Below are 144179 nucleotides of genomic sequence, written 5' to 3'. Positions count from 1 at the left end.
CATTGTTGAGTTGGGAATGTGAACCCAGGCAGGCTTATTTCTGAGTCCACACTCCTGACCCTTCTGCTTACCCTCAGCTGCTTTTCAATTTAATCCTGGAGTTTAGAGATAAAGGTACTTGGTTTTAAATGATGCAGATCAATGAACATGTATTTGTTTTTTTAATATATATATTTATTTATTTTTGAGAGAGAGAGGGGCAGAGCGTGAGAGGGGGAAGGACAGAGAGAGAGGAAGACACACAATCTGAAGCAGACTCCAGGCTCTGAGCTGTCAGCACAGAGCTCAACGCGGGGCTCGAACTCACGAATCCTGAGATCATGACCTGAGCTGAAGTCAGACTCTTAACCGAGTGAGCCACCCAGGGTTAAGTGAGCCACCCAAGCGCCCCTATATTTGTTTTATTTACATGATTTACATTATTCAATATAGGATGCACAGCTTCTATTATCTATTAATTTGTCTATTTTTAAACCAAGTTACTGAGTTAAGTAGTTTTTTCTTATATAGATACCACCAAAATAGCTCATACCAGAGTATGCAAGGATAGAAAAGAACTCTCCGTTTGCAATCTCTCTCCAGTTCTTAATCATTTCAAGCTCGAGACTCTTGTGCTTATTTCCCCCAACTCCAAGTCCACATGGACTGATGACTGGCAATGATAAGTGCTTGTTGGCAGCTCATAGCTCACTGTTTTATAGAACATGACAGTGGATACTCTGTAGGCGACAGAGAAAGGAGTGTAGCTGATGCACAAATAAATGTTTCTCTGCTTCATTTATAAAGTTTTTCATTGATGCTCTTTGTTCCAAGTAGAGTGTAACAGATCGTTTTATCCAGTTTCATCATTTATTTATTTTTACTTTAAAACTAAGGATCTTCACTTTGAACAGTTTTATGTAGGGTGGGACTATTTCTGGGAAGGATTTGTAGAAATGTAAAGTATCCAACTTCATGAGTAATAAGCATGACCTCATAAACTGGGAAGCTGAAGATAACAACATAATGGTACTTTGTATTTGGATTATGTTACTCCTCTGAGGTGCTGAAAGCACTTTGCAGACAAATACTGAATTTTTAAAGTTTGACTTGTAAATTAAGACAAACATATTATGCTGCCTAGAGCAACATTTTGTACGTGGTCCCAATCATGTTTCTCTATAACAATGGCTCCAAGGTGACCAAGCTAAAAGAGGAAAGACAACCAGCCTTACCCTGCGCCAAGCATCCATTACAGGTAATCTGACTACCTCCTACCCAAATATTGCAGAGATATGGTGAAAAACAAAGTGAAAAGGGGGCAGAATAGACTCCCACATTAGAAAGTCTCTCTATACAATTAGATACCAGCTTATTTTTGATCACTCATGTCATTCTCTTATTCCTTTACAAATGTTGATTGTTCTTCCTTGTGCAAAATGTGTTTAATTGATGTGTTTTAATGCAACATAGTACACAGAGGCCCCTGATCTTGAAATTCCTCGTTTTAGTAGTGGAGATACCCAAATATAAGGTAGAATGGCACCACAAGTAAGGAGTAAGAAGTAAGCACCAGGAGACAAGTTAAAACTATATAACAGAAGATTTAAAGGAATGCAAAATCAGGAGAACTTGTTGGAGAACAAATGAAGATTTTATGGGCGAGGCAGCATTTAAACAGTGGCTTGAAGAATGGGGAGGATTTCTAGAAGGAGATGTGTAGAGGAAAGATGATTAAATGTAACTTGTCAACTAGAGAGAGTAGCATGGATAAAGTGTAAATAGTGGCAGTTTGTGGAGCATGGTAATGGAAGTAGTTGGTTTGAACGGAGCATAAGCAATAGAAATCACTAAACAGATACCTTGGGGAAAATTTTTGATTAAACTGTGGCAAAAGCCATGGAGAAATTCTATCTGGAAACCCAAATCATTAGATCTGTGTTTAACAGTGGTTAGTCTACAGCAGGGTCTAGGTAGGTGTGCAGGAGAAACTGGTGACCATCTTAGAATGACCAAACTAAAGTTGTTGCCACAGAAAGAAAGAGGACAAGGATGAGATCCAAGCAACCTTGGGAAAATAGAATCAATGGGACTTGGCGGCAGAATGAATCAAGAAGGAGAAGAATAAGGGAAGGGTTTATCAGTGACTGGGACTACTTTGAGTAGGATGTAGAAGGTCACAGCAAACCAATACTCCCACTGTAGGAGGTAGAGAAGTTGAATCATTTTTTTAAAATTCTATTTTTGGGGCGCCTGGGTGGCTCAGTCGGTTAAGCGTCCTACTTCAGCTCAGGTCACGATCTCGCAGTCCCTGAGTTCGAGCCCGCGTCGGGCTCTGGGCTGATGGCTCGGAGCCTGGAGCCTGTTTCCGATTCTGTGTCTCCCTCTCTCTCTCTGCCCCTCCCCCGTTCATGTTCTGTCTCTCTCTGTCCCAAAAATAAATAAAAAACGTTGAAAAAAAAAATGTTAGACTGTGGGGGCGCCTGGGTGACTCAGTTGGTTAGGTGTTCGACTTCAGCTCAGGTCATGATCTCGCGGTCCCTGAGTTCGAGCCCCGCGTCGGGCTCTGGGCTGATGGCTCAGAGCCTGGAGCCTGCTTCCAATTCTGTGTCTCCCTCTCTCTCTGCCCCTCCCCCGTTCATGCTCTGTCTCTCTCTGTCTCAAAAATAAATAAAAACGTTAAAAAAAATTAAAAAAATAAAAATAAAAATAAAATTCTATTTTTAAAGTGTGCAGACAGTTGTGTAAGTGCAGATTATGAGAACAACTAAAATTCTGAAGAGGAAGATCTTTCCAGAGTGAGCTGATGATCTCTTGCTGTTTTCTTTTTTCCCTGATTGGAGATTTTGCTGATTCTGAGTGTGAGCATAGGCCAACTTTGGGATTACCTAAGCAGAAAGAATCTCTGCTGGCGAAATAGAACTCAACAAAGCTTGTACTGGTTTAGGGATCTGGTGTAAGGACTCAAATTTGCTGGTTTTTTTTCACCACCACATGTTTGCTGAACTCTGCTGTGTGTGTAGAGGAGCCCAGGGGCCAGGTCCTCAGGCTTTATAGGCAAAATAACTGTATTATAGTATTGTAGTACTTAGGAAATGTAGACCTGTCTCAAAGCGTTGCACAGGCCTCCCTCATAAGATATTTGACAGAGTTGAGCTCCTTTGAACAGGGCTTAGAAACACTGAAGAACAGAGCTGAATCTCCAACAGACAGTCAGGGTTAATGTGTTACGGAACCTGGTCTGGATCACCCAGCGGAGGAACCAAGTGGCACTCGAAGATCTTCGAAGGCAGGAGGTTTATTTCATACCAGCGGGCTCAGAGGAGATCACTTTCCAGAGGTGTGAGTCCCAAGCATAAGCAGAGGGAACAATTTATAGTCTTTTGCTTCCGCATTAGTAGGAATTTGGGGTGCACACATGCAAGTGGCGTAAGAAGAAGAACCAGAAGGAGGGTCTTTGGTCGGGGACTGGGATTTCCATATCAGTCCTGTTGGCCCTCTTAAAACAAACTTTTCCCTATCAGATGTAACAGATTTCTGTCATGTTTCCATCATAGGCCATGGCTGAGCAACAGGGGAGAAGCCAGAGGTAGGTGAATGGGGCAGGGGGAGAGGGTGACTGAAATTCAGGCATGACAAATTCTCTGCCAACTGGAGCACAGTTGTCTAGTGTTGGATTGAAATGCCCAGGCCTTTAGAACTTGCTCAGTCACCAGATGCATGTGGCACTAGAAAGCCAAAGGTCTTGGGTGAAGTGCTTCTCTTATGTTAAGGCTGACCCCAAAGGAGCTGACAGCAGGACACAATCTGCTGATAACACTCCCTACAGTAGGGCAACAAGGCCTTTCCTGAAGATCTATCTATCTACCAGCAAGGGCTCCAAATTGTTTGAGTTAAAGAATAAAATTGTCATGGGGTGTCTGGTTGGCTCAATTAGTAAAGCATGCAACTCTTGATTTTGGGGTCATGAGTTTGAGCCCCATGTTGGATGTAGAGATTACTTAAAAAGAAGAAAAAAAAAAGACTGTCAGATTGGATAAAGAGCCAAAAGATGATTACAGGCAGTTTACAAGGGACCTCTTAAATATAAGTACACAGAAAGTTTAAAAAGAAAACGACAGGAAGTAACTATATCACACAAACAGTAACCAAAAGAAAGCTGGTGTGTCTATACTTCTCAAGAGAATGTAGTCTTTAAGGCACAAAGCATTATTAGAGATTAAGAACATTTCATAATGATAGCTTCCAGTAGAAAGATATCATAATCATAAACCTGTATGCAACCAATAACATGGGTTCAAAAGATGGATAACGCAAACTGGCAGTCTTAGTGGGAGACTTTAACTCACCTTTCTTAATTGGGTATAGAAGGTACAGAAGATCTAATTAACATACATATAAAGTATAATCACATTGGTTTTGAAGTATGCATGATAGATATATAAAAATAAAATCAAGTGGAAATGCTAGAAATAACAGAGATGGTAACAGAAAGGAAGAATGGCTTTGTTAGGGCCCATTTGAATACTCAACAAGCTAAAGAAAGCATTAGTGAAGTTGAGGATGGGTCAAAAGATATTCCCCATGCTGAAACACAAAGACTAAAAGGATTGAAATGAATAGAACAGAGCATCAGAAGCTGTGGACAACAACAGTCAGCTTAACAAATGTAGAATTGTTATGCCAGAAGGACAACAGAGAAAGAATTGAAAAATGTTACATTCCTTAGTCATCTTGGTCATAAAATGTGAATTTTTTGAGTTACTAATCAGATTTTTAAACTAATATTTATAAATTGTGCTGTGCATTAAAAAATAAGATTGGCTTATAGTTTTTTTCTCTCTCCCCCTTTTTTCCTCTCTATCTCTGTCTCTCCCTCACTCCCCCTCTTCTTTCTCTGTCTCTTTTTCCCTCTTTCTTTGTTACTGTATCTGGTTTTGGTATTAATATGTGTGGTTAAAGTGAACTAAGAAGCTTTAGATTCTTTTACTGTGGTCTAGGAAAGACCCAATTTATCCTAAAATTATCTGTATGTAAGATTTGCGAAAATCAGCTGTGAAACCTTTTGTTTGTGTCCTTTATGATAAAAGTGTTCACTTTTACTCAGTAATGTTTGCATAACAAACCAACTCTAAACTTAGAAATTGAAACAATGGTGTTTTATTCTCACAGGTCTGTGCTTCATCTGGGGCATCTCTGCTTATCTCAGTTGATCTTCCTTATTCATCTGTGCATGTGCTGGGGATCATTGATTTCTGGTGGGCTTGGCTGGCACCATTGTATCATGTGTCTCTCACATCCTTCTTAGAGAGATGGCTAGCAGGGGCATATCCTTTTTATGGTTGTGTCAGGGGCAAAGAGAGAGTGCAGAAACACCTGAAGCCTTTGAAGGGCCAGGCTCAGGTTGCCACATTCTCCTTTCACCCATATATTATCAGTTAAAGAAAGTCTCATCGCCAAGTCTAAAGTCAAGAGGGGAAAAAAATACACAATGACCACGTATGGATGTATGTACTGTGAGGAATGTACCACACATTGTAAACCCCTTCTCTTGTAATCAGTTTATATAAGCATTCTACTCCTTCTTGGGTAAATTTCTATATTTTGCAAAGAAATCCATTTTCTCTGGGTCTCGAAAATGCCTATCATAAATTGTAGATGGCATTCCTTTATAATTCTTATATTATCAACTACATTATATCTTTTCCTCATTTCTAAACTTGTATCATTTTTCTTTCTTTGTTTTTCCTTAATAATCTTGCTAGGAATTGTTTTCTTATTTGCCTTCTCAAATAATGCACTTTGGGCCTATCTATACTTTCCTAAATATTTTGCTTTTGATTTCTCCTTTTCCAACTTCTGTTATTAACTTTGTTTATTTATTTTCTTTTGGTTAATTTTGCTGGTCTTTTTCTAATTTTATACTGTGTAACTTCTTTAAATTTGAAAGTATTCCCACTTTAGCTATACCCTATTTTTGGTATAATATCTCCTTTTACTATCTAAGCTTTGAAATTTTAGTTTTTAGTTTGTCATTTAAAGTTTCTTTAGAAAGATAATTCTTAATTTCCAGATAGTTCTATATAATGAAGTTTCCCCATTATCTTTTTATATCTTATTAATTTATGGTTAGTAAATTTATGATTTATCTGTAAAATCTCTAATGTTTTGATTTCATACAGGCTTCTTTGTGGCAAAATAATTGATTTTTCATCCATATCAGTAAAATTTAAAAACTATAAAGAGAGAAATTAATCTTGATTACTTTTAGTTTTTCAGGTGAAGGAGAGCAGGATGAGCCAGGCCAGAATGTGCGACTTTGGCATAAAGATTATTTTGAGTTAAAAGTAATCAAAACCCAGCGCATGCAGGAAAAGCTCTCTGCCTCCCCCTCAACTGCCTAAATTTACATTAGAAAGGAGAACCTGTACCAGGAAGAGAGCTATTAACAGAGACTCCCCTTTACCTAAGGAACTTATCTGCATAATAGGATAAGCTTTGTTTTTCCAAATACCTCCTTTCACCTTCCTGCGAATGGACTTCCTCTCCTTTGTATCCTCTGACCCTACCCCTCTCCTTAGCCCATATAAACTTCATGTTTCCTCATTGTCTTTGGAATCTCATGCCTGTGTGGATTCCTGGTACGTTCACCTATTAAATTTCATTTTCTCCTATTTGTCTATGTCATGTCAATTTGATTCTAAGTATAGCTAGAAGGACCCTGGGGCAGAGGACGTTCTTCCTCACTGACACAAATAATGTATATGATTTTATTTTTGCCCTTTTTATATTGCTCTATCTTTAACTTTGCTATTTAAAAAATTTTTTCCCACTTGCTAATTTAGAAGTTAATTCAGGTATCCATTCTATTAATTGCTAAACTTTATCACTTTTGTTAAAATGAGGTGATAGTGTTATTGATGGCGAAATGCCAACAGAAGAAGATGCAAATTGTTTTCAATAACAAAGAATATGGAGTATGAATATCACTAACAAACAGTGAGGATTCTACGAGACAGAGAAGCTCCTTTTGTAATTCTTACAGAAGGCTTTATTTCTTGATCTCCCTGACATCCGGTAGTTCTAAAGACTGCCTTGCTCATGAGAAGCAAGTGGCTGATGTAAACAATTCTAGCACATTCCAGAATGTTTATTGAGATATTGGGTAAAACAAAGATCAATTTCTCAAAAACCCAGAGCATTCCTCAGCAGATTCAGGCTTCAGTTTGTCTAAAGTCAGCTCCTTCTACACATTCCAGTACCTAAAATTCCATCTGTGTCAGTTTAACGGGCTTTATCTTCTCTCTTTCCTTCTTTTTCTTTTTTTCTTTCTTCCTCTTCCTTTCTTTCTTTCTTTCTTTCTTTCTCTTTCTTTCTTTCTTTCTTTCTTTCTTTCTTTCTTTCTTTCTTTCTTTCTTTCTTTTGTTGTCTTCTTAATATTTTTCACAGCCAGAGTATAGGAAGGAGGATGTAATTTATCACATAAACATATCAAACTTTGACCCTTGAACAACATGGGTTTGAACTGCATAGGTCCACTTGTGGATTTTTTTTCAATAATACAGTACAGTCCTATAAATATGTTTTCTCTTTCTTATGATTTTCTTACCATTTTTTCTCTCTAGCTTACTTTATTATAAGGATACAGTACATAATATAACAACAAAATATGTGTTAGTCATCTCTTTGTTATTGGTAAGGCTTCTAGTCAATAATGGGCTATTAGTAGTTAAGTTTTTGGCAGGTCAAAAGTTATATCTGGATCTTTGACCATTTTTGGGGTTGGTGCCTCAACTCTCATGTTGTTCAAGGGTTAACTATATTTAATCATTGTCATTAATGGAATGATTTATCTTCTCTGAACCTGCTCCATTTTTAGTAGAAATTGATTGTTGAACACTTGACTCCCATCAGTGGGTATGATTTTTTTCTACTATACTTTATATATATTTTTTTTATTTTTTAAGCATCCTCATGGACATGTAGCCTATGGTGGGTGCAACTGATTTCACTTATCCCACAGAAAACTGATTTTCCCAGAAGGTCATAAATTATATCACTACTTCCAATTCAAGTAACTCTCTTTCTTTACTTTGTTTTAACATAAGAATTTATTAATACATTTCCTCCTCTTTCCACTAGATTTGATATACCATGCTAAAATAAACATATCAAACAATGTGTTCAAATTAGTATTTTCCTTAAGTTTGAATTCTCCATTTCCCTCTTCAATAACCTTAGAGTTGGATCTAAATGTGCTGTTTCCATTAAATATCCTCATTCTGTACAAAAAGTAAAAAGGAAATCCCAGTTCTTCAAGGGCACACCAAATACACCACAAGCATGGAAATCATGATAGCTCAGGGAGCATTCTGTTCAATAGATAAGCAAAATGAAATGGACATTAGAGACAAATCCAGTTCTTCAGATTTCACCTCAAACTCTCTTCTAACTATTCATGCTCATAAGCACTAAAATCATATTTAAATTTTTATCTCAAGCAGTTGAAATAGTGTGAAACTAGTGTGCTCTAGTTTTTAAAAAAAAATTTGGAAAGTTATAGATGTAATTATTAAGAATACTGTGGTCATCAGTATCTCTCAGTCCAGTCAAAACCAATTAAGAAAGAATGCTAGAAAACACAATCAAATTGACATCAAGAAATGGCAGCAGTGTTTACAAGTTTGCCTAGAGTTCAAAGTAGGGCAATTTCTTTAGGTCACAATATTTTTACATTGTTGTGTTCCACCAGAGGCAGCTCATAAAAGACTAGCATATTTAGATTATGTACAGCTGTGGATGATACCACCCACAGAGAGCGAAGCTCTGACCAGGTGTGAGAAATTCCTTTTTGCCATTCCCAATGGGCTTTGTAAAGGGTGGGGTCCTGAACACCAACCATCCTTCCTGACCTGCCTTTTCTGCAGACTCTGGTTACATGCCTTCAGTGGAGGTCAGTTCCCCAGAAACATCTCTCCTTTTCTGATGCTTGTAATCAAACACATATTTCTCTACTCTTCTACAAAAATAAGATCCCAACCCACTGCCTGCTACACTAACACATTCTTGTTCCCAGCTGTGTGTCTCCTCACTAAGATAAAACCTTGAGCACAGTTTCCTTCCCCATACTTCCTCACATCTGCCATCTCACTAATTCCCAGATCTTACTAAAACAGCTAATACTTTAGATTTCAACCTACTAGTAGATTTTTTTCTTTGAATACCTACTTCAAGTATCTTGAGTTAATGTTTGATTGAACCATTTGAAATTGTTGATATTCAGACATTTCAATACACAAAAATGGCAATTTCATATGGTGTAACTTGATACTTACATTATGCATTCCCATTCACTTTATTACCACTCATTTATATTTATATATTCCAAGATTTTATGAGCACCTTATTTTATCTTGGCATCTCTATTTCAGTTACTGTTGGATTTGATCCTCTCTTGGAGAGTACTCTTCTCTATTAAGACATAAATGACACATACTAAGATAGCACAGAGAATCAAACCCCAGCTCTGCCAAATCTTCCTGTATGACATTATACATATTTTTGAACTTTAACAGAATGAGGATAATAATAGAACCCACCATGGTTGGGCTAATGTTGGTAAAGTGCTCAAACAGTGTCTCGCACAGAGTATGACTGCAGAACTATTTTGTATCCGTATAGAACTGCAAATTATCTTTCTTTTAACCTACAGTTAAAAACATTAAAAAACATAATTATTGACAGTTTATTTGTGTCTTGTCTGACCTCTCTGATTAAATGTCTAGACCTGTGGAATTTGGGACACCCCTGATGATGGCCTTGGCAGTGACCCGCTTTATTCTGAAGCTTTTGGGAAATGTAAAGTATGTCTAAGAGGTATACTTCATTTGCTACTCATACTCAAGGGAAAATGACTTTTCTGATGAGGTCTAGCCAAGAATTCAAAACATCATTAATGTAAAGGAAATGGAAAATGCAAATAAGGGCCCTGAGAAATTCATTGTTGTTTATGAGCGGAAATAAGACAGATATAAAATTTTAATTAAATAAAGATTCCCTTTAGTCATTAAGTTGTAGAATGTAGAAAATTCCCTGTGACATGTTCCTGCTGTTTTATTACTACTGATGTCTCACTGAGTGGGGGTATTAGGACAAAATCCTAAGCACATATTTACACAATTGCAAGAAGAACTCTAAGTTAGTAGGGACAAAATGGATGATGTCAAAGCAGGAGACAAATCTCGACCTTGTATTAGGTCTGTGCCATAAACGTATAAAGATTTGAGAATGCAAGAAGAATACAAAGACTACTCAATTAAAAAGCTTTATCGGGGGAGGCTACAGGTGTGGGGAATGGTCCACTAAAAGTGAAGTAAACGTGGAAGATAGAGATAAATAAAGAAAAAAATACAATTGGGAAGTTGTAAAAGTTGAGAAAATAAATAGCAATGAGTAATTTGATGAACCCACCCAATAAAAAGTCATTAAAATTAGTTCCAAGCAGAAATGTGGAACAGCAGGCTGTACACCTAAAATAAGGACAGGGATGAAGGTTAGTTTGGGAAAACAGATCCTGTGGAATTTCTTAAATCTCACTAGAGTCAAAACTGCCCAGTTTCTCTATTTGTTTTTATTGAAAGCAATGACCAGGAGTTTATTACTTCCAACTTTGCTATTTGAGGTTGTAGGTCAATGGCCATACTGACAAGGAAAGGCTATGGTATAACGACCACGTAAAGAATTCTTGGAATCTAGATGTTCACAAATGATCAACACAGAATAATTGAGAGTGTTTAGTCATGTTGGGCTCACCAGCAATTAAAAGTGTTGTTTCTAGTGGTGTAAAGACAGTATTTCAAACAAATCCAAGTTGAAATTATAGATTCCATAATATCTTTGTAGTTTGGAAGATCAGTTTTTAGGTAGGGAGTTCTATTTCTTGAAATGACAGACTAAGCCTCTACCAGAAAAAAAAATATATAGAAAGTAATTATAAAATCTGGAGGTAACACATAACATAATTACCTGAAGGTACTGGGCAGTGAACAGAAGACGGACCTGATGGGGACTCCATGTTCACTCAGAGGAGGGAATACAGGAAGCTCTCTTTAAGCAAATTCCCCTCTTTATAGCTCTTATCCAGGACTAAGTGCCATCCAGGGGATACAGACAGAGGGGTGGGGATCCACGTGGAAAGACCCAGACCTGGCCAGCTGAATTAGAAGCATGTATCCACAAAACCTGATCCAGGGGAGAGTGGGTAAACCTCACATGGGTAAGAGTCAAAAATGGAATCTCCAAATTCTGTCTTCCCAAATCCCTGCCCCCTGAACCATGCATACATGAAGTAGACTAAAAGCAGCCCAGCTAAAGGCAGAAGGCCTGAACTAGACTGGAGAAGCCACTCAAGAAATCCAGAAGAGTTTGAAATTCAACCCCAGTAGAGAAAATTACTTGCTAAACCAGTAGCAATGCTCATCAGAGAGAACAGAATCCAGAATCTCCACAACTTAAAATGTATACTATCCAGACACATTATATACATTTTATGCATTAAAATCTATAATATCCAAGAATATCCAAAGTATAAAAAAAAAGAAAAGAAAAAGAAACACAATTTCATTTACTTGTTTTGAGAGAGAGAGAGCATGAACAAGTAGGGGAGAGAAAGAGGGAGGAGAGGGAGAGAGGGAGAGAGAATCCCAAGCAGGTCTCACGTTCAGTGTGAAGACTGATGGGCTTGATCTCACCACCGGGGGTTCACTACCTGAGCCAATATCAAGAGTTGGCCCTTTAACCAACTAAGCCTCCCAGCCCTCCCAAGAAATTTTCAAGAGAAAAAAAAAAAAACTAGAGTGAAGACTAACTACATGTTAGAACCACTGGACAAGGTTTTTCAAGTGATATAACTGCCCTCAATAAAGTAAACAACAACAAACAAAGAAGCAAAGAAGCATAATTTCAATGGATGGAAGTCTCAATGGAGAACTGGAAATTGAGCAAAAAAAAAAAAAAAAAAAAAGGAAACCATAGAAAGAACCAAATGGTAACTCTAAACTGAAAAATAAACTTTATGAAATAAAGATGACTTAAACAAATGGAGGGATAATGTCACAAATTACAAGACCATTTTTATGAAATGGATGAGTCAATTTTGTTAACCTGGCAATCTTCTCTAAAATAATCAGTGCAATCCTATTCAAAATCTTAACAGGCAGTTTTGAAGAAACTGATAAGCTTATTAAAGAACTCATGGGGAAAGGAAAAGGACCCAAAATTCATCAGGTAGGTGGAATTACATATGCTATCTATTGGTGGGAATACATAATTCCTAGCAAGAACAGAATAGCACCATCTCATTTACCCAGCAACTCAGCTGTTAAGAAAAATACTGATGATATAACAAAGTGTTTTCATGGAGGAAGAAAATGGCTACATGATGCTCCTGCTTTAAGTTATGTAAGAGGAATGAGAAACCTTTCCCCACCATTAGTTCAGAACATGTTAACATAAAGTACTTCTTTTTTTAAATGTTTATTTATTTATTTTGAGAGGTGGGGGGCATAAGCAGGGGAGGAGAGAGAGAGGGAGGCAGAGGGTCCAAAGTGGGCTCTGTGCTGACAGCAGAGAGTCCCAATGCGGGGCTCTAACTCACGAACCGTGAGATTATGACCTGAGATGAAGTCTGCTTAACTGACTGAGCCACCCAGGCACCCCAGCATAAAGTGCTTCTAAGTGAGTATGTATGTGCATGTACATTAATGGAATATCATACCCAAGACAGGATCCTCAGAAAAATAGGGTTTCAGAGTCTAATATAGTTGGGAAATAATTCATACCTAATAATGTCTCTGGAGATTCACTGTGACAGTTTACTGGATCCATGGCTAAAAGATTTACTGCAGGTTCAAACCTATTTCACATTGTCTTTCAGTATATATAGCTTGAGAAAATAATTTGGATAGCATATAAAATTAACATTTATTTAGAAGTCTTGGTCAACTATTGTCTCCTGGTGGCATTCAGCTCTTCCTAGGAGGGATAAAACAATAAATCAGGGGCACTGGGATTATGGCTACAAGTGAATATTTAAAAGAATAGCCATCACCAGCCATTATCTAATTAATTGAAAAAAGAATATTAATCCTTCACATCTAATAACATCTAGCCAAAGCATGCATGTCATACTACTTGGAAAGATAGAATTAATAATAAAATGATCATAATGACAATAGAGACAAATTGATAAGATACTCATCCTACATATTTAATAAACTACCACATTGTATTGATTCTGCTATCAAAATTTCTTTAGTATTTGTTCTCTTCTCTCCATGTTTATAATACCACTTTCCCAATTCTGGCTCTCATTGTTACCAAATTACTGAGATAAGATTTTTTTTAATACCGTGTACATTTAAAGTGAGGAAGTATATGGCAGTGGTTAAGAATGTGGGAAATAAGGGGTGCCTGGGTGGCTCAGTTGGTTAAGCGTCCGACTTCAGCTCAGGTCAGGATCTCACGGTCCGTGAGTTCAAGCCCCGCGTCGGGCTCTGGGCTGATGGCTCAGAGCCTGGAGCCTGCTTCCGATTCTGTGTCTCCCTCTCTCTCTGCCCCTCCCCCGTTCATGCTCTGTCTCTCTCTGTCTCAAAAATAAATAAACTTAAAAAAAAAAAAAAAAGCTGCTGAGGATTCAACTCAGTTTGAAGAAAAAAAGAATGTGGGTAATAAAATGTCTACAGACAACATTGGAAAGAATGTGGAGAGGTGAAATCTCAAAGTAAGTTAATTATATCTTTCTAAGATTTCTTGGGATTTGAACTCCTTTATAGCATTTAGCAGAAAAACATTTAGTTATACTGATTTATTTAAATTGATTCATATTTCCTTCATCTGTATGATGGTTCTAAAGATCAGTAAGTAATTCAAAATCTGAAAGGTCAGAATGATTGAATTGTCTCTGCCCTGAATGACCAACATTGATAGCTAGAACAGGCTTTGCATGTGAAGGAGTTACTTAGCAGTGAAGAAAAAGAATTATTAAAATATGATATATTATAGCATGTTCAAGGACATCATCCTTAATTCCCATGGCCAGTGTCCAGAAGGACAATAAGAGACTATCAAATGTGCATTGATTTAATTGGTTGCCCCATTTTAAAAAATATCATTGACCATTAGGTGTCATGGCAACATGGAGGTCTATTGGATCTTTTCTCAGCTTATGTTTTTCCAGATTGCATTTCTAATAATTTTAGTCAGACTTCACAGGGAAACCCACATGGCCTACTAAGATGATTTTTACTTTTCCTAGCACATTTTCCAATGACATTACATCTCTTTTGAGTGGGCCAACTATTTCACTATTTCTTAAAGAACAGGCCAAGGACTGCCTACATCAGAAACATCTGGAGTGTTTGTTAAAAATATACACTTCTAGGCTTAGCCAAAGTCTCGGTGGAGAATGCGTATTTCAATAAGCACTTTAGATGATATTTACAGCTATTATAATTTGAGAACCATTGAACTATGGTGTAATGCTGAAGGGGAAACTAGACAGTTATAATTGATCTTCACTTGTCTAGAAAAGCAAAATAATGGCTGTCTCCTTCTTCATCCAGGGCAAACTTCCTAGTTCTTGAGAGTCACAATAACAGAGTTAAGACTGGATCAACTTCAGAGTAGAATTGCCAGTTAAAACACAAAAGTTCCAGATAAATATGAATTTCAGATAAACCATAAGTAATTAGTATATCTACATCCTTAATCTTACATGGGACATACTTATACTAAAAAGTCACTGTTTATCGGAAATTCAGAATAACTGGTTGTTCTATACCTGTATTTGTTAAATTTGGCAACATACAGATCTGGGTTTGGATCTTCCACTTATTGGTTGGGTGACCTTGGAAAATTTTCTTCACCTTTCTAAATTTCAGTTTCCCATACCATAAAATGTAGCAGCAGCAGCAGCAGCAACAACAACAACAACAAAGCAAACAAAAAATACAAACAAACAAAAAAATCCTACAAAAAGCTTTCTTACTGGATTATCAAGAAAATTATGAAATATTTATTATATAATGTAATCTTTTTATGTATAATATATTATGTGTATACTGTGTACATTATATAGAGTGTCTGGAATATATTGAAAGCTCAATAAGATGCAGCTTTTATTGTTATTGCCAATGCTAATAATATCTTACAAGTCAATGGAATCTTTTAAACCTAGTTAACAAATAGTATTTGTTGAAAATCGACAACATGTAAGCTTTCAGACAGCACATTAATGGAACATATAAAACAGGTGATTCAATATTCAATCTTCTGTCCACCATGTCCTTCTTATGTTTGGTTCCTTACTATCATTGCATCACTAATTTAAGAACAAAAATGTGAATCCATGGATTTTTTCATTCAAGGCTCTCTCTTATTGTTAAATATTTTACAACTGATTTAGGAAATCTAAGCAGTGTGCTCCTGGTTTAAAAAAAGATAATATTAAACATACTGTTTCACACAAATTGAGGAGAGATTATCATATGCTTTTGAGGACCGGATAGCATTTCAATAATTAAAATTAACATTGTCAATGTATTTCACTCCTAAATATTAATAGCAAAATGCACATGCATCTTTTTAAATTCTCTTTTTCCTGTTTGCTTAAAAATTTTATTTTTGCTGAAAAAAACTCTTTTTTCTAAATTATTCTGATGAATATTGGCAGTTATCCAGAATCTTGGTATCTTACAAATAAGGAATGAATATGCCATTCAGTGTCATATCTCAACTTATTTGTTCATTCTTGAGGAAATCTCCTATAAAGTAATTGCTTGTCTACTAGTAAAATGGGCAAACATGAAGTTTAATTTGGCAGTTTTGCAATAAGACATACTTTTGAAGTGCTGTTGTAGTTATATGCAATACTTTAGAAAAAGATTTTAGATATTTACAATGAATGTATTCCTTCCAGAATGCATAAACATTATAAAGAGGACATTTTAGGTTCTGAATTATTTATATACTTCTGAGTACAAACATAGAGATGACTCAAAACCAACATCTATAAATTGCGAACGTATCATGTTGAAAGAAAATTTGTAGAGTTAAATGTAAAATATGAAACGTATATATTTATATATAAGAAGTAAGTCAGTACTATACAATGTTTAGATGTATTCATTTGTAGTAAATGTACAAAGCCATGCAAGGGAATAATACACACCAAATGTGGATTAGTGTTGACCTTTACATATGTCATGGGAGGGGGTATGAAGTAGGTTCTAGGTGGGTGGCATGATAAGCTTAACCATATCTATTCTATGCGTTAAAGAAGAGAGAGATCTGAAGAAAGTGGCAAAATATTGAGGATTAATAAGGTTGGTGGTGATTACACACATATTCATTATATCATAATTTTCTGTATATTTGGGATATTTCATTTAAAATGAGGTGGAGGGGTGCCTGACTGGCTTAATCAGTAGAGCATGTGACTCATGATCTCGAGGTCATGAGTTCGAGCCCCACATTATGGGTAGAGATTGCTTTAAAAAATAATAAAATGAGGTGGGCACAGCAACTAGATAAACAAGACTGGTGGGTCATGGCAGGAAAGGAGGCAGCTGACAAGACTCTAGAGTTAAATACACCAATGGGTGGGCTTCAGAGAGACTGCTCAAACCCAGTGGGGAGAAGGCAGAGCTTAATCTAGTAACTCTGCTTGGTGATTCAGGAATCTTAGAGTAAATGGTGTGTGTGTGTGTGTGTGTGTGTGTGTGTGTGTGTGTGTTGGCATGGGATCATAGGGGCACGGACCAAAGAGGGTCTATTTATGACACATGTTTGTGGAAGCAGGATGGAGTGATGATGCTCCTGTGATATTAAGGAGTTGAAGCTCCACATGGAACACTTGGGATTGGTGACATTAGCAGATGGAATGTGACATATTTTACTTATTTTCCATGTGGGAGAACTGGCTCTTTCACCTGCAAAACTGACATTGTCCAAGTGTGTGGAAGAAAAGAATGACTTAAGATATGGTCTTATCTTGCTTCATGGGGCTCAAGTACAAAGGAAGTGGGGTAAGGACAGACAAGCAAACAAGCCATTGTCATCCAGTGTTGTAGGTGTTATGCTAGTAGGTGTGGCACTAATCAGGAGAAAACCTTTGCATCACCAAAGATTGCATGCTGTTTTTTTTCTTTGACTTGAAATAGTGTTTTACCTTGTAAATTTGCAAATCTCTGCTAGCCGCTTTCAGTCTTTATTACTAACATGATACGCTGAGAAAGAATAAATTGAGAATAAAATAATCAAATCAGAAAATGAACACTCTAAAGAAAGTTCATACAAAATATAATTTAAAAGCTTCCTCTTGGAAATATATAAGTCTTTAGGGTAATTTTTCCCCTTCCAAATGATGATGCTATCATTTATCTATGGCAGTAAAAAGCACATTTTATTTTATGGTATAAACTTTTTTGTAACACTGCTTCATGTATTCAAGTTTATGGGGGGAAAAAGGACTTTACACTGCTCCCTAATTTTGTTCCTTTCCATTGTTTTCCTGTTATATTTCTCTGTACATATGATGACACAAAATATGTACTTCTAAAAATTATGTTACACAAGTGCTATATATACATATCAAAGAGATTTTACAATTTTTGAAGACCCATAACATTTTAGGAAGTGTCCACTTTTAGACACAGTATGGAATTCCTTAATTACACAGATAAAGATTGCAACAGCAAATTCTATTTTTTAGTCTTCTGTTTTCATCATATGACTTAAACTAATAATGGCCAAGTTACCAGAGTAGAGGTTAAAAGGACAGACTAAGTTGCCTTCTCTGGGTCTTGAACATTGTAAGTCACCCATGATTTTCAATATGATTTATTGGGTTGACAAGAAAACAAAACAAAACACTTCTTCAAAGTCCAAACTTATGTAAATAAAGTATAGCATTTCAGTCTTATGGATATCTCTGTGTCTCAGATTCTTTTAAACAAACCCTTTAAAGGAATTGTTTTAGGATTTTCATCAAAACAAGGGTACCTTCTAAACAAAGTGTGCAGTTACTTTGAAGGCCTGCTCTGAACTTTTAATGGGATTTTTTTGGAGGGAAGACCTGGGGAGAGGAAAGGGAGAGGGTTTGAGATGTGAAAATCTTGGCAGTTATAATATGAAAATGAGTATTATTTAGAGCATGCATTAGAAAAATTCATTTGGGTGAATTTTGCTTTACCAATAAATTATTTTATCCAGTTAGCATGTAATATAAATGATTTGTCTTAACTGGATTGGACTAAAGAATTAGAATTTAAATAAATAAATAAATAAATAAATAAATAAAAGAATTAGCAAAATTCCCCATTAGCCTTTTTTCTGAGGCACTCCTCAAACTTCTGGGTTATCATAGCCATAAAACAAATTCTAAGATCTCTCTAAAAATATCTGTGACCTTAGATCTCAGATTTGTCATTTTTATCCTGTGAGTTTTGTATCATGCAGAGAAAAACATCTTTCTGGGAATCATTTTACACTGAAATATACTATAGAAGCGGCAGTTTTGTTTCGATATAACTTTTTCACAGAAAAGAAAAAGTTTGGCTAAGGAAAGGAGGCCTCCTGGCAAAAACAGCAACAGTACTCTCTCACGAAGCATTCTTTTCTAGAGTTATTTGCTTTAAACACAATGGCAATTTTGATACTGACAGACAAGCCAGAAAAATCTTGCTCTACTCTTTAATTTCATAGAAGACAGTACTATCTGACTTTAATATCTGACAATATTTTTATGAATAAGTAAGGTGGTTTTCTTTTGTACAATGAAGTTTATTTTACAAGACCATAGCCTGATAGGCCCATATTGGTTTTGTTTATCCTGGCTCTGGGGAAAGGGTCTGTGCTCTGTTTCTGATAAATTTCCCCTTGTTTTCAGTTATGACAGATATTCCTTTGAATATGGTGTATGAAAATATTCTAGCATCAAACCAAGGATATCTAACCTTATTTATGTCTGTATTCTGTCCTTAAACACAAACAGCTGTGCACACATACATCTGTCTCACGTCTGACCAAGCACTGCTGTCCAGGACTTCATATACACAAATAAATGTTCCCCCTTTTATGGGAAATCGTGGCTGGCGCAGCAGGAGTTTCAAAACCCACATGCATTTTTCAAATCTTACTTGCACAAACAAAAAAAGGAAAAATACAGACAAACCAGGCTTGGAATTGCTGACTTTTAGAGTCAGTACCGAATGGCTAAAGAATCCCTATTTTGACTGAGAGAGAATGTGTAAAAAAAAGTATTATTCGTCAAATCTTTTAGAGCCTAATTTATGCCTTTGAAAAGTAATTCCAAAGTCTTCATTAGGGCAGCTTGCTGCATGATGCTAAGAAAGTAACTTAACTGACTGATCATTAAGAAGACCAGGTAAGCAAAATGTTTGACACATTTCTTGGTATCATTATTAAACAGTCTGAGAAGTCACAGGCCAAGCAGAGATTAAACTAATTCTTCATTCTAATGATAGGATTAGGAGATATGTTTATTTTTATTTCATTCATTATGCCCGTATGTGTTCCATAATTTTCTAGAATGAACATGAACTACTTCTATAATCAGTAAGAAAAAATTTATTAAAAATTATTTCCCATATTTTGCCTTGAGGTTGATAGATCAAACTAGCTCTATTAAATGCTATGGACAGATTTTTTAAGTATATATTACTATCTTAGTATATTTTTAGCAAAATGTTTTGTTCTTTGTTTCATCTTTTCTGGCAAAAAAAATTCACATTACCCTGGAGAATTCATTCCAAAATGAAACAAGCAAATGAAAGCAGGTGGCAGAATGTATTACAAGCAAATGAGAAGTCACAATAACTTCCTGCAAAATATTACCTAATTCGTGATCTTTGGCATACCTCTAGTTAAGTTATAATCAGTTGATCTATTTTGTTTAGGGCATTCATTTATAAATTAATTTTTTCAAACTTGTAAAAGTCAAGTGACACATCTAGGGAAACTTGAAATCTTTCTCAAGAATTCATAAGTTATTTCTATTCTGATTGCCAGTTCAAGATGGCAGACAGAGAACATGCGTTTAATTTACCACCCTCCTCAACCTTATTACAGTAAAGGTGCACTGAAGAAAATAAGTCCATAACAGCACAGGAATATCAGTGGTCCAGAGATTATGAAGAATCCCGACTGAAAGATAGATGTGAGATTTAAACCTTTCTAAAGGACAAACCACTGGGAACTCACTCTTGCTGATAGAGCCTCCAATACCTCTGGGGCAGTGATGGGAGGAAAGGGAAGGCTATGAATTGATCAAGGGACTGCATGCTTGAAAACACAAAATTATTAAATGCAACCAAACCTTCTAAATTATTAAATGCAACCAAATCTTCAAACATCAGCCCCAACTCTAATGCATACAAAGACCATAAAAGCAGGCTAAACAGATGGCTTTTAAAAGAGATGAAAAGCTATGCAGGGGGAGGGCAAGTTAGCTAGAGGGGTTAGTGGTGGTTCTGACTCTTCTCTTGATTTCACCTGCCAGCTAAAAAGAAGCTTGCCAGTCTAACACTAGAGAACATCTGACTCCAGAGGAGATAGGTAATTCAGAGAAGAAAATGTAATGTGTATCTGTGCATATGTATGTGTGATACTTTTTAACACAGAGATTCTGAAAGAGGGCGGGTCTTTCTTTAGGATTTTAAGCCATGTAACTGTGCAGGCTTAAAGAGGCCGGCTCCACAGTTTCTAGGAATGAAGCAAGACCCATCCCTGAATATCCCCCTTACATAATTAATAAATTACTTTATGAAAGTAATATGATTAGACATACATTTCAAAATATAGAATCAGTAATGTCTACATAAAATAAGCTATAAATATAGACTTTAAATTCTCTCCTTCCCCCAAACCCAAACTGCCTGGGTTCACATCCTGTTTTAAGCATGCTTTAGTTGAATTACCTCAGGCAAGAAATTCTCTGTGCCTTAGTTCCTTCATCTATAGACAGCTATGATAAGAGCACATGCCCGTGGGATATTTGTGAAGATTAGATGAGCTGATATATTTACAGTATATATAGAGTAGACCCTGGCCCATAGTACTTACTATATGAGCATTTAGTATTAAGGTTGTTATTATGAAATAAAGGAAGGGGTGCCTGGGTGGCTCAATAGGTTGAGCATCCGACTCTTGATTTTGGCTCAGGTCATGATCTCACAGTCTTGGAATCAAGCCCCGCATCAGGCTCCACACTGCTTAAGATTGTCTTTCTCTTTCTGCCCCTCCCCCACTCACAGTGTGCTCTCTCTCTCTCTCAAAAATTAAAAAAATAATAATAATAAAGGAAAAAGTTGTTGCAAATATTGGGGGAAGCTTTGAAGAGTATGAAAGAGAAAATAAAATCTTCACCTGCATGAAAATTTAAGTATCTCTGTTTGATAAAACACAGGGATGAAATAAAAATGAAACAATAAGAACTCGCTGGGAACTCTTCTTTCTGAGCAACAGCAAGAACAGGAAGCAATAAATTGAGAAGACATTTACTGAACCCCAATAATCTGCCCAAAGTAGAAGAGTTGAGAACTGGACACGCAGAAGGCCACAGAGATCTAAAGGTCAGATCATTTGACTTATTACTATGACTCTATTCTAACATTAATTTATTCTTCCACTCATTTATTCATTCATTCAACAAGTATATATTGAGTCTCTATTGTGTGTTAGGCATGGTGCTGAATGCTGAGTCTACCATGTGGAACACATAGACTTCTGAGAAAGTTAGACATCACAAAAAAATACATTTAATTACAAATTATAGGTATTTTGAAGGAAAAGACTAGGGCATAGTGGTGATGAAAACAGTGTATATCAATGTATATTAATAGACTAAACATTAGGACAGGATAGAATCAAGAATCAGATTCGCACATCTTTAGAAGCTTGGTAAATGTTAGGTATAGGGATGGGGAAAGGAAAGACCATCCAATATATTTTATCAGAATAGTTTGTTACTCTGGGAAAAATAAAACCATATTAATACCACTCACCATACACAAAATAAATTCTCGGAGATTAATAGTCAAACTTTAAAAAAGCGGAACTTCAATATTAGAAATAGAAGGAAAATAGGATATATTCTTGACCTTTATATAAGGAAGAATTTTTTGGGTCACAAAGATCACACACCATTAAAAAAATCAATAAGGATGACTAAATGAAAACATAAATTTTCAGTACAACCTGTGAAGTTTTTATATCTAAAAAATGTGAAAGACTATAAATATATAACAAAATGAAAAAAAAAAAAAACAATGCAATAAAAAAAATGGTCAAAGGGCACAAACAGACAATGCAGAAAAAAAACAAAAGGAGACTATAGACAGCTTTGGCCCCTCTAATTATCTTAGAGACAAAATAAACTCGCACCTCTGATGGTTATTCTGACCAACGTAGGTGTGAAAAGATGTTCAGGCTCATTAGTGTCCTTGCTTTCCAGCCACAGGCCACGAGGACCATACCTAAATTTGAACAATTTGGATTTCTTGTTGTTGCATGAAGGGTGATGCTCACTATGGAGAAGTGGAAGGCACCCAAGTGAGAGGGGCTAGAAAGAACTTATGGATTTAACCTTGTGTGAGGTGGTTCGAGAGAAGGTTTACAAAATGTGGCTTTGCTCTGAATTGTACAGGAGTGGGATAAGGGGATAATCAAGTATTGCATTAAATCTAATTTAGAAGGAGAGACGTCTAGAATGAATCTAAAGCCATAATTGGTAAAGAAGAAGCTGTCCGTCATATTAGCTAGAGAGGGATGTTTGGTCATTTTTGTTGAACAGCATTCATGTCTTTGTATATATTCAGGCATGGTCACAAAGTAATCATTGCTAGTTTTTGTTCTGATCCATCACCACCACAGAATGGCCATGTTTGATGTTGATGTTCTCTGAAATTGTTTGCGTTCATTGTGAAAGCATCAAAGTTGAATTATGATAATAGGAAAAAGTTGGAAACTACTTAAATGTCCATCAGCAGGAGAAAATGGGTAAAAAACAATATGGAACCTTAAAAAACATACCAACCAGGGGCACCTGGGTGGTTCAGTCGGTTGAGCGTCTGACTTCAGCTCAGGTCATGACTTCACGGTTCGTGGGTTTGAGCCCCACATCAGGCTCTGTGCTGACATCTTGGAGCCTGGAGCCTGCTTTGGATCCTGTGTCTTCCTCTTTCTCTCTCTCTCTCTCTCTCTCTCTGCCCCTCCACTGCTTGTGCTTACACACTCTCTCTCTCTCTCTCTCTCTCTCTCAAAAATAAATAAATAAATGTTAAAAAAAACACATACCAACCAAATTGTATATATGCCATATAATCTTAAGTATACAAAAATTATATTGCAGAAAAGAATTTTTAATTTTTTTAATGGTTATTTTTTGAGAGAGCAAGATAGAGAGAGCAGGGATTGGCAGAGATGGAGACACAGAATCCAAAGCAGGCTCCAGGCTCTGAGCTGTCAGCACAGAGCCCGATATGGGGTTCGAACCCACGAACTGTGAGATCATGACCTGAGCTAAAGTTGGGCACTTAACTGACTGAGTTACCCAGGCACCCAAGAATTTTTAAAACCATACAAAAGATACAACAACATATTGTTAATGAATATATTATTTGTGATGAAAGTATAAAATATTTATGGGCATAGAAAGCTACAACTTTAAGATAGTGGTTACATTTGGGATAGAAAGAAAGTAAACTTAGAAAGGGTACACTGTAAGCTTCAACAATCTGAAATACTTTATTTAAAAAAATATTTTTAAATATTAAGGCAAAAATGCCAACTCTGATAAATTTCAGTTGTGAATACATGGGTGGTTATTTATTATTCTTTATATTTAATGCTTAATTTTTTTCATTATAGGAAATTACATCATAGTTTCAGAACTTACACACCAAAATCTTTTGGAATTTTTCTTCTTCATCCTCTACCTACCTGGAGAAAGTCTACTCATAGCTCCCTATAGTGAAAGTTAGAATCACCCATAAAATAATATCCTTGCAAGAGGGGTCTGTCAACCTTATGCCAGCATTCAAAGTAGGTTTTAGGTAGAATTTATATAGAATGAGTCTGCTTCTATGCTTGAAGCTCTTGAAGAAAAAGCAGGAGGAAGAAGATCCTGAAGTCTAAAAATAGTTTGGTAGGTAACTGCCAGAGGTGCTAGTTGAGATGCAAGCCTTTTAGAATTACAGCCAACACATCCTGTTTATCTCATTAGTAGTTAGAAATGCGCCCCAGGTAGAAATTTTAATGTGGTTTAGGACCCTTGTAAGAGTGAACCTAACCAATAGATTAAGGAGATTAAGGCAGGAAAGTGGAATGTTAACATTTCAGCTGGTCTTCTTCATTTTCTGGGCGTGGTCCGTCCAGTTATTAGTTACCGACGTGTATTTTCAGGAAGTCAGAAAATGTGAAAATCCATTCTAGTAAAAGGAAATAGTATTTTTGATATAATTGTAGTAAGTCTCCCTTTCTGATTTGAAATGTAGCTTTCAAAACAATATCCTTATTATGTGAAAAATTCTTCAATTAAAAAGATTTTTAAACTACTTTCTGTTTAGGAAAAATAGTAAGTTTATAAGGTGATCTGAGCCCTAGGGTTATTGGTCACTTATTTATTGTGTCTTTTTCAAATTAAAGATGCTCACCTCTTTTACTTGACTTGGACTTTACTTACAGACCAATTTTTTTCTATACTGTCCAGTATTATTTCTCTATCAAAGACAACTGAAAATCATTAAGAGTTTAAAGTCTGGGACTTAACTAAATTTATGACTTTAATTATGAGCTTAATTCTGGGACTTGACAGAGTTCAGAGCATATATTTATAAAAACATTCTAAGCAGCTTTACTAGATACAATTCTGTATTTTTAAAAATCAGTATCGTTTGGGTTCTGTGAACACTTGAAAAGGTAATGATATGAAGTTTAAAATTCTGCAGAAACACATGGCACATCTGTTGTGATTAATCAGAAATTCACAAAAAGCAGTTGATTCCAAAAGATATGTATTTTTTAATGAAACAGAAGGAAAGCATTAAAAAGTGTTCAAGAAAATTTTTTCATGATACTTGTTAAAGATGGTAAGAAATGATTGTTTTCAAGAGAAGCTACCATAATGGGAGTTTTGCATTAGGGAAGAGAGATTGGGTTTAACTCTGAATACAAAAGAGAAAAGTGGAGATTTATAACCAAAGTGCAGGGTGGGGGGGCAGTGGATGGAATTACTAAGAGGAAATACCAAAGCTAAGGAGATTCTGTAATCTGACAGTACAGAATTCTTGCTGAAGGTAGGCTGGAGTGATAAGATATCATTAAACTGACCCAGTAGGATTCTTGCTCAGACTGGTCTAAGGAGGCCAAGGAGAGAACCCAAGATTGGGACCTAATCAAAGGAGACTCAGGAATCTGACTCAAGTTTGGTCAGGGAGAGAGACTTTACCAAATGTTAGTATACATGTGTGGCTAGACCTGAGGAAGAAACCATGTTAGGGTGTCAAGCATTTGGAAAAAAATGATATACAATATAGATTCTAAACTTTTTAGCCTGGCCTGCAAGGTTCTTTATTATCTGGCCATAATTCTAAGCTTTAACTCACTAGCCAACAGCCCCAATAGCTGAAAAGAAATAAAAACATTACCAACGAAGGACAGAATTGCCTGGTAGTCCATAGCCACCAGTCTCTTAGGTGGCACTCCAGTGTGAAGCTCCAATGGTACAACCCTGGTGGGAGGGGAAATACTATGTGACAATATGCTGTAGCACCTGCAGTGGTAGGTAAACAACAAACAACAGCCATTGTTTCTTTCACTCTGTGACCTCAGCCAACACAAGTTATAACAAAAACTCAAGGTCACATAGTCATGGATAAGACACTCCTATCGGTTCTGCTGCCTTTTAACAACCTGGGAGCAATGTCTAAAATACTGCTTAGCATGGAGCTACCACACTAGCTTGGCTGAGCTCTGGACATTGTGCAGGAGAGCCCTCGAGCCCCATGCACACCGCTAGAGCTATGAGTGTCTACCAGAGAAGGATTTTTAAATTCATGGGCCAAGGAAAGCAGGAACAGTGTTAACATTGTTTATTTGCACATCTGTTTGGTCTCTATTCTATAAACGTCTGTGTATATAGAGTAGTCAAAGTGAGGACCCTGGATTCAGACTGAAGTTAGAAGCCAGACAGCTCCTTCACTTATTGGCTGTGTGACTTTGGACAAGTTACTTTCCTGTGCCTCAGTTTCCTCATTATAGAATGAGGTAATAGGATCATCACAATAGAATTATCATAACGCTATGAGGATCAAATGAAATAAATAAATTTTTAGTACTTAGCACAGAGCTTAACCATTACTATATTTATTAGTAACCACTACTATTATTTATTATTTTTAGTTCTTATATCTCCACAGTCTATCATACTACTTAGCCTACAATTTATATTTAACAGATATTTGTTGAGTTAATTCCAAAATCAAAATCATAGTTGTCTTTTAAGTTTCAGCTAAGTCTGGATAGAGGCCAGTGAGTGAGACATACACCCTCCCTTACTGAAACTCTTCGTACTGCTACTCATAAACTCATAGCTGGGACATAAAGAAAGCTGACAACAGTGGCTACTTAATCTCCCCAACAATCCACTGACTGGTTTAGAATGGTGTAGGACAGTAGCATCTGGATAAATCTCTAGTCTCCAGTTCAACAAAGCTTATATAGCCAAAGGATAGCTTTTGCCACGTTGTATATTGCAAACACTGGGTACAGAATTGTAACTTTTTTAGAAGATTTGAGAGAAGCCTAAGGATGAGTTTAGTCATTTTGAGAAATTGTTATAAAATCTTCATTTGGAATGTTCCTAAAGATAAATGATCTTGGTCATGGCCCATGGGGGAAAATATGTCTATAAGACACTCTAGCATATTGTGTATTTGTTTATGGAATTGTTAATGTTCAGTTTGATTCTAGGCCTCCAGATTGTTTTATCCCAGCTGCAGGACAGAGAAAAGCAGATCCTTATCCTATTCTGGGAGATAAGTCATGTAGAAATGTGAAGCAAAGTCATTTTTTCTGATATGATAGGAAGATCCAAGAGCCAACTAGAACAAATGTAATAGTGTGAAGTATGAATAAGAGCCAAGGCCAAGAACAGCCAAAAAGTAGCTCATTATCACAGAATGGGAATTTGAGAAGGACATATAGACGACCCAACATGCTTCTGGGAGGCAGTAACTTACTGAGATTTAGCTCCTTTTAAAGGGTGGAGGATATACCTTGAATGCCTAAGCAGCATCGTTGGTTTCCAATTTGAGAATCTCTTAATCCATAGACTAGAAGGATTCAGCGATTACTAAAATGGCTGTTATTCACACAGAAGATGCACAGTGAGATGGTTGATGTCGTGATCTTAGAAGCCAGGCAGTGTGGGTTTAAATCCTGGCTCTTTAGGTTGCTTGCTGTGTGAGGGCAACTACTTAAATTCCCTGTGCCTCTGTTTGCTCAGCTGTATACATGGGGATAATGTTAACATGCCTTCATTACAGAGCTGTCATGAGGATTAAATGAGTTATCTTCAGTATCTCAGAATGTCTTCTTTGATGTATAGTATCAGTATTGTAATATTATTATCATCCAAGAAAATCAAGGAGTTCCACAATACCCAAGAGATGTAGCACTGTGATTTTTAAAGTCAGTGTTTACCTAGAAGGTCTTAAAAACAGTATTGGAAGCTGACTTTCTGAACTACCTACATTTATGTCTCTGTGCAATTCCATAAGTAACTGTCTTCTGTCTCAATTCATTTGACATTTATAAATGTATTTTTTTCTCTAAAAATGTAGTCCAATATCCAAACAAGATATCTTCAGACTACTCACATATAGTCTTGGTGGACTAGAATAATTGTGTCAGATTATTTTGGACTCTATTTTTTGGGAAGTTTTGATGTTCTGACACTTTCAGATTTATAATTGTGAGAAACTTAACATTATTCTGGACCTTATATTGGGTCTGGAAGAGTGTCCAGCACAAAAAAAAAAATCCTTTTTAGAATTTCAGACCTTTCACAAGCCTTCTATGTGAGCTCTGTTGATAAAAGATGACATTAATGGGGAATTAATATTGTTTTAACAGAAGGTTTCAGTTCTTGCCTTATTTCCGCTTCCCCTTCCCCCAGTTCCTGACTGTTGAATCTACTAATGGGCTTTTTAGCAGGTTTTGGCCTGTTCCAGTTCTTGAGCCAAGTCTGACTGGGGCAGGAAGTAATGTTAGCCAAGTCTTCTGAGGGGGCTTCAATGTGAGTCATGCTGGAGGCCTGCCTGGTTTACTCGGCCAAAGTGGGAGTCTACATAGCTGCATCACCTCTGGGCCTTTCCCTCTTCCCTCCCACTCCCCCTTGTGTTAGATCAGACTTCTGCCTCTTATTCCACTCCTCGGAACACTACGTGAAAGCCACAGAGACTTAGAAGTTTAATAGTTCCTCCTACTATGTTCGTGTTAATGAATATATTGCTGTAATATGCTGTATTAGATGATACACTGTCTCGGGGTGTGTGTGTGTGTGTGTGTGCACGTGCGCGCGTTGGGGCAAGGGCGTTGAAGGAAAAATAGAAAACATGGTTGGCTAGAAAAAGTTTAAGTCTTTGGTTTGATTTAGAATAGGTTCATCAGGGCATATTCTTAACTTCTCGTAAGTGGGATGATACAGTAGCCAAAACAGTACACTGACAAAATTTACTTTCATGTGAATTTACTATTCTCTCTGGGATAACTGACAATTTGGTATGGTATAAGAGTTCCTGAAATTTTTCTGCACATTCACAGTTAATGCCATACTCAGAACATTCTTTATTCATTCAACTTTATGTATCTATTGAGCATGTCTTCTGTGCTAGGCATTAGGGAAATACAAGTGAGGGAGGGTAACAGCATCTATGTTGTAGAGACCAGAGTGATGGAGAAAGTGCTGATGAAGTACAGGATAGGAGTGCCTCACTTTTCCTAGGGCATGCAATGCCAGGGGACATTTCCCACACTAAGGCCTGGGGCATGAATGAAAGAAGTGGAACATTATCCATTCATTCAGTGGATATTTCCTTAGCATCCATATGTGCTCAATGCTATTCTGGTGCTGGGGATATAGACTCATGAAACAAAACATCTGATGCCCCTGACCTCATGGCCCTTACATTCCAGTGATGGGAACAACAATAAACATCACAAATAACATAGGTGTTTCAGGTGGTGATAAAGGCTATGGAGAAAATTCCAGCAGGGAAGAAGGAATGGGAATTTATGGGGCAGATAGGACAGAGCTAGGCTGGCCAGGGAATGTTTTAATGAAGGGAATTTGAGGAGAAGGAGTGAGCCTCATGCCTATCTGAGGGAAGAATGATCCGGGCCTAGGGACACTAGTAGCTGGCCTGTGATTTTGGAGAAGCAGTGGCAGGGCCAGACTGGCTGGAGCAGAGCAGAGCTAGAGATAGGAGGTGAGCGCAGAGACATAATGGGGAGACCAGAGTGTGGTGCCCCTTGGGTCATTTGCAGTAAGTTGGGCTTTTACTTGGCGTGAACTAGAAAGACAATAGGATGCACAAGAACCAATCAACAAAGGCCATCCCTCTGGCATGAGTTCAGGGATGAGCAAGTGACTCAAACCCATCAATGAAGCCCCAATCCAACTGGATCTGGGGACTTTGTACATTGGCATCACTCTTCTGAGATGAAGGTGACGGATCTGTATCCGTGTAGCCATCTTGTGTCTACATAGGGACTGACAATGAAACGACATCAGCTTGCAGTTTACATATGTTTTATTTGCTTAAGTGTGGGAAGAACATAGATAACACTTTTGTTTTTATAAGCCAAATTTTTAGTATTTTTCTACAGTAGTTAACAAAATAGCAAGCTTTTAAAAGATGGTTTCTCATGCTTAGGTGGTGCTCCTTGCTAAACAGTATTGTGTTGAGCAGGAGTAAAGCCAAGGAAAGCCAAGAAAGACTTTAAGAAGTCCTTCCTTATTGGGAAAAAAAATCATGAATCATTTCAATATAGGCCATAGCTCAAAGGGACAAAAATTAAGGAAGGAATTCAAAAGGATCAAAAGGAACATCCAGAATACACAGATAGGAAAATTACTTTTCTTTTTTTCTTTTTTTTTTTTAATGTTTATTTGTTTTTGAGACAGAGACAGAGCATGAATTGGGGAGGGTCAGAGAGAGGGAGGCACAGAATCTGAAACAGGCTCCAGGTTCTGAGCTGTCAGCCCAGAGCCCAACACGGGGCTCGAACTCATGGACCGTGAGATCATGACCTGAGCCAAAGTCGGCCACTTAACCGACTGAGCCACCCAGGCGCCCTGGAAAATTACTTTTCAAATTATAAAGTATTCCGCTTGACTAACTCAGAACCCAAAAGGAGGAGTTTGTGCCTTTTTCTATAATGTGGAGATTTGAAGATACTTTTAAAGAAATCATTTGGATGTCCGACCTTCAAAAACAGCTCCTAGCCTAGGTCTATAGTTGGACTGTATCTGAACAAATTTAAGCTAAGATAACAGGATTTATTTAACTATTTTCCTCATTCAAGTGCACATCAACATCGCAGAGGTACAAGTTCTTTTCTCCCTGCTGCGTTTTAGCCTTTTAAAAACAATACAGTAGCGGCACCTGGGTGGCTCAGTCAGTTGAGCATCTGAGTCTTGATCTCAACTCAGGTCACAATCTCCTGGCTTCCTGACTTCAGTCCCCAGTGGGGCTCTGTGATGGCAGTGGGGAGCCTGCTTGGGATCCTCCCTCTCCCTCTCTTTCTCTGCCCCACCCCTGCTCATGCTCACTCTCTCTCTCTCTCAAAATAAATAAACTTAAAAAAATAGTAGAGTAAGATTTACACATAACTATATACATACACAATATATGTTGCAGAATTGAGACTTACTTTATGCCAAGCATAATGACCATTTATTAAGTACCTTATGAATGTCAGAAATTTCACGTTTCCAATTCTTATAACAAACCCTTAAAATTTGTATTATATTTCCTATTTTTACATAAGAATTGAAACTGAGGCATAGAGAAGTATGTGAATTGCACAATGTCAAACAGCTGGCAGATGGGAGGTTTGGTGGAGATTTTTTTTTTGGCCAGGCACTGTATTCAGCACTTTACAGGTGTTACTTCATTTAAGTTTTACAACAGTCCATTAAAGGTGAGGATATTTAAAAGGAGATTCAATAAAGATAGAGGCAAGACTTATCTGGGTTAGCCTGACTCCAGAACCCCTGATCATACCAGTATATAGTTTGTTTTTCTAAATGACTTCTGGGGACACCTGGGTGGCTCAGTCGGTTACGCGTCTGACTTCAGCTCAGGTCATGATCTCATGGTTCAGTTCATGGGTTCAAACCCCACGTCAGGCTCTGTGCTGACAGCTCAGAGCCTGGAGCCTATTTTGGGTTCTGTGTCTCTCTCTTCTCTCTGCCCCTCCCCTGCTCTCTCTCTCTCTCTCTCTCATTCTCTCTCTCAAAAATAAATAAACATAAAATAAAAGACTTCTGAATTTTCTACTTGAAAGCATTGCTAAAGCTCAAAATGGGTTGTACTTGGTTTCTCATTTAATTCCCAAACAAGTCCAAATGGTTAGTTTTCACCCAAGAATTCAAAACTGGACCTATGGGCACCTGGGTGGCTCAGTCGGTAAAGCGTCTGACTTTGGCTCAGGTCATGATCTCACGGTTTGTGAGTTCAAGCCCCATGTCAGGCTCTGTGCTGACAGATCAGAGCCTGGAGCCTGCTTCGGATTTTGTGTCTCCTCCTCTCTTTGCCCATCCCATGCTCATGCTCTGTCTGTCTCTGTCTCTCAATAATGAACAAATGTTAAACAAAAGAAACAAACAAACAAAAAAAAAAACTGGACCTAAAGAAATGAGCACTGCCTACATCTCTCTGGAAGAACTTTTGCTTCAAAAACTGATGTGTGCCAAACTTCTAGGTTATTAGTATGTTAAGGCTTAGTCTTCAGATTTCCTTTTCCACAGAACACGTTTTGGATGGTCTGACATTTGGACACATGTGGAATACTCAATACTGCAGCATCAGGTTGAAATGGCCTTGAGATGACTCTTAGCTTCAGAAATTATATTTGGCCAACTAGAAAACCTCTCAGGTCTGAAAGGATTCTTACCACCATAAGGGATAATATGAAATCTTTTCTCATTTGTCAGATTTATGGTTTTTCAACACAGTAAATGTGAGAAAATTTAGTAGCAAATTCAATGCATGGAATGATTTCACTAATATCAATTAAGGAGAGAAAATAAATCTAATCAGAGAAGCTATATCCCTTAAAAATCATTGAAGATATTTAGAAGTTTGTTTTGGACTTACAGTTTTTGTGTAAACCCTCAAAAGCAGTAACAGAGGTTAAATAACCATACTAAACAATGGGTTTTTATATTTAGGAAGAACTAGGTTTATTAGTATTTATGTCTAATAGTTCTCAGCTTACTTGGACAGTGATATATGAACGAATTCTAAACTGCCAGTACATTGAAGGACAACCTAGGTGAAGTAATCAAAAATTTTTTTTTTTTTTAATTTTTTTTTTTTCAACGTTTTTTTATTTTTTTATTTTTTTATTTTTTTTTTTTTTTTTTTTTTTATTTATTTTTGGGACAGAGAGAGACAGAGCATGAACGGGGGAGGGGCAGAGAGAGAGGGAGACACAGAATCTGAAACAGGCTCCAGGCTCCGAGCCATCAGCCCAGAGCCTGACGCGGGGCTCGAACTCACAGACCGCGAGATCGTGACCTGGCTGAAGTCGGACGCTTAACCGACTGCGCCACCCAGGCGCCCCTCAAAAATATTTTTTTTATCAAAGATTTTCCTCTTGTAAAATGCACATAAGATTTTCAAAATTATTTACAATAATTTGATTCATTCTTGAAATCATCCAGACCAAAATATGAATGACAATTGAATTACTTTCTGATCTGTATCTTATTTTACCCATTTGCTCAAAATTTGGAACCCAAATTTAGAGTCTCATGTTTTAATATAGCTTCTTAAATGGGTCTCTTTTGGTCATATTTGTTGTTGTTTATAATTTTCTCTCTCTTCTTCTATCAAAATCTGTTATCCTTATGGGACCAGTAAACAAATTCATGACTTCAAGTCAAAAAATCATAGCAGTCTACCAGTAGGATTCATGTTACTTAGGGATTGGAAGGCTTAAAGCTAACAAGAGAAATAATAATTGTGCAACTTCAGGAATTATACATTCTTTCTACAAATATTTATTGAAACCCTAGTAAATGCTAAGAATGAACATAGTGGCTAAGAGGACAGACTCTGGAGCCAGGCTGTCTGTGGGAAAATCCAGGCCCTACCACTCACTCTCTGTGGGTGACTTGGAGCGAGTTTCCTAATTTTCTTACTCCCATTTCCTCACCTTTATAATGGGGATGATGATAATAATAACAACATCTCATGGATATTGGAGGCAATTGAGATTAAATGAATCAATGTAAGTGAAAGATTAAGAACACTACCTGCCACCTTATGAAGTTTGCATATGTAGTAGTTAAAGAATGATTATCACTATAATTGTGACAATGAACCAGATACAGCCATTGCCTTCACAGGGCTGAGAGGCATGGTATGTAGAGCGCAGAACTGATATTCATCACAGGCTTATTATATTCTAGGTACAATAGAATTATGTTATTTGTTATATTATTTAATTCTTATAACTATTTTTTTTTTAATTTTTTTTTAACGTTTATTTATTTTTGAGACAGAGGGAGACAGAGCATGAAGGGGGGAGGGTCAGAGAGAAGGAGATACAGAATCCGAAACAGGCTCCAGGCTCTGAGCTGTCAGCACAGAGCCTGATGCGGGGCTTGAACTCACGGACCACGAGATCATGACCTGAGCTGAAGTCAGCCGCTTAACCGACTGAGCCACCCAGGCGCCCCTCTTATAACTATTTCAAGGAAGGTTTTATGCTTTTCAGTTTAGAGGTGAGAATATTGAAGTTTACAGTGATAAAATAACTTTGCTAAAGGTTCAACCAGTAAGTGCCAAAACCAGAATTCAAACCAGAGTTCTATGCATTTCACCACACACAGCTGATGATTTACATAAAATGGCTTTACTTACTAGGAAGACAGTAGAGCACAGTGGTTTAAAGCACATCTGAAGACACATCATGAGGGTTTTAATTCTGTCTTTTCCAACTCCAGAGAACGGGTCCGTGGGCAACTTTTCTGTGCTTCAACTTTCCCGCCTATAAAATGATCATAATAGGGGCGCCTGGGTGGCGCAGTCGGTTAAGTCCGACTTCAGCCAGGTCATGATCTCGCGGTCCGTGAGTTCGAGCCCCGCGTCAGGCTCTGGGCTGATGGCTCAGAGCCTGGAGCCTGTTTCCGATTCTGTGTCTCCCTCTCTCTCTGCCCCTCCCCCGTTCATGCTCTGTCTCTCTCTGTCCCAAAAATAAACAAAAAACGTTGAAAAAAAAAATTAAAATGATCATAATAATATCTCGAAACAGAGATGATATAAAGATTAAATGAAATAAGTTCGTGAGTTGTACTAAGTACTCATTTTTATTTGATTCATGGAAATTAGACAGTGTATGTGATTGTCTTTCAACTTCCCATTTCGTGTTCACAAGTGTCAAAGCCAAGTTTCTAGAAATTATTATGCAGGCTCTAGATGATTACTTGGCTAATTTGAGAAAATTAGACTCTCATCATTTAATTACCTATAGAGCTCAGAACATTCTAGGCAGGCCGACAGTTAGCTGGTAAGCACTGCCGAAAACATACTGGCCATTCAATTATTGAAACACAGGCCTTCCATACCAGATGGTAAATGATTTAGGATATTGAGCCCAGGTGTTCAGTGCCTGCAGGTGAGGGTCACTCTCAGCAGCTGCAGAGTGGACTGAGATGGCCAATGACAGAAACATCCACGTCACTCATATCCTGCTCTGGAGTGGCCCAAAGTTGATGAGGGTGACAAGGCACATAACAGGGCAGATGGTGGGGATAACAGTGATGCTGGTTGGGTCAGGTGTCTGGATGTAGGCTCAGTGCCCAGCCTCTCGCAGGCAGCAATTAAGTACCAGCAGGCATCTAATACTACTAATTTAATGGGGAGAAACCTTCCCCATTGTGCAGTTGTACAGTTCAGATAGGGGCATCTTTGAACCAGTAACAGTAACATCAAGCAAAAGAGCACACCAATAATTCCTAAAATTCAACAAATGACTTTAAATTATTAGAACAATTTGGTGATCTACGGGCACAATGACTCATATCACTTTGTAAGCAATTCTATGTTATCTGTATCTTGGTTTATTTAGAAAATAAGAAAGATTAAAAATGTTTAAAAAATTTTTATTTATTTTGAGAGAGAACGCCCAAACTGGGGAGGGTCAGAGAGAGAGGAGAGAGAAGAGAGGAGAGACAGAATCCCAAGCAGGTTCCATACTGTGAGCACAGAGCCTGATGTGGAGCTCCTTCTCTGAGACAGTGAGATCGTGACCTGAGCCAAAATCAAGAGTCAGATGCTTAACTGACTGAGCCATCCAGGCACCCTTAAAATTTATCTTGATTTAACAATTGACTCTATATTATATTTTTATTTCTGGTTGTTAAATATGTTTAATTACAGGCAATTACAGGCATTAGAGAGACCACGGTACGAGAGTAGCAATATACCACATAGGTGCGTAAAATATATTTCTACAAGGAAGGATGGAATAATCTCTCCCAAATAACCCAAAACTTTGTTTTCTAGGTAGTCTGCAGGTGCAGTACACAAGAAAGGAATAAAGGAAAGTGGGGGAACCTGCTAGCCTTGTCAAGTATTCTAAAAATGAACCTTTTCGATTACTTGTTTTTGTCCGGCAATATTATTGCCTCCTGTTTCTGTTCGCTTTCTTTAGCTGTTCGTTTCCTTTTCTCTCTCTGAGGAGCATTTGCAGTTCTGAAGTGGTTAAATGCCCCCATTCAGGGTCCACAAGTTTGTATTCACCTGACAGTATTGTCAGAAAATGTATCATCATCAAAAGACATTAGAATCAGCATGGGCGTGGGCCAGTTTTCGGAATCTAAATCTGGACCCATGGTCAGACCATGCTTCCTCACGTCATGAAATATCTAGTCGGGTCTACCATGTGCCGTGCACACAGGGTGCAAACAGGATGCGAAGGCCGCCGCCTCAGGGGCTTTACGGTCTAATCTAATCTGGAGGCCAGGTTGCTAAACGGTAACATACCATCACAATTGCTTGCTACAGAGGTGGTAAGAAGGAAGATGATCCTCTACCCTTTGGAGAAGGGAATCAAATCTGAGGATACTCTTAGCAAAGTTTTTGAAGAAAAGCATTTCCTTAGCAGGCAGGTGTTAGGATTATGGGAAGGACATTCTGGGCCAACACAGGCACACAAACAGGAACTACCGAGGGAACATAATCTACCCCATGCCTGGACAACTCAACATTCTCCAGGTCTATGCACCTTGAAAAAAAATTCACTCGGAAGCCTTCGGATCTGATTTGTCTTGATATTTTATTGTGTTTTATCCAAGTGCCTTGGTTCTCCTAGAAGCAGGATGACTTCAGAAAGACAGCTTATTGGTTACAGCTGAAGGAGCTTCGGACGAGGGAGGAGAGTGACTTTGTCCTTTTGCTTGTTAACATAAATGTAACCTTTGCTTCATTTGTGGGACCAACGTTCTTCAATGTATCTTGGGTTGGATACTGAGAATTTTCTCAGTAGGCTACCTTTGGAAATAAGCTCGGGGCTGAATCACAGCAATTACAAGCCTGAGATGAAAGGAGCCACATGTACACGGAGGCCTTTTAAAGACCCAGCCAGGCTTCATTTCCTCTCACGATGGGAGGCTTTGGGTCTCTACTGACTAGGATGTAACCACAACAAAACAATATCTCTCTGTGTGGGTTTTAAAAATAAACTGAAGTGATTTGTATGTACAAATGGCATCTTAGAAGAAGGAGTGTAGAAAAGCCAAGTTAAAAAAGAAAACAAACAATGCTTGAAATCCTTCCTTTTCTTTTCCTACAGGTTTTCTTCCTCAGAACTGTTGTCTGGAAAACTCATCTACTGTCGCACTGCATACTGAGCAGCTCACTCACCCTGAGTTTTGCTTGGGATTCTAATGCTATTATTATAAATAGTATTATAGATAGGCTATAGCACTGGGCCTTCACAAGGATAACTAAACGCCTCCAGGCTTTTAAAAGGAAACACGGGGAATTTGCATTTATTGTCTTGGCTGCATTATTGGCAACATAAAGGATTCTTTGGAGGCTTGAGAGGTAGGGTCAGCCATGTCATTTGCATTTTAGGAGAGCTTAATCAACTGATTAATGACACAGAAGAATATATCCACTCACCTAATGTTTCATTTGCATAGTTTATCAGTAGGAGATTTTTTTCTGATAATTTGCATACTCTACTGCTTTCACAATTAGGATAACGATGAGAAACCATCAAACTCTATAAACAATGGCCACCGGCTAAATCTAAACACAGAAGGGGAAATTAGAATTTATCTAGACCACTGACGTTAACAAATATATATTTTTAATTATTATAATTGCTACTCAGCAGAAATTGACCAAGTCATACAGGCTTCACACATTAAATTATTTGGACTTTATAATTATCTTTAAATAGATTTTATAATTATCTTTAAATAAATACATCTAAATAAATTATTTAGATTGTATAATGATCTTTAAATAGAGTCTTATTCCGAGTAACTTAGGGCGATTGAATCATTAGGTCAAGAAATTAGTTAAGGTATACTTTATATTCAAATTCAGTTTGTATCTGAATGTGCTTTTTACTTGTAGAATCTCCAAGTATGTGAAAAGTTATAAGAAGGCATTTACATTAAAATGATATGGAGGACAGTATTGCATAAATCTAAAATATCTAATTAAAAAATAAAAATTTCAGCCAATTGCCAGTTATTCTGTCTATACAAATATCAGAATGCTGACACACAAGTGAATATCCCTCCATATATGTATATAATTAAGTTTATAATTATCAAATAATGTTTTTGAAATAGTTTTAAAGGAATAAGTAATGGCATGAAAAGTCAGTCCACCTTTAAAATTCTGCTTTCATTTCTGATGTTCTGAAATACTTTTAAATATAGGAAATAAAAGGTACTTTGATAAAACTCAACAAAACATCAAGACAGATCAGATCCCAAGGCTTCCACATGATTTTTCTTTTTCTTTTAGGGTGCATATGCCTAGAGAAAACTCAATTGTCCAGTCATGTGACACATTGTGTTCCCCCCGCCAGATTCAAGCATCTGTGACTGTGTTGGCCCGGAATGCCTTTCCCACAACCCCAACATTTGACTGCCTTATAAGGAAGAACTTTCTTCCAAGACTGGGTTAAGAGATTTGACTTGTTTCCCCACAACAGGTAGATGATTCTCGTTTGCCAGCTGGGTTGCAATTATCGCATTATAATAATGTAACTATGATATTGTGTCTTCCAGAACTGACTTTATAAATCACTGTATTTAAATAAAAATTTTTCTTAATGTTTATTTTTGAGAGACAGATAGAGTATGAGTGGGGGAGGGGCAGAGAGAGAGGGAGACACAGAATTCCAAGCAGCCTCCAGGCTCTGAGCTGTCAGCACAAAGCCCAACGTAGGGCAAGAACCCACAAGCTGTGAGATCATGACCTGAGCCGAAGTCGGAGGCTTAACCGACTGAGCCACCCAGGCACCCCTTAAATCGTTGTACTTTGAAAATTTTTACTAATTAGTAATCTTCTTTAAGTCAAAGGAATGTAGGTGCATGAAAAAAGAATTTTCTCACAAAATTTTATGTACCTTTTTGAGTAGTTCCAATAAAAAACTGAATTTTGATTGAACACAAACTTTCTTTTAAAAACATGTTCAGGAATACTATTGACTAGTTAAAAATACTCTGGGCAGTCTGAAAAAGTGAAAATGACGTTTTCAAAGGTTCCTGTTTTCCTTTATTTAAAAAAAATTTTGTAATGTTTTATTTTATTTTGAGAGAGACAGAGTGTGAGCAGGGGAGGGGCAGAGAGAGAGGGAGACACGGAATCAGAAGCAGGCTCTGGGTTCCCAGAGCCACACCCAGAGCCTGATGTGGGGCTTGAACTCATGGACTGTGAGATCATGACCTGAGCTGAAGTTGGATGCTTAACTGACTGAGCCACCCAGACGCCCCACCTGTTTTCCTTTATTAAAATTGATAAAGTAGAGCTAATTTTTTAATTGAGTTATAATTGGCAGGTAACAATTTATTAGTTTCAGGTGTACAACATCATGATTAGATATTCTATATATTGTGAAAGATCACCGCAGTAAGTCTAGTTAACGTCTATCGCTTTACATAGTTTCAAAATTTTTTCTTGAGCAGACTTCTAAAATTTACTCTCTTAGCAATTTTTAAATGTGCAAAACAGTATTATTAACTATAGACACAATGGTGTACCTTACATCCCAATGACTTATTTATAACTTTTTTTTCAATCTGTGAAATTTATTGTCAAATTGGTTTCCAATTTATAACTTTTGACAAACTTCAAAATAGAACTTATAAAAGAATAATCATAAACACTTGTGTTTTTTTGTTTCAAGTGGAAATATCTGATGGGTTCACTAAATGTCTAAAATCTTCATATAAAACCACCGGTATTAAGATATTTTATTCAGTCTACCTGGTAAAAGTAAGCAATACAATAATGTCTTCTGGAAATTAAATAGAACCCTTGTTTTCCCCCACACCATTTGCTTCCTCCAAGTTTTCCAGTGTTGGTGAATTGGCCAATGTCTTACCCAGTTGCTGAAACCAAACTCTAGGCAGCATCTTTGATTCCTCCCCTCCCCTACTGTCCATGCAGTAGGATACTCCCTTTTGTCGGTCTACTCTCCTTGGCACATCAAGATCTCTGAGGATCCTGATGGTTTTTTGCTGGCGTTCAGCTCCTAGCTCAAAAGCCATCCCCCCCCCAGTGAGTAATTACCAAGCATTCAATCTGAATTAGCGCTCTTGCCCCTCACAGCCCCGTGGGGCGTCAGATCAAGTCACTCTGTTCTACTTTCTTCACATCTTTCCGCAACACCTGGTATATTGCTCACTGCTGTGCTTACTTGTACTGTTTTCTCTACCAGAACATAAGCCCTCAAAGGTAAGGGCATTTTCTTTCTTGCCTTTGTACCTAACAAGATGGTTGCATATAATACACACTCAAAACTGTATTTCAAATGAATATTTGAAAACAGATTTTTAAAAATTTATCTCATCCGGGATGGCTGCGTGGCTCAGTGGGTTAGGCATCTGACTTCAGCCCAGGTCGTGCTCTTGCAGTTCGTGAGTTTGAGCCCCGCATCGGGCTGTCTGCTGTCAGTACACAGCCTGCTTTGGATCTTCTGTCCCCACCTCTCTCTCTGCCCCTCTTCCCTGTCAAAAATGAATAAACATTGAAAGAAAATAAAAGTTCTCTCATTCAATAAGTACCTCATTTGTGCCTAGTATTGTGCTAGGACATAAATTGAAAGACAAACATTTTATCACTTTCTACTAACTTGAAAAAAATTAGATAACTTGGCATTCTTCCCTGTGCCTCCACCCCTTCTGTTTCCATCTCTCCTCCCAGGGACCTTACTCACAGGAAGAGAGAATGGTGAAATGGAATAGCACGGAGTTAGATAGGAGTTTGTGACTTCCAAACTGTGTGATCTTACACCAGTTGATTTGACTCATAGATGCTGTGTTTCCTCCCTTGAAAAACAGAAATAATTGTTTCTATTTTAGTGGTTGTTGTGAAAACTGAATATAATGATGAATGTGTGTAATAAATATCTTAGCACATTATTGGCTTTCAATAAATGGAAGCTTTTATTGCTACTATCTCATGAAATGATCTGAGGTCAGTCATGCACCAAGCCAATTTACTTTTGAATAGTGCTTGCATAAGCCCAATTTCTGAGCAGGTAATTGGCAACTAGCAAGCATACTAAAATACAATACGTATCATATTTTTAATGGTCTGACTCCTTTCCTTTCTTTAAGAATAAAGCAAGAGATAATTGTGACTCTGATTCCTGTTGTTTCTTGATGTGGCTGCCAGATTGCATGGCAAGCCTGTAGGCGGGAGTCTGTCAGTAATGGTCCAAGTGAGTAATAAGGTGCAGTCATGTCAGAAGCACAGAGCATCATCTCATAGTTGGGCGGTGTGAGGTCAAGTGGCTGGCTAAGAAGGTAGCATTCTGTAGATTCAAAGCAGAGAGAAAGAAAAATAGTTCTTTCCATCCAGGAGGCAATATGAAGTATATCTGACTGTATGTTATTTCAAAAAATACTCTGGAGCTAAGAGAATATGTCTCAGAGGCGAAAAGACGGACCAACTATGGGAACTTAAGTCAGCAGCAAAGAAATAAATTTTATCATAAACAATTAAATATCCGACAGGACTAATTTTATTTATTGCTCGATAGATAGTATCTTTTTAATCTAAAACAAGCTCATATAATAAGTTAGGTGCTTTGGCAAAAGGATCTAAAACACTTTCAGTTCCACTTCTATTTTAGGCTTAAATCACCCTCTCCTTTGCTTCAATTCTTGATTAGAACTCTCAACGAAATTACCGTGTCTGGTATATATATCACCAGCTCCGCTGGAGATGCCAACACCTGAAGGCAAGTGTGTATATGTGCTTGCGTGGGAGTATATACGTGCCTGCGTTTATGTTTTCATGCACACATACGGTGTTTCCTGCAACTACTGCTCTGACCCTGGGGGAGACCTTGAATCCTCTTCCCTTTTACGTAACTGAGATAACCAGAGGTTAATCTGCCTCTTCATCTCTTGCTCTAACTGGGACTAAAGCAGAGCTTGGAACCCACCATGTTTGAGGGGTTGCAGGGGAACCTGGGACTCTGCTGTTGTGTGAAAGGGCCCAATGCTGAATTAGTTCTATATTGACTAACCCCAGTAGAATACTTTTATATAAGAACTCACCCAGCTCTATTTGTGGTTGAATCCAATCGGAGTCAATATTGAAGTTGGTTTCTTAGAGCTACTTTATATCTTCCTTGGAACCACCCCAGAAATATAAGACACCTACAGATTGAAGGGGTCTCAGTATAACTACAGCAGAAACAAATTCCTTAGGCTTCCTAGAGCAATTCATACCAAATCCCTCCAAAGACAATGGTAGGGGGTAAGTTTCAGAATACTTTCGGCCCCATGAGAATCATCTATAACTATGCTGTCAAATATGGTAGCTACTAACCCTCAATCTCTATTAGAATTACTTTTTAAATTAATTAAAGTTAGATAAAATAAAAAATTTAGTCCCTCAGTTACATAGACTACAATAGTCACATGTCTATGTATTAACACAGATGTAGACCATTTCCATAAGAGCAAGACCAAAGTTTGGGGTAAACTTCAAAGTTAGTGCTTCTTGCGGGCTTCCAATAATCCTTTGTTGAATAGTTGAGTAATTCATCGATTTTCTACACCTGCTCAAGCACCTGCTGCCCCTTCTGTGATGCTAATCAGGCTTCTAACTACTCATGCAATATCTCCATTAAACTTCGAGCTCTCTGAAGGCAAGCGCTATGTCCGTCTAGTTTATCATTGTATCCCTAACATCTAGCATGATGCCTAGAACATAGTTATTGTGCAATAAATATTTGTTGAATGAATGAATGAGTGAATCCTAACCTTCCTTGTATATATCACTCATGGATAAAATGCCAATTCCTTGGGGTTAGTGTGAGGACTAAATGAAATAGCATAAATAAAGTACCTGGCACGTGCCTGACACTTAATAGGTGTTCAAATACCACTTCCTCTCTCACTCTTTGATTAATAGAAGCCTGGGTCTCCTGGATCCACAGGTCAGAGGGACTTCTGGTCAAGCCAGTAATTTCCCTGGGTCTCAGCTGTTGTGTTTCCTTCCCTTTGATCAAAAGCTTGGCTTAAGTTATTAACTACAAGGGAAAGAGATCAGAGTTCAGTTCTGCTATTTGGCACTAATGCAGCAGTTCTCCAAGGGAACAAAGTACTAACTCAGAGCAGTTAGCTTCATAATTCATTCTAGAAATCTCTTCCAGACTAAAATTCTGGCCTTTTACCAACCATCCGGTTCATTCAGCCTTCTCTTCTCCTATCAGAATTCTTAATGCAAACGGTGCCAGCAATTAAGTGTCGACACCATTCCTACAGATTCCTAGACATAAATTAGCACCGCAGGGGCAATTGGAGGGAGAAATTTGGACTGAATAGTACTTTAGGATGAGCGCTTGAAGTCTTTTTCTTTGTCCTTGCTCTCTGTGTTCAACTCTCCCCCTAAAATGCTACCTTTGTGTATTTTAGAAGTAGAGAGGGATGGCAAAGTTTTGTTTAGCTTAGAGGCAGTTATTGGAAAAGCCAGTTCTAAGATGTACAAAACAAAAAAGGGAAAGGAAAAGACCCTGAGTGTTTTCCAGGGTGGTTCTAAGTATTATGGAGCATGTTGTGGAAAAATTCTTAGCCATCTGCTAACGGATATTAGTAAAAGTGGAGACTGTGCTAAATAATAAAGTGTCGGGTTGTCCTTTACAGAAAGTTAATAAAAAGAAGGAAGTGAAAGACTGCTCATTATTTTTAATGACTGTGCTTTCCAGCAGAGTGCCTGTGTCTCCCTGCCTTTACTTTCTGCCTTCTTTCAGTTCATTATAACACACTAAACTACTCCTTAGAATGATAGCTTTGTTCCGAAGCTCGGAGTTTATTAAGAGGCTCTCAGTCCCAGGCTGACCGGTTGTTAATCACAGTTCCAGGGCCCAGGTGACGATGCAAAGGTGTGTCCGTGACACTGTCCACGGAGCAGTCACCAGCCATAACTGCCCTGGATTTCCTTCGGAGCAGGTCCACGTCGTCTCAGGGATCCAGCTCTTAAGTGCTTCATTGTACTTGGTGGGTGATGTAAGTTTTAGCCATCCATAAAAGTAACTGTTACCAGAAGAGTTCCTCTCATTTTGGTAAACCAGGAGAGCATATCATGTGGTTGGTAGCCTTGGTCTTTGAAAATTCCACGTAGATGTAATATTTCTATCACACTTGCTGTTCTGGTTTTATTAGTTCCCCATACACCATTTGAATGTATGAACTTCATGCTGTACATTTAGAGTAAGTAGCTTTCTGCATTAACATCTTTGGCTATCAATGACCCGAGATCCCCCAGAGAAATTAGGGAAATGTGGATAATAAATTCAGTGATAGTGAGATAGAAAAAACAAGTAATCCTTTATTTAACGATGATGCCAAAAGAAGGTAAACTCTTTAATTTAGGCACATATGTGTTTCAAGAAGTAGTAAAGTAATGAAAGCCAACAAATATGAATGAAAATACTTAGAGAGAAGGGATGAAATTCCAGCTCTAAACTCTATTATTAGGTTTTACCTGCTGTCTTTGTTAGGTTTTTCTTTTAAAAAAGCCATGTTTCTCTTTCTAAATAAGGGCTAATTTGGCTGTGCTCTGGAAAGCCCTTTGAACTTTGTGTTCACAAGTCCTTGTGTTTTGAAAAAGAGATACGTGCTCCAGAGAGCGCCTGAGTTGGGTAAGTGACACCAGGCTCTTGAGTGGGTGGGGTCGGAGCAGGAAATGTGGCAGCAGCATTTTCTCTGAACTGACTGGGATTTAGTCCCTTTGACATTCTTCAGGCAAAATAATCAGACATTTACTTATTTATATACTCAAGAATTGGAGTGACACTGCCTGATTTACTTGCATTCCCATGTGAGCATATGTGTTTTTTAAACAAAATAAATGTGTCTTTTTGCCAAAAGTATTCAGGCACTGTATCCTTAAAAAAGACTTGCTAGAAATAAAGTATATGTTTATTCATTAGCTGTCAAGCACTTCTGGGCTTGGTACCCACACAAACATGCTGTTTAATGTGGAGTTTAATAACATTTATATAGAACTGAGCTATCTTGGTGGAGAAAAATCCATACTGTCCATACTGACACAACATGATGTTTTGTTTGTCTCCATCCAGGAGAGGAGAAGTTTGACTAGGGCTATCCAGCTTTATCTAAATACTGCCATGCTGTTGATGATGATGATGATGATAATAATAATAATAGTAATAATGCACTTTACTGTCATTCTAGAAATGGAGAATGAAGCCAGCCAGCCGATATGAAAGAAAAACGAACATATTATAGTTTTCTCCAAAGCCCAGTAGAGATTTAGTCAGAGCTATTTTTACCTTCTCCCCAATGATTTAACTTTCTTGTCTCTTGACAACGATCTAGCGTTGTTTGATCTATGCAGTTTGAAAGAGACAACGTTGATAAGCCGTTGAGCAGAAAACGAATTAGGAAAGAAAGAGTTCATTGGATTGCTGGAAAAATAACAAAGTGAACAAAGGAAAGAAAGCAAATGTTCTGTTCTGTCATCGACCAGGCTTACACCGCATGGAGGGAGTTAACAGTCATTTCCCCAAGGCCAGGCCTGCTCTACTTGACTTGTTATTAGAGTCCGTAGGAAAATCATCAGACTTGGCTGGGACAACACGTTCTAAGAACTGGTGATGTGAGAGGAGTAGGGATGGTTCCATGGAACATGAGGAACGATAAGAGGCGACACCTGGGGTGAGAGGGTGAAGAAATAACATTTAGGGGCAGTTAAGTGTTAATCGCATTGATAGTTAAACTACTCTGTTAGGGGTTACAAATTGAGAAGTTTAACTGCATTTCTGTTTCAGGATGGTAGGCTTTCCTGAGTCTTGTGGGATAGGTCTATGATTTTCTAAGTGTGTACACACACACCCATGTGTCATTGCATGTGTGCAGGAGAGATTGAAGAGAAGGAAGAATGGAGAAGAAAGCCGTTTCCATTGCATACATCTCTGCTTCGAATTGTAGCATTTAAACAGATAAAAAACTGTTACCAGTAGATTGGGATACACTGTCGTCTTGAAAACTCAGTTTGCGGGGTGCCTGGGTGGCTCAGTCGGTTAAGCGGCCGACTTCGGCTCAGGTCATGATCTCGCCGTCTGTGAGTTCGAGCCCCGCGTCGGGCTCTGTGCTGACAACTCAGAGCCTGGAGCCTGTTTCAGATTCTGTGTCTCCCTCTCTCTCTGACCCTCCCCCATTCATGCTCTGTCTCTCCCTGTCTCAAAAATAGATAAACATTAAAAAAAAAAAAAAAAACTTTAAAAAAAATAAAAAACTGCCTTGCATTATAAAAAAAAAAAAAAAAGAAAACTCAGTTTGCTCATTTATGGGAGGCAATACTAACCGACTCACAGCTTAGTTACAAGCATTGAGTAATAGTATACGTGTAAAGCATACTTTAATATCTATATAGGAACAAATAAACATTCCTTTTTCACCTCTCCACCCCAAGATCTATCCTGATAACCACCCCCTTTTGCAACCTATCCAGGACAGAACAAACAAGAAGATAACCCACAGTAAGCTACTGAATGTGAGAACTAAATGCTTATCCTCCCTGTACCTGAATATATAATGACGGTTGGGTAGGATAAAATAATGGAGAAATAGGTGTTCAGCAGATTATTGGTTTTCAATTTAGATTCCTATCTATTTCACTCTGATTATTTTGGCTGGATGCCCTAGGGTAGCACTAAGGGGACACATTGCTACAGTAATAAGCCCAGGTTTGGACTAAGAATAACTTTTAAACAGTTCTACCTCTTTCATCTTTTCTCTTGTCAAGACTATTGAGCTCATTACTTTAAAGTACCAGCATGAAAAAGAATTCCTAAAAACAGATAATGTTATGAGGCTTGGGGAAATACTCTATTATAATTTGCTCTACAGATACATTTAAAAAATAGCTCTGCAAGAATTATTGCTCAATTATAATAAAATTCCTATGACGTTACATGCTCTAGGTTAATAAGCGTGAGCTCATTTTGGCCCACCTGTTATTACAGTGAACACCACAGTGTTGTGGTGAAGGGTCAGACAAGACAGGAACAGAGGATGTAGGTAACCAGGAAGCCAGAACTCAGAGCGCAGGAGTTAAAGACAACAATGGGTCTCCACTGAGAAAAAGGTGGGAGGCTGGGGGGTTGTGCAATAAAATTTCTTTGTACTTTAAAGCTTCGCTTCCTGAAAATGTTGCAATACCATTGCTATCTCCGAAAGACTAAAGTTCTAGGCTTGCTAAGGAAGGAGTAAATGGAAATTGCATAAAGATCATTTTCTTCCTGGAACAATATAAAAATTTTGGCTGCCTTTTCTGGCAGAGAAATGTTGAATTATATTCCTTTTTCATATAATATATGGCTTTTCTATGAGATAAGTCTTTAGGGAAATGAACCAACATCCTTTCCCACTCTTACAAGTTGTCAGATTATTTTGTTTTGCAAATTTGGATTTGCTAGAAGTTATCCACTGAGATGGGCCAAGCAGAAAAAATGAAAGTGTGTACCACACACAATCATAATCAACTCAACATGACTGCAATTTCCCATGGAGCCCAGACTGTCATTTCCCAAATATCATCCATCAGGGGTCAAAACAAGTTGAGACTATTTGATTTAATATTATCTGATAAACAGGATCAGGTCTGGACAGCACCTTAAAGAAAGTTCTTTGGGGGGCAAAAAAGCTTCACCCAGAAAGGAATAATGTTAGATAAATTTTACCTTTCCAAGTCAAATTGAACTCATGGTGGAAGATAGTTGATCTACTGGATGAATAAAACAGAACTGGATTCTGGTTCATTTTTTCTTAAGAACTCCATGTCTGCATACTTTCTGCCAGGTTTTTACAATATTATTGGAAACACATTCCAGGTGGTTATCCATATCCAAAGATTAGAAAATTCTATATTATTTGCACTGTTGATCCATTGCTACTGTAGAAATGATTTGTTTTTCTGTCTATAATGCCTCTAAATTTTATACTAAAATGCTCCCCAGGAAGCTTCTTACATACAATGGACAATCTCTGAGTTGCTCTGTCAATAATAATGTAAAGTAGATTAGCAAACTACTTTTCTATTAATAATTAACCATTAATAAAAAGGTGCATTAGTGGAAGACTTGTGACTAAAATCTTGGAACAGTTAATCCATTCGTTATATCATAAAACCTCATCTGCAGTTTGATTTAACACCGTAACCCCTTAGAAGCTGGTCTGCCATACAATTGGATCTTAATAAGTATTAGTGGAATGAATGAATACATTGATGGGAGTTTATGAGTCTAATAGCTTTATTCAAAATGCTGTTTTGTGAATTACCACCCAATTTGTAAGTGCCCTTTCCTACAAAAATGAAGAATATATGGATACTGCCCTGACGACCTTACAATTTAAGTGGACGGAAAAAACATAACTCGATGAAACAATAAAACCACCAGCAGCAAGTCTGGCATTAGAGGAAGACAAAAGATGGTGTTATGAGAACTCAGAAGAGAGAAATGATGCTCAGCTGTGGTTGTACCACCCCAAAAAGAATATCTCAGTGTGGTGAGAAGAGCTAACATAAAGTAGGCATAGACCCTGGAGCTGGACAGCTGAGATCAAACCCTAGTACAATCCGGCAAAGTTGGCCATGTACACTGGTGAAGTTACTTGGCCACTCTGGGTAAAATGGTGATAATAATAGATTCTGCTTTACAGAGTAGTTGTGAAGATTACCCCAGTCCCTATATGGATTAACCTGATAAAGGCACAGTAGCAGGCTCACCTCTACTACTGGTGATCTCGTTCTTACCATACTAGGCAGGCCTTCTTTCCAAATGTTAGAATGTTGAAATTATTCAGTTGTCACCACTAACAGCATATTCTAGAAGGAAATGAATGTCAGATCACCTTGGGACATGTAATCCTGGACTCTGCCAATAGCTACTACAGCCAGCTGCTGAGGAAGTCTCTTCTTCAATGCAGTGTGGGTAGATCTGATCCTCAGCAGCATTTCTATAACCTGCTGGAAGTCCTCACAACATTTGCAGTGGAACTAGCACGTTGATACTTCATCTGGCCGCCAGCACACTTGACCAGAGCGTAAAGCCATGGGTGGGGGGGTGGATGGGAGCTGAGAAGGGAGGGTCTCGATTCTTAGATTTACAAACCCGTGTTGCTCATTCAAAAAACCTCTCTGATAAATACAACTTCCCTTCATGCCTTCAGGGAATGTTTTTCATAGGATGTGAAGAATTTACGGTGAAAACAACTTCATCTGAGAATCTAGGAGGCAGCTAAGCCCCAACATTCTTTACTTACTCATAACTTACCAGGAACTGCAGTTGCAATGGCTTGATTCCTGAGACCATGGCAGAGCATTCCTCATCACCCTCATTGAGTGTAGAATGAATGTTAGTCCTGGTCATTGAATTTCTTCTGATCGGAAATCTTTTATCCAGAAATCTCTACCCCCAAGTCGGCCTTCCATACCAGGCATAAAGACCTGTATATATTTACTCCGTCCAATTTACTAACTTTTTGGGGAAGACAGTAGAGCTATAGAAATAGTAAGTAAATATTCTTTAACATTAATAGCACATTGGGGCACCTAGGTGGCTCGGTCAGTTGAGCGTCTGACTCTTGATTTTGGCACAGGTCACGATCCCAGGGTCGTGTACTGAGCATGGAGCCTGCTTACGATTCTCTCTCTCTCTCTGTCTCTCTCTCTCTCTCTCTCTTCCTACCTCTGCCCCTCCCTTGCTCATGCTCTTTTTCTCTCTCTCTAAAAAATAATAAAAAATGAAATAAAATTTATAGCACCATAGAATGTCTTCTTGTGTAGCTTCATTACTGAGCAGCAACATAAGAAATTACTGGCTCCTAACAACAGGCTTATTTGTTGCTTTTCCTTCAGTTGTTAAAAAAAAAAAAAGTGAAAGAAAAATAGTGAAAATCAGAATATGATTGTTTATAGGTTTAGCATCCGGGAAATTAACTTGCTTTCAGTGCAATCATGTCAGTCAAAATGAAAATTAAACTCATTTTCAAAGCCAGGTTTACCTGAATTCAACATACCCTCCAAGACTTAAAAAATAAGAATTAAAACTGGTACCACTGTTGTGTTTAGCTTCTTATAAAAACTGTTGTGTTTACTTTAAAATTCATTTTCTTCCAATCAGTTTCTTCTTAACGAAATACAGCGTGCATTTATATATCTGATTTTCAAAGAAGGAAGACAAAAACTTAGCTTATATTAGAGGTGGCTGATTTTGTTTCCTGCCACTACAGAGAATTCTTTGACTGCTAAACTGTTTTACTTTGAAGTGGACAAGAGAGGGCACTCATGTATTTCATATATAATTGTGCATAATTTTTTTTCCAGCTATTAAAGGATTGACTCACAATCCTTATTGCATTTTTAAAAATACATTTTAAAAAGGATTGGGAAAAATACAAAATTAATATATAACATTGATACAAATATACTATTGTTTATCAATAAAAGGGAGAAGGAAAAGAGAATTTTTGGAAGATAACCGTATACGTCTCTTTAAGGGGATTTTGACAAACAAACAAACATTTTTTGCTACTAAGCTTGATTTTAATGCACTCTGAAATGAGCATGCCTTAAAAAGTACTATTTGAAAAGAACGAGAAGACTTCTGTTTAATCAAAATTTGGCAGAAGCTAGATTGTTACTTAAAAAGAATGATGTCCTTTGGCTGATAACAGGGAATTGCCAAAATTTATAACTGAAAAGAATGAGGTCATCTCAACTCAGTTGTAAGGAGAGGACTGTACCTTTTCCAAAGGGCAGTCTAATGCCTTCTTTGAACCAGCCCACTGAGCGGAAGCCGGGGCCTCCTAGCACAGGCCAGGAGGGAGGTGAGAGGCAGAGCCTGCTCTGAGTCCTTGCTGTAAATGTCACTTCTTGCCCCTGCGCCACTCTATTCCACATCCAAACCATCTTTCTGCAGAAGGTCACAGAGCCTGCATGTGGGTGGATGCTTACACTTTTCCCAGCATCATTTACCCGCCAAGTGTTAAATATAAAATCCCAGCCAAAGCCTTCAGACAGACATTCCTGGTGGACCTCAGAAGGGAAGGAGCCCCGAGGACAGCATCCTTATCCAAAGATCAAAATGTAGGGCAAACAGCCAGAAATCATCAGAGACTTCAAAGCCGAGAAAGAAATCAGGCATTCCCCCCCCACCCCAAAGATAAGGGATTATTCATTATAATCTTTTCCACAAGTATTTGGTTCAGAGTTGGAGAACAAGTCATAACTTTTGCTACCTTTAAATATTCTGATGTTTTTAAATTCTTAAGGTCTTGCCTCTTATAATGTAAAACACTCAAAAGCACAGAGAAACAGTGCTGTCTCCCCCATTAATTTCAGTTTTTAGCAAGACAGAGTGCTCTGCGGAGATATAGACGCATTTGTGAATTTGATCTTGTTTATTGATCCTTACATGATTCTGCTAAATTGTCATAATAGCAGCGATTACTTCTGACGCATTATCAATGGGAAATGAGGATTCAGGACAAATAGAACCTGGTAGTGATGTGAAAGCTACATCTATTTATTCATTCAGGCTTACAACAATGGGCAGTTGGAAACAGTGAATGGGTGGGAGTGAACTGACTCAACATTTATTGATGAGCTTACTGAGTGTGCGTCAATCACACACACACACAAAGAAGAGATCTCGGGGAGATATGAAACAGAATCCCTTTGACATGCTTTGTGGCCACCATTCTCAAACTTTTGGTCTCAGAATCCCTTTATAACTTTTAAAAATTATGAGGACCCTAAAGAGCTTAAGTGGGTTATATCTATCTATATTTACTATAGTAGAAGTTAAAACAAAAAAAAGATTGAAATGTTCAATTTAAGGAACAGTAATAAACATTTTCTTATATCCCTCCCCCCCGCGCCATACACACACACAAATTACTTGTAAGAGTAGAATTGTTTTATACTTTGAACATCTTCGCAAGGTCTGGCTTAACAAAAGTTAGCTAGATTGTCATATCTGCTTCTTCATTCAATCTGTTGTGATGTGTTATTTTGGTTGAAGTATATGAAGAAAATCTGGTCTCACACATACAGAGTTGGAAAAGGAAGGAGTATTTTGATAGCCATTTTAAATAATTATGACTATCCTATCATACTATTCAAAAACTGGAAGTTTCTTAAAGATTAGTTATCATATAGAATCTGACACTATATTCATGATTTTTTTTGCACTCTGTTACATTGGACTATCTTGCACCTTGAATATATGTGTTTTTATCCATGCATGATTTTTATAACATCATGACTTGTTATTTGGAACATAGTGGTTCATTCTTTTATGCAGATCTGCCAAATGTACAGTAGAAATCTCCACTATGAGTGTATACTCATGAGAAAATGAGCTTTTGTAGGCAAATAATATACTAGCATTATTATAAAAATTATATGACTTCACAGATTCCCTGAAGGTATGTCAGGGGACCCCAAAGGCCCAGGTTCTTGGAAAACAGCTGCTCTCTGCCTTTTTTTCATCTACAGAGTATAAACCTCTTCCTTCTACTCCTACAGGTACCTTGCTATCACCTCTTTGAACTTCTTTTGATATATAATACATATGTCACACTTTTTTTCTCATTTTAGAATCTTTGCTAACTTCTTGACTTTCAGTAAAATTTTAGTTTATTACTTTTTTTAAGTTTATTTGTTTTTGAGAGAGAGAGAGAGAAGGCAAGGGGTGGGGGGGAGGGAAGGGGAAGGAGGAGAAAGATGCCAAAGCAGGCTTCACGCTTACCAGCACAGAGCCCGACATGGGGCTGGATCTCATGAGCTGTGAGATCATGACCTGAGCCAAAATCAGGAGTCAGATGCTTAACCAACGGAGCCACCGAAGCACCCCTGAAGTTTTAGTTCAGATGCTGCTTTTTCTAAGCATTCTACTTTGACCTTCTTTAATCTGAATTAGGTGCCCTTTCCTACAGGTATTACTCAAAACATGATTTGTCTACTTTCCTGAAGTTTCTAAATAGATTGAAACCCCTAGCAGGCAAGGATTATGGCTTGTCTTGATCATTATGTAACATTAATAAAGCTGGGTTTTTTCTTTTCCATTTTAAGGAATAAAAACCAGGAAATAATGGTATGGGGTAGAGGTAAAGAGATGTTTTTTTATGCTACCTTAGATTCTATTTCCTTTGGTCTAGTATTAGATTCTTAAACTACTAGAATCTAGTATTAGATTCTTCAGATATAGCTCAAGTATGTTATACGGAATTTTCTCTTTGCAGGCAAAGATAATCTCTCTGCTAAATCCTCCCATTCTGCAAGGCACAGGTCAGCCTACACAGTCTTTTTTCAAAAAAAAGAAAAAGTGCTCCTGACCACTTCCCTCTTACAGCTCTTGCTCACTCCTTTGAACGTACATAGCCCTAACATATTTTCATGCTGTAGATTTGGCAACTTACCAGCGCTACCTTTTAGCAGTGGTTTTTTTGGGTCCATATTTCCCCCACAAGCAGTGAGCTTCTTGAAACGTCCTCTTTATCTTTGGAGCCTCCCCATAAAATTCACATTTCCTGACACACAGCAGATGATTAGTAATTAATTTTAACTGACTGGCTGATTTGTCATTGTGATCTCAGTCTTCTTTCCTAAAGGACCATTCCAAAATAATGTATCACTGACTTTGAACTTGCAGTATGGTCTTCTATTACACTTTGGTCTGGAGAACCTGCAAACTGCAAGGCAATAGTTGTCCATATAAGAAGAAAAGCACACCCTTGTTCAAACTGTTCTTGATTTCATTCACTGAGTACCTTCATCAAATTGAATAGGCCTGTGCCCCAAATAATGTGTTTTTTCTGGAAACATCTCATTGTGCAAGTAACAGTTGCAAATAACAGAAAAGCAATTCAAAACATCTTAAGTAAAAAGGAAATTTATTGGCTCATACAGTCGTTAAGCCCATGGGTGGAGATGTTTGCATTTAAGCCTGATTAAATCCAGAAGCTCAAACAATAATAGCAGCTTATCCATCTCTAGGATCTACTAAACATCTATTTGTTTTTTCATCTCTCTTCCTGTTGGCCTCATTCTCTCATGCCTTAGGATCTCAAGGAAGGTCTGGCCTCTGTGCTTAGAGCCTACAAGCCTCAAGAAATAAACACACTCTCTCCAGCATCTACCTTTGCAGTCTCAGTGCAAGCACACCGATTGACTCAGCTTATGTTATGTGACCATCCCTTAGCCTAATCGTTATAGATCAAATAGTAGAGTGCCATGGTTAGATAAACCCCGATCCTATGTCCCCTACCTTCACTCCCCGGCCAGCCCTAACCAGATGGGATAAGAGTGGGGTAAAGCATAAGGGAAACTGAGATGCTAGACCAAAGAAAGATTATCATTTATGTCAAGGTTCAAAGATTTCTCTGTAATAATAATAAATTGTTGTTTGGGCAAGACAAGAAGTATTTAAAATTGGATACACAGAAAAACAATGTTTGGTTTATCAAATAGGAAAAATATTGGTTACTTGGAGAGAAAGCAGTATTTCATCTTTAAAAAAATAACTAGATTCAAATTTGGAAGAGAAGAGATATGAACTTATCAACATATTAGCTGTGGATTGTAGGCAAATCATTTACCCTTTTTTTTGAAATGTTTATTTATTTTGAGGGAAAGAGAGTGAGGGAGAGGCAGAGAAAGAGAAAGAAAATCCCAAGCAGGGATCCTCTACGCTGTAAGAGCAGAGCCCAATGTGGGACTTGATCTCACGGTTCATGAGGTCATGACCTGAGCCAAAATCAAGAGTTGGACGCTTAATCCACTGAGTCCCTCAGGCACCCCAAATCATTTACCCTTTCTGAGTTTCAGTTTCCTTTCGGTTAAATGAAAGAATTTTATATTTTTGTTTTATGCTTTGAGGGAGAAAGTTAGATAATGTATTTGAAGTACCTAAAACGGACCTGCTATGTAGTGGTTCCTTGATACATGTTCAATCCATTATTCTTTATTATTTTCCTTCTCTCTTTCCCCTCCTCTCTACTGCAAAGGATGAGGCAAAAGTGACCAGCTTTGGAGCATTCAAGGTCCAAATACACTTGTCACCACCTGTCCTGTTCACACTTGCTCTAAATTAGTGGTTGTCACCTTAGGTTATACATTAGAGTCACCTGGAAAGCTCTTAAAGCTCCTGATGCCCAGCTGCACCCTAACCTAAGTCAGAGTCTAAGATAGGGACTCGAGCAGTACTTTTATAATCCTCTGGGTGATTCCAATGTATAGTCAAAGTTGACAACTCTCTGAATTCCTCAATTCTTTTGGCATTTGATACACACGTTAGTGGTAAATTATGTTGTTAACATTTTCCAAGTTTTGGGTTGTTTCTGTATTAACCATGTCTTTTGTTTTATGTATTCTGGTGCTTTGAAATCTGGGGCTTTGTTGGAGAGACCACCTCCCCCAGGTGTAGCCAGTTCCTAGAAATGGTAAACAATTGCCCTGCAAGAGTGCTTTTCAAAAACAAACCAACCAATTCAGAGCCCAGCCCTCCAATCACTTCCTTTGTTGGGCTTTCACACTCTGACCACTATCTACCTACACCCCAGGGCCAGGTACCAGACAACTACGGAGAGCACCTATGTCTTAAATATGCTAAAATTATTCAAACTAGTCAATCCTAAACCTGCTTACCCAGCCTCACCTGTTTCTTCCTGGAGGAACTGCAATAAAGCCTCTCGCCCACAGTGTCTCTACCTCCCTGCCTCCTCACGGACGCTTCCTGGTGTGGGGTCTCTTGACGTGTGTGCCCTCCCCGCTGCTTGGGAACGTGAGTAACACGCTCTTTTCAATGGCAATCGCCTCCCGATCTGGTGGTCTTACTATGCAGCCAAGTTTCTATTAATCCCCATCTTTGTAAGTTCTTTCTGTCAAGTGGACTGCAAGCACTTTGAGGGAAGGGACTACATTTCACATTTTCTTAGTGTTCTCATAGTTCTGAATTGAGTGTGGTTAGTGTTGGCTTTTCGATAAATCTTTGTTACAGGATTCAATTTAGGACCTATGGATATAGAATATTGTGTTAAATTGAAAAGTGTTCACTGGAAAAGCCCAAATATTTACTTAACGTGAATTGCAATCCATGTTAGTTCTTCAGGAAAATTGGTACAGGGCAACGTGAGAGACTAATACTAGGAGTTTCTAATGAACTCTGTCTAGTTTTTTCCTTTGTATCTCTTATTCATGTTCTCTTAAAAAAAAAAAAACACCTAGGTTCATGATTTGATGTTTTTAATAGCCTTTTAAAAACAGGTTCTCACTTGCTTTGAAAACCAATATATCCATGAGGCCGAGAACAGGTTAAAACCTGGTCACCTCATTAATACATTTGGGGGGGGCCAAGATCAGGTTAGGACTTGGTCACCTCATTATTACCTTGTTGAGGCACCTCCAATTTAGTAGCCAAGCAAGGTATTAATGAGGTGGCTGAGTTCTAATCCACTTTTGGCTCTAGGAAAGGCACAGCGTGGAAGGCAGATTAGGACATGTTGTGAAAAATCCCCATTAGATATCAGTAATGCAACTTAACTATAAAAATAGTATGGTCACAAGATTATTAAAAATAATAATGCATTTTTACCATACCAAAACCAAGCATTGTCCTAGAAATGTCATTTCATACCCAGAACAAATCTGTATGGAAGATTCTATCGTCATTTGGAAGTGAGGAAATTAAAACTTTGAGAGGTTAAGTAACCTATCTAAGGTCACACAGCAAATTATTGGGAGAAACTGTCTGCCTTTTAAAACCGTCTGCAGTCACGCCCCATTCTCCCCTCGCCAGCCTTGGCTTATTTGGAGAACACTCCCCAGGTGATTTTGATGCACAGCTGGACATGAAAAGTAATGAACTTTGGCAGTATTTTATAAACTGTGGGTCATGATGTACTTGTATGTAATGAAGTCAGTTTGGTGGTGTGCAAAAACCATATAAAATTAAACAATATAAAATGGAAACTATCAGAGTGCATCACATGTAGTAAAGGTATATATTTTTCAAGAAGCTCTTGCTACAGTTTTATATGTATACTGGATCTGGATGAAAGTGGATTTCTCGTTGTGCTTATGGGTTCAAAAGCATTTGAAAGCTAGTCTAGGGATTATGAATTAGCACTACAGGCCAAAGACCAGACGGTAACTCTCTTGGAGGAGAGCCCTGTATTATTGGAACCAACTACCTAACTGATTTCTTGTTGGAGAATCTTTGAAGGGAGGTGAGGGGGCAATTAAGAGCTGTAGGAATGGGATGGGGCAGGCTTCTGGGATAGAAACTGCTCTGTAAGAAGAGATTGCCTCACTCATTTGTCCTTCGAATGTAGAAAGCCTCATGGTTCTTGTGGTTACGTTTCTCTACTTATTAGGCTGGAGAGTTTTCAGCTAACATGGCTCCTGCAGAGACATGTGACTTTGATTCTTATATGATAAGCCCGAGATAGTCTGAATAAAGCTGGCTTGCTAGGAGTTATGCTCGAATCTTTGCATGGCAGCAGACAAGATGTTTCTGTATTTTTGCAGCTGCCCCTGACTCTGGTTGGAACCAAACCACTATCAGCTGCAGACCTCACACCACTGTAGTTTTTAATACTAATAAAACAAATGTGGTTTAAGAAGATGGGAAAAATAAGTTTTACCAAATGTTGCAGTTTGGTTTTTTCTGAATAATATTTCCTGGTACTTTGGGAAGTTGGTTTCACTTTGAGCTTTAACTTCAGGGAGTTTCTCTGAATTATTCCCATTTACAAGTTGACGAAGCTGAACTAGTAGAACCTGAGGTACGAGCACGCACTATCAAAATTGAGGTTTAACAAGGTAGCTGTTACTTTAAAACCAAACAAAACAAATGCCAAACGCCTTGTATTTACTTCTTAGAAGAAAGAACATTAAAAGAATGAAAAGTAATGTTGAGTAAATATTGCTGTCGGTGTTTTCCTGGAGGCTGTGTTGCAAATCCTATAAACATGTTGCCCAACACTTGCTCATCTTGCCAAAACCCCTTTTCCAACAAGGTGCATACACATGCCCCCAAGACTGCCTACACACGTCCATTCTGACCTAAGTGGTTTATAAGTGCTTGTGACTGGAGCACTGCTTGTTTCCCCAGCATTGTTCCTGCTTGCAAACGAGGTAGCCATCAAGCTGAAGTTTTCAAGTGGAATCACAATAGGCAACATAGGGCATCTTCTTCTCCTGTTTGGAAAATTGTACTAACCTCAGACATTAGGTTATGGATTATAGAGGTAAATATTAGCCTGATCTCTTTCCAAACTCTTCCCTGACCCCACCGCAGACGACGTCATGCAATCACTGAAGTTCATGAAGTTATTTATTCCATTCAAAATGTTTCACAGTCTGCTAAGTGAACATGTAGTCATTGAAGTTTTATGTAAAGACCTGTTTATGTAGTGTTCCAGACCTACTCACACACATTTGCTCACAAGTAGAGTAGAGTTAAACCACTTCCAGGGTGTTTCTGGTCTTGCTCAGTGGCTGATAAAGTCCCCAGAAGTACCTAATAAATAGGCCAGTAATTTTTGGTTACAAGAAAATGGATTAAAATCCTTATATACTAATAAATTGTCAAGGTTTTTTAGTTTTTTTTCTCTTCTCTGCTTTTGATGTAAACATTCATAATAAGTCCCGAATCGATAAAACCTTTAAAAATAATTCCTTTATTACTAAAAAAAAAAAATTAAAACCTACCAAGATTTCTAACTCCTGTCAAAGTTTCATGTCAAAATAGAACAATAATAATGAAAACGGTTAAACGACTGGCATGTCCGTGTGTGCAGGGGGTTTGACACAATATGGATCTTCTGCTGTAGTTGCCACTGTCAGTGTTTTATATGGAATTAGATGCCAGTATGAAAAAGAGTAGAATAAGCTTGCTACTTCTCAGGGCTTGTTATTACAAAGCTATGAACACCCACCCCCCCCTTCTTTTCTTTCTTTCTTTTTTTTTTTTTTTTTTTGAGAGAGGGCGTGAGTGACGGACAGAGAGAGAGAGGGAGAGAGAGAATCCCAGAGGGCCAGAGAGTGGGGGGTGGGGAGAAGTTGGGCTCACCCCAGGCGCGACCCGGGCTCACAAACCCGAGAAATCTTGACCAGTGCTGAAATCGGATGCTTAACTGACTGAGCCACCCAGGGGCCCCCAACAATTCATGTGTTTGAAGTGTGGTCAGCTCATGTATTGACGAATGATCTTGTTGAGTGTACCAAATTGATTGTGCCAGAAGTTTTAATTAAATTGAATACACTCAGATAAAAATCCTTTTATAGATGGAGCAGCTGGGTGGCTCAGTTGGATAAGCGACTGACTTCGGCTCAGGTCATGGTCTCAAGGTTTGTGGGCCCAAGGCCTGCACTGGGCCCTGTGCTGACAGCTCAGAGCCTGGAGCCTGCTTCGGATTCTGTGTCTTCCTCTCTCTCTGCCTCTCTCCTGCTTGTTGTCTCTCTGTGTGTGTCTCTCTGTGTGTGTCTCTCTGTGTGTGTCTCTCTGTGTGTGTCTCTCTGTGTGTGTCTCTCTGTGTGTGTGTCTCTGTGTGTGTGTGTCTCTGTGTGTGTGTGTCTCTGTGTGTGTGTGTCTCTGTGTGTGTGTGTCTCTGTGTGTGTGTGTCTCTGTGTGTGTGTGTCTCTGTGTGTGTGTCTCTCTGTGTGTGTGTGTCTCTGTGTGTGTGTCTCTCTGTGTGTGTCTGTGTATGTCTCTCTCTGTCTCTGTGTGTATGTCTCTCTCTGTCTCTGTGTGTATGTCTCTCTCTGTCTCTGCACACGTGTCTCTGTGCGCGTCTCTCTGTCAAAAATAAACATTAAAAAATTACAAAAAAACTTTTACAATGTATATATTCCCTATACCAACACTACCCACAATGCAATGTGCCCATTTAAGCTTTATAAAATCTTTATTTGTTGAGATTTTAATGTATGCTTTTTCTCTATACCAGAAATACAGATGCAAGCATTAAACTAGAATATATGTGCTGTTAGTTTTTTTCTTATTAAGTTTTATTTCTAAGACAAAACAACTCTCAGTATATCACGAATCCAAGACAAAAGAAAGAAATCAAGCGATGCATCCATGGCCTAGTTATGGAATAAAAACTGCCAATAGTGACATGGTTCTACTGAATTTGCTACCCCATTGTAAAATTTATTCCTGAATGTTGTTCCCAGTATCTGTATTCCATGCAAAACTCTGAAACAGTACTTAGCACACAGGATCGTGGTTGCTTATTTGCTTGGTTTCCTACAGTTCTTGAGAGAGAACTGTCTTCTATGCCAGTGGCTGGGTATATATTATATACCAGTGGCTAACTCAATTAGCAGGGTTTTTTTTAATTGAGGAGCTCAAACTAACACACCCTTATATATACACATGTATATATGTGTGTATATAAGTCAATTATACACATAAGTATATAATGCCATCCCAGTCACAAATGAGTTTTCCCATTGAAGGCATTGTCCCACCAGAAGTGTGTGTGGGTTCCTTTTTTAACAAGAAAAATTGCCAGCAATATCAAGGTGTGCAGGAGAACAGGAAGTCCCTTTGGGATTGCTGAGGGCAGTGTCCTTTTGAAGGAGATTTCTTTTTTTTTTTTTAATTTTTTTTTTTCAACGTTTATTTTATTTTTTGGGACAGAGAGAGACAGAGCATGAACGGGGGAGGGACAGAGAGAGAGGGAGACACAGAATCGGAAACAGGCTCCAGGCTCTGAGCCATCAGCCCAGAGCCTGACGCGGGGCTCGAACTCACGGACCGTGAGATCGTGACCTGGCTGAAGTCGGACGCTTAACCGACTGCGCCACCCAGGCGCCCCTTGAAGGAGATTTCTAATAGCTCTGGCTATGAGGAGTGGCCCCAGTGGAAAGCATGTGGTTGCCAGAAAGAAATGATGTATCAGGATTCTAGGTTTATGTAGTGGTAGCTGCTGGGAAACTTGAAGTAAAAGAGATGAATGCCTAAAGCTGCACCCATAGAAGCTCATGCATGGGTAGGGCACCCTTTACCAGATTACCAAGGAAATGGAATCTTCCTTCACGGTAGTGGACAAGTACTATCTCTCAGGATATTTAGAAGAATAAAAAGCCCATGGCACTAAGAAAAGATACAATGGAGTGAGCCCTTTCAATAGTCCCTAGAATTTTTAGACAAGAAGTGGGTAGGAAATTGGACTTTCTGCTAATATGATGTGTAAGGATCAAAGAAATTTACAAATAAAAGATCTGTGATTATGTTTGTAACTAAAGGTATGAAGCTATTCATATTGTGGATAAGTGTGTGTGTATTTAGCTACCAATAGTCAGAAATATATAAAAACTCTACTGCATGACTGAGAATTTCACTTGAAGAGAAGGGTAGTTGTAAAACTGTCACATTTGTAAAAAAAACACTTTATGGATGGCTAAAACAGGGATTTTTTAAAATATTGGAGTCTTCCCTTCTATAAGAATTACTGACTCATCATTCAACCACTTGTTATTTATTTATTTATTTATTTATTTATTTATTTATTTATTTATTGTCAAAGCAGACAGTGTATTAGGGAGGAAGCCTGTAGTCTGCTGGGACTCTTCATTCCCTGGGATGGAAGGGAGTTAAGGAGTTTGTACTCCTCAATACATTTGACGTTCCAAGAAGTCTTATAACAAAAGAGGAAGCAATTAATCTATGAAAGTTTTTTTTATAAAAGGGAAAGCACTAATACTTTGAGGGAAAGAAAAGTTGTCAGGATCAACAGTAAATGCTCTATGGATGAAAGGCACCTGCACAGCGACGGGGAGCAAATGGGGAGAATGGGGAACAGTGGTCAAAGAGGAGCACTCAGGTCACTGCCGGAGCCCAGGAGCCTGGAGGGAGGGGTCTGAGGCAGGACAGGAGCAGCAAATACCCTTGATACTTACCCCAAAGGAAGGAACTGGGGGATACTGTCAACAGAATAGAACATTATCACAATGGGCAACTGTTGCCTAGGAACAGCCAAGGCAGACAGAGAGGTTTACATCCAGGAGTAAAACATTCTTGTGACTTGTCCCCATTTTCACTCTCCAATTCTGTCTTGCGAAAGGAGACCTAAGGGGGACCATGTTCAATAACAGGTTCCAAATAATTTCAGAGAAGATGAATTATTTACAAAAACGGAGTGCTTACTGGGGCGTATCCCTCTAAGCCACACAGTGGCAGTCCTAGGCACAGGGCATACACTCAGTCAAGAGCATTTGAATTGAACAAACAGATGACTAAATATTGAGTTACCTAATAAAATGAAGAATGAGCTAAGGTCAAATCCCAGCTCTGTCCACTATACGGACCATGCACTTCCAAAATAATTTCATCCTTCACCCTCATGGTAAAAAAGTACTTGTTTTTGTCTTTCAACCAAAATTTAAGGCAGATAAAGATCAATGCTATGATTATTATATATCTGTTACCTTGCACAATGTTACAGTTACATAATAGCTATGCAATAAATACTTGAGTTTATTAAGATTAATAAATTGTTTATTCCTGTCTCCTAGTTTTGCCTCCGTTGCTGTGGGATGATGTAAAGTGACTCAAGTTTGATGTATTTAGAGTAATAGTGACTTGCAGGATTTATTTATTTTTTTGTCTGAAAATGTCTTTGTGTTAGAAGCCTTCGTGGAAAAAAAAATCAGTTTCATTGAGCTGTAACTCCTATACAATAAAATGAAACACTTAAAAAATCTACATTTCAGTACATTTTGACAAATACATACAGGTATATAGCCAGTGCCACAGTCATGATATAAAGCATTTCTAGCACTGTAAAGTTCCCTTATGCCCCTTGGTAGTTAACTCCTTCCCCCAGTTCTTGGCTCTGGAAACTCTTCTCTACTTCTGTCACTAGAATGTGATGTAAGTAAAATCATACAGTATATACTTCCATTTAGTACAATTCTCTTGAGATTTATTGTTGCATGTATCAGCAGTTCTTTATTGCTGACTATTTGATTTTATGGATATACCATGATTTGTTTATCTAAGAGTTGATGGACATTTTTCATTTTGGCTATTATGAGTAACCTGTTATAAACATTGGAGTTTATTTTAGTGTAAGCATAGGTTTTCATCTGTCTTTGACAAATACCTAGGAGTTGGATTAACAGGTCATATTGTAGGTGAATATCCAATGTTACAAGAAACTGCCAATCTGTTTTCCAAATAGACTATATACATACCGTTTTGTGTTTCCCCCAGCAATGTGTGAGAGTTCCTGGAATGCTTATCCTTGTCGGCATTTGGTATTGTCAGTCTTTTTCATTCCAGCTATTCTAGTGCACATGAAATTGTATCTCACATTGTATTTAATTTGCATTTTCCTAATAACTAAGAATACTAAGCATCTTTTCATATGTTTACTTGCCATTCATTTTGCCATTTATATATCTTTGGCAAAGTGTTCAAATGCAATTTTTAAATTGAGTTGCTTGCCTTTGTATTACTGAGTTTTGAGATTCTGTATGAATTCTGGAATAGGTCTTTTATTATATATTTTGAAAACATTTTCTTCCAGTTGGTGGCCTGTCTTTCATAATGTGCTATTTGAAGAGCAAAAGGTGTGAATTTTTATGAAGTTCTATTTATCAATTTTCTTCCTTATGTCTTATACTTTTTATAATCTAAGAAATTTTTGCCTACTCTAAAGTTAAGATTTCCTCCATAATTTTTTCTAGAAACTTAATATTTTTAGTTTTTCCACTGAAACTTATGATCCATTTTAGTGTTTAGTATGTTGTTAGGTAAAGATAAAAACTTCCTCCTCCCCTTGTCTCTATCTCTACCTTTCTTCATTTATTCACATTGATATCCATTGTCTGTGCATCATTTGATGAAAGGACTATCCCTTCCTCATTACCTTAGAACATGTATTGAAAATTTATCAAATACTTGTGGATCTTTGTTCCAATTTGTACATCTATTCTCCTGCCAATCACATGTTATCTCAGTTACTAACTTTACAGTAAATATTGAACTCGGGAAGGATGCATTCTCCAACCTTGTTTTTCTTAAATTGTTTGGACTATTCCTCACACTTCACCATTTATTTTATTTATTTTTTATTTTTTTCAATATATGAAGTTTATTGGCAAATTGGTTTCCATACAACACCCAGTGCTCATCCCAAAAGGTGCCCTCCTCAATACCCATCACCCACCCTCCCCTCCCTCCCACCCTCCATCAACCCTCAGTTCTCAGTTTTTAAGAGTCTCTTATGATTTGGCTCTCTTCCACTCTAACCTCTTTTTTTTTTTTTTTTTTTCCTTCCCTTCCCCCATGGGTTTCTGTTAGATTTAGCAGGATCCACATAAGAGTGAAACCATATGGTATCTGTCTTTCTCTGTATGGCTTATTTCACTTAGCATAACACTCTCCAGTTCCATCCATGTTGCTACAAAGGGCCATATTTCATTCTTTCTCATTGCCACGTAGTACTCCATTGTGTATATAAACCACAATTTCTTTCTTTTTTTTTTTAAATTTTTTTAAATGTTTATTTATTTTTGAGACAGAGAGAGACAGAGCATGAATGGGGGAGGGCCAGAGAGAGAGGGAGACACAGAATCCGAAGCAGGCTCCAGGCTCTGAGCTGCCAGCACAGAGCCCGACACGGGGCTCGAACTCACGGACCGTGAGATCATGACCTGAGCCGAAGTCGGATGCCCAACCGACTGAGCCACCCAGGTGCCCCAACCACAATTTCTTTATCCATTCATCAGTTGATGGACATTTAGGCTCTTTCCATAATTTGGCTATTGTTGAGAGTGCTGCTATAAACATTGGGGTACAAGTGACCCTATGCATCAGTACTCCTGTATCCCTTGGATAAATTCCTAGCAGTGCTATTGCTGGGTCATAGGGTAGGTCTATTTTTAGTTTTTTGAGGAACCTCCACACTGTTTTCCAGAGCGGCTGCACCAATTTGCATTCCCACCAACAGTGCAAGAGGGTTCCCGTTTCTCCACATCCTCTCCAGCATCTATAGTCTCCTGATTTGTTCATTTTGACCACTCTGACTGGCGTGAGTTGATATCTGAGTGTGGTTTTGATTTGTATTTCCCTGATGAGGAGTGACATTGAGGATCTTTTCATGTGCCTGTTGTCCATCCGGATGTCTTCTTTAGAGAAGTATCTATTCATGTTTTCGGCCCATTTCTTCACTGGGTTATTTGTTTTTCGGGTGTGGAGTTTGGTGAGCTCTTTATTGATTTTTGGATACTAGCCCTTTGTCTGATATGTCATTTGCAAATATCTTTTCCCATTCCGTTGGTTGCCTTTTAGTTTTGTTGGTTGTTTCCTTTGCTGTGCAGAAGTTTTTATCTTCATAAGGTCCCAGCAGTTCATTTTTGCCTTTAATTCCCTTGCCTTTGGGGATGTGTCGAGTAAGAGATTGCTATGGCTGAGGTCAGAGAGGTCTTTTCCTGCTTTCTCTTCTAGGGTTTTGATGGTTTCCTGTCTCACATTCAGGTCCTTTATCCATTTTGAGTTTATTTTTGTGAATGGTGTGAGAAAGTGGTCTAGTTTCAACCTTCTGCATGTTGCTGTCCAGTTCTCCCAGCACCATTTGTTAAAGAGACTGTCTTTTTTCCATTAGATGTTCTTTCCTGCTTTATCAAAGATTAGTTGGCCATCCTTTTGTGGGTCTAGTTCTGGGGTTTCTATTCCATTCCATTGGTCTATGTGTCTTTTTGTGCCAATACCATGCTGTCTTGATGATGACAGCTTTGTAGTAGAGGCTAAAGTCTGGGATTGTGATGCCTCCTGCTTTGGTCTTCTTTTCAAAATTACTTTGGCTATTCGGGGCCTTTTGTGGTTCCATATGGATTTTAGGATTGCTTGTTCTAGTTTCGAGAAGATTGCTGGTGCAATATTGATTGGGATTGCATTGAATGTGTAGATAGCTTTGTGTAGTATTGACATTTTGACAATATTTATTCTTCCAATCCATGAGCATGGAATGTTTTTCCATTTCTTTATATTTCTTCAATTTCCTTCATAAGCTTTCTATACTTTTCAGCATACAGATCTTTTACATCTTTGGTTAGATTTATTCCTAGGTATTTTATGCTTCTTGGTGCAATTGTGAATGGGATCAGTTTCTTTATTTGTCTTTCTGTTGCTTCATTGTTAGTGTATAAGAATGCAAGTGATTTCTGTACATTGATTTTGTATCCTGCAACTTTGCTAAATTCATGTATCAGTTCTAGCAGACTTCTGGTGGAGTCTATCGGATTTTCCATGTATAATATTATGTCATCTGCAAAAAGTGAAAGCTTGACTTCATCTTTGCCAATTTTGATGCCTTTGATTTCCTTTTGTTGTCTGATTGTTGATGCTAGCACTTCCAACACTACGTTAAACAACAGCGGTGAGAGTGGACATCCCTGTCTTGTCCTGATCTCAGGGAAAAAGCTCTCAGTTTTTCCCCGTTGAGGATGATGTTAGCTGTGGGCTTTTCATAAATGGCTTTTATGATGTTCAAGTATGTTCCTTCTATCCCGACTTTCTCGAGGGTTTTTATTAAGAAACATTGCTGAATTTTGTCAAAGGCCTTTTCTGCATCGATTGACAGGATCATATGGTTCTTATCTTTTCTTTTATTAATGTGATGTATCACGTTGATCGATTTGCGAATGTTGAACCAGCCCTGCATCCCAGGGATGAATCCCACTTGATCATGGTGAATAATTCTTTTTATATGCTGTTGAATTCGATTTGCTAGTATCTTATTGAGAATTTTTGTATCCATATTCATCAGGGATATTGGCCTGTAGTTCTCTTTTTTTGCTGGGTCTCTGTCTGGTTTAGGAATCAAAGTAATATTGGCTTCATAGAATGAGTCTGGAAGTTTTCCTTCCCTTTCTATTTTTTGGAATAGCTTGAGAAGGATAGGTATTATCTGTGCTTTAAACGTCTGGTAGAACTCCCCTGGGAAGCCATCTGGTCCTGGACTCTTATTTGTTGGGAGTTTTTTGATGACTGATTCAATTTCTTCGCGGGTTATGGGTCTGTTCAAGCTTTCTATTTCCTCCTGATTGAGTTTTGGAAGCGTGTGGGTGTTTAGGAATTTGTCCATTTCTTCCAAGTTGTCCAGTTTGTTGGCATATAATTTTTCATAGTATTCCCTGATAATTTCTTGTACTCTGAGGGATTGGTTGTAATAATTCCATTTTCATCATGATTTTATCTATTTGGGTCATCTCCCTTTTCTTTTTGAGAAGCCTGGCTAGAGGTTTATCAATTTTGTTTATTTTGTCAAAAAAATAACCAGCTCTTGGTTTCGTTGATCTGCTCTACAGTTTTTTTTTAGATTCTATATTGCTTATTTCTGCTCTGATCTTTATTATTTCTCTTCTGCTGGATTTAGGCTGTCTTTGCTGTTTTGCTTCTATTTCCTTTAGGTGTGCTGTTAGATTTTGTATTTGGGATTTTTCTTGTTTCTTGAGATAGGCCTGGATTGCAATGTATTTTCCTCTCAGGACTGCCTTCGCTGCATCCCAAAGTGTTTGGATTGTTGTATTTTCATATTCATTTGTTTCCATATGTTTTTTAATTTCTTCTCTAATTGCCTGGTTGACCCATTCATTCTTTAGCAGGGTGTTCTTTAACCTCCGTGCTTTTGAAGGTTTTCCAGACTTTTTCCTGTGGTTGATTTCAAGCTTCATAGCATTGTGGTCTGAAAGTATGCATGGTATGATTTCAATTCTTGTATACTTATGAAGGGCTGTTTTGTGACCCAGTATGTGATCTATCTTGGAGAATGTTCCATGTGGTCTCGAGAAGAAAGCATAGTCTGTTGCTTTGGGATGCAGAGTTCTAAATAGATCTGTCAAGTCCATCTGATCCAATGTATCATTCAGGGCCCTTGTTTCTTTATTGACCGTGTGTCTAGATGATCAATCCATTTCTGTAAGTGGGGTTTTAAAGTCCTCTGCAATGACCACATTCTTATCAATAAGGTTGCTTATGTTTGTGAGTAATTGTTTTATATATTTGGGGGCTCCTGTATTCGGCGCATAGACATTTATAATTGTTAGCTCTTCCTGATGGATAGACCCCGTGATTATTATATAATGCCCTTCTTCATCTTTTGTTACAGCCTTTAATTTAAAGTCTAGTTTGTCTGATATAAGTATGGCTACTCCAGCTTTCTTTTGACTTCCAGTGGCATGATAAATAGTTCTCCATCCCCTCACTCTCAATCTGAAGGTGTCCTGAGGTCTAAAATGAGTCTCTTGCAGACAGCAAATAGATGGGTCTTGTTTTTTTATCCATTCTGATACCCTATGTCTTTTGGTTGGCGCATTTAGTCCATTTACATTCAGTGTTACTATAGAAAGATATGGGTTTAGAGTCATTGTGATGTCTGTAGGTTTCATGCTTGTAGCGATGTCTCTGGTACTTTGTCTCACAGGATCCCCCTTAGGATCTCTTGTAGGGCTGGTTTAGTGGTGACAAATTCCTTCAGTTTTTGTTTGTTTGGGAAGACCTTTATCTCTCCTTCTATTCTAAATGACAGACTTGCTGGATAAAGGATTCTCGGCTGCATATTTTTTCTGTTCATCACATGGAAGATGTCCTGCCATTCCTTTCTGGCCTGCCAAGTTTCAGTAGAGAGATCGGTCATGAGTCTTAAAGGTCTCCCTTTATATGTTAGAGCACGTTTATCTCTAGCTGCTTTCAGAATTTTCTCTTTATCCTTATATTTTGCCAGTTTCACTATGATATGTCGTGCAGAAGATCGATTCAAGTTACGTCTGAAGGGAGTTCTCTGTGCCTCTTGGATTTCAATGCCTTTTTCCTTCCCCAGATCCGGGAAGTTCTCAGCTATTATTTCTTCAAATACCCCTTCAGCACCTTTCCCTCTCTCTTCCTCCTCTGGAATACCAATTATGCGTGTATTATTTCTCTTTAGTGCATCACTTAGTTCTTTAATTTTCCCCTCATACTCCTGGATTTTTTTATCTCTCTTTTTCTCAGATTCTTCTTTTTCCATAATTTTATCTTCTAATTCACCTATTCTCTCCTCTGCCTCTTTAATCCGAGCCGTAGTTGTCTCCATTTTATGTTGCAACTCGTTGATAGCATTTTTTAGCTCCTCCTGGCTGTTCCTTAGTCCCTTGATCTCTGTAGCAAGAGATTCTCTGCTGTCCTTTATACTGTTTTCAAGCCCAGCGATTAATTTTATGACTATTATTCTAAATTCACTTTCTGTTATATTGTTTAAATCATTTTTGATCAGTTCGTTAGCTGTTGTTATTTCCTGGACGTTTTTCTGAGAGGAATTCTTCCGTTTCGTCATTTTGGATAGTCCTTGGAGTGGTGTGGGACTGCAGGGCACTTCCCCTGTGCTGTCTTGAATAACTTGCATTGGTGGGTGGGGCCGCAGTCCGACCTGATGTCTGCCCCCAGCCCACTGCTGGGGCCACAGTCAGACTGGTGTGTGCCTTCTCTTCCCCTCTCCTAGGGGCAGGATTCACTGTGGGGTGGCGTGGCCCGCTTGGGCTACTTGCACACTGCCAGGCTTGTGGTGCTGGGGATCTGGCGTATTAGCTGGGGTGGATCGGCAGGGTGCACAGGGGCGGGAGGGGCAGGCTCAGTTCGCTTTTCCATCAGAGATCTGCTTCTGGAGGGGCCCTGCGGCACCCGGAGGGAGTCAGACCTGCTGGAGGGATGGATCCGCAGAAACACAGCGTTGGGTGTTTGCATGGTGCAAGCAAGTTCCCTGGCAGGAACTGGTTCCCTTTGGTATTTTGGCTGGGGGATGGGCGAGGGAGATGGCGCTGGCGAGCGCCTTTGTTCCCCGCCAAGCTGAGCTCTGTTGTCAGTCAGGGGCTCAGCAACTCTCCCTCCCGTTGTCCTCCAGCCCTCCCGTTCTCCGAGCAGAGCTGTTAGCTTATAACCTTCCAGATGTCCAGTCCCGCTTGCCCCTCCGCTTTTGCCAGCCAGACTCCGGGGCTCTGCTTGGCCGGTGGGCTGCCCCTCTGCCCCGGCTTCCTCCCGCCAGTCTGTGCAGCGCGCACCGCCTCTCGGCCCTACCTACCCTCTTCCGTGGGCCTCTTGTCTGCGCTTGGCTCCGGAGTCTCCGTTCTGCTAGTCTTATGGCGGTTTTCTGGGTTATTTAGGCAGGTGTAGGTGGAATCTAAGTGATCAGCAGGACGCGCAGTGAGCCCAGCGTCCTCCTACTCCGCCATCTTCCCAGGATCCTTCACCCATTTATTGTAGATGCAACTTTCTGGGAGTTTGGTTGGAATTGCTTTGAAATTATAGATCAAGAGAGATAATTGACCTCATAATTATATTCTATAAACTTGCTAGACTCTCATTTCTAGTTTCTTTGTGAGTTCCTTAGGATTTTACACATAGATGATTATATCGTTTATGAATAAAAATAGTATTATTTCTACCTTCCCAATCCATCTAAGGATGAAAGCCAACTTCCTTGTTTTACAGTAGAAAATCATTAAATATGTTGCTGTAGGTTTATATTGAATGGCCTTTATCAGGTTGAGGAAGTTCCCTTGTATTCCTAGTTTACTATTTTTTATGATGAATGACTGTTAAGTTTTTACAAATGGTTTTCTGTATCTACTGAGAAAACATGCTTTTCCCCTCCAGTTTGTTAATATGGTAAATTTCATTGATTTATTATCAAATGATACAACTGCCTTGTATCTCTGAGATGAATCCTACTTAGTGATGGTATATTATCTGATAAAACTTATTTCTGGATTCCATTTGCTAAATTGTCTTAAATGCAAAATTCTTAAGTTTACAAATTAGTCTGCAGCTTTTTTTTTAAATTTCTTTTACTTTATTTTATTTTTTTATGTAGCTTTTTTTTCTTGTAATGTCTTTGGTTTTGGCATTTGAGTATTTCTGGCCTCATAGAATGAGTAGGGCAGTGTTCCCTCTTACAGTTTCATATAGAATCTTTTGAAGATAATAAATTCTATTAGTAATATAGTTTTAGAAATTAAGGATACAAAGTGAGATTGGAATTCTGTGTCTTATAATACTTTACAATATAAACACTAAAGTTTCATATAAAAGATATGCCATAATGTAAAATTATAGATAAGGATCAAAGTTAATAAAACATGTTATCTAGATTTTTGTTATGCATTCTACAGAAATGAATTGTAAATCAAAACAACCTAGAAGGTAAGATTCCTTTGTAAATAATTTAATAATAGCATTTTGAAACCACACCCTATATTACATCATCCAAAAATAGTAATGAGTAGGGTGTGGTGAGAGAAATAAAAATCTATTGAATTTTTCATTTTATATAGGATAAAGTTAAGCTAAACCTTTCATTTCTTGATTTCAATTTTATGGATACAATGTTAATGTTTAAGGAATGTTTTACAGTACTTAAATTCTATTACTAATAGAATTAAAAGGAGTTTACATAACTACCATATTTCTGCAGAGTTTAAAAGAAAATAAGTCCCTATGTTTATACATGTATGTATATACATGTGAATCCATCACATATTGTTTGTAAAAAAATAAAAATTTCAAGATGAGAACTACAATTTTAAACATGGAATTTATGAAAGAAAACAGTTGTCCGTTTTACTCCTCAATTTAATAATAATCATGGTTATTTTAAAAAGTTTCTTAAGCAGAAAATCTAAAGACAAAGTGCCAGAGAATTTAAACAACAACCAGAACAACAAAACGATTCTCAAGAATTATCCAGCAAAAAGAAAAAGAAAAAGTAAGTGTTGGAGTTAAAACCTGAGGCAAAAAATTAAGTGGGACCAGAAACATGTCAATAAAATATTACATGCATGTAAATGAAGGAGAAAGGACATATATTATTAGAATAAATAACCTAATTGCAGGATAAAGCAAAACAAAACAAAAACAAACCAACAAAAAACCTTGGACCTTGGAAAAAATTTAGCCAAACATAATGGTTTGAGTGACATTACAAACCTATTTCTGCTCTTAACAAGTAAAACTGGCATAAACATAAATAAGTGTAGAAGTTAAGTTATAAGTAGTGAAGTTAAAGGTGTCGATAAATGGATATATAACATACCAGCAATCATAGACTATAACTTAAAATATTGTAAACTTTTCATTAAAAAATGGAATATGAAAGGCCATGTATCGCTTACTCATCTTCACTTGTTAACTCCTAGACTGTATCACTTCATCCCACTCTGCATTATTGTAAAGCGAATCCAAGAGCTCATACCATTCCAACTATTGAAATTTACTTTCTAATCTTTAAAACATAACTTTACTAATATTACACTTAAAACTTAACAATTATTCCTAAACCTGATCAAATATCTTTTCAGTGATTATGATTATTTGAACATTTACTTGGTCAAATCAGGATGATGGCACATCTAAAAGAAAATAACCGCTATCTTCGGAAAACCAGCTTTACACTCAAACTCCCGGGAAAAATTGTAGAAGAAAGTACATCAAAATGCTAAAATATTTATTTCTATGTGGTGAAATAAAAGCTTTTAAAATTATCTTTTTATACCATGTGAAAATTTTCTAAATTTTCTAATACCCAAGAGAACATTGCAGTCATTCATTACCATAAATAAACTAATGATGCACTTGTTAAATGAAATCCCTTTTAATCTGGTTAAGAATGGTAACCAAGTTATTAACTGTTGCTGTATGTTTTCTTATTAACCTGTGAAATATTTGTCTACATGTAAAATACAAATAACAACAGAAGAGATTATCAATAAGAAAACACTCCTTTTCACTATTTTGTCTCTACATAGAATTTTAAGGCATACTTCCATTAGCCATAATGTTCATTAAGGTTCAAAAAGCAACCCTTGCTCAACCAAGTGCATTGTATTTTCAGATTCAGTTTAAAGCAGAGTCCAGGAACCATTTAAGTTAGGTAAGAAAAAGTATGTATATTTGTATTACTTTGCTATTTATATCCAAGAAGCTCATTTCAGGAAATAGTCTAGATACTCAGTGGTATGTTTGAACCATAGGTGTGTTTCATGTCTTGTCCCTGCTGAATTGATGTTCCTGCATGAAACTGTGCTTAAACTCCTCTATTTATTTTTCTGTTCCTGAGTTCTGTCTGAGGCTTCCTAAGATATTGTTACAAGGATCTTCTTTGTGGACTGTCTACAGGTGTCTCTTATTTCTGTGGTATTAAAAGGCAAAGTGACCTAGCTTGGTGTATAGCAGAAATTCAAATGTGTAGGCTCTGACATTTTTCCTCTTCCTCCTTATGCATGCCCTTCTCCCATTCCCCCATACACCTATACCTTGTTCGTTCTCTAAGAGTCTCTGATGAATCCAAGGATCTAAGGACATTTCATTCTCTATTGGGCTCAAAGTTCAGGCTGAGGAAAAATACTTCAGAGAGGAAAAAGAAGGATGTATCCCACATATTCCAAACCCTTTTCTACATACCTAATTCCCTCACAATACTACTGTGTTGTTAGCAACCTAATTTGTTGTTTTTTCCGAGGTGTTTACAAATTTAAAAATTGAATTTTCCTTGCAAAGAAGGCCTATTCAATGAAACTTCAGTTCTAGAATTTGAGATTAGTCACAAATAAGCTGGGGAAGGAGGATAGGGCTGAATTGGTGTACTTGGGGCCAGGAGGAGGGGAAATTTGCATGGCCTTCCTTAAATCATGCAAGGTCATTAGTAGCCAATTCTTTTGTATCTGGGTAGGGAAATATTTTGCTAGTGGACCCTCTGGAACACTACTCTTTATTTCCAGTACTTTTACTCACCCAAGGGCACATACCTGGTATATGGCAAGGGTTTTGATCAAAGAAGGGGTGTTCTAAGGAGAAGCCATGCTCATTCTTTCTTGAGAGATTGGTACATAATTAATTTTTTTAAGTGTTTATTTTTGAGACAAAGTGTGACTGGGGGAGGGGAAAAGAGAGAGAGGGAGACACAGAATCCAAAGCAGGCTCCAGGCTCTGAGCTGTCAGCACAGAGCCTGACGTGGGGCCAAACTCACAAACTGGAGATTATAACCTAAGCCGAAGTTGGATGCTCAACTGACTGAGCCACTCAGGTGCTCCAGTGCCTAATTAACTTATTCAATGTTTTACTAGTCATCTTCTGGTGCATTCCATTCGGGGTTGTGTCGATGTCCAAAATGAGGTTAAAGTTTGGTCAGGTTGTTCCAATCCCATTCTCCTGCCACCTTCCTTTTCATTTTTCAGTATATTCCTATACTATAGTTTATTTTTATGTTCCAGTGATTTTAAACCTCAGAAAATAGTGTGAACATGAAACAAAGGTCTTTGGTTGGACAGATTGTAAATATTTCCAATAAAAAATGAGACGTTTCATGTTTTGAGTTCAAGTTAGATGTAGGCTGTGTAATAAAATATAATAACTGAACATATAACATCTTTGCTTATACAATCAAGCTCTGGAGTTTGATGTATAGAAAAACACAGTTAGATCTTAGCCGAGCAAAGCCTTTATGTCGACTTGTTTCTAGAATAGGATTCCCTCCAGTCTGTGGACCCTGAGGGTCTGAATCTCACTCTCAGACTCTAAAGAGAGAAATGTGGTGAGAGAAGGAAGTTAGCTCCACTGGAACCATTACCTCAACTATTTGTCTCTGACTGCTACTTAACACATGCTTAACCAAGACCTTTGAAACCTACTACCTCGGACCATTGAAATAGCAATTAGCATTGCTAGCTTCATATGGAAAATAAAAAATGCTAGTTCATAACTCCAACTGTCAACCCACTTTTCCCTTGAGTTTCAGTTAAAATGTCCATGGATGAATACATTAAAGACAAAAACTGGCATCAATCTCAAGAAGTAAAGAAAAAATGATGTGTCAAAAGTCCAGGTGAAATTGACAGTAATTATATCCTTTTTGCAACCCACGAATGTGCCCAACCTTCATGATCCTGAGTAGAAAAGACAGCCCCAGAAGGCAGCATTACTCTTTGACATAACCACAGTCTGCCTGGGAGAACTTAGGTCACACAGACCTTAATTTGGGTCGTTTTGTGGATTTTTATCTTTATATAAAATGCTGTGAGATTCTGTTGAAGGGTTTTAAGCAAGAGAGTTATTTACACTTTTCAATAATCACAAGGGCTGCAGTGGAGAGAGTGGCTTTTAAAACAACTAAAGAATGTGTTCAAGACCAGTAGTAGATGGGGGAGGACAATAGTATTGGAGATGGACAAATGGAGAGCTTTCAGATGTAATCTAGGAGGTAAAATGGAGAACCCATGTAGATTGACTGACTGCAAGTGGTGGCAGAATAGGGGAAGTAAAAGAAAATGATTAACCTATGTTTATATAAAAGCTGTAACACAATGATTTAATCCAATTTAAAAACAATTTACTTTCCTATTTAAAAACAACAAAAATAGAAAAAAAAATTAAAGCCAGGAATAGAAGGAATCTTCCTCCTAGTAATAGTATTAGTCTTAAAATAATAGCCAACCTCATGATAGAGTTTCATAAAACATAGTTTAATACACTATAGTTTCAATTCTAAGATTCCTATTTCTGAATTTAATGTTTCTGAAATCAGGTGTGTCCTACAATTACCGGAAAACTTTAACAACTTACTAGCCATCAATCAGATGACTGTCATGTGCTATCTTAACTGTATAGAACAAATCTGTCTTTCAGGAGAATTTTTCAGTCTCTCTTGCTTATCTTTTTTCCAGTTTAGAGATAAAATCCCCTGTCTAAAGTTAAATAAATTTTCCTCCCGTAGTCTCCCAATACTATCTTCTTCTCATCATATTTTAATTTTTCTGTACAATAAAGTTGGGTAGACATAGATTCAAATACCACATTTCCTTCTTATTAGTTAACATCACCTTGATCAGATAGTATAACCCACCAGAATTTTAATTTCATCACCTTAAAATTGAGATTGGTGGACTTTTATATTCTAGAGTTGTTTTGGTGTTTGGAAGGATGCATTTGTAAAACATCTTACAGTAAAAGTAATGAACTATAGCTGCTCAATAATGGTAGTTATTATTTCACCACGATGCCCCTCTATCATCATGTCCTCCAAAGAAGGGAATGATGTTAAATCCTATGAAAGCCAACTTAATATGTACCAAACTCTACTCATCCTATCACTACCTCAACATTTTTCCATGACCACTTCATTTCCTAGTTGCTTTATTCTAGTTACCACTGTGGACTTGACATCATTCTTTGATTTCCCCCATCCCACTAGAATCCTAACATCTGCTCTGTTGCTAAGCCTTACTGCCACTATCTCCAAAGTATTGCTTACATTGGTCTCTGCATTTCCATTTTTATTTATTTTTATTTAAGTTATCAACTCTTTAACCATCAGGAACTTTAAATCATTGCAGTAGCCACTTTACGAGTTACCCACTTTTATCCCTATCCCTTGCCAGCATCTGTCCTTCCACTTGCGGCCATATTGCTATTTGCTGTCTCAAAAGTTTTCGAAGTTTCCCAATAAATAGTCAAAAGTCACTACTTAAGCTCTTCCATGTCCTGTGTATATCCAACTGGTATGAATTGATTTCCCATTATTCTCCTACAAAGACTTCAGAGCCCAACAACATTAGTCTACCAGCTGCTTCAAAAACACTTCTGAATTTTCTTGAGTCTTAACTCCTATTTTGCTTTTGCTTAGAGATCTCTTCTCATGATCTAAATACTATTTCTTTCTCAAGGTTTAGCTAAAATGTCCTTCCATGATTTTTCCTTAATTCAGCCCATTTGACCAACAGAATAAAAAGTCTGCTTTCCTCTGAAACTTCATAGCACTTTAAGCCTCAGATGTACCCCTTAACCTAGAGGGATTTGCATGATAACTTAGCAATCCATATAATAGCTTTCCAATCCACGGTTATCCCAAAACCTACAAGTGTTCTGTGAAGCTAATCATTCTGTGCTTGCTCAAAAAGATACTCTTTAGGTAAATTTTCACCATTTATTTGGAGAACAGTATGAATGTTGCATGAAGAATGGACAGAAGTAAGCCACCACCATTCAAACTAAAGATTCAGCCATGAATTTTTGATAGGACTCAAATCATATGTCACTCTATAAACCAAACCTGATACACTTATCATAAAAATCACTTTAATAGGAATCTATTATATAAGCATGTCCCATGATGGTGTTCCTTACCCTATACCCAAACTGTCCTGTCAAGAATCCCTGCTACTACATATACTTCTCTGTGTAAAGATTCTGGTATACACATTTTCTTTATTTTATTAAATGTTTGAGTCCCCAATGATGTTTTAGTACCCTATGTACTTGTGTTTTAAGCAAGTACCTTATTTCTATATTTTGATCTCTGGGAAACTTTCAGGTGCTGAAAAAACACAAAAACGATCCCAACTTTTTGAAGCAAAAGAAATTATGTCATAAGTAATTGCATGTTTTTAGTTTATACCTATTTGGGAGGAAAATAGGAGTTCAGTGAACATCTTAATAAGATATCTGATAATAGGGGCACATGGGTGGCTCAGTCGGTTAAGTGTCGGACCCTTGATTTCGGCTCAGGTCATGATCTCCCAGTTCGTGGGATTGAGCCCCGCATCAGGATCTGCACTGACAGTGTGGAGCCTGCTTGGGATTCTTTCTCTCCTTCTTTCTCTGCCTCTCCTCTGCTTGTGTGCACACAAAATAAACATACAAAATATATCTGTCTCTCTCAAAATAAACATTACCAAAAAAAAAGTATCTGATGCTAAAGAGTGATGGAAGGGAAAACCAATTTAACTCTGAATACCAGATTATTGCTTCCCTTAACAAGGGGTAGCCCAACCTTGACGTATCTTTCTTTTCTCATTGGTGACAACCATTTTAGTTTTATGTTACTGTGATATCTAAGTTTCTGGACATGAACTATGAATAATGTCAATGTTACATACAAACGATAAACTATTCTGAAGGATTTTGAACATGCACACATACAAATTTTAATTGGTATACTGCCGTATTTGTAGTGCAATACAAGGATGAAAACGGTTGAAATGAATGATTCTCTCATCTCCCTTTCTGATAGCCCCTTTTTCAAAGCACTAGTATTACCCATTTAGAGGGTGGATTGATGCCAATGCTCAGAGCACTACTTCTTCCTTCAGCACACCAGATGGTACTAAAAATTCAAAATATTTCCTACAACAACTGTATCTTTGACAACAAAATTAATACCAGCTGAAATAACACTGCTATGTGAAGGGCATAATGATCAGTCTCTTTAGTCTAATATTACTAGCCATATTCTAGGGGATAATGAGAAACAAAAAAAACCCAAAACTTGGTGTGATCAACTCTTGCTACATGTCGATCAGGTGTTATGTTCTCTCCAAAACCAGAAGCGTAACCCCTAGTACATTTATCATGGCACAGCTGCTTCTCTCAGAATGTGAATTACACCTTCCCCTGGAGCAACGATTAATCCATTAACACATTTTCACCACTAAGTTTTCCCAAAGAGCGTCATATTTTTAATGTCTGTCTTTATTTATTTGAGGAAATAAATCTTTTAAGAAGGATAGGACTAGAAATTAATGTAAAAATTCCTTAGGTTGAAATAGTATCATCTTTTTCATTATAAGACTTAACAGATCTTATGAAGAAATGAGGACTTAAAACCTGGTTTAAAATAGAAGTATATAACTTGAACCTAACAGTTTAATGAAACTTTATATCTGATTGGTGTATATCTACAAAAATATTAAACAGGTATGAGTTTGAAAGTCAGATGGTAAGGATGATGAGTATAGTCTAAGTGCAAGGGTAATTAACTTATGGTGTTAAACACCTTACATGGAGATAGAATAATAGTAACGACAATATAATTTTTGTTCACTTAGGTGAGTTAAATAACACACTAGGTAGATGTTCTATATGGCTGTAAGAAAATAATGCAAAATTCTAAGCTCTACAAATAATAAGTGAATACTATTAGCTCTTCAGGAGAAGTTTTGTTTCAACAGAAGACTAATTATTAGGTTATTTATCAGTCTGCCCTTAAGAGTTTAAAATATGTTTGTCTCACCTGAAATCAAACATACTGTTGTGGTGGAATAGATTATTTTTAAACTAACTTCTATCCAATGGAATCTAACGAGAAGAAATTTGCTGAGGGCCTCACATAAAGTATAGTTTAGGAAAGTTTTCATTTGTACTTTTGTCATTAAAAATCGGATAAGTCAGATTTCCTCAGATATATTTTGAATGAAAATTTAAAAAAGCAATCAGTAAAATATTCTTGATATGGGGAGTGAAGATAGCCAACTTCACTCATAATATCAAGATCTCTTATTCAGCACTGTTGATTCAGCTGGGTAACTCTTTGTTGTCAGGGAGAGAATAGCTGCCCTGTGCATTTTTGGATATTTAGCAGCATCCCTGGTTTTTTCCCACTGGATGCAGTTAACATCCTCCAATTGTGACAGCCAAAAATATCCCCAGGCTTTAGCGAATATCTCCTAGGTACAAAATCTTCCTCACTTAAAAACCACAGCTCTAGACTAATGTATTTCAATCATTAAGTATGGATTTTATTTAAGTGGATCAAAAAATTACAATACCACCAAACTAGAAACTCCTTGAGGGTGTGGACTGTCTTCTTACCATGACTTCCTAGTATGGCTCTTGTAAAAAAAAAAAAAAAAAGGGGGGGGGCAATTAATTAAAGGAGACAAATTATAAATGGGGCTGAAAAAGAACTGCAAAGAATAGTAATTTGTATCAGTAAATACCTGGAGCCTATTTGTGAAAATGAATTAAAAGTGTGCTGGACAAATAAGAGAAAACATTTTTTTGGTTCAGGGTGAGTTCATACATACGTGAGAACTTATCAGAAATTCCATGTACTATTTTAAACATGTAAAAGCAGTTGTAATTTGTTGGTTGACAAAACTGTGACCAGATGAAGATGACAATAGAAAGCACAGGAATTGGTCTCCCCACCTTGACAAAAATCTCACTGGCAGAACCTGTGTGATGTAACTATTTTGGAACTTTGGAGTCTGTTGAAAGCTTTCAACTTCCAAGGGAAGACTTGGATGGCAAGTTGTAGTTAATTTTGGTCAGTTTTGACTCTTAGCACAGTGGCAGCTACCCATCAGCCACATGGCTGGCAGCTGTGCACATGTCCTGGAGTAGATTGCATATAGTGTCTGGGATCCAACAAGGGTAAAAAGGATCCCATCCTCCAAATAGGGAGCTATTCTCTGACTGATGTTTGCTGCCTCTGATCACAGAGGTGTAGACAAAGAGGCATCAATTATTGTTACACCACCTCTTCCAGCTGAAGTGACTACTTGGGGACTTAAAAGGCCAGCACTCTTTTTCTTTCCCTCTATTTTTTACTTTTGTCCCTTTCAAGAGCCAGATATAAAGAATTAGAACATTCAAAAATAACTGCATGTATAAGGAAAATTCAAAAGTGACCATACATACTCCGGGGAAGGCTCAGAAAAGACTTGAAGAGACCTTAAGTTTATACCTCCAGCTGGTCCTTGGTGTGGAGATTCCCTGCAACAACAATAAAAAAACAAACAAAAACAATAACCAACAAACCCTGGGGAAAGGAGAGAATCTAATTTCCAAGGATACCAAATTATTACATTCAGATGTCCAGTGGTCAACAAAAAAATCACAAGGCATACATAAAAACAGGAACAAAAACTCACTCAAAAGGGAAAAAATCAACAGTAACTCTCCCTGAAAAATACTTGATGGCAGATATACTAGAAAAAGACTATTAAAAATATTTAAATACATGAAAAAAACTAAAGAGATATAGAGAAAATCGAAATAATGTGTGAACAAAATAGAAATATCAAAGAGGCAGAAAACCTAAAAAAATTCTGAAAAGCTTAAAAGTACAATAACTGAAATAAAAGAATTTGCTACAGGGATTCAAAGACAGATTTGAGCAGATAAAAGAATCCATCAGCTTGAAAATAGGACAGTGGAAATTATCAAGACTGAGAAACAGAAAAAAGATTGAGAAAAGCCAACAGAGCCTAAGGGACCTGTGGGACAAAGTAGTCCAAAAATGCATTGTGGGAGTCCCACAAAGAGAAGAGGGCAAGAAGGGCACAGAGAATATTTGGAGAAATAATGGATGAAAACTCCCCAAATTTGATGAAAGACATGAATACCAACATCCAAGAAGGTCAATGAACTCCAAGATGAGCTAAGACACCCACATCATGACACGTAATCATATTTCAAAAGCCAAATACAAAGAATCTTAAAAGCAGCAGGACAGGTGAGTCATTACATATAAACTATCCAACAAATTATCAGCAGATTTCTCGTCAGAAACTTTGGAGAACAGCCGATAGTAGGACAACATATTCAAAATGCTAAAAACAAAACAAAAAAAACAGGCTATCAGCCAAGAATCCTAAACCTAGCAAAACTGTCCTTCAAAAGTGAACAAGAAATTAAGACCTTGTCAGATGGACAAAAGCTGAGGGAGTTCAAGACCCCCTGACCTTCCCTGCAAGAAATGCTGTAGGGATTCCTGCAAAGTGAAATGAAAGGACATGAGACAAGGACTCAAAACTCTATGGAGAATACAGATTTTAATAAAGGCAAATATACATTGGCAATTATAAAAGCTAGTATTATTGTAACTTTGGTTTGTATTTCCTAATGTAGTTCTTAATTGAAGATCCTGATGCATTTTTTAAACTTTTTTTCTAATGTTGATTTTTTTTGAGAGAGAAAAAGTGTGAGTGGGGGAGGGGCAGAGAGAGGGAGACACAGAATCTGAAGCAGGCTCCAGACTCTGAGCAGTTCTGAGCACAGAGCCTGACACAGAGCTCAAACTCAGGGACAGCAAGATCATGAACTGAGCCAAAGTCCTATGCTCAACCTACTGAACCACCCAGGCCCCCCCATCTGGATACATTTTTTTAAAATTATTACTTTATGTAATGGGGTGCACCATGTATAATGATGTAATTTTGTGACCTAAACAACCAAAAGAGGTGGGATGGAGCTACTGAGAAGCAGACTTCTTATATATTACTGAAGTTAAGTTGGTAAAAATTCAAATTAGAGTATCCTAACTTTAGGATGTTCAATGAAGTCCCCATGGTAACCACAAAGAAAATAGCTATAGAAGAAATGAGAAAAAATTAAAACATTTACTACAAAAAAATCCACTATCCACAAAAGACAATATTGTGAGAAATGAAGGACAAAACTATAAAGCATATAAAACAGCACGATGACAGTGCAGACATTTTCCATATATATAATTTATATCCATATAAATGGATTAACTTCCCCAATCAAAACACAGAAATTGGCAGAATGTATAAAAACACATGATACAGGGTGTCTGGGTGGCTCAGTCAGTTGAGAATCCGACTTAGGTCATGATCTCTCAGTTCATGACTTCAAGCTCCATGTCAGGCTCTGTGCTTGACAGCTCGGAGCCTGGAGCCTGCTTTAGATCCTCTCCCTCTCCCTCTCCCTCTCCCTCTCCCTCTCCCTCTCCCTCTCCCTCTCCCCGCCCTTCCCGCACTCATGCTCTCTCTCCCTCTCCCTCTCCCCGCCCTTCCCGCACTCATGCTCTCTCTCCCTCTCCCTCTCCCTCTCCCCGCCCTTCCCGCACTCATGCTCTCTCTCCCTCTCCCCGCCCTTCCCGCACTCATGCTCTCTCTCCCTCTCCCCCTCCCCCTCCCCGCCCTTCCCGCACTCATGCTCTCTCTCCCCCTCCCCCTCCCCCTCCCCGCCCTTCCCGCACTCATGCTCTCTCTCCCCCTCCCCCTCCCCCTCCCCGCCCTTCCCGCACTCATGCTCTCTCTCCCCCTCCCCCTCCCCCTCCCCGCCCTTCCCGCACTCATGCTCTCTCTCCCCCTCCCCCTCCCCCTCCCCGCCCTTCCCGCACTCATGCTCTCTCTCCCCCTCCCCCTCCCCCTCCCCGCCCTTCCCGCACTCATGCTCTCTCTCCCCCTCCCCCTCCCCCTCCCCACCCTTCCCGCACTCATGCTCTCTCTCCCCCTCCCCCTCCCCCTCCCCGCCCTTCCCGCACTCATGCTCTCTCTCAAAAATAAAACATTTAAAAATTAAAACACAAAAACCCACATGATCCAACTATATGCTGTCTACAAGAGATTCACTAGAGAACCAAGTGTTATGTAGGTACCGGTGTCTCACAGTACTAGGCCTTCAAGCTGTGCTCACAGTCTGTTAAAGAAAAAAAAAAATGGTGTCATGCTAGATCTGACCTGTAGATTTTAGTTTGCCTATAGATAGTTCCCCTAATCGATATGACTAGAGCATGCAAAAATGTCCCTTTTAAAGTTAAGAAGTTGCTACTAAGAAAGTCATACAATCAGTGAGTTTCTTTGCATTTTGGAAGCAAGGTATATTGCACTGAGGTATAAATATAACCTATTTACATTTGGCCTAAAAAGCCAGTTTGACTGGGCCCATAGAAAAAGTGCTCCAGTTGGTTCAGGCTTTAATGAATGGAGTTCTGTCACTCACCCGACCTAGTAATTTCAGTGGTTCTCCGTATCTGTCCGATTAAAAGACCATGTGAAACATTTGGCATGAACTAGGAGAAAAATGGTAGTGGAGGGCCCAGGATTTCAGAGCACAGCCTTAAATTCTGTGGCAACCATTTACTTTTGAACAGTGTTAATCTGGCAAACGTTGAACACTAAGTGGACATGCAATCTAAGGTTCCCAACATGAACTGAATGCTCTATGATCTACATGGACATAAACTCATTCTAAGCAGTACTTCACCAACAAGTAAAAGTGAGGAGGGAAAAAAAGACTAGATCTGAATCGGTCCTGTAGAAACAAATAAGTTGCATAAACCAGTTACTTACTATTTCTTGCCTTCCTATATATGCTGCCTTGCCAGTTCTTATTCAGCTTATTCACTTATGATTTCATGGAGGTATTCTCCATGATGAAACAACTGAGAAGGAATAATTAATTTCGCTTTTTGTAAATGTTATCTTCATGGTATTCTGACACCAGTGGGAAATGGCCCATGGATGCATTAGAGCCCATGGAATTGTGACCATAATAGATTATGAAGAAGGGATATTTGGCTAGTGTTAAAAAAAAAAAAAAAAAAAGTAAAATATCTTTTTTTTTTTTCTTCTTTCTTTTTTTAAAGTCTTAATTTAAATTCCAGTTAGTAACATAAGTATAATATTAGTTTCAGGCTTACAATTTAGTGATTTAACATTTCCATACCTGGTTCCCCATCACCTATTTAACCCATTCCCCTGCCCACTCCCACTCTGGTAACCATCATTTTTCTTTTTCAGACAAAGGAGAGATGATGGTCTAAATCAAGAATACATACAAATCTTAAGTTTGTGACTCCTGAATTTTTAGGAAGGGATATAGAGGTAAAACTCCTAGAATATGTCCCATGTGAGTGTCCACCAAAATGCCCACACTTATTGACAAGTTCTATAGATGTCCGTCAGTCTTATTTCTCAGTCTGTGCCAATGGGTTCATGGCAGAGTAGCAGAAATTCTGAGTTGAACGACGTCAGGCATAGCAGTGTGGACTAAGTAGGTAGAACTCCTTCTCTTGCTCTGGACCTAATCAAAAGTGATAGCCTTTCAGGTCAAAGATAAAGTATTGTATTTATACCTCCATGTAATAGACTTTGCCTCCAAATGCAAAGAAACTCCTCTATTATTGTGTCTCCTAGTAGAAGAGGGTCTTGATGAAAAGGGTCATGTTCTTAAGGGTAAATTATTTGCAAGGACTCCACAAAATGACTTGCTTTCACTAAGACTGACTCAGCTACTGCCATCGCTGACTTTTCCCTTCGCAAGCAGTACAACCTACCAGGAGTTTCCGTGTTCTCAGGGCAACTAGCTAGTTACTTGATGGCTGGTTGATTAAAATGGAATGCTTTCTTCATGGGTGGAAGCATTTATTCCAATTTGTTCTCCTTTGAAGATACTTATTCTAAATGTGAGTTTGTTTCCAGCACTATTATCAGTGGACTCCTTAATGCTTTATATACCATTATCATATTTCATACCACATGTATTCTCCTCATTTTATAATTAAAGATTCAAGGCCTAGAGCAGATGCCCGTAAATCTGCTGTTCTTACAAAGACTCCATTTCCTATAAGCATCTGGCCTTATGAAATGGCTGAATGCTTTGTGAAAGACTCCTGTATTTCACCATCTGGGAACAATGCTTTGTGAGGTTGGGATGCTGTCCGGCGGGCAACGGTATATGTTCTAAACCAATGACCAATATAATTATACTATTTCTTTTGTAGACATGATCTAGGAGTCAGAGAATAAAAAGGTGGACATGGGGAATTTCTCCTATCAACCCACTCGCAAAATATTTTTTGTTTTCTGTTCCCAAGATTCTTGGCTCTATTGTTTTCCTTTTAACCAAATGGCATACCATGTTTCTACTGAATTGGAAAATAAAACTGCCAGCTATCATTTGGGGATTTTTCACACCATTGGCTGAATAAACAAAAGCAGATTTGGGATGTTGGTTGGGTAATTGATCCTTACTATTAGGGAAAGATGGGATTGCTGCTATTTAGTGAGGATGAAGAGGGCTATGAGTGGACACAGGAAATCTTTGTGGATGCTTCCTTTTATTGCTATGTCTGCTAATAAATTTTGAAGAATAAATAGTACAAGAGGGTTAGATCCCAGCCAACTGAAATGTACATCAGAATTAAAGGAACTTAGAATGTAAAGTAGACAAGCGAACTCATATATGCAGCTAAGACCCCTGACAAACTGTGGAAATAAAGATTACTGCCTCTGTGTTTACATGTGTATGTTTATATGTATACATATATACAGATGTATCTATGTATTCATGTGCCTGGCTGTGCACTTAAGTTTATGCACAACATATATGTGTATGTGTGCATATGCATACCTTCATATTTTTTTCCTGTGTCATTATTGTATAAAGGTACGTATTGGGATAGTGATTAACTTCATAATTTTTTCCATAGTTGGTATGATATTGAATCAGTGTCTTGATGGAACTAGAGGAGGAATAGACATCACCCTCAAATTCCAAACTTGGAATTGGGTGCCACCTAACAAAGAATTGAGGTGCTTCATTTGTTGAGAGGGTAAGCATGCTTGGATTTCTATGAACAATGGTTGCATTTTGTTACAAAGGAGTAATTCTTAAAGTTTAAAAAAAACCATGACCTTAATATGTGCAAGGATGATGAAGTGGATATTGGTTTTTATGGGGAAAGAAGAGTTCATTGTCTCCTGCTATAGAATCTAAAAAAAACAAAAAACAAAAAACTGCATACTTACTTTCTCAGCACCCTATGCAGAGACCGTGGCAAATTCCTTTGGGGGCAGTGGTATTGGAAGTAGTAAAGTTTCACTACTTCAGTTTCTAGGAGTGAAGTAACCAGAGTGTTCAGAGTTGCAAGAGTGATGTCCAGAGCTCAGCAGGAGTTGTGCTAGTGAGGCAAGTTGTGCATCCAGTGCTCCTTGGGGCAAACGTGTGATCCTCTTGGCCTACTGGTGTGGCATGATTTGCCTGAAGTTCTAGCCACCCAGCCTCCCTTTGATTTGGGTGACCTGTTCTCTGGCCTTCCACATGGTTCTGGATATCTTTCAAAACCTTCTAAATTGTTTTTACTGCTAACTCAATTTTTGATGGTTGTCTTAGGACCCTAATATAACATAACAACTCCTTATTCAAAAGATTTTTTGTTACCTGTTATGTTCTAAAAATTAAGTCACAAAATAATGTATTTGGATTGTTTTCCAGTTTTCTAGTTAGAGACAATTATTTTCTGCCTGACTGTACTGATGTACTTCACGGTAAAAATTCTTCAGAGAGGGAGGGGTTTATGTAGTTCAACTTAACTTTTCTGAGTCACAAACAAGAAATGTAAATTTTGAAGTCAAATAATCTTAGTATATCTGATAAGATATAAATCCACTCAAAGTAAAATCATTAAATTATATTTCACAAATATTATATCATTAGTCATTTTCTGGTTTCTAGAAGTCTTGGATTCCTCATTAAAGAAACAAAAAATAAGAATAAATTATACAATTTAGCAATTAAAAAACATTGTTTCAGTAGGTGGTCTGAGATTAGGCAAAACAAGCTACTCATTTCTGAAAATTCTTGGCAGTTTTTCTTTGACTACTGCTTAGAAATAAATAGTAGCTCTTCCTGTCATCTGCTTTAATGATCTTGTTTCTAGGGTCACTTTGTTGTTTTCATTGAGGCCCTAACTAGTTTGTCATTGCAAGGGAGGAACTAGTCAACATAAACCTATCGTTGATATTAATGACTATCAGCTTTGTGAGGACCTCAAAGTTGACAGCATACCAATTTTGAGATCCAGGCTATTGTCATCATTCCAGACTTAATTGCTTGGCTTAAATCATTTTCCATGAACACGGAACCTACACTCTCAGATTTTATGGGTTTGCACCAGTGACACAAGACCAGATTGAACACTTTTCAGCTGGAGAATAAAGTACCCGTGAGAATAGCACTTGCACACCTGCTCTCCATCCGTCTAGACAACGGGCACTCTTTATAGGCTCTTTGGGGATTCAAGACCAAGTCCCAAAGGCTAAGGCAGAGACGAAGACATTGTTGGTTTTCATAGCGGATGGTATTTGATAGTGGAGGTTCAGGAGAAAGATGAAACACACGCACACATCCCCTCTTAAAACAGCTCAGCAATGAAGGTATGCTCCCTATATACTAATCATTTTTAATCTTGTTCATTTAATAGATTATGCCTCTCTTAACAAAAATGAAAAGCAAAGTTCTGTTAGTCCCATGAGAATGTGACTCCCAAGTGAGCAGATGGTGATGAGAACTCCGTATGTGGCACCACTAGAGATAATTTGCTTTATTTCAACAAAAAGGGGAAAGACATTTATACTACCAATTTCCTTTGCAAACATCTTATTTTACTTTATTCTTTCCTGTTTTTTTTTTTAATTTTTTTTTAATGTTTATTTATTTTTGAGACAGAGAGAGACAGAGCATGAATGGGGGAGGGTCAGAGAGAGGGAGACACAGAATCTGAAACAGGCTCCAGGCTCTGAGCTGCCAGCACAGAGCCCGATGCGGGACTTGAAGTCACAGACTGCGAGATCATGACCTGAGCCGAAGTCGGCTGCTCAACCGACTGAGCCACCCAGGTGCCCCATTCTTTACTGTTTTTAATCAGGTTGCAAATCAGTTGTCTTGACTACTTTAGTATCTTAGGTAAGGGATTGCATAATGTTTTGACCAATGTGTCAGAGGACAGGTCCCCAAAATAAAATGTTGATGTCAACTGCTTAGTTCCTGATTTATTGGCTCATCTGTAACTGCATAGAAGTGTCTTCACTGTGAAATAAAAAAATTTGTTTTTTGTTCCTGAGATACATAGACAATCACATGAAAATTGCAAGTACATATTTTATGGACTTGATATTTTGTTAAACCATAGTAACTTGATATTTTTAGGTCTCAGTTGACAACCACTCTAAACACAACAGAGGCGAATCTACATCGTCCATTCAATTGGAATAAGTAGGCAACTCTGTATAGTTTTCTCTGGGCAAATTTTAGGTTAAAGCCTGATGACAACCTTAGGAGTGAGGTTTTATTAGCTCTGTCAGAAGCAGACTTACAAAAGGTTAAATAATTTATTCAAAGTTACAGAGCTAAGAAGTGGCAGACTCACTATTCAAACCTAGATGTATTTGACTTCAGTCATATGCTATTTCTACTCTATCACCCTATTAACTCCCTAAAAAGTATTTTGTTCCATGTTTAATGGACTTATTCATTGTTAAAAGAAGCAGTTAATAGTAAACATAAAGGGTAAGATAAGACAGGAAATTGATGTGTATTGAATGGCAAAGACATTCACATTGGTTTTGACCTATTGTTGCCTAATCTTTACAAAAATCTTACTGATACCATTACCTTATTTTATAGACCAAGAAACCGGTTCAGAGAGTTAATTTCACAATAGTACATAGCTAATAAGTTAGAGACTCAAAACTTGAACCTTATGGGGGTGCCTGGGTGGCTCAGTCGGTTGAGCATCCGACTTCAGCTCAGGTCATAATCTCGCAGTCTGTGAGTTCAAGCCTTGCGTTGGGCTCTGTGCTGACAGCTCAGAGCCTGGAGCCTGCTTCAGATTCTGTGTCTTGCTCTCTCTCTGCCCCTCCCTGCCCATGCTCTGTCTCTGTCTGTCTCAAAAATAAATAAAACATTAAAAGTAATAAAACTTGAACCTTATGTGTTTGAACTAGAAAGACCGAGCTCTTTCCACTAATGAGGTACTATTTTCAACTGATTTTTCAAATGCAAGATGAATAATTTTGTGCAGGAACTGATATAGAACCAGTGTGTAGAAAAGTGAAGTAACTTCCTTGCAAAGATATCTTCAAGATGTTATGGGACAATGTATAGATTTTAGGAAAGGACCAAAACAAGCTTATAGGGTATGTGGTAGATTTTATCCATGTGTCTAGAACTGTTTTGTTTCAATGTGATAGGCGGCATAAGAATGGTAAAGTTATGCGTTATGAGACCAAAGTAGAGAAATAGGAATACTCTAGTGCAGTCACAACACCTGTAGTAATGATGTGGAAAATGTGTAATTTCTTATTTAGTATTTAGATACATTGAGGTCTTCTACATTCACATGTTACCCTAATTAATCCTTATATCTAAGGTGGTCATAAATATCAATAATATTTATGAATGTAAAAGTAAGAGAAAAGGCTGATTTTGAATATCCCATCTACTATATTATCAGCTTTGTAGCTAGTTCAATAGAATCTACTTCTTTGAAGCTCACCTGAAAAAAATATTATAAGGCTTGGTTCAAATTTTCAGAATGGTAGTCTGGTAATGTGTATCAAAATGTAAAAGATGAATACCATTGATACAAGAAATTCCTAAGAAATTTCCCTAAGAAGTTAAGCATTCAAGAGCCAAAATAAAATAGGTATCAGGGTGAAAATTAACCCAAAGGACATAGTCCTACCAATTTTGAAAGTAATCCCCTATTCTTTTTTTTTTTTTTTAATTTTTTAATGTTTACTTATTTTTGAGAGTGTGAGCGAGCTGGGGAGGGTCAGAGACAGAGGGAGACACAGAATCCCAAGCAGGCTCCAGGCTCTGAGCTGTCAGCACAGAGCCCAACACTGAGCTCAAACTCACAGACTGTGAGATCACGACTGGAGCTGAAGTCAGATGCCCAACCAACTGAGCTATCCAGGCGCCCCAGTGATCCCCTATCCTTTAAGAAAAAGAACTGATAGAAAATAGTATAATTTTTTCAAGTTGGGGTTAGGGGTAAGGTCACAATGAGAAAGTCATCTGTTAACAACAGGAACCGACAGTAATATGAGGGTGAGGGATAAAACTCAAAACATTTGAAGGAGTGGCATGATGGGAAGTTGGAACCTGAGTTTAAAATGGCAGGAGCATTTTTAACAACATGAAAACATAATGTAAAATGTGGACTTGTTTGCCTCGTTATGATACACTTCCTTTGATCTCCCCAAATCTTCGATGCCTCACACAAAGACAACTTGTGTGTTAGGATATTTTTGGAAGATATTCAGGAAGATGAGTTTGACTCCGAAGAGAAAAAATATAAGCAGAGTGATGAAATGATCATTAAACCAAGTCAGTGGAAGCAGGAACTCAACCCACCAGTAATGATGAAAGTAAGCACCCCTTCTGAATATATAGAAATCCTTGGAGAGGCACTAAATTATCCACGATTTGTGGAATATAAGTTGAATCAATTATGTATAGATTTTAAGATGAAAGTCGACACCTGTTGATCTTTGAATTATAGATGATGCACAAAGGTGATGGTCATATATTTTAAAACAAAAAAAAAATCACCAATACTTCAAATTTTCATTCACTAGGATAAAGATACTTATATTTAATTTCATGATAGATGTTTATGGACACATTTGACACATTTTTCTTTTAGCAAAAAAATGTTAGAATACTGCATTCATCGTTTGATCCCAAGTGAAAATAATTGTACAAATTTATTTACACAATTTTTATATTTACATATACATATATATGTACACATATACACAATTTGTATATGTATAAACACATGGCAAAAAGGTGTTTACTCAAAATTCTAAGTGTTTATCCAGGGTGGGAATAGAAAGTAATCAATACAAACTATTCTAATTTGTATTTTTCTACATTAAAAAAGTTTTTATAAACAGCATGCATTATATTTTAAAAATTCAGTATAATTATTTTCAAAAGTAAAAAAGTAAAGCTAAAACATTTACTTCTCATGGTTGCTAGGTGAAGTGTATGTTTAATGAAATGTAGGACCCTAGTACAGCATTCAATTCATTACACGTGCTCAGTAAGAATCAATTTGCTTTGCTCCTCTTCTCTGTACGTTTCTTACTTTCAGCTTCAGCTTTCTTTTCTGTAAAATGGAAGAAATCAGTAGTTATAACCTGGCAAATTATCAGAAACTTCTAGGGGAATTAAAGACAAAACAAAGCAAAACAAAACATCAGTAACAACAACAACAACAACAACACCAAAAAAGAACAGTTTCCTGGGGCTATATGCCTGGAGATTCTGATTTAGGTAATTATTTAGATAGGAAAAATGTTGACTCTGATGGTTTCTATTACTCACTCTGATATTCTAGAATGTACTTATTATATTGCCATCCTATTTGATATGTCTGATTATTCTATCCAGTTGAACATTGGTGTTAGATTTTATCTGGAGTAGAATGAGCAGGTATTGCAAAATTTTGAGCAAGGGAATTAGTTGATACTATTTATGTTTTTTTTTAACTTTATTTTTTACTCTGAAATATTTTAAACATACAAGAATATGAAATCATGTATGCAGCAACTTTTTTTTTTTGGTCAAATCTTGATAGATCAGAACCACCGTTAATAAACAGACCACTCTTGATGAAATGGAAGTTCCTGGGTACTCCTATTTTCCTCTCCCAGAAGAAACAACCACTACGAAGTTAATGTTTATCATTATCATGTATAGTTTCATAATTTTACAACATGATTATGTACGAAAAATCTATAGCAGTAGTTTTATGCTTTAAAACTTTATAATAGTATCATAATGTAATGTTTTGCAACCCTTTCCTTCTTTTCAAACTTGCATTTTTGAAATTTACTTTAGTGCGTATCTCAAGTTCATGCTTTTGAATTGCTGTTTAAGAATCTATTATATGCATTTTTATTAAAAAAATTTTTTTTACATTTACTTATTGAGAGAGCGAGACAGAGCATGAGCATGGGAGGGGCAGAGAGAGGAGGAGGCACAGAATTTGAGGCAGACTTCAGGCTCTGAGCTGTCAGCACAGAGCGCAGGCTCGAACCCACCAACTTCGAGATCATGACCTGAGCCGAAGTCGGACGCCTAAACCGGCTGAGCCACCCAGGCGCCCCTATATATGTGCATCTTTAAAGGAAGCTCCCCAAATGCATCCTCTGCCCCACTCTAATAATTTAATAACGAAAATAAATAATTTATGAGGCACAGGGAAGATCAAAATATCATCTTTATTACTGATAAAAACTGAATTATAAAGACAAAGCCTAATGTGAGGATCAAATGGTCCTGCTAATTCTCTTTCTGATCTGAAGGCACATGTGAATCTGTAAAGCACAAATGGACTCAGTTCTTGGACCTGCCCTGCTTGGGGAGAATAATTGAAAGACAGAAAAAACGACCAAATTCCTGTGCTAGGACTTCAGAAAAATTAGCACCACTTATGTGAGAAATGATGACCCATGGTTGTCATCAACTACCCAGGTAACTTAGCTCATTTCCATGGGGAGGAATAAGAATAGGGTAAAATGCCATTAATATCTTCTTAGTATCTTTAAATAGCAGAAGGTCTTGATTTTAATTAAATCTATTTTTTTTCAATTTTATGGTTTGTGTTTTATGTGTCCTAAGAAATCTTAATGTATCCCAAGGTAACAGATAATATCCTATATTCTTGAAACTTTATATTATTAGATTTTACATCTAGACCTATAGCCAATTTTTAGTGAATTTTTGTGTATAATGAAAGACATTCATTTTTTTTCCCATATGGATATCCAGATGTTCCATCCCACTGTGGAAAACATTCCAATTAGAAGACATTTAAGAGAGAGATAACATGGATTGACCTTAAAATGTATGACTAACTCAAATAAGAAAAAAATCAAAATAATACTTTTAGTTTTTAGTATATGACAGGATCAGTTGTCTGAATAAATTTCCCAGTGGGAAAAATGCTGAATAAAAATAGATTTTTAAATGTTTTAGTTTAAACACATTAGCATGCAGAATTAGCATGCAGAAAAATTTTAAGCCAAAAATCAAAAGCAGACATTCAGTAAGATAACTAAACACCAAGGATTAATTTTGCCCTAAGCACTTCAGCTCAGCTCAAGGAATCTTGAATTTCTACCCTGATAGCTGAAAAGGAAAAAAGACCAATGATATGGATTTGAGGTGCTTCTGGGATTAGGATTCTACCTGGAGACCTCATCATAAAACTAGGGCCTAAATGGACAATATATTAAGTATCAAAAATAAACCAATTATGCAGAAGATGTGAAAAAATCATTTTTTTCAGATTTAAATGCTATCAAAAGGATAACAAAAAATTTCCTTGAGTATTCATGCCCAGAAGGCAGCCCTCAAATAAGTTTATAACCTCAATTAATACTACCTGTGTGGTCTGTGAAAGGTTAGGATTAAAATTCACTTCAGCGTCATTTTGGTTTAGTTGAAAGCCAATTTGCAAAAGTAAAGGTGAAATCTATTTAGAGGAATGCGGTTTCAAAAGTTTAGGACATTCTAAAGAAAATGAACAGTTTACATTCAAAAATCATAAAACACATGGAAATAAGTCATTGAGTGAAAAACAATGAAAAAGAGCAAAGAATATCTGACTCTCAAATATAAAATATTGAAATCATGAGAGAGAAACTTACCTAGAATGTTCAAAGAAATTGAGAAGTATGCAAATATAAGCAAGATAGGAAGACTCAAAAATGCAAAGACAATTTGAAAAAAAAACAATATTCTAGAAATTTGAGAAAACATACTGGTAAAGTAAAATAACTAATGAAGAGCTAGTTAAATTTAGAGAAAACTGGAAGTTATGCTTGCAGAAATTGTTCATAAAACAAAGTAGAAATGGTGATATAAAACCATAAGAACTTAAGAGTTAAAGATGATAAAATAACAAGGTCTAATATACAGTTTATTGAAGATCCAGAATGAGATAACATGAAGCAGCAGCTGTATTTAAACAGGCATCGGTTGAAGATTTTGTTAAAAGTCATCAACTCTAACAGACACAAAGTTGAGTGAAACTTAGGTAATAAAAATAAAAATAAGTTTATTCCTAAAAAATTATAACAAAATTGAAACAAATAAGGCAAGTTCTTAACAAGAATGGCAATTACATTGAAGAATGACTTTTAAAAAAAAATTTTTGTTCAACATATGTTTATTTTTGAGAGACAGTGTGAGCAGGTGAGGGGCAGAGAGAGAGAGGGAGACACAGAATCCGAAGCAGGCTCCCAGCTCTGAGCTGTCAGTACAGACCCTGATGCAGGGCTCAAACCCACAAACCATGAGATCATGACCTAAGCTGAAGTCAGACACTTAACCAACTGAGCCACCCAGGTGCCACCCAGGTGACCAACTTCTTAATAGCACTAATGAAAGCCAAAAGATTCTCACTAAAGCAATTGTAAATGAGATGTTCAAGCATGAAAAAAAAATCCCAAATTGTATATTGGAATGAAGAGAAAAAAAAGATTGTAAAGATATTGATAAATATGTGGGTAAATAATAAAATAATAGTAATACTACTTTATTGAAAATACTATCTTTTCCCTATTGTTTATTCTTGCCTCCTTTGTCATAGATTAGTTGACAGTATAATTATTTTGGGAGTCTCTATTCTGTTCTCTTGATTTATGTGTCTATTTTTGTACCAGTACAATACTGTTTTTTATGACATTTTGACAATATTGTTTCCAATCCATGAGCATGGAATATCTTTCCATTTCTTACTATCACCCTTCACTTTCGTAAGTGTTTTATAGTTTTTGGAGTGTATAGTCTTTGACTATAGTTTATTCTTAAATATTTTATTATTTTTGGTACAATTATAAATGGTAAGGTTTTTAATTTCTCTTTGTTACCATTTTGTTAATCTATAGAAACACTTCTGATTTCTGGGTATTAATTTTGTATCTTGCCACTTTGCTGAATTTGTTTATCGGTTCTAATAGTTTTTTGGTGGAGTCTTTAGGATTTTCTATGTATAGATTGTCATCTGCAAATAGTGACAGTTTCATTTTTTTCTGTACCAATATGGATGCCTCTTATTTCTTTTTCTTACTGCTGTGGCTAGGACTTTTAGTAATATGTTGAATAAAAGTAACAAGAGTAGACATCTTTGTCTCAGTTTTCATCATTGAGGATGATGTTCACTGTGGGTTTTCATGTATGGCCTTTATTATGTTGAAGTATTCCCTCTAACCCCATTTTTTTTCTAACATAGACATAAACATTTTATTTTTTAATTTTTTAATATGTAATTTATTGTCAAACTGGTTTCCATACAACACCCAGTGCTCATCCCAACAGGTGCCCTCCTCAATGCCAATCACCCACTTTCCCCTCTCCCCCACCCCCATCAACTCTTAGTTTGTTCTCAGTATTTAAGAGTCTCTTATGGTTTGCCTCCTTCCCTCTCTGTACCTTTTTTTCCCCCCCCGTCCCCTCTCCCCTGGTCTTCTGTTAAGTTTCTCAGGATCCACATATGAGTGAAAACATAGGGTATCTGTCTTTGTCTGCCTGACTTATTTCACTTAGCATAACACTCTGCAGTTCCATCCATGTTGCTGCAAATGGCCAGATTTCATTCTTATTGCCAAGTAGTAGTCCATTGTATATATAAACCACATCTTCTTTATCCATTTGTCAGTTGATGGACATTTAGGCTTTTTCAATAATTTGGCTATTGTTGAAAGTGCTGATATAAACATTGGAGTATAAGTGCCCCTATGTATCCTGTATCCCTTGGGTAAATTCCTAACAGTGCTATTGCTGTCTAACCCCATTTTGTTGAGAGTTTTTATCATGAATGGATATTGAATCTTGTCAAAAGTGGGGTTTTTTTTGTTTTTGTTTTTGCATTTATTGAAATGGTATGATTTTTATCCTTCTTTTGTTAATGTATATGACATTGATTTGTGAATATTGATCCATCCTTGCATTCCAGCAATATATCCTCCCTGATTGTGGTGAATGATCTTTTAATGTATTGTTGTATGTGGTTTGCTAATATCTTATTGAAGATTTTTGTATCTATGTTCACCAGGGAGATTGGCCTGTAGTTTTTTGTTGGTGTGTCTTTGTCTGGTTTTGATATCAGAGTAATGTTGACATTGTAGAATATATGTGGAAGCTTTCCTTCCTCTTCTACTTTTATGGAATAGTTTGAGAAGAATAGATATTGACTCTTGTGTAAATGTCTGATAAAATTCCCCTGTGAATCCATCTGTTCCTGGACTTTTATTTTTTGGTAGTTTTTAAATTACTGATTAAATTTCTTTATTTGTAATCAGTCTGTTCAGATTTTGTATTTCTTTCTGGTTCAGTTTTAGAAGATTGTATGTTTCTAGGAATTTATCAATTTCTTCTAGGTTGTCCAGTTTGTTGGCATATGGTTTTTCGCAGTATTCTCTTATAGTCATTTGTATTTCTGTGGTGTTAGTTCTTCTCTCTTGTTTCTCTTTTTTCTTGATGAGTTCGTGTAAGGGTTTATTAACTTTATTTTTTCAAAGAACCAGCTCTTGTTTTCATTGATTTTTCTCTATTTTTTAAGTCTCTATGTCATTTATTTCTGCTCTGAGCTTTATTATTTTCTTTCCTCTACTTACCTGGGCTTTGTTTCTTCTTCATTTTCTATTTCCTTTAGGTGTGAGGTTAGATTATTTATTTGAGATTTTTCTTGTTTCTTGAGGTAGGCCTGTATCACTATATCCTTCCCTCTTAGAGCTGCTTTTTGCTGTGTCCCAAAGATTTTGAGACTTTTTCATTTTCACTTATCTCCTTGTATTTTTTAGTTTCTTCTTTGCTCTATTGACACATTGGTTGTTTAGTGTCATGTTGTTTAGTCTCCATATGTTTGTATTTTTCCAGCTTTTTTTTCTTGTGATTTATTTCTAGTTTCATACTGTTAGGATAGAAAAAAAATCATGGTATGATTTCAGTCTTAAATTTATTAAGGCTTTTTATGGCCTAACATATGATCTATTCTCAAGAATGTTCCATGTGCTCATGAAAAAAATGTGTAGTCTGTTGTTTTGGGATAGAATGTTCTGTATATATCTGTCATGTTTATCTGGTCTAATGTGTCATTCCAAGACATTGTTTCCTTATTGATATTCTGTTTGGATGATCTATCGATTTATGTGAGTGTTAAAGTCCCCTTCTATTATTGTATTACTATCAATTTCTTTATGCCCATTAACATTTGCTTTATTGTTCCAGTTTGCTCATTATTTTCAAATATACATGGAACTTTTGAAAATTGCGTTTAGTCATTAAGATAGCATCACCAAAATTTAAGATTAATATGACGTAGCACTTATTTTCTAATCTCAGTACAATTTAGAAATAAATGACCACAGAAATCAAAAAGCAAAATTAGAAAAATTCTAAACATTTGGATATTTTTAAAACATACTTATAAACAAGGGAAGTTAAGATACATTATAACTAAATGAAAGTAAGAATTTTATGTGGCAGAACCTAGTAAAAATATTGATAAAGAGAAGTTTACTACCTTAAACACGTAAACCACAAAAGCAGCAAGTGATACAAGAATAATATCCTTGTTTCCACTTAAATTTCAAAAACAGGCAAAGATACACAATATACTGTATAAATATGTTTGCCCAAGTATATAAATAAAAGTAAGGGAATTATTAGTATAAACCTCAGAGTAATGGTTCCCTTGTTGCAGGGAAAATGGACAAATTGAAGAATTTAGGAGAATTGAAGAATTTAGGTACATAGGGACTTCTGATTCCTACTAATTCTCTATTTCTTAAACCAAATAATAGATTCATGGATATTCATTATATTATTCTTTGAACTGTACATATATGTCTACATATTCAATAATTTCTAACACATTTTATAGATAGAACTCACAGAAGAAAATCAGGGATGGAAATTTGAAACAAGTATACAAAGCAGCTGTATATACTAATTCTGCCTTTCTCCCTCCTTCTATTCTCTCCCTCCTTCCCCCCATTTATACACACAAACGCATGTCCAAGGAAACATCCCAAACACATCAGAGTATCTGTTTTCAGTGGAGCTGAGAAGAAAATAAAATGAAATTAAACCACAAGCAGTGGAAGCAGGGCCCACTAATGATATTATGTCATAAAGCGAGGAATATGCGTAACTGAACCTTCAATCCCTGTGATTCAGCAAAACATAAGGAAACCAAAAACTCAAAACAGAAAGAAATAAGAATTTTAGAAATTTCCGTTTCAATGAGGACTTACTAGACCACCCTACTTAAACGGCAGTTTAAATCCTCTATCAGCTGCTGTCCTCTATTCACCTTATTCCATTTCCCATCATTTCCTGTTGTCGTTGTGAGTTTTTCTCACTGAGAGCCTTGAATAGTACCTGACACATAATAGACAATAAATAGTACTTTGTACAAAGCAACCATTCAACTTGTTTTTGAGTGAATGGAAAAATGCCTTCTAAAATTTGGTTATGAAGTAGAGTAGGGTGAGTAGGAATGATAGAGGTCCAGGACTGTTTTTGTTTTTTTTTAAATAAATATGGGAAACACTGATTCTTAAGTGCTCATGGGAAGGATCCTCTTCAGGGAGAGGGTGAAGAAGCATGAATTAGAGATTAGTAATGAAGTGAGGTCCCTGAGATGACAGATGTGGTGGGACCTTGCTCACACGGGAAAGAGTTGGTCTTTGAATAGAGAAGGGAAACTACCTTTGATTTAAGAGAAGAAAACAAATGTGAAGATACATGAAGGCATATAGATTTAACTGCTGTGATATTGAAGGGCAGGAAGGAGAAGGGAGAAATTGCCAATTGTATTCTGAAAATATAATATTTACATGGTGGAGCTTAGTTTAATGCCTATTTGTAGCCCTCAAGTAAATTTTGTAAACTACTTCAGAAAGAAGAAACAAACAAAACAAAACAAGCAAAAAAACAAAATAAAACAAAACAAAACACCCAAAACATGTTTCTTTCAGGAGTCTTTCCAACAGGAGAAAATGAAAAATCATTCTCTAGAGTCTAGGAAAGAATAGTGTGTGAGCTAATTCATCTACCTGGTGCTGAGAATTTGTTCCTTGGGGAAGTCAAAACTAATTATGCTTGTGCCAACCGAGAGTTGGTCTGGAACTCATTCTTCCCATGGTAGTGATGATGTGTCATCCACAGAAACAGCAAGAACGTCATTATCAAGTGTGTACCTCAAATAGCTCAGTCTTAAAAAACTCTGGATTTCTTCAATTACCACCCAGTAAGACAAAACTCATAATGAATGTTAGAAAATCTATTTTTGTCTTTGATGATATGTTTGAATGAGTTTTGAAATTTGAAGATTTTATCATCATAATGATCTTTCATGCTAATCATTTCATTTTTTTTAGATGGAATTTAGATTTTAGCTGGCTAAAATCCAAGTAAGGTTCTTGTTAAACATTTCAAACATAATCGTTCAGGTGTTTAAAAAAATAAAAAAAAAAGTAAGTGATTTAATTTGTAGAAGCTCCCAAGTTTTTTTTAGAAAAGAGGTTTTTGAAAGAAGCCATTTATGGGACAGATAGTCCCTCATGAATGTAACTCCACAGCTGAGAGATTAGAGAGCCCCTCCCCAACCTTGGAAAACAAGTATGGAAGAGCCCTAAGGAGAAAAAGTAGGAGGAAGGTTAAAGGAGAGACATCTACAAAAGCCTACCCTCAGGGAAAGAGATAATTCAAAGTACAAATCCATCCAAAAGAAATGTCTAAAATTACTGTTTAATTTTTTTCATTCCAGAGGTGTTAGAACTCAGCAACAATTTGAAAATCTTTGTGTTGCTGGGTCTGGAGTATGAGTGTGGAACAAAATTGTATGCTTTAAAATATGCACACAATATTTCAGAAATTATCACTCTGTATGGGAGTAAACTTTATAAATTATTGGATTAAATTTAAGGTAGGAGAAAGTATATGTTTTTCTCAGGTCTTTATATGCTATATTTTTAAAAGTTTTCCTATAATTTTTTATTAATAAACTGATTTATGAAGAAAAGAATAATGAGAAGAAATAAAATCTTTTTGTTCTAAACTTTTTGGCTCTTCCTGGGTACTAAGTACCATATGTTCTTATACTTTTGATCTACCTTGTCAATATAGAACTAGTAGGACACAAAGGATATCCTTGCTTCCTGATGTTTTGAGTTTTTGAGTTGCTCAATATCAGTAAAATTCCATACTCAAGCAAGGCTAATTGTATCATGTTCATTTACTTCAGTTGGTTCATTGATGATATTCGTTTTGATTTATTTATAGTTGGGAAAAAGCATAGATGTAAGAGACTTAATATACAGCAAATGGCCAAATCACATACAAAAATAGAGCTATGACCCACAACCTTCAGTAATCAGCCCAGGAAACTAATCCATTATCTATGGTAACCAGCCCAACTATAAGTCAGACTTGTAGAATATTGGATTGCTATCTATAGCTACTAGAGCACAAAGCTGAACAATAACCCCTGTAACAATCATCCCCAAATGGCCAGGACTTGATTAATAACTGCCTTAATTTCCATAATTTTTGTCCCTACTCCAAACTTAGGACCAACTTGAAAAAGCCAAATATACATTCCTAACCCATCACATAGGATATCCCATTTCTAAATAACCGGCCTCCAGCTTCCCTATGTCATCAAACCTAGTGAGGGCACCCCTGAAGCCTTCCCTTTTTTTCATGATAAAGTTTTCTCTGTGCCTGCCTTTCAGACTCTGCCAAGACTTCAATGACAGTAGCTAACTCTCTTGCTATGGCAAGCTTGGAATAAATAGCCATTGCTTAGTCTCATTTGGTTGGTCTTTGTTTATTTCCACGTGTTCTGTCATAATTTCTCCTCCATACAGTTCCTACAGCATCTGTTCTTTCTTCAAAAGGGCCTCTATACCTCAGTCTATCAGCAGATAGACTCCCCTCCATGCCTAGCTGAGAGCTACTCACACTTCAGATCTCAGGTCCATGACCCTTTCTACAGCATTTCAACTAGGTCATATCAATGTAAGTCAGATCCTTCTAGCACCAAGCACTTCTTTGGACGTGTTAGAATTGTTTGAATCAAATTACTGCCACTTTCCCCTACCATATTTTAAGGTTCCCAAGGGTGGTTACTATACATTTTGCCCATCACTGTATTCTGAGATGATAGCCTCCAGATAGTAGGTGCTTGATGAATACCAACTTGACAAAGGAAATAGTGATTTCTATTCTACTACTTTGTAAAAGGAATACACTACTTAATAATAGGGTCTGGGAGTGATTGACCTCAAGAGGCTCTTATCTTTCTGAATTATTCACCTTTTACATAGGGCTTATGAGTTTAAGCCTCTACATACTGTCCCATTGGAAATTACCCCCATTACCTCCCCTTGATCCCGATGACTGTCCTCATCTTTCATTAGGTATTTGACAAACTCTTCATTTCTTTTAAGACTCTGGTATAAATCCACTTCCTCAAACAGCTTTGATGACTCAAGCCTGGTTGGTGTCCTTTGTGGCCCCTCACCTTGTCCATATTTCTATGTGTTTTGTTATAATTATTTATTTACATCTTCTCCCCTTTAATCCTGAACTCCTCAAAATAAAAGCCTGTATTCTATTCATCCTTCCAAAAAGAAGGCAGTATGTACTTGTTGAATAAATTACCAAGTCATAGCAATTAGTTTTTACTGTGTACTAACCAAGTACCAATAGATCATACTCTTATTTCATTTATCCTCAAAATAACCCTGCAAATCAAATAGTATTATCTTCCTTTTTTAGATGAGAAAGATTGAGTCAGAGGTATGTGAGTGCCTTGTTGAAGGTCACACACCAAGTGTATAGCAAAGGTAGACTCAGTTCAGACATGTTATACTTCAAATTGGATAATCTGAACTTCATGCTACATTAAATATAGATTCTATGATCAATTATCTAAAGTCTTAGTCTTGTCTAATTTTCTTTTTACCATGTAATATAGTTCCCATTTATCCCCTAAATTCTCCTTCGATTGTCTAGATACCATATTTAGGGAGCACACATGAATTCATGAACTTAAAATGCTTAATCCAATATCATCTTCCATATTTATATTAAAAATATTGCTTAAAATTATTTGGAAAGGTGCACTCTTCTCTAAAACATAAAATGTCATTCCTTAAAAATTCTACTTCCTAAAGAAATTTATGTTTAAAATGTATATATTAATCACTTAATGTTAATCTTTACTTGTTATTTTCTTGTATGTTTTTTTTTTAGAAAGCAAAAGTTCCCAGACAATAAATCATTCTCAGATTTCTTTGCCTAACTTCTATACATAAATGAGTTTCTAGATGGTTCTATGATGAGTTAAGGCCTTATAGGTGATTTAACATCACAGAACATCAAAGTTCATTGTTGACATTAATGCGATGAAATAAAAAGCGGTAATGTTTGAACTGTTCTCAGTGTGCTATTTGCAAAATGTAAAATACTCATTAAATGTAACCCAGAGTTTATAAATTGATTTATGTCAACACATGAACTAAACACTACCATTTACTGTAACATGCTTTTTATTAAACACATCATGAGATCAAAATGGCAGTTAGAACAGCATATTCTTTCATATTAAGTGGAGGTATGAAGCTGTTGCCTGTATTTAAAAAGGTAATAACAGTCATTTTGCATTTCTTTTCAAAGCACAATACATCAGCTAGAGCTCAACTAGTATTTCCTACTAAAAAAAGACCTCAATATGAAGAGGCAAGAAACAAGGTAGTAAATTACATTTCTTGGACTTCCTTGTCCTAAATAAAATGAGAATCAAGTAGATTTTATACTCCTTAAATCTTGCAATATCTAACGTACACTTTAACTCTTTCTCCCAATTACTCACTTTCTTAGCATAGACTATTTTTTTTTCATTTATGAGTTTTTTAAACGTCTGGTAAAGGCTATAAAGACAGTTTATATAATCCTTAAGGAAAAATAGATTGGCTGGTAAATATAGTCCTAGTTTATTCAAAGATGTGAATGCCAGACAAAGGTAGCTTGGTGATATTTTCCCTTTCTTCTTCTCCTTTTTTTTTTTTTTTCTTCTCTTCAACTTTTCCCCTTGATTAGAACCAAAGTCAAAGACCAAGCATCTGCATAGGTGCAATATATAACATTTGGCATATACTATATGCTTTCAAAGAATGAGATGTTATTTGGTTCTCTGTTTAATACTACCCTTAAGTAAGCTACCATGATAATGATTGCCTCTCTGCCCAATGTTCATGTTTTAACACTTTCATCGCTGGTGGGAATAAAAAAGAAAAATGGAGAATGGAGGGATACGAGGAAGTGGAATAAGAAAACTTCTGAGTCAAAGATTCCCACTGGGAATATGTTAATCAAGACAACAGTGTTTTGCTTGACCCAAGCAGTGTTTGACTTTTTAAAACAGAAAAATTTCATATCCCTAATTTCACGGAACTTAAGACACATCCTGATTTCAGAGTTGTTGAAATGTGGAAAAAATATTTTAGAAACAGTGAAATATGGTAAATATCTGGACTTCTGGCTTCTTTCAGCAAATTAAAATATTTGATCACACTAGCTCTGTGAATCCATGTGGTAACAATAGCTTCTGTCAAGTAGTGGGTGCTCCATTTAGTTTCCTTTCCCTTCCTCCCTTCTTCCTTGTCCTTTCATTAATTCCACACATACCAACATAGTGTCTGCTAGGAGCAAAGACATGATCCTGGGCTTCAAGGAGACATTGGTTAATGAACAGGTAACATTCCTGCCTTTGAAGAGCTTACTTTTCAGCTAGAAAAGACAGGCTTTAAATGAATAAATTAGTCCTGTGATCATTTCAAACATGGAAAGTTCTATAAAGAAATTGAAATCAGGACATGGAATATAGGGTGATTTGGGAGGTCTGGGTATCATTTTCGATGATGTGATAAGACCTCCTTGAAAAGGGGAAATTTGACCAAAGCCTTCAGTGATGAAAAGGAGCCAGTCCTATAAAGTCCTTCTAACTTTCTGACCCATCTTTTCTCGTGCTGTTGGGTTTTTTTGTTTGTTCTCCTTGGAAGACCCTTTCTTTGAACTGACTTGTTTATATCTCTGAGCCTTTACCTTGATTCTCTTCTCATTGCATTCTTTTTTGATGATTTTATCAAAGATTTAACTATGACTTAGCCCTTTTAGTATTCTAGTATTTTTATCTTAAATCCATTGCTCTATCCTAAGCTCTAGAACTATTTTTTTTAACTACCTAGAAATAGCCTGGAAAGTTCACAAGCACCACACTCTAAGTAGATACAAACTGAATTACTTATTTACTTCATCCTTAAGTTTCTCCTTCTACTGAATTACAGTAATTATTATATCGTATGCACTATTTTATTTTTAACACTTTTATTCTTACTATGTGCCTGAAACTGTTCCAAACACATTACAAATATTGTACAAGACTGTATATTTATTGAAACAAGGAACTATGTTTTTCATCTACCTACTGCTCTTTGCATATAAAGGACTTTCAATAATGACTAGTGAGAAGAAAAAAAAAGAATCAGTAAATAAATACAATGAATGTAGACAGTTATTGAGAAGAATGAAAAATGTTGCTGATCAGACACATGGTAGCCAGCAATGAGGGTCCAGTCATGTTGGTGCTCTGAATTTATAGAAGGTTCCACTTTGCATAGTTACATTCTGATCTCTATGTCTAAGCATAGGGAAAAATAACAAAGGGGGTGCCTGAGTGGCTCTGAGTGTCTGACTCTTAATTTCAGCTCAGGTCATGATCCTAGGGTTGTGAGATTGAGTCCTGCATCAGGTTCTGTGCTGAGTGTGGAGCCTGCTTGGGATTTTCTCTCTCTCTGACCCTCCCTCCCTCTCTCTCTCTCTCTCTCTCTCTCTCTGTAAAATAAAATGAAATAACAAGGAATGTAGCATTGATTTGAAGTTAGATTTTGTAAAGTGCATGTAGTGGAAAGATAATAGCACATGAGAATAACAGGTGCTGGACAAAGTAGATGTCAGGTCATCATTCTTAGGTCTAAGCAGAATGGGAAGGAAATATCAAAATGATTGATAAAGGGGAAATAGTTTTTATTAACTTACCTTTATTTCTCTAAGACTATGAGAGCAGAATAGGATTGGGAGAATAAAAGAAATGTGAAATATGTGTACGCACACACACACAGTTTTATTGTATAGTTGTTCTTGCCCACAACTTGGATCACTTGAGTTTAATCTTTCTCTAGAGAAATGATTACCCTAATCCACATGGCAAGATCCAGAGGATGGCTTGGAGAGAAGAATGAAGGTGAAACTCTATAGAATAGCACCATCCATAAGAAATGTGATATGAGTCACATATCTAATTTTAATTTTCTACTACCACATTTTAAAAATAAACAGATGAAAATTTCCAGTATACTTTATGTAACCCAATATATCCAAAATATTTCATATATATTCAACATATAACAATATATACCATATATAACCATAATGAGGCATTTTGCCTTCCTTTGCAATCAGGAGTGCATTTTACACTTAGCACACCTCAATTTGAGCTAGCCATGTTTCTAATGATAAATAGCCATTTGTGACTAGTGGCTACCACTAGAACTAAGGAAGTCAAGGAATGGTGAAGTTTGGGGATGAGATATGTTCACCACATGGTTGCCAAAATCTTCCTGAATCTTGATGGGATTTAGGTATCACGCAAGAAGATTGAATCAAATGGCAAAGATTTTGATAATCTGAAAGAAAGGAGAAGATGAGAAAAGTTAGGTATACCTCCTGTCATTTAGAGGATTGTTGAAAAAGGACTTTCTTTCTACCTGTATCATTTATTTTCAAGACATTTATATCCATAGAGGAGTATGAGAACATACAGGGAATTTTCTACAGGTTTTTTAAGGTGTTCTTTTGGGAACTAAAGCTGACAACTGTCATTTCACCTAGGTCTAACTACTTCAAAGTTATAAATTTACCTTTTGTTGTAAGGAAAACATTACAGAGAAACTTTAACTTTTAATTTTTAAAAATAGTCTCTAAGCATTTCCACCTCTCTGAAGGGTTGCGCCACTGCTGTCAACACAAAAGCCCCCTGAAATGGCGTAACTTTGAAACACAAATGTCAAGTGAGTAAGACACTCAAAAAGCTTCATCTTTCATATGTGTCAAACATCAATCAATGTGTTGCCATTTTGGGGGGAGAAAAAGGCTAAGTGTTTTTAAAATCGGTTTTTAATATATAATTATATCTACTCATTATCTTCCATTAAAAAAGTAATAGGCCAAGTTCTTTCAGTGCAGAATTTCAATTGACTCTAGAAAATGAAAATGAGTTTCTGCTTCTTCTAAACTACAATTATGATGCCATATTTTAAAAATATCTTGATCTTGATAATGCTATCAAATGAGGGTCACCTTCAAAAAAGACTTTAGAATATTTGACTGGATGCCGAGGGTTTTCATGACCATGTTGTTCATCATTGTATCTCTGAAACCAATAATCAATTCTTGGCTCTGTGATATAAAAGAGATCTAAACGTTTCCAAAAACGTTTTTTAGACAACTGCATCAGTACATTAACCCAATTTAAGAAAGTGTGCTAATTATAAAAACAAAGATGGGCCCATTGAAAGTCTGTTTTTCTTCTCAAAATCCATTAACTACTGAACCATTTCATTGCCTACTGACACCAAAAAGAAGACAAAGCAAAAGCAAAACAAAAACAATAAACATTAAGACAGATTTTTGGGAACATTAAGCAGTTACTGGCTTCTGGTTTTGTGCTAGTACGTTATGATAAATATAAACTATTATTTCTCACTGCTGGTATTTCACCTTATGGTGTTGCATCTGTGTTTAGCCAAAAAATGCCAGATGGCATTGAGAAACCAATTGCTCACTATGCAAGAACAATGACATATACATTACACATAAACTGACAAAGTTCCAGCAGCTATCAAGAGAGCCAAAAATCCCTCCAATCACTTTTGTCAGGCTCTTACAATTAATGGAGTACAGATGCCTTGGAATATTCTTTGGAGATTCTTCTCTAAGGATAATCATACATGCTTAATTATGTAACCATGAATGCATCTTTGAACTTTTCTCCCACCCACATCCCAGCTTAGAAGACTATAATTTCAAAAGCTCCCTTATTAAGTCACCAGCTATTGGCTTCTGATTATGTTGTCTTTCTTCCATCATTTGGTAGAAGATCTAACCTTTTCACACCACTTCATGATGCAGAAGTGACCAGTGGAACATCTACCCAAGAAATCAAGGCTGTTATAATTTTTCAATCTGATTTTTCTGCTCATAATTGACTGTTTCTTGGGAAGCCTTTTTTTCCACTGTAAGAAATTAGTTTGGATATGTGCAAACAACATATTTAGAAACTCTTTCCATTAAAGCAGTAACAATTAAGTCTGAGGACACAGAATAAGTTATTTTAAAAGTGATGTAAATGTTTGTAATATATGCCACATGAAGACCCTGAATCAAGGAATATTGGTCAACAACTTTGACTTTTCCTAGGTTGTTCTAAAGGACAAACTATTATTATTGTAGATACCTTCTATTGTTTTGTTGTAAACCTGACAGTAACAACCACAGCTGTATACTAATTATATAGAACACATAGGTTATCAAACAACCTTATTTGGGGAAATAGTCATGCATTTACTTAAATTGAATGTAAAGAATTTTTCAAAGATTTCTGGTCCTGGTGATACTATGAATTTATGCTCCCCATCCCAAAACAAACATATGGCAATGGTAAATAAAATATGAGACCCAAAACAAGAAGATATATCTGTATTTAAGCTAAAGTCTTTGTGAACCAGAAAAAGATCAGTAACAAGCTGCATGGAGGATGAAGCCATGGGCCTCTGCTGGACCTTAGGTCTTAGGAGCCTGGTCGTTGGATTCCTAAGGGTAACAAGGACAAAAATCACCACATACAGATTGGTGACCTGGATCCAAGTTCATGAAAGCAACAACAACAACAACAACTCCAACAAAACTGGGGCTGGGTAGGACTTTTCTGCCCTTGAAGAGATGGAAGAAGTCTGTGACTGCTGCCTGGGGCTGTGGCTTTTGAAAGCTGCTAGAGTGAGCAGAAGCAACTAAACAAGCAGCACTTGGGCCAAACCACCTGCTGATTCAGTGACTAACTTTGCAATTTCTCCAATGTCACCCTGGAACAAAAATCCACCTGTGGAAACAGAGTGGGGGATGTGGAGAAAGGGAATGGTAAGTCATTTCCACTATTATGAGCCTCAACATGAATCTTCCAATCACATACAGAAAATGTAACATTAAGAAAGAGAAGCAACAAAATCAGCAAAAAGAAGTTGTATTCACTACTGACAAAATGCAAATAATATAGAATCTTAAAATGACTTAACTGTATGTTAACAATCCTAAAACTGGTAAGGATAGGAAATTAACCATAAAAATAATGATAGAATACAAATAGCTATAAATTAAGGTCAAACCAATATGAAAAATAACCAGCTAACAATCCTTGAAATGAAAAATACAGCCACTAGATTGAAGAATTCATCAGATAGGAATTCTAGATTGGATCCAATCATGGAAACAATGTGATAGTACCTAAAATTCAGCCTAATGAAGCACAGAGAGATGAGAAAAACAAGAAAATCTAAGGAATGATAGTTAGATAGAAAAGCTCCAATGTATTTCTAGTAATAGTTCTAGTAATAGAGAATATGGGAAATTATGAAGAAACTGTCAAAGAGATAATGGCTGAGAATTTCCAGAACTGCAAGAAAAAACTCAGAACTTCTTAGGCTGAAATAGTACAAAAAGAGTAGGGCAGAATAAATAAAATCTACATCCATGGGATACATCATAATGAAATTGCAGAACATCAAGCCTAAAGAGATAATCTTGAAAGTTACCAGAGAGATGAGACAGGTGGCCTGTAAAGGGTCAACAACTAGACTGACAGATTTCTTACCAGCCAAAATATATTTCAAAAGTAGCCTGAAGTAAAAGTGTTGTTGTTGTTGTTGTTATTATTATTATTAGTGACTTAATTTTTTAAAGAACAGTTGAGGTTTACAACAACATCGAGAAGAAAGTATAGAAACTTCCCATTTACCCCTTTGCCCCTACATATGCATAGCTTGCACCATTATCAACTTCACTCACCAGAATTGTACATTTTTTTTAACCAAGGATGAACCTACATTGACCCATCATAATTAACCAATACCCATTTTTTACCTTAGGGTGGCTTCACTTAGGATGTATTTAAGTTTCTCCCTGTCTTTTCATGGTTTCATATTTAATTTCTTTTTAGAAGTGGGTAATATTCCATTGTCTGGATGTACCACAGTTCAATTCTCCATTCACCTACTGATGGACATCTTGGTTGTTTCCAACTTTCAATAATTATGAATGAAGCTGATATAAATATATTGGAGTGAAGATTTTTGTGTGACCATAAGTTTTCAGTTCCTTTGGGCAAATATCAAGGAATGTAATTGTGAGATCATATGGTAAGAGTATGTTACATTTTACAAGAAACTATCAAACTTCCTTTCAAGTGACTGAACCATTTTGAATTCCTATTGCTCCATATCCCTGCCAGCATTTGGTGGTGTTAGTGTTCAAGATTTAGGCTATTCTAATGGGTGCATATTGGTATCTTGTTGCTTTGATTTGTATTTCTTTTTTTTAAATTTTTTTTTCTTAATGTTTATTTACTTTTGAGACAGAGAGCATGAATGGGGTAGGGACAGAGAGAGAGAGAGGGAGACAGAATTCAAAGCAGTCTCCGGGCTCTAAGCTGTCAGCACAGAGTCCTACGCTGGGCTTGAACTCATGGACCTCGAGATCATGACGTGAGCGAAAGTCAGATGCTTAATTGACTGAGCTACCCAGGTGCCCCTAATTTGTATTTTTATGATTATATATGATGTGAAACATCTTTTCAGATGCTTATTTGTCAGTTGCTTATCATTTTTAGTGAGGTGTCTACTAAGGTCTTTGGCCCATTTAAAAAAATTCAGTTATTACTGTTTTAGGAGTTCTTTGTATATTTTGAACAAGAACCCTTTATCAGATGTGTCTTTTGTAAATATTTTCTCCAAGTCTTGGCTTGTCTGTTCATTCAGCTGGTATTGTCTTTCACATAACAGACATTTTTAATTTTATGAGATCCAACTCATAAATCACTTCTTTCATGGATCATGTCTTTAGTGTTGTGTCTAAAAAGGCCCCACCATACACTGAGTCATCTAGATTTTCTCCTATGTTATCTTCTGGAAGTTTTAGTTTTTGCATCTTACATTTATTTCTAAGAGCTATTTTGAGTTAATTTTTGTGAAGAGTGTAAGGTCTTTGTCTAGGATCTTTTTTTCCCCCACTTTGGGATGTCCCATTGTTCCAGCACCATTTGTTAAAGAGGCTTTGTTCAATTGTATTGCCTTTGTTTCTGTGTCAAAGAAAGATAAGTTGACTATATGTTTGTGGGTATATTTCTGGGCTCTCCATATCATTATATGTATCTATTTGTCTTTTATATTCCAAATGCTACACTGTTTTGATGACTGTAGATTTAGCATAAGTTTTGAAGTCAGATAGTTTGAGTCCTAACTTTGTTTTTCACTTTCAATATTGAGTTTGCTATTCCGGGTCTTTTTCCTTTCCTTATAAACTTTAGAATCTGTTTACCGATACCTATAACTTGCTGAGATTTTTACTGAGATTGAATTGACTCTATAGATTGAGGTGGAAAGAACTGACATCTTGACAGTATTTTTTTTTTTGTCTATGAACATGGAATCTCTCTTCCTTTAGTTGATTTCATTTATCTGAGTTTTTCAGTTTTCCTCATATAGGTTGGCTACATATTTTGTTAGGATTATGCCTAAGTGTTTAATTTCTTTGGGAGCTAATATAAATAGTATTATGGGTTTTTCCAGCTTTATTGAGATAGAATTGACATACAACATTATGTAAGTTTAAGGTCTACAATGTGTTGATTTGATACACCTATATATTGCAAAATGATTACCGCAGAGCATTAGATAACACCTCCATCCTGTCACATAATTACTATTTCTTTTTTTGTGATAACATTTAAGATCTGTCCTTTTATTTATTTATTTTTTTAATTTTTTTTTTTAACGTTTATTTTATTTTTGAGACAGAGAGAGACAGAGCATGAAGGGGGGAGGGACAGAGAGAGAAGGAGACACAGAATCGGAAGCAAGCTCCAAGCTCTGAGCCATCAGCCCAGAGCCCGACGCGGGGCTCGAACTCACAGACCACGAGATGGTGACCTGAGCTGAAGTCAGACGCTTAACCGACCACACCACCCAGGCACCCCTAAGATCTGTCCTTTAAAGGGCGCCTGGGTGCTCAGTCAGTTAAGCGTCCAACTTCAGTTCCCGTCAGGATCTCATGTCTCATGGGTTTAAGCCCCGTGTTGGGCTCTGGTGCTGGCAGTTCAGAACCTTGAGCCCGCTTCAGATTCTGTGTCTCACTCTCTCTCTCTGCCCCTCCCTCTCTCACACTCTGTCTCTTTCTCTCAAAAATAAAATAAACACTAAATTTTTTTTTAAATCTGTCTTTTTAGCAAATTTCAAGTGTATATTACAATATTGTTAGTTATAATAACTATGTTGAACATTAGATCCCCAGAACTTGTTAATCTTATCATTAGAAGTTTATATCCTTTGACCAGCATCTCCCTATTTTTCCCACCCCCTTGTCCTTGGTAACCACCACACTACTCTCTGTTTCTCCGAGTCTGTCTTTTTTGGATTCCACATATAAGTGATATCATACAGTATCTACCTGTGTCTGACTTATTTCACTTAGCATAATGGCTTCAAGATTCATCGAAGTTAGTTGCAAATGGCAGGATCTCCTTTATCCATTCATCTGTTGATGGATCTTTAGGTTGTTCTCATATCTTGACTGTAGTGAATATTGCTGCAATGTGGGTATGAATGCATTTCTTCAAGATCCTATTTTCATTCACTTTGGATATATACCTAGAAGTGAGATTGCTGGATCATATTATAATTCTATTTTTATATTTTTAATTTCAAATTCCATGTATTCATTGATATACAAGTGAATAAATAATTTTTTTAAGTTTATTTATTTATTATGAGGGAGACAGAGACAGCATGAGTGGGGGTATGAGGCAGAGAGAGAGGGAGACAGAGAATCCCAAGTAGGCTCTGCACTGTCAGTGTGGAGCCTAATGTGGGGTTCAAACCCATGAAACCGTGAGATCACAACCTGAGCAGAAACCAAAAGTTGGATGCTTACCAGACTGAGCCACCCAGGCACTGCAGGAGTAATTTTTGTACATTAAACTTGTATCTTGCAACCTTACTATAATCATTTTTTAGTTCAGGGTGGGGAGGGGTTTTTGTTTTTTTGTAGATTCTTTGTATTTTATACATAGATGATCATGCCATATGTCAACAAAAACAGTTTTATGTCTTCCTTCTCAATATGTATACCTTTTATTCCTATAGTAGCAAGGATTTCCAGTACAGTGTTTAAAATAGAGGGGTGAGAGGAGGCATCTTTGCCTTCTTCTTGATCTTAGTGGGAAAGCATCAAGTTTCCTACTATTAGGTATGTTATTAGCTATAGGGTTTTGTTTTGTTTTGTTTTCTTTTTCGGATAATCTTTATCAAGTTGAGAAGGTACCCTCTCTATTCACTTTATTCCTACTCAACTGAGAGGTGTTTTTTTTTTTTTTTTAATTTTTTAATCATGAATGGGTGTTGGATTTTTCAAAGACTTTTTCTTTCTCTATTGGTAAGATTATGTGATTTTCCCCTTTTTGGTCTGTAGTGTGATGGATTATATTGATTGACTATGAATGTTGATTCAGCCTGGCATACTTGGGATAAATCCCATTTGGTTGTGATAAATAATTGTTTTCATACTTTTTAAAAATTAAATTTGCCAACATTTTTTTAAAGAATTTTTCATATCTATGTTCTTGAGATATATTGGTCTGTAGTTTTCTTGTAATGTCTTTGGTTTTGATTTAGGATGATGCTGACCTCATAGAATATGTTAGGAAGTATCCTATCTCCTTTTACTTTTGAAAGAGATTGAAGAGAATTGATATAATTTCTTCCTTAAATGTTTGGTAGAATTCACCAGTGAACCCATCTAAACCTGGTACTTTCTGTTTTGAAAGATTATTAATTATTGATTCAGTTTTAATAGATATAGGCCTATTCAGATATTTCTTCTTGTGTGAATTTTTATATTTTAAGGATTATCTTTTAAGAAATTAATCCATTTCATCTAGGTTATCAAATTTGTGGGCAGAGAGTTATTCATAGTGTTCCTTTATTGACCTTTTGATATCCAGGGGGTCTGTAGTGATGTCCCTTCTTCCATTTCTGACATTAGTAATTTTTGTCCTTTCTTTTCTATTTTTTCTCTTAGTATGGCTTATCAATTTTATTGATCTTTTCAAAGAACATTTTGGTTTTGTTGATTTTCCTTATTGATTTCCTGTTTTTAATTTCATTGATTTCTTCTTTAATTCTTATTTCTTTTCTTCTGCTTACTTTGGACTTAATTTGCTATTTTCTAGTTTTCATATGTGAAAACTTAGATTATTAATTTTATTTTTTATTTTTTTAAATTTACATCCAAATTAGTTAGCATATAGTGCAACAATGATTTTAGGAGTAGATTCCATAATGTACCTTACCTGTTTGGCCCATTTTCCCTTCCACAACCCCTCCAGTAACCCCTCTGTTTGTTCTCCATATTTAAGGATCTCTTATGTTTTGTCCCCCTCCCTGTTTTTGTATTATTTTTGCTTCCCTTCCCTTGTGTTCATCTGTTCTGTGTCTTAAAGTCATCATATGAGTGAAGTCATGTGATATTTGTTTTTCTCTCACTAGTTTCGCTTAGCATAAGACCAAGATTTCATTCTTTTTGATTGCCAAGTAATACTCCATTGTATACATATATACCACATCTTCTTTATCCATTCATCCCTCGATGGACATTTGCACTCTTTGCATACTTTGGCTATTGTTGATAGTGCTGCTATAAGCATTGGGGTGCATGTGCCCCTTTAAAACAGCATACCTGTATCTCTTGGATAAATACCTAGTAGAGCAATTGCTGGGTCATGGGGTAGTTCTATTTTTAACTTTTTGAGGAACCTCCATACTGTTTTCCAGAGTGGCTGCACTAGTTTGCATTCCTACCAGCAGTGTGGGAAGAACATCTTTCTCCACATCCTCGCCAACATCTGTTGTTGCCTGAGTTGTTATGTTAGCCATTCTGACAGGTGTGAGGTGGTATCTCACTTCTTACCCAACATATCTCCAGGGGCAAGGAAGACCAAAGCAAAAATGAACTATTGGGATCTCATCAAAATAAAAAGCTTCTGCACAGCGAAGGGAACAATCAGCAAAACTAAAAAGCAATCGACAGAATGGGAGAAGACATTTACAAATGACATATCAGATAAAGGGTTAGTATCCAAAAATCTATAAAGAACTTATCAAACTCAACACCCAAAAAACAAATAATCCAGTGAAGAAATGGGCAAAAGACATGAATAGACATTTCTCCAAAGAAGACATCCAGATGGCCAAACGACACATGAAAAAATGCTCAACATCACTTATCATAAGGGAAATACAGATTATTAATTTTATCTTTCTTCTTTTCTAATACATGCATTCAGTGTTATAAATTTTCTTCCAAGCACTGCTTTCACAGCATCATACAAATTTTGATAAGTTGTGTTTTCATTTTCATTTAGTTCAAAAATTTTTTATTTTGTCTTTAACCTATGTGTTATTTAGACATGTGTGGTTTAGTATCTATGTATTTTAGAATTTTTCAGTTATCCTTCTGTTATTGATTTGTGCTTTAATTCCACTTTGTGCTTTAATTCCACACTGAGCAGACGTGTGACTTCTATTCTTTTAAATTTCTTAAAGCAATTTTCATGGCTCAGAGTGTGATATATCTAGGTGAATGTTTATGTGAGCTTGAGAATATGTATGCTGCTGCTGCTGTTGGATCTGTTTATCTACAGATGTTACTTATCTACCGTTGATTGATAGTATTGTTGAATTCACCTATGTCCTTACTGATTTTCTTCTTGCTGGATCTGCTTATTTTTGAAAGAGCGGTGTTGAAGTCTCCAACTGTGATAATGTAGTCCTCTATTTCTCCTTGCAGCTCTATCAGTTTTTGTGTCACATATTTTGTTGTTCCATTAGGCACACACACATTAAGAACTGTTATGTCTTCTTTGAGAACTAACTTCTTTGTCAATATGCAATGTCCTTCTTTCATGCTTGACAACTTTCCTTAGTTTGAGAACTGCTATATCTGTTCCTGAAAGCTATTCCTGTTTTCTTTTGATTAGTGTTAGCATGATATATTTTTTCCACTTACTTTTACTTTGTATGTGTCCATAAGGTAGATTTCTTACAACATAGTTGGGTAAATTTTTTTTGATGCACTTTAATAATATGTCTTTTAATTAATGCATTAAGATGATTGGCATTCAAAGAGATTACTAATATAGTTGGATTAATACCTACCTTATTTACTCTTTTTTTTTGTTGTCTTACTTGTTGTTTCCATTTTTCCCCATTCTTTTTCTGCCTTTTGTGGTTTTAATTAAGCATTTTATGTGAATCCATTTTCTCTCCTTTCTTAGCAAATTGCTTATACTACTTTGTTTTATGTTTTTTAGTGGTTTCCCTAGAATTTGTAACATAAAACTAATCCAAGTCCAGTTTAAAATAAAAACATACTACTTTATGGGTAGTGTGAGAAGCTTATAATAACAAAATAATCCTAATTCCTTCTTTCTGTCCCTTGTATCATTGCTATAATTCATTTCACTTATATATAAGCATACATAGAATGTATATATGTGTATGCATATACATGGGTGCTCTCACACACACAAACAATTGCCTGTTAGGTCAGTTAAGAATAAGAAAAATAAAAGTTTTATTTTACCTCACTTATTCTTTCTTCAATGCTCTTCTTTATGTAGGTACAAATTTCTGACCTATTTTATTTTTCTTCTCCCTAAAGAACTTCTTTTAATATTTCTTTCAAGGTTTGTCTACTGGCAACAAATTCCATCAATTTTTGTTTGTCTGAGAAAGTCTTTATTTCTCCTTCACTTTTGAAGGAAAATTATGCAGAGTACAGAGTTCTAGGTTGATGGTTTTTTTCTTTCAACACTTTCAGTATTTCACTCCACTCTCTACTTGCTTGTATGGTTTCTGAGGAGAAGCAGATGTAATTCTCATCTTTATTCCCTTCTAAGGTGTTTTACCCACCCCCCTTTGGCTTCAAGACCTTTTCCTTTATCTTTGATTTTCTATAAATTGAAAATGATATGTCAAGGTACGGGGTTTTTGTTTTGTTTTGTTTTGTTTGGCATTTACTCTGATCATGTTCTCTGAGCTTCCCTAATGTGTGGCTTTGTGTCTGACATTAATTTGGGGAAGTTCTCAATCATTATTATTTCAAACTTTCCTTCTGTTCCTTTCTGTCTTTCTTCTCCTTCTGGTGTTCCTATTACATGTATGTTACATGTTACATAGTTGCCCCACAGTCCTTGGGTATTCTGTTTTTTCCATCTTTCTTCTTTTTGCTTTTTGGTTTTCAAGGATTCTATTGATAAATCCTCTAGTTCAGATTCTTTCCTCAGCCATGTCCAGGCTAATAAGCCCACCAAAAGCATTTGTCATTTCTGTTACAATCTTTTTGATCTCTAGCATTTATTTTTTTTTTCTTGGAATTTTCATCTCTCTGCTTACATTGCCCATATGTTCTTGCATACTGTCTATCCATTAGAGCCCTTAGCATATTAATCATAGTTGCTTTAAATGCCCTGATTATTCCAACATTCCTGACATGTCTGTTTCTGACACTTGTTTTGCCTCTTCAAATTGTGTTTTTCGCCTTTTGGTATGCTTTGTGGTATTTTATTTTTTTTATTATTTATTTTATTTTATTTTATTTTTATTTTTATTTTTATTTGATAGCCAGACAAGATGTGGTGGTAAAAGGAATGGCCATAAATAGGCCTTTAGCAATGTGGTGATGAGGTGTGGGGGAGGGGAAGCATTCTATAGTCCTATGATTAGGTAGGTCTCAGTCTTCTGGTGAGCGTATGCCTCTGGACTGTGAGCTTCACAAATGTTTCTATCACCCCCCCCCCCACCACCACCACCACCCCCAACCTTAGCTGGGACAAGATGGATAGTGTGGACTGAAGTTGTTCCCCCTTGAAAGGCTAGAGCTAGCTGAAGCTGAAGTTGGGTAGGTATTTCTTTTCTCCAGGTTAGTTAGGCTGTGATAATACCCCAGCAGATTAAGCTCTGGTTAACTAGTTCCCCTGAGGGCAGGCCTTGTGAAGAACAGAGTGCTCTGGCAAATTTCAGGATGGTTCCTTTTCCTCCCCCCCACTGCCCCCCCCCCCCCCAAAAAAAAAAGCAGGAGGTGAGTTTTCTCTGATTTTTACTGAGGGAATCTAGTCCAGCTCCTGGAAGTAAATCTCACAACATTGAGGGGGCCTCTGGGTCCCCCCGAAGTTTTTAATTCTCAAACTTGTCCACACTGAGCCTCCAGCAATTCACCAATTACAGTCCAGTTTTTTCTTACCCCACCACTGGTTCTGGTGAAGGTTTCTGCTCCTGAGTCTCTGCTCTTCTAAGTTGTGACACTCTATTTGTCTGTCTGATTCTCCAACCATGGGGGCAGCAGTTTGCCTAGCATTTCCACTTCTTATGTATCCAGGAAGAGTTCATTTTTCAGTGTGTTCAGGTTTTTGTTGTTGTTAAGATGAAGTAACAATATCTAAGCTCCTTCCATGTGGAATGGGAAACTGAAAGTCTGAAGGCAAGTTTACAACCTCAAGACAACTGAGCATAAGTAGTAGCATCTAGGCACAAAGCTAAATTAGTCTTGCATGAAAGGTAACAGTTGAAAGGAGGGAGGATTTGAGGTGAACAATGATTCTGGGATCATGTCTGAACTGAAGGGAAGGCAATTAAGACAGAATTAATTTAGTTTCCACTGCTGGGAATATTGGTGTTCCATCAGTGATTAAAGGGGAATTCTGGAAGCTCTCTTCTAGAGCAGCATTTTCCAAACCTATTCCACGGAACACTGATGAATGAATAAAAATCTCTGTTAAGGAGCTTCCATTGTCAAATATTATTGGAAAATTCTGGGTAAAACAAAATTAGGTTTCTTCACAATAAAATTTATCAGACCCTTTACTATATGGATATGCCCTGCAAATCTCCAAGACAGGTGTTTAGAATGCAGGGTATTTAGATTTTCAAACTTTGAATTTATGTGGCTATTTCTTAATAAGGGCTAATGAGGTAATCCACAGCAGATGCTTTGGAAGAAAAGCTTTAGATTTATCTGGTCTTTACCTTTTCACTATATTTTCTGACAAGTCTCTGGTGACACAAAGTAAAGTAAGCAAAGTTATTCTCCCACACTATAAAACTCACCACAAACTGCCCACCCTGACAATTAAACACCATGTTAGTTAAGATAGAGTCTTACATATGCCAGGTTGCCCTGTAGTTCTGTCATACTTTCGTCTATTTTGCCTTCCAGCCCTCTTTGCCTTCTTTGATCCAAGGTGGAGTGGTTTTTGCAGCTAAAAAGGTCACTCATTAAAGACCTGGTCATTCTTTACCTGTCCTGCTGTTTAAGGAAACTGCTAAAAGTGTGACTTAAAGCAATTTCAAAATTATGTGTTAACCTACACTTAACTAGTTTAATAACACTTTCTACCATTAATGGAAAGAGTCCACAAATGATGGATACTTCATCTGGTCCTCTAGTTCAGGACTCTAAAGTTGCTTTCCTTGAATAAACAACTAAATGCCTTTTGGAAGAGTACTACTGAAATGAACAGAACTTCTGGTTTGTTATCATCCTAACGGAAAATGGTATTGTATACAATGGTAATATATTTGACACTCAGAGAAAAATATACTTGGTTAGGGTAACATTCTAGAAGATGAACCACTCATACGATCTTCCCATTCTGGTCCCTAGAATGACAAGTGCAAAAGTCAGGTGGATATACCAGTACAGGTATCCTCATATAATAGGTCCTGGAGGGGTCTCTAATGTATGACTGCATATAAAAAGAAAAAAAAAGGATTATACAACAATCATTAAAACCCTAATAAAAGGGCGCCTGGGTGGCTCAGTTGGTTGAGCATCTGACTTCGGCTCAGCTTGGAGCCTGGAGCCTGCTTTGGATTCTGTGTCTCTTTCTCTCTCTGCCCCTTCCCTGCTCATCCTCTGTCTCTCTCTGTCTCTCAAAAGTGAATAAACGTTAAAAAAACAATTAGAAAAAAAACACAATGAAGATGGGGCGCCTGGGTGGCTCAGTCGGTTGAGTGTCCGACTTTGGCTCAGGTCATGATCTCTCGGTTTGTGAGTTTGAACCCTGCGTCGGGCTCTGTGCTGACAGCTCAGAGCCTGGAGCCTGCTTTGGATTCTGTGTCTCCCTCTCTCTCTCTGCCCCACCCCCACTCACACTCTGTCTCTCTCTCTCTCCTTCAAAAATAAACAAGCATTAAAAAAATTAAGAGAAATAAAAATAAAACCACAATGAAAATAAAAACTAAGTCCACCTTCCTATGTAAAAACAATAACATCTAGCACTTTCATAATGATCCCCGTGGCCTTGATATGTAAGCACTATCAATACCTGAACACATTTAACCCTTACACAAATGCTATGAGAGGGAGAAATTATCCTTAATGTCTGGAAAAGACATTATAAATGCCTTACAGAGCTTGCATTACAATATATATGTTCAATGTGCTGTGCAAAGCTGCAGTGGATGTGGCATGTTGATTCATTCCCATCAATCCTGCGTGTGCATCTGCGATGTGTTGCCTCAGATGATCTGTTTTTCCACTGAATAAATCTGTACTTTTAATAAACTCCAGAAGTAAGTCGGAGGGATTCAAAATTTAAAAATAAAACACAATAACAAAAGAGCGTCTATGCCTCTGCATTTTATGGGTACTGCATACTATTATCTCCATTTTAATACTGAGGACGTGGTGGCTCGGAGAAGTTAAGAAATTTGCCCAAGGTCATAGAGCTGTAACTGGTGGAGAATTGATTTAAAGGAAAGCCATTTGAGTCTAGAATCCATGCTCTTATTGGAACTATAAATAAATAAAACAACTTACAAATAATACATAGTAAGATTTTGATATGAATTTGCATCCTCTATGCTGGTCCAGTGCAAATTTCTGGCCTTCCCCTCCGCTGCCCCCAAATTACTTATCTATTTGTGCCCCACTCTGTTCTATAGCAGAGGAGTGATTTCTTTATTTCAGGTCTTTTATTGTTTATAATTACAAAAATTGTCAAGAGTTTTTCAGAGCTAGTCCTAAAGATGTTCATAGTGCAAAACGACTGTTCCAAGCTGCTCATGAGCAACAGGATGGTCCTGTCCTGCTACTTTGCAAGCTGCCATAGTAATACTCTATTTTGTTGGGAAAGAAGAACTCCAATGGGGTCCAAGCTGAACAAGAACTGAGTGCAGGTGTGGATACCATTATACTTCCTGGCAGACTCTATTAAATGGCCACCAAGGTTCTGATATCTTAGATTGACTATTACTTTCATGACTATTGTCAGGCAGGTCCCTCTCCATGTCATTATATTCATGTATACATACACATACATCTATAGTAAAGTGGAGAGAATTGCAAAGAGAACAGTTTTCTGGTTGCTTTTCACATGTTAACATGATTTCCCTATTCTGTTTTTTTTTTTTAATGGCAAATTCCTGAATGGTCTTACTCTGAAGAATGATACCTCAGACCAAAAATAAATTTTGATGGCCCAGAGATGTGAAAAGTCAATTTATTACAATAGGCTTTCTTATTAATAGGTCCATGTACAGTTATGAGAAAATTACAATAAGCTATTAAATTATTAATGGTATAGTTTCCACAGAAAGATGTCATAAAGTATTTAAAATCTAAAAGAAATATGAATTGATATGAGGGAGAAAGAAAAGAAGAAGAAAGGGAGAGAGAAAGAAAAGGGAGGGAAGACAGCAAGATCAAAGATTTAGAGAACTGATGAATGTCTGAATTGGGGGTGGGGGGCACAGGAAGTACCTGGCTTCAATAGGGCACATACAGTTAGAAAAACAGATATTGTTGGGGATATTGTTTTCAATATTTTTTTTTTGGTTTATGAAATTTTTTTATTGGTTTACGAAGTTTAATATCTATGGCCAGAGAAAACTCACTATGAATAAGAAGGAATGACGGGGCTGGATTGTCTTTGCCTGTGACTTGACAGACACATTCCTAATTATCAGGAATGAGTTACAAAAATAGCTAGATCTGGAACAGAAGAAGGGAGAGTGGTTATCCTCTAAGGAAGGTTACTATTCATGTTTAGATAACCTGTTTCAATAGCCCATCCTTAGGCAACAAAAAACCTTAATAAAATTGGACCTATAATATTTAATGCTGTGTTAACATACATATTTGAACTTTTGATTTCAGTGACTAAAAATTTAGATGCTAATAAATGTCTCTGTTTCTAGAGTAAATGAGTTCTATTGTAGAAGGGATAGGCACACAGGGATGTGGTATTTGTTTCTGAATTTAAAAAACCCTAAGTCTAAAGCATCAGTCAAACATCGAAAAAATATTTTACATGGAAAGTTTTACTCTGCAGTTTTAAAGTAATGACCTATGTCTCAGCCATTAAAGTAGCAGCTTAACCCCATTTACTTTTTTTCATTAGGGTTAAAGACTCATAGGAAGATTCTATGGAAAAACAGAAGTATGGGATATTAGAACTATAAGGAGCAATAGAATATTTTAAGAAATCAGCATTTTACCTCTCAGCATTCCTTGTGCTATGCAATATGCCTAATAAGAAGGCGGAATATAATTTAATCCAGTATTATAGCAGTAGTATAGTAACTACTCCTTTAGTCTTTATCATTGTTATTGTTGTTACTTTTAATTTATGTCTGTGCCCCATACATTTTATCATGTTACGTATAACTTGTATTTTTTGATGTATTGAAATTCAGAATTGGGGCTCTGACTTAGTTGACCAGACTTCCCATTAAAAGACTTGGGAGGATGCACCCCTATGTTTATTGCAGAATTATGTATAATAGTCAAGATATGGAAGCAACCTGTGTCCATCTATGGATGAATGGGTAAAGATGATGTGGGGTGTGTGTGTGTGTGTGTGTGTGTGTGTGTGTGTGTGTGTGTGAGAGAGAGAGAGAGAGAGAGAGAGAGAGAGATATTACTCTGCTCTAAAAAGAATGCGATCTTGCCATTTATGACAACTAAGATGAACCTAGAGTATATTATTCTTAGAGAAAGACAAATACTATATGACTTCACTTACACATGGAACCTAAAAAACAAATCAGACAGAAACAGACTCCTATAGAACTAGTGGTTGACAGAAGAAAGGGGAAGTGGAGGAATGGACGAAATAAGTGACAAGGACTAAGAGGTACAAACTTCCAGTTATAAAATAAGTCACAAGGGATGAAAAGCACAGCATAGGGGATATAGTCAATAATATTGTAAAAGTTTATGTGGTGACAGATGGTAACAACACTTATCATGGTGAGCATTTCATAATATATACAATTGTTGAATCACTGTGTCATACACCTGACACTAATATTCTGTGTCAACTACACTTCAATTAAAAATTTCAAAAAATATTTGTGAGGATCCTTTCCTTTTGGCTCATACAAGATGATTTGGTTTTACTTATGTGGTGTTAAAGAAATCATTTAAGATCTTCTTAGTGACTGATTTGCTTTCCTAATTTATTTTGAAAATCAAAACAGCACTAACTGACCATCAAAATCCTTAGCTTGACACTGATGATACCCGCTTAATATGAGGTCATACATATTTTCCAAGATTCCTAGAGATATGTTACCAGTAGAAAAATTTTCTTTGAATGTCCCAATCCCTGTAACCCACAGAAAGTAATGGTTTGTGCTAAATTGCCCTCTTTTCCTTAATCCAGTGACAAATGGGACAATTACATTAAGAGATACAAAACTATTCTTGTTCACTTTCTGCCATGTCACGTTTTCTATTTTAGGAATGGAGATCACAGAGATGTGTCTGCTTTATTCATGCATTGTCTCAGATAGCACCATATGCTTGAGAGTTCTTAATACATGCCATTTGATGATTGATTTATACACTCCATTTATAAAGTGCTAATGTAAAAAATGGCAAAATTCAATCTCCTGTTAAAGTAGTTTTTACATTTTTACAGGAATGTCTTTTATAAACAATACTAAATATTACTTTAAATTCATCAACAGCTCTTGGTGATTCGTTGATATTCTGTGACAACAGAACGTACATGAATTGTGCAAATAAATATGTTCTGTGTTAGACGAACAATGCACAGATGGTTTTAAATTTTTAAGACGGATTCGTGGCCTGTATATTTTATAAAGACTCTTTATTGCAACTAGTCTGGAGAGTCATTCTGAGAGCTAGACTATTACAAGCAAAATTTAATAGAACTTTAGAAAGAAAGGGGGACTAGAAGCACTTTGCTTCATCAGTACAGCAAAACTCTGTGATTTTGTCTAGCACATAGGTCCAACGTTCGTTGCGTGCACCAGAAATGGCCATAATTTTTTGCCAGTTGTTTGCCATACAAATAATGATTTGAGAGGGAAACATTTATAAAGCAATTCAGGTGACTTTCCAGGTTATGTAATATGGTTGAAAATAGCATGAGCTTCTGAATCCATCACACCAATAAACCTGCCTCTCTCTCTGACATTCACATTTGTCATCTGTAAAATGGAGGAAATGTTATGTACCTCAAAGGGTTAAGATAGTGAAATGAAATAAATTCTCACACACGAATGGTGAGATTTCAATGGGTAAAATGAGATGAATGAGATGCTCAGTAAGGACAGTTATTACCATTTTTATTATGTCAGCTTCTCTCCCCCTAAATATGTAGAACCAGCATAACAAAGGCATGGAGAATAGAAAATGCAAAATTAAAGATCAGGTGAGAAACTTGGAATTTTATTCACTAGTACGAGACCATTAAAAATTGTTTTAGGGGGCACCTGTGTGGCTCAGTTGGTTGTGCGACTGACTTCAACTCCTGTCACGATCTTGGATTTTGGCGTTCAGGAGTTCAAGCCCCATTGAGCTCATTGCTGTCACCCTGTCAGCGCAGAGCCCGCTTTTGATCCTCCCCAATCACTCTCTCTCTCTCTCTCTCTCTCAAAAAATAAATAAAACGTTGAAGTCTTCATTAAAAATGTTTTAGAAAGAGCAAATAACTTGATAAGGCTATTATACTTGCCTTATGATAGCAATTCTCAAATTTTAGGGTACGTGAGAACCATTGGGGTATGATTGTTAAAATTGGAGTTTTGGGGACATCACCCCAAGAAGTTATGACTAATCAGGTCTCAAATGGGATCTGATTCTATTACAGAAAACCCTGGAGTCACATTTCATAAAGTGTAACTTTAGAGAAATTAACCCAAATGCAATATTTAAGGGTGCTTTGGAAAAGGAGAAACTAGACACAAGCAGGTCACTTAGAAGCTTGCTACTCAAGGCATGTTTGGCTGGCCTGTTGCGTTAAGAGGACATGGGCACTTGGTAGAAATGTCAAACCTTGTGCCAAATACAAAGCCTACCAAGTTGGAATCTGCATTTTGTTTCAGCTTTATTGAAGTATAACTGATAAATAAAAATTATTTCTACTTAGAGTGTACAGTTTGGTGTTTGATATACATGGTGAAATAATCATCACAACCCAGCTAATTAACACATCCATCTATCCATAATCTCACACAGTTACCGTTTTTTCTCTTCCTCCTCACCTTCTTCCTCCTTCAATGAGAACACTTAAGATATACCCTCTTAGGGGCGCCTGGGTGGCGCAGTCGGTTAAGCGTCCGACTTCAGCCAGGTCACGATCTCGCGGTCCGTGAGTTCGAGCCCCGCGTCAGGCTCTGGGCTGATGGCTCGGAGCCTGGAGCCTGTTTCCGATTCTGTGTCTCCCACTCTCTCTCTGCCCCTCCCCCGTTCATGCTCTGTCTCTCTCTGTCGCAAAAATAAATAAAAAACGTTGAAAAAAAAAAATTAAAAAAAAAAAAAAAAAAAGATATACCCTCTTAGCAAATTTCAAGTATACAATACAGTATTGCTAACCATAGGCATATTGCATTTTAATAAGACTCATACATAAATCTTCTACATGTTAAATATGAAATGATGAACCTATGATAATTGATAGCACAGATGGAAACCAATAGAAGCCTGGAATTGGGCAGGGACAGAGGGAGAAGAAAGAATTTAAAAGGAGAGGAGATGTCCTAGTTGACATTATAAATTGTCAACTTAAAAATTCAGCCCGCCAAGGTCCCCTCTCTTTGGGTCAGGCTCAGTTCATAATGGAGATTGTTTTTTACAACACGGTCTGGGACTCACCACCTGTGTTGTGGACAGAACTCAGCGGATCTGTAAGAAGGAGTGAATGCTCACCTTGGATGGGCCTCTGCTGTTGCTGCACACAGCAGAAGTGTAGTTGAATATCCTCCCTGGCAGCCTTAAGAACAAATTTCAGATTTAAGTAGAAATGTAATGGAGTAGACTTATTCTTTTGAATAATTGTTTTTTAATTATATGATTTGTGTTGAAGAAGTCCTTAGTTGTGTCTCTTAGGAGCCTATTTGTCCTTCTATTGTGGTTATTTTGATTCTGGTGTTGAGCAGCTTTTTCTTTAAAGAAATTCTGCAAGCCAGGCTGAGACGCTTTCAAATAACCATCTGGCCTCACCTCCCACCCTGGTGTGGCATAAACACGGAGATGACAGAGGAGAGGCAATTATCAGAATCATTTCAGGAAAGCAAAATGAGACATTTGAGGGTAAATGGGTACTTGGCAAAATTTGGGCATGAGTATGGGGCCCTTTTAAAAATGCCTTCTTGACACAGTAGCTTCAAGAGGCTGACAAAGATACTCACATCTCCTCCTTTGACTCCCTGAGCGATTCTCATTTTCCTAACTGATGTGCTGAAGGTGCTAGGATATTGTTTCTATGACGATGAAATATATTATTACCCACCGAGTTGAGTCTAGAAGGCTGTAGCTGCACAGCTGCCTTACTAATTACTCTCCTAATGTGATAGAGGGAAAAGTACACGGTAATTCTGATGTACAGTAGTTTCATGAACATAGCATTAGTGCAGAACTTCAGGGGTGCCTGTATTAGCTGGATAGTGAGGCTGAATTAAATACGGGGTAACTATTGAGCTAGCAGAGGTGTTCGATTAGCTTAATGGCGGAGCATGCAATTTAGAAGCTATAGGCTCTGAGTTCTCTCTCAGCAGCAATGTCTAAACATAATTAATCAGTTGCTTTTCCCAGTAAGTGACACTAATTAGTTGCATTCTAATTGCCCTGTGTGGCGTAATGTTACTCCATTCTAAGTGCTCTACAGAGCAGTGACATGGGATCTTTAATACATTATCATGGATTTCCATGTAATTACAGTCCTTTCCAATGGAGTGAAAGGAAAATATTGCAGGCTCTTTCATCAGGATTCAATAAATAACTTATACCACCTCTATTAAGAAATAGAATGATTGAACCCCTTCCTTGTTATTAGCATGTATGTGATTAGAATTGTATATAGTTTCAAGTGCCAGACATTGGAGCTGAAAATACGCCCTTTTCTACCTATAGTCTTGCTAGATGATTTTCTCTCCCAAAGGAAATTATTCTAATTTGTCTTGAATTTCATTAATTTCCTAGAATCAGACACAGAGAACTGACTTGATTTGATAAATGGAGAAAAGGAAATATTGAACTTGTAATCTAATTTCAATGTTAGGTGCTTAGTCTGTATCTGGTTGTACTCTTTATTCTTTATGACCCATTTTCCTCCTTGGTAGAAGATTAACTCATTGTTTTATATATTTTACATTGTGCTTTGTGCTTTAGTATTTGAATTGCCTAAGCAATTCTTGAGCTTCTTTCTAGAATGCTTTCTTCCAAGCATTCATGGTTCTAGAAAATCGTTCTTTAAAAATGATTTTAAACTATAGCTGAAAAGGGACAATGTTCTTGGGTCCTTTTTAAGTTTAAATCTTATAAGGTAAAAAATATGATGTGTGCTCTAAAGAAAGAAATGTGATAAAGCAGAATAAAGGAAAAAAGGAAAAAAAATCTTTATAAATATGCTAAAGTATTAGAAATGAGAATAGGACTTCCAAACTTGATAACTTAGGTAACTTACTAATTCTTCTAAAAGCCTAATTCATGTAGATTTTAATTATTCTGGTTTTGTGTGGATTTGATTTTCTCATTCCTTTGAATAATTATTTTTTTATTTCATGATATACAGTGAAGAATTCCTTAAATGTTTCTCTCAGGACCATATGTGTCCTTATGTTGTGTTTAGCACCTTTATCTTTAGGAAAACTCCGTCTCTTCCTGTATCTGCTAAGTCATTCTGTAGGTATGAGAACTCTTCTTCAATTCTGAGATTTATGGTATGTACAAGCTTTAGAGTCCTTTAAAATACATATGACCCGTGAAGAACTTAGTGTGCAGCCTGGTGTAAGGATATTTCCCTATTAGGACTTCCTGAGGTTTGTAAGTTTGTTACTGAGTGTATTTATTTCTCATTAGAAATGTAAATGACTGAAGAAACTTGCAAATTAAATTTTCTTTTCTAAAATTCTTTTAGCTTTTGAAAACAGAAAAAATGGTTTAAATTATAGGTAGAATCTTTTCTAGTTTCCAGCTTTTCACATTCCTATTATTAATGGATAATAATATTCATAATGAATAATAATGTCATCACTGTATCAGTGCATGTCCCCTAAATTCAGTTTCTTCACTAAAAACATGGAAAAAAAACTGGGTGAAGTGGATGGTTTTCTAAGACAATATGGTACCAACAGTGACTCTGGGAAATAAAGAAAGAATTGAAAAACTCAACCAGGAGAAAAAAAGAGAGTGAGAGAAAGGAAGTTTTCATGGGGCAACCCACCTAAAGCACCATACTTAGCTGACTTTCTAGATTTTATAGGGTAATTCAGCTAAACCTTAAAAAGCACATAATTCAATGCTCTTTTAACTGTTTCCAAACATAGAAAAAGAAGGAAAATGACCAAGTTTGACTTAGACTGTTACAAGTCAATTTCATTTTTGAATATAGATACAAATATCCAAAATAAGCACAGAATCCTTAAGCACATTAAAAGAACAATACTTTGGGACCATGATGAATTTTACAGGAAAGTAAGAATGGCTTAATGATAAGAAACCTATTAATATAATCCATCATATGAATACATCTAAGAAGAAATAACTTGTAATACTGAAAAATCCCAACATGTTGCTTAATTAGAATTTTTTAAAACCTCCAATAAAAATAAGACTAAACCAAATGCAGCAAACATGATAAAATGTATCTTAATGAACTTTTCACTAAGGTCAGGAACAAGATAAGGATGTCCACTATCACCTCTGTTACTTAACATTTTACTGGAGATCATAGCTAAGACAGAGACAAGAGAAAAAAAATCAGAAGTAAACAAATTTTCATGGAAGAGATAAAACTCTCACTATTTGCAGATGTGATATATACAGAAACCAAAGATGATCATTTTAAAACCATTAAAAACAATAAAAGGATTTAGAAAGCTGGTGAAACAGAAAATAAAACAAAATGCAGATATTAACTGTTCATATACACAATATAAAATTTAAACTATAATGGAGGGGTATAGTATTTTAGTTTTGCAAGATGAAAATGTTCTAGACATCTATTGCACAACAATGTGAACATGCTTAACACTATACTACATTCATAGGATATATAAAAATATGTATTTAACAGAATAGTTAATATCCTGTTTATAAAAGCAACAAAAATGTTAAAAAGACATCCTTAGAAAAATATTTCTATATGAACATAACTTTAAAATGCTATTTAAGAATACAGAAGACTTGGGAAAATGGAAAAACCATACTTGGATATGATATACCTGTCATTTCTCTCTACATTACTCTATACATTTAAATAATCACTGCAGGTATTGATTTTTTTCCAGTTTTATTAAGGTATAATTGACAAATTGTACATATTAAAAGTGTAGTGTACAACATAATATACATTGTGAAATGATTACCACAATTTAGTTAATTAATATATCCATTACCTTACATAGTTACCATTTTTTTGGTAGTATGAACACTAAAGGTCTATTCTTAGCAAATTTCAAGCATAAAATATAGTATTAACTATAGTCACCATGCTGTACATTAGATCCCCAAAATTTATTCATCTTACAACTGAAAGTTTATACACTTTGACCAACACCTCCCCATTTTGCCCACTTCCTAGCCTCTGACAAGCACCATTCTACTGTTTCTATGACTAACTTTTTTTTTTAAAGATTCCATATACGTGAGATCATACAGCACTTGTCTTTTTCTGATTTATTTCAGCTAGCATAGTGTTCTCCAGATGGATCCATGTTGTTAGAACTGTCAGGATTTCCTACTTCTTTATGGCTGAATAATATTCTATTGTATATACAGATATAAATATATATACAATATACAGATATATATTTATATCTGTATATACAGATAAACGTTTTCTTCACCCATTCATTTGTTGACAGACACTTAGGTTATTTCCATATCTTGGCTATTTGATAATGTTATAAAAAAAATGGGAGTGCAGATATCTCTTTAAGATAGTAATTCTACTTCCTTTGTCTATATCCTGAGAAGTGGGATTGCTGGATCATATGCCAGTTTTATTTTTATTTTTGAGGACTCTCCATACTGTTTTGTATAAAGGCTGTACCAATTTACAATCCCACCAACATTGTGGAAGAGTTCCCTTTGCTCTACATCTTCAGCAGCACTTGTAATCTCTGTGTCTTGGATAATATTCATCTTAAGAGATCTAAGGCAATATCTAATTGTGGTTTTGGTTTGCATTTTCTTGATCATTGGAGATGTGGAGTACCTTTTCATATGCCTGCTGGTCATATGTGTGTCTCCTTTGGAAGATGTCTATTCAGGTCCTTGGCCCATTTGTAATTAGATTTTTTAATTTTTTGGCTATTGAGTTGTAGGAGTGCCTTATACATTTTAGATATTAACCCCTGTGAGATCTATAGTTTGGAAATATTTTCTCCTATGTCACAGTTTGCCTTTTCATTCTGTTGATTGTTTCCATTGCTGCATAGGATCTTTTTAGTTTGATGTAGTCCCATTTGTTTTTGTGTTTGTTGTCTGTATTTAAGGTCACATTAAAAGAAAAAAAGTATTGTCATGATCAATGTCAAAGAGCTTTGTTCCTATTTTACTTTAGAAGTTTTATAGTTTTAGATTCTATATTTAAGTCTTTAATCCAATTTGAGTTGATTTGTGAATGGTGTGATATAGGGGTTCAGTTTCACTTTTTTTCAACAGTACCTAAAAACAATCATACCATGATCAAGAGGGATTTATCTCTGGGATGCAAGGAGGTTAAACATATGAAATCAGTCAATGTGATATATTATATTAGCAGAATAAAGGGTAGCAATCACCTGATCATTGCAATAGATGCAATAAAAGCATTTGACAAAAATCAACATCTTTTTATGAGAAAAAACTGTCAACAACTAAGGTGTAAAAGAAACATACCTTAACATAATAAAGGCCATGTATGGCTAGTCTATAGCTAACATCATACTCATTGATGAAAAGTTGAAAGTTTTCCTCTAAGATCAGGAATAAGACACATTTAAGCACTTTTATTCAACATAGTACTGGAAGTTCTAACCAGAACACTTAGGTAAGACAAAGATATAAAAAGCATCCTAATTGGAAATAAGTAAAATCATATCTGTTTGCAGATGACATGACCCTCTATATAGAAGAGAAAACCGTAAAGTCTCTACCCAAAAATATTAGAACAAATAAATTCAGTGAAGTTTCAGAATACAAAATCATATAAAAAATTAGTTGTGTTTCTATGTACTAAAAATGAACTATCAGAAGAGGAATTGAGAAAACCATACCATTTACAGTACTATCAAATATTGTGTACTTAGGAATAAATTTAACCAAGGAAGCAAAAGACCTTTACACTGAAAACTGTAAAATGTTGATGAAGGAAATTGAAGATGACACAAGTAAATGGAAAACTAGCCTATATTTACATGGATTGGAAGAGTTAATATTGTTAAAATGTCTACCCATAGCAGTGTACAAGTTCAACAAAATCCCTATCAAAAATCTGAAGGCATTTTTCATAGAAATAGTAATAATAATCCTAAAATTCACATGGAACCTCAAAAGACCAAAGCATTTTTGAATAGCTAAAGCAATCTTGAGAAAGAACAAAGCCAATGGTATCACATTTCCTAATTTCAGATGGTGTTACAAAGCTATAGTTATCAAAACATCATGGTACTGGCATAAAACCAGACGCATAGACCAATGAAAAAGAATCTAGAGTTCAGAAATACAACCACACATATAGAGTGAACTAAACTTTGATAAGGGCACCAAGTGAGAAAAGGATGGTCTTCAATAAATGGTATTGGGAATATACAGTGGAATATTACTCAGTGATAAAAAATGAGATCTTGTGATTTGTGACAACATGGATGGACCTAGAGGTTGTAATGCTAAGTGAAATAAATTAGATAGCTAAAGACAAATACCATATGAGTTCTCTTAGATGTGCAATCTAAAAACAAAAATGAACAAAAAAAGAGAAACAGACTCATAAATACAGAAAACAAATTGGTGGTTGCCACAGGGAAAGTGGTGGGGGCCTGGGCAAAATGGGTGAAGGGGAATGGGAGGTACTGACTTCCAGTTAGGGGATGAATAAGTCATAAGGATGAAAGGTATAGGATAGGGAATATAGTCAATGGTATTGTAATATCCTTGTATGGTGGCAGATGGTAGCTAGACTTGTGGTGAGCACAGCATAACCTATAGAATTGCTGAATCACTATGGTACAGCTAAAACTAATGTAACATTGTATGTCAACTATACTTCAATTAAAATCAATAAAATAAATGGTACTGGGAAAACTGGATATCCAAGTACAAAAGAATTATTGATTTATTTATTGTTTTGTTTGGAATAATACAATCTAACTCACTGGAAAGATAAATAGCAGGCACACTTTTTAAAAAGGGGCAATGTATGTGAACTAGCTCTACCAGATATTAAAATATAAAACGTGACTAGAAAGACAATGGGAAAAAATTGATAGTCAAAAACGAAAACAAAACCCTGACATTTATATGAGAATTTAGCATTTCACAATGGATCCAAAAATGGAACAAAATAAAGTTGGATCCATATATCACATTACACAATAGGAAAAAGGGCAAATTACATTATATAATAAGAGTAGTAGAAATATCTGAGAATTCCTTTATAATCCTATAATGGAGATAGCCTTCCTACCTCTGAATCAAAATCCAGATATCATAAAAGATTGGCATGGAAGGAGTCAATATGGTGGAGAATTAGGGGGGCCTGAAGTTCCCTCATCCCTCAAAAACAGCAGTATTGAGGCCAGAAGACTTGGAATTCCAGGAATCCAGGCTGCAGAGTGACAGAAACATCTCCAAGGGCCCTCGCGGACAGCTTGGTGGGCCATAGGTGTGTGATTGCAAACTGGGAGAGATAAAATGGGAACTATAGGCCTGGAGGAGAGGGATCCCCTTCTGTGGAGAGACAAAAAGAAGAGAAAGAGAGGCTGTGGAAGTGTAGGATTGTATTTGGACAAGAGAAGAAACCTCTCCAGATCACTGACCAGAGAATGAAAAAAACAAAGAACCAATTTCTAACTTGGAAACAGCCTTAGGGGTGACAACCCAGGGTTGTGGGACTTCCTCTGGACTGGGACCAGCTGTCCTGTACATGCACCTGGGGGAAGGGGGAGCCAGCCCCAGGCTCAATAGCGAGCTCAGAGGTGCAGTCAGAGAGCACAGTCTCTTCTCTTGAAGAAGGTGGGAAGAAGATATAAAGGCTCTCCAAGGACAAAAGACCCTGCAGGCACCAGCCAGCCAGAGGCCCTTTGTCGGTGGGGCAGAGTGGCACTACCCTGGAACCAGTGCACATGAAGCAGGATCCTTTAAGATGTCGGGGTTTTAATCCCACCAGAGCACCTGGGAGGCATGGAAGATTGTGGAGCAGGACAAACTAGCTGGCTTGGCACTGTGAGGACAGCCTGAACAGAGTGGTCTGGGATGTCCAGTCTGGGGAGAAGAAACTGGGGTGTCGCCATTTTTCTCCCCATCACCAACAAGGTAGGGCTTCAGGGAAAGTGACAGCTGGTCCACAGTGTAGGTGGAACCCGCCTACACCAAACTACACCCCTCTATGCCTGGTAACTGTGTATCTAACAGAACAAGTTTGACACTGATCTAACCAGACAGCTCCTCCTTCAGATCAGCACACCCACTGGTTCCAAGGCATCATCAGATATTGGTCCAGAGGTTTTGCATTTTCTGATTTGATTCTTGATCAATTCTTATTTTACATATTTACACATATTATTTTTTTTCTTTCTTCCTCTTATTTCTTCTCTATTCTGGTTGTTGGTTTGTTTAAGCAGATGTTTTTAAACCTATTCTTTTTACACCTCTTCTGTATCTCTTTATTTTCCTCTCTCTCTGGATTAAGCCATATAGTTTCTCTGATTCTCTGCCTGGTCAATTTTTTTTCTCTTCTTTTTCCCCACCCCTGTCATTTCTCTCTTTATATGGGACAAGGCTTCTTCCACCACACCCTTATTTAAATTTTTTCCAGGATTACTTCAATGAACAAATCAAAACACACCTGGTGGAAGGTCCAAATCACCACTATCACTAGGGAGATAAAGCAACCAGAGTCACAACAGAGAGCATGCAACACATTCCAAACACATCTCTTGAAGGGCCAGGCCCTGGACAGTGTATGACTTGTTTTTAATATAGTAGTGCTCGCAGGTGCAGGACATATGACAAGCTATTAAAGGACAGAAAACTCGCCAAAATGACTAAGTAGAAGAATTCTCCTCAAAAGAAATTCAAGGAAGAAATGACAGCTAGAGAATAGCTCAAAACAGATATAAACAATACATCTGATTTTAAAAAATTAGGATAATAGTGATAAGATTAAGAGCTGGGCTAGAAAAAAAGCATAGAAGACAGCTGAGAATCTATTGTTGCAAAGATCAAGGAGCTAAGAAACAGTTACAACAAATTAAGAAATGCTGTTAATGAGGTGCAAAATAAACTAGACGTAGTGACAGGAAGAATGGAGGAAGCAGAGGGGACAATAAGTGAAATAGAAGATAAAATTATGGAAAATGATGAAGTTGAGAGAAAAAGAAGAAAATACTAGACCATGAGGGGAGAATTGGAGAACTAAGTGATTCAATGAAATGTAATAATATCTGTATCATAGGAGTTCCAGAAGAAGAAGAAGAAGAAGAAGAAGAATTAGAAGAAGAAGAGGAGAGAGAAAGGGGAAGAAGGTTTACTTGAACAAACTATAGCTGAGAACTTCACTAATTTTGGGAAGGAAGCAGACATCCAAATCCAGGAGGCACAGAGAACTCCCTTCAGATGTAACAGGAATAGGTCTTCTCCACAGCATATCACAGTGAATCTGTGCTGCGAACCTTGCAAAATACAAAGATAAACAGAATTCTGAAAGCAGCTAGGGACAAACAGGCCTTAACCTACAAGGGTAGACATATAAATGTAGTAACCGACCTGTCCACTGACACTTGGCAGACCAGAAGGGAGTAGTAGGAAATATTCAATGTGCTGAAGAGGAAAAATATGCCCCCCCAAATCCTTTATCCAGCAAGGCTGTCATTCAGACAGTGGGATGTATAATGAGGTATGAACTAGGTGAAACTGGGAGCCTTGGATAAGAGTGATTTTTACAAGTGAGAATTTTTAAGTACTTTTTAGTATGTTTTAAATTTTTGAACCATGTACATTAACTATTTAAAAATTTAGATGAAAAATTCATACTATAAAATATTTAACATGAAAGAATGTGACAAGGAAAGAAAATGTTAACTCAGGTATGCAAAATAATAACAGCAAGACCCCTTGAAGGAGTCAAAGTGGTAACATCAAGGAGCCTGCAGGGATTTTGTTAGTGCTAGAATCTCCTTCACCACGATTTTCCCCATTTTGGTTCAGTGGCTGTGGGAGCCCAGAATGAAGATGCTGTTTGTGAACAGAGTCGGAAAGAGAAAGAAGTGCTATAGGATCAGAATACCTGCAAGAAAAGAATAAGAGGGTCTCTGCTCCCAGAAAGAGCAAGGAGAGCTCTTTTATGTGTTTGTTTTACTGTGCTAGGAGATCTCTCCTGGCAACTTCTAAGTTTGTTAGTTTTGTCTGGCCCTAGCCTAAACCGACTTCTTGACGATTATCGTGGTCCCTGCTTTCATGCTAGTGCTCACATGAATTACCAGGTACAGACAGGATCTGGGGCACTGCAAGAGAGAACACATCAACCTTAAACCATCATACGCTTAAGGATCAGAAGCCCAAGAATCAGAGTCCGAAACTGCTCAGAGAGATTTCATTTTCCTTACAAGATGAAGATCTATTCACCAAGAAGGTACGGATGATTCATTTGGGAAAATTTGCTTATTTCTATTTGACTAAACAGAACAGGAAGGAGGGAGGAAGGGGTGTCTTTACTTTTCTCCTTTTTTCCTTCAAATGCTTCTTTGCTCCCTTCCATGAAACTTGTATCCAGCTCCTGGTGTTCTGTCTTCCCTTGAAAGTCTTCTCATCTCTTATTAATAACTTTTCCAACTACTTGATTTGGACCTGGTTTTCTTATTGAGGGTGTGTGGGGGTCACTCATAGAGTTTTCTAGCTATATTCTCCCAAAAGAATTGCAATGTTATCATCACCAACCTCATAAGTGAAGGATAGTAATTTATACGTACATGTGCATCTTCAGTGCATATTATTGGCTCTTGATAAAAGGCAAATAGTAATGATGAACATTGAAATACGCCTTTGCAAGATACCAGCCAGCAAACTGCATGAGCCATTTTGAAAACAGATTCAAAGGAAGATGTCCTGAACTTTCATTTCCCGTCTGCTGGGTTTCTTTGAAGTGGGAGTTAACCCTGACATGAAACAGCTCCAGAAACTGAGCCATGCCTAGTTGTTTTTGGCCTGATAATTCAACCCCCAGTGATGACTCCCACACACAACTGGGTGTCTTTGATGACTCAGTCTTCTCCTCTTCAAGATAGGCCTCTAGACATTTCTGTTTCCTATATTCTGCACTACAGCCTTGGTGGAAGAAGAGGATAATAGCTTCATTTAATAAATAAAATCAAATGCATTATCTGCTCCCTCTCTAACACAAGCCCTTCTTACATAGAACCTTCCCTCCTTTGTTCTTGTTTGAACTCTTTTAATCCAGAGTCTGTTATTCAACTGGACAGAGAACTCCTCTCCTGGATGGCAATAAGCTGAAGGAAGATGTTGAATGAATAACCCAGGAAGAGTGATTTGAAGCTGTTTTTCATTTTTTCAAGGATAAGATAAGAAAAAAAAATGCTTTGTTTGTAAACACCATGGAATTTGGTAAAAAGTCTTTAAGACTGAAGCCTATTTTACTCCAGCTTCATTGAGAACTGAGGTACTGGGGTGAGTTTAGAGAAGAATCTCAAAACTGCACCCCCTGTCATTGCCACACACACTACACTAAAAACTGTAATTAACACCTGCTTGGAAAAAAATAATCCTCAAAAAGCAGAACATGGATCCTTAGAAAGGATCCATGTTCTGTAAATTATTTTAAATCAGGGTCAAAAGTGATTTCCTCTAGGAGAACTAAATTACTACCTTTTGAAATCAATTCTTAGTTTCTTCTGCTTTACTAAGTAGAGCATTTTTATTTATTTTTTTTATTTTTTTAAATGTTTTTATTTATTTTTGAGACACAGAGAGACAGAGCATGAGTAGGGGAGGGGCAGAGAGAGAGGGAGACACAGAATCTGAAACAGGCTCCAGGCTCCGAGCTGTCAGCACAGAGCCTGACGCTGGGCTCAAACTCACAAACTGTGAGATCATGACCTGAGCCGAAGTCCGACACTTAACCGACTGAGCCACCCAGGAGCCCCCCTAAGTACAGCATTTTTAATATAAGAAAGTCAATAAACATGAAACTCACATATTAAATTATATTTCTGACACATCAAGCACTCCATCTTCCTATTTCAGATTAAAATGTTAAAATAGATGTATTATTTTTAAAATACGCTTATTTTTCTTTTTTTTCTTACAACGTGTGTTGAATTTATGGAGCTTTTCTTTTATGTGTGTTCTTTATTTTATTTGGAAAAAGGCAAAAAAATTGCATTTTTATAAGTGGAGAAATTCAGCTTCTCAAGATAGAGGTCCTATATAGTCAAATAGGCTAGAGGTCCTATAAAATCTCCATAAAATCTCTAGTTCTGTATTATTCTGTCTTTGGCCACTAAGATTGAATAAATATTTAAAAGATTCTTTACACAAATGGCATGCTGGATTTTAACGTGGCAGGTTTTTTACAGAAATCTATGTTGACGTACTGTTATACACTTACTAATATATAGTTATCAATGCACACACTTAACTTATTCTCTAATTATCTGATGTATTTAATGTTTGCTGTGTCCCAAAAGATGGACCCCTTGGGTCAAAAGGCCTGTCTCTGTCTCCTAGAGAAACTGATATGTTGTTAAATAGTAGAAATTGAAAAAAACTTCACAATCCCTCTGCTCAACTCCTAATCCTGCCTCTTACTACCATTCAGATTCCTTGACTATGAAATGGGAATGTGTTTCTATTGCACAGGGTTGATGAGACAGTGATGTGACAGGGCTTCATGAACTATAAGCCCTACAAAAATATTTGGCTCATCCTGGAAGGGTGAGTAGCACTCAGCTAGATGAAAGCTTTGGAGAGGAGGAGGAAAATCTGGGCAACACATAAAAGAGAGGGAAGTGGCCAATCTCAGCTCTCAGGCCTTAGCGTTTCCTGGCCAGTTCTTTCAGGGCTAAGTCACTGTCTGATGTTCATGCTGCTCTGGCCTCTGCTTGGAATAACATCCCTTTGTCTCCACAGGCCAAAGCTATCAGCAGGTTTCTGTCAAATAAATAGATCATCCTTCGTACCCCAGAAAGCTGTCAGGCTCAATACTTTGCAACCATCTGTGCATCCTTCTTGCCTTTTCTTCATCCTCCTGCATGAGCAGGGCTGATGACCATGTGAGTATTGTTTCATGGCCATTTTTTCCTTTCCATGTTCATAGTCACTATCTTACTCCAAGCTCTTGTTACTCCATATAGAGAATGGGAGAGATGCCAGAGGATTGGACACAGGTAAATGTCTCCCTCCCCCACACCCTCCAAACAAGAAGTAGAAAGATTCATTAACAATAGTTCGGTGATTTTAATGTCAAACCCATCCCCAAAGTTTTGAAACTTAAAAAATTAGTAACCATCGGAAGGAGATATGATCTTATTTGATTCCTAGCGTTATTAGGCAGCAATATGTGACATGCTGTGGGTACTTTGTGTGTGAACTCAGCATTTGACAGCATGCATTCTCTCAAATCATGTGAGTTAAGCACAGGCATGTGTTAGAGTTATATAGAGGTCAATACTTATATTCACAATACATAATATACTCATACTCTAATGAAAGAGAAAGCTACAAATGTGGAATATGGTACAGATTAATATAAAATGATACAAAGAGTTTCAGGGATGGGCATGTGATATTGCAGGCACCTGGGAGAGGAGCAGCTGAATCTGCTGAGACCAAAGGATCAGAGAAGACTTTTTGGTTGGGGGGAGACCATGACCAAAAGCAATAAGGCAAGCAACATTCTGATGTGTGCAAATGAACTGCAAACAATTTAGTGTTCTTGGGGTCCACAGTTCCTATCAGGGAAGGTCACATCTTGGGGGCAGGAAAGGGCTTACTTCTTTCCTAATATTCTGAAATCAAAATGAAATACATAGGCTACAAGTGAGTAAAATAGAATGAATTAGTAACCCGTAGAAAATTTCTGTCCAAAGATGCTGATTAGTGGCAAGGATAAGGAATTAGATGGGGATATGCTACAGGACAGTTTTTGTTGCTTTATTAATTCTTACATTGAATCTACCATTATTTACTAAGCACCTAAGACTCACTAGATGTTGAGATTGAAATGGCATTGGAGAAAGAATCCTTGTCCTCAAGGATTTTGGAATCTAATGAGGTGCCAGTGCAATACAGTTTGGGTAGTGATTTAAATTGAACTAACGAATGCAGATAAAGTAAAACTGGAAACAGTAATTTATGACTTACCAGAACCAGGGTCCCCAAATGTTCTGATGGGTTTCATTGACAGGCTGACTCTAAGCAGGCTGTTAATGTGTTGACTATTTCTGACCAATGGAGAATGATTCAACCTGTAAGGTGCTCTTTCCACCAACACATTAGGGCCTAGGACTTTTCTATTCTTACAGAAAGAGACAAACACAGGAACATCATTCATACAGCACTCAGAGAGGAAATGAAAAATATTGGAGAGAAAGAAACCATTCTAGGGTAACATTTTTCTTATCAATTTATATCCAGCATAATAATGGTACATAAGAATGGTGACCATTTATCTAAATAGAAAATGTAACATGCAATATTAATGCATTTTACTCTGATTGATATGATGTGGGTAAGGTACTGGAATCTAATATTTAACACAGCTCTTGGGTTATTTCTATGCAGGTGGTCTGAATTACTCATTGGGAGGAACACTGCTTAGGAATTAAACCCCGAAGGTGAATTTGTTCAAAATGAGTCAGCAGCCTGAATTTTTAGTTATCCATTTGCTTAATAATTTTTATATAATTGAAGTCTAAGCTGAATACAATAAAATGCACAGACCTTTAAGTATTATGTAGGTCAATCAGTTTATAGCCCCATGTAACTGCCGATATATAAAAATGTAGACGAGTTTCTTTCACTACAGAAAATTCTTGTGTGTTCCTTTTAGTCAGTTCAGACCACCACCACCACTTTCTGATTTTTATCAGTATAGATAAATTTTCCTTATTCTTGGGCTCAGCATAAATAGAATCACACAGTTTGCATTCTTTTTTGTCTGGATTCTGAATGTTTTTGAGATTCATCCATTTTACTGGAGGCAGCTGTAGTTTTCAAAATTTTATTTATAGTGACTGAGTTGTATATCACAATTGCTTATCCATCTCCTGCTGATCAATAAACTGTTTCAAGTTTTTGGTTACTGTGAATAGGCTTCTGCGAATATTCTTTTTTTTTTTTAATTTTTAATGTTTATTTTCGAGGGAGAGAGAGCTAGCTTGAGCCAGGGGAGGAGCAGAGAGAGGGAGACACAGAATCTGAAGCAGACTCCAGGCTCTGAGCTGTCAGCACCGAACCCTAACGCGGGGCTCGAACTCACGAACTGTGAGATCATGACCTGAGCCGAAGTCAGAGGCTTAACCGACTCAGCAGCCCAGGCACCCCTCTGTGAATATTCTTGATTCGCACTGGATTAATACCTAGATGCGGAATTCCTGGGTCATAGTGTTTAACTTTACAAGAAACTGTTAAATAGGATTCCAAAGTGGTTGTACCACTGCATATTCCACTAGCAATATATGAGTTTTCAGATGTTCCAAGTCCTCAAAAACATTTATTGTTGGTTGTTTCAGTCAGCTCAAACTGCTTTTATTACCAAAACAAAAAACAAAAAAACAAAACCCATAGACTCAGGGGCTTACAATTCTGGAGGCTAGATCGGGCTGGTCCAAGGTCAGGAGCAGGTTCTGGCATGCTCCAGTTCTTGATGAGAGCTCTCTTCCTGACTTGCAGATGGCCACTTTCTCCCTGTGTCATCACATGGTGGTAAGGGAAAGGGAGAAGATGAGACAGAAAGGAAGGAAAGTAGGGGAAAGAGTGAAGAGAGAGGGGACAGAGGATCCAAAGTGGGCTCTGCACTGACAACAGTGAGCCTGATGCTGGACTCAAACTCACAAACCATGAGATCATGAACTGAGCTGAAGTTGACACTTAACCAACTGAGCCACCTAGGCGCCCCTCTCTTCCTCTTCTTACAAGGACATCAATTCCCTTATGGGGGCCTTACTTCAATGACTTCATCTACGCCTAATTACTTCCCAAAGGCTCCACCTCAAATTCCATCACGTAAGAATTTTGCAGAAGCATAAACCTTCATCAGTCTTTTGATTTTACCAATTGTAGTAGATGTGATACTGTAATGTTGTAGTTTTAATTTGCATTTCCCTAATGGCTAATGATGTTAGGTACCTTTTCATAGGTTTATTGGGCATTCTTTTTTTTTTTTTTTGTAAAATATCATTTCAAGATTTCTGCCCATTTTTTAAGTTGGGTTTTTTGTATCTTCATAACTGATTTATGAGTTCTTTGTATATTTTGTATAAAAACCATTATCAAATATTTTGGAAATAATTTCTTCTAAACTCAATGAAATTCAATTTATCAATTATTTTTATGGTTACTCTTTTTATTTGTGTGTATGTGTGTACAGTGTAAGAAATTTTTGCTATCCTAAAGGTTGCAAAGATATTTGCATTTATTTTCTTTTAGAAAGTTTGAGATTTTAGTTTTGACATTTAGGTCGATGAGCCATGCCAACTCTTGCCATATAAAGTGAGGTAGGGCCTAAGGTTCATTTCCACCCACTCCCCCCACAACCTCCTATAAAGTCAGCAAGTTGCTCCAGCATTATTTATTGAAATGACTTTTCTTTATTGAATTGCCTTTGTGCTTTTGATGACGATCAAGAAAAGATATACATGTGGTTCTATTTCTATATTCTTTTTGTGTTCCCTTGAGCTATTATTTGTGTATCTTATGCCAATACCTCACAGTCTTCTTCATTCCAAAATCTATACTTTTTATTTCCTTATTTTGCCCTATAAAAGTTAAACAACAAATGTAGTATTTAATAGTAACAAGTAAAAATGATAAATTTTATAGTATGTGTTTTTCATCACAATTAAAGTACATTTAAGGTTATCATATTTCTTGTAAGTACCTTAGTTGAATTAAAAAATATATATATATATGTGACATTTTTATTATTCAGTTGTAAAATGTAGATGAGGATAATAATACTACCTGTCTCTTAGGATTGTGGATTGTTATGAGAACTAAATGAGTAAATCACTAAGAAATGTGCTGAATATGTATGTACTTATGAGAAAATTTAAATCTTCCTTGTCCTGTCTCTCTCTTTCCTTCAATTAAATAGATTGAGGATATTTTTTCATTTTATTTCTTTCTCATTCTACTAGCCTCCACTCATTTAAAATGTATATTTTCTTTAAAAAAGTATATCTTTTTCTTTTCCTTTGATCTCACAGTAGAAACATTGACATGCATAGTTAAAGATTAAAAAGTTAGTCTATTTACCCCAAGGTCTTTAGAATACTCTAGTGCCATGATTTCCTTCCTGGTTTAATAGACTCATTATCTAATACTTTTGCTTATTTTTAATGTTACAACTAATTTAATGCTACAATTATAATTGGTTTATATATTCATTTTTGTTTACATTTATCCATGTTTTTAACATTTTCTTAATCCTCAGACATTTTTTGTGAGACAGAAGAAATCATTTAGGTCTATATTTTTTTCACTGACACTTTTTTTCATATACTTGAAAATGTTTTACTATTTCACTTACTATTAAAATATAGAGTTGCTAAGCTTTGAACTCTAGGTTTTCACTTTTATTTCCAGGCTTTAAACATATCAGTCCAGAGTTCTATGGCTTCCATCTTTGCTATTAGGAAATCAGCTGCCAATCTCATTAGGATTTTTTTTTTTTTAAGGACCCTCTTTTCTCTTTTTCTTCTTTAGAGTAATATTTTTGATGCATTGTACTTTCACTATGATATTTCCAGGTGTGAATTTTTATTTATACATTGTGTTTGAATTTCTTAGGGCTTTTTGAATCTAAGGATTCATGACTTTTATCAATTCTGAATAAAATTTGCACCATTTTCTTTTAAATATTTTCCCCTCTTCCATCTCTCTCTTCATCTTCCAGGTTGATAAATGTTTAATATTTCCCTTATTTTAATTCTGTGCTATATTCTGAGAAATTTTTTGTGATGGTATGATTGACTAATTTTCTCTTCAGTTATGCTTAACCCATCATCTATGTTTTTGACTTGAACTATATTTTTCATTTCTAGGGCTTTTCTTAGGTTCTTTTATAAATTTTCCTACTTATTTAATTTTTCACTGCTCATATATTTAATTTCCATCTTTTATTAAGTGTACAAGGCATAATTATTTTGTATATTGTAACTGATAATTTCAGTACTAGGAGACCTGTTTTAGATATTGTTTTTTTGCAAGAATTTTTTGAAACATGAATTGATAATACTTCCTCCACAGTTAAACTGCATTCATTTTTGCTAGGTACTGAAGAGCATTACAGACCTAGATCTACATTGTTTTTTGGATTCAAGAATTTAAAATTATGCAACTTATATTGATT

Source organism: Panthera onca, chromosome B4, assembly GCF_046562875.1.
Source record: "Panthera onca isolate mPanOnc1 chromosome B4, mPanOnc1 haplotype 2, whole genome shotgun sequence".
NCBI lineage: Eukaryota > Metazoa > Chordata > Mammalia > Carnivora > Felidae > Panthera > Panthera onca.
The sequence above is the reverse complement of the archived record's forward strand: the minus strand, read 5'-3'. Positions refer to the sequence as shown.